The sequence below is a fragment of the Strongylocentrotus purpuratus genome, unplaced genomic scaffold, assembly GCF_000002235.5.
Source record: "Strongylocentrotus purpuratus isolate Spur 01 unplaced genomic scaffold, Spur_5.0 spur5_scaffold_12, whole genome shotgun sequence".
NCBI classification, from domain to species: domain Eukaryota; kingdom Metazoa; phylum Echinodermata; class Echinoidea; order Camarodonta; family Strongylocentrotidae; genus Strongylocentrotus; species Strongylocentrotus purpuratus.
This window is the reverse complement of record NW_022145597.1, coordinates 30,839,164-30,983,342: the sequence shown is the minus strand read 5'-3', so window position 1 is coordinate 30,983,342 and position 144,179 is coordinate 30,839,164. Positions and strand designations below refer to the sequence as shown.

At 37.5% G+C, this 144,179-nt stretch overlaps 5 protein-coding genes and 1 long non-coding RNA gene across 8 annotated transcripts; 4 read left to right on the top strand and 2 right to left on the bottom strand.

Moving 5' to 3' along the window:
• Positions 1 to 13,002: 13,002 nt before the first annotated feature.
• LOC115922516 (sentrin-specific protease 1-like) lies at positions 13,003 to 16,450 on the top strand. Its single transcript, XM_030981484.1, has 5 exons — positions 13,003 to 13,107; positions 13,785 to 13,916; positions 14,571 to 14,722; positions 15,975 to 16,095; positions 16,424 to 16,450. The coding sequence occupies exons 1-5, from the start codon at positions 13,003 to 13,005 to the stop codon at positions 16,448 to 16,450; spliced, it is 537 nt and encodes a 178-aa protein (XP_030837344.1).
• Positions 16,451 to 29,674: 13,224 nt separating this feature from the next.
• LOC115922515 (centrocin 2-like) lies at positions 29,675 to 31,015 on the top strand. The gene is made up of 3 exons (XM_030981483.1): positions 29,675 to 29,795; positions 30,208 to 30,387; positions 30,906 to 31,015. The coding sequence occupies exons 1-3, from the start codon at positions 29,702 to 29,704 to the stop codon at positions 31,013 to 31,015; spliced, it is 384 nt and encodes a 127-aa protein (XP_030837343.1). The 5' UTR covers positions 29,675 to 29,701.
• Positions 31,016 to 51,733: 20,718 nt separating this feature from the next.
• Positions 51,734 to 53,387, top strand: LOC115922514 (centrocin 2-like). The gene is made up of 3 exons (XM_030981482.1): positions 51,734 to 51,854; positions 52,266 to 52,451; positions 53,278 to 53,387. Exons 1-3 carry the CDS (start codon positions 51,761 to 51,763, stop codon positions 53,385 to 53,387), a joined length of 390 nt encoding a protein of 129 aa, XP_030837342.1. The 5' UTR covers positions 51,734 to 51,760.
• Positions 53,388 to 60,604: 7,217 nt separating this feature from the next.
• On the top strand, positions 60,605 to 71,523 carry LOC115922884. Its single transcript, XR_004063652.1, has 3 exons — positions 60,605 to 60,653; positions 70,198 to 70,340; positions 71,479 to 71,523. It is a non-coding gene; the product is annotated as an uncharacterized LOC115922884 (long non-coding RNA).
• A 13,159-nt stretch (positions 71,524 to 84,682) lies between these two features.
• On the bottom strand, positions 84,683 to 88,459 carry LOC115922883 (transmembrane protein 254-like). The gene is made up of 4 exons (XM_030982633.1): positions 87,703 to 88,459; positions 86,659 to 86,762; positions 85,773 to 85,832; positions 84,683 to 85,148 (listed from the first exon to the last, which is right to left on the bottom strand). The coding sequence occupies exons 1-4, from the start codon at positions 87,787 to 87,789 to the stop codon at positions 84,917 to 84,919; spliced, it is 483 nt and encodes a 160-aa protein (XP_030838493.1). The 5' UTR covers positions 87,790 to 88,459; the 3' UTR covers positions 84,683 to 84,916.
• Positions 88,460 to 98,301: 9,842 nt separating this feature from the next.
• LOC587845 (histone demethylase UTY) lies at positions 98,302 to 124,155 on the bottom strand. 3 transcript variants are annotated; one of them, XM_011674629.2, is made up of 23 exons: positions 124,023 to 124,155; positions 116,150 to 116,325; positions 114,723 to 114,757; positions 113,977 to 114,073; positions 112,726 to 112,951; positions 111,904 to 112,035; positions 111,091 to 111,219; positions 110,545 to 110,635; positions 109,999 to 110,205; positions 109,232 to 109,636; positions 108,536 to 108,715; positions 107,252 to 108,238; positions 106,743 to 106,991; positions 106,026 to 106,202; positions 105,380 to 105,514; positions 104,844 to 104,905; positions 104,208 to 104,285; positions 103,521 to 103,669; positions 103,125 to 103,239; positions 102,809 to 102,953; positions 101,951 to 102,262; positions 100,986 to 101,159; positions 98,302 to 100,431 (listed from the first exon to the last, which is right to left on the bottom strand). In XM_011674629.2, the coding sequence occupies exons 2-23, from the start codon at positions 116,241 to 116,243 to the stop codon at positions 100,408 to 100,410; spliced, it is 4,203 nt and encodes a 1,400-aa protein (XP_011672931.2). In that variant the 5' UTR covers positions 116,244 to 116,325; positions 124,023 to 124,155; the 3' UTR covers positions 98,302 to 100,407. The 3 variants fall into 3 exon arrangements, with proteins under 3 accessions (XP_011672931.2, XP_030838251.1, XP_011672930.2); XM_030982391.1 differs by lacking the exon at positions 124,023 to 124,155 and adding an exon at positions 119,714 to 120,383; XM_011674628.2 differs by lacking the exon at positions 124,023 to 124,155 and adding an exon at positions 119,714 to 120,383 and having other exon boundaries at positions 113,977 to 114,070.
• Between the last annotated feature and the right edge of the window lie 20,024 nt (positions 124,156 to 144,179).

The following is a 144,179-nucleotide window of genomic DNA, read 5'->3' as shown; positions in this document are numbered from 1 at the left end:
AACTAACTTGATTTGTTTGCCCCTGTGACCTTGTGACTCCAAATTGTAATAATCGCTTCCTTACATGATCACAACATACCCTGCAAGTTTGGTGCAAATCTATTCACCTGTTCTCAAGAACATGAACATACAGACAAAAACCAACAAATGTATGGAACCCATAACGTAACCTCCTTGCCCGAGGTTCCAGAGGTATTTAAGAATTTATTGGTAGCCATATGGAAAGTTATACACACCAATCATTCATCAGCGATTATTAAAGCTAGAACATGTATATTAAAAAAGATTGTTTGCTTCCGCATTGTCTACTTTTCACTGACTTAAAAAAAAATTATGTCCTTTACAGATATGGAAATGATATTTGTCTGCTCGATATGCAACATATCGAACAACCAGGTATGCTTTGCCGTTATTCTTCCTTGCGATGAAGACTAACTGTGGTTTTAGTATGGTTGCCGAGTTTGTGTTAGAACATGAAACAAGGAAGCGGACATTTTTTTTTTTTTTTTGGAGTCCAAAAAAAAAAATCGCAACGACTCAGCCAGCCGAAAAGTCGCTCAGGGGGGGGGGGGGGGGGGGGGGGGGGGGGGGGGGGGGGTGGGGGGGGAGTGTAGCACAATTTTTTTTTTTTGGTCCTCGAAAAAAATTTAATTTGCCCCACCCCCCCCCCCCCCCCCCCCCTTGAGCGCCAGGGGGGGCCAACCCCAAAAAAGTTTAAAATCGCGTGATTTTGCATGATTTTTTCTCAAGGGGGGGCCCGGGCCCCCCGGCCCCCCCCCCCCCCCCCCCCTGGATCCGCCACTGGGTTTGTCAACAGTGCAGCAGTGGATGGAGGAGGCTGGAGTGAGATGGCATCCACGCTTCTTCATGACAGACTTTTCTGAGAGGGAAATTTCTGCTATTGAAGAAGTATTTCCAGGTTAGTATCAACATGATGATGTGAAATGACTGATACAGATACATTAGGTTATCTTAATTGCACTGTTTCATTCTATTACAACAAACAAATACAAAAAATCCTGCATCTCTAGAAGTACCACTGTATGCCATCTACATGTATGGTATTGATATCTTTCTCAGTGCCTTTTGTCTATGTTTTTTTTTTGCTTTACAGATTGTGAAGTCCTTCTATGTGACTTCCACAGGGAGCAGGCTTGGACGCGATGGACTTCCAAAATCGACAATGGGGTCTCCATGTCCAAGGACAAAGTCCTTGCAATGATGAGAAGGTGTGCCCATGCCACTACACCTGAACAGTACCAGCATGCAGTTGCACAGCTCAAGAAATCACCTGAGTGGCACACCAACACACGGCTGCAGAAATGGTTCACTCATCAATGGATGCCTCACTACAAGGTTAATTGACACCTCTTACTCAGGAATTTTTGAAGGCACACGTCTCCTCTTAAAAAAAACACTAGAATTAGGATTATACTTGCATTTACAGTGCCCAATACTTTCTTCATCTTAAGTCTTTGCGTTTCAATCAAACAATTTCTACCTGGAAACCCATTTACCTCACCTGGGTCAGATGCAGCACAGTATGGATGAATTTCTCTCATAAAAAAAATTGCAGGATTCAAACTCACTAACCTGTAATTTCTCTACACAATGATGCTTTCCTGGCAACCTCCCTAAATCCTAGATATTGTGATTAATTTTTGTCTTAATGCTACCATGCTCTTTATATGTTTGCTCTACCCTGCCCCCCCCCGCACTTTCAAACACAAATGCCTACTTACATCAGTGTTTCTTATTTTATTTCTAAATCTAGCGTTGGGTCTGGGCCTTCCGGTGTGACAAGGGGGTACTTGTTCACACCAATAATGGAATTGAAAGACAGAACCGGCTCTTCAAACAGTCTTTTCTGGAACAGAGAAAGGATCAGAGTATTTCTATGATGATCTCTCTCTTAGTCACTGAATACTTACCGTCCATGATGCACAAGTAAGTTGTCTTTTTGATAAAGGTTTATACTGAAGTTTGTGATGCACTACACTAGCATGGGGGAGGGGTTTAGGGAGGCAATAGACCCACAAGTAATAACTTTGTTAGTACAAAAATAAACGGGCACAAGGCATTGTATAGACAAAATAGTTGTGATTTACTAACAAAATATTGTGAAAATGGCATATTTCAGACTCAAAATCAGTGATCTACACACTTTTGGAGCCAAGTTTTTATTATTAACTTTGCATCCATATGTGCCCATTTGGGACCAAAAGTGGTTGATGCAGGCGCGGATCCAGGATTTTCCAATAGGGGGGGGGGCCGGAAATTGGAAAGTGTGCAGACCATTTTTACAACTCAACATATCAATACTGACAAGGTCATATCAGAAGCACCATACAGGTACAATTTTGACATTTTCATCGGGGGGGGGGGGGGGGCTAAAGCCTCTTTCATGACAAAAGTTTCATTAAATTATTAGAGAAAGAAGATGATTCGTTGTTATATTCTCGACTCTAAAATAATCCTTGTCTGAATTCAGTTTTCCCCCGCTCGCGCGTTGCGCGTAATTTTCGGACGCTTCATTAAATTATGAGAGAAAGAAGACCATTCGTTGTACCATTCTCGACTCTTAATCCTTGTTTGAATTCAGTCTATCCCCCCCGCGCGAAGCGCGGCAGCTTTGACGTTTCATTAAATTATTAGAGAAAGAAGAGGATTCGTTGTACCATTCTCGAATCTCGATCCTTGTCTGAATTCTGTTCCCCCCCCCTCCCGTGCGAAGCGCGGAAGCTTTGACTTCTCATAGTTTAATGATTCATCAATTTAGGCCCTTCACAATTATGTAAGCAATATCGCAGCATATCTTACTACATAAATAACCCAATATGGCACCGATCCAGCATTAGATGGGCACCAAACCTGCATGGCATCAATTTCAGACCTTCACAATTATGTAAGCAATATTGCAGGATATCTTACAACAATAACCAAATATGGCACCAATCCAGCATAAGATGGGCACCAAACCTGCATGGCATCAATTTCAGCCCTTCACAATTATGTAAGCAATATTGCAGGATATCTTACAACAATAACCAAATATGGCACCAATCCAGCATTAGATAGGCACCAAACCTGCATGGCATCAATTTAGGCCCTTCACAATTATGTAAGCAATTTCGCAGCATATCTAACAACAATAACCAAATATGGCACCAATCCAGCATTAGATAGGCACCAAACCTGCATGGCATCAGTTTCAGCCCTTCACAATTATGTAAGCAATATTGCAGGATATCCAACAACAATAACCAAATATGGCACCAATGCAGCAATAGATAGGCAGCAAACCTGCATGGCATCAATTTCAGCCCTTTACAATTATGTAAGCATTTAAAATATCACAGGATAACTGATCTTACAACAATAACCTAATTGGCACCAATCCAGCATTAGATATGCACCAAACCTGCATGGCATCAATTTCAGCCCTTCACAATTATGTAAGCATTTAAAATATCACAGGATAACTAATCTTACAATAATAACCCAATATGGCACCAATCTAGCATTAGATAGGCACCAAACCTGCATGGCATCAGTTTCAGCCCTTCACAATTATGTAAGCATTTAAAATATCACAGGATAACTGATCTTACAATAATAACCCAGTATGGCACCAATCTAGCATGAGATGCCCCCAAACCTGCATGGCATCAATTTCAGCCCTTCACAATTATGTGAGCAATATTGCAGGATATCTCAAACAATAACCCAATATGGCACCAATCCAGCATTAGATGCCCCCAAACCTGCATGGCATCAATTTCAGCCCTTCACAATTATGTAAGCAATATTGCAGGATATCTTACAACAATAACCAAATATGGCACCAATCCAGCATTAGATAGGCACCAAACCTGCATGGCATCAATTTCAGCCCTTCACAATTATGTAAGCAATATTGCAGGATATCTAACAACAATAACCAAATATGGCACCAAACCAGCATTAGATGGGCACCAAACCTGCATGGCATCAGTTTTAGCCCTTCACAATTATGTAAGCAATATTGCAGGATATCTTACAACAATAACCAAATATGGCACCAATCCAGCATTAGATAGGCACCAAACCTGCATGGCATCAGTTTCAGCCCTTCACAATTATGTAAGCAATATTGCAGGATATCCAACAACAATAACCAAATATGGCACCAATGCAGCAATAGATAGGCAGCAAACCTGCATGGCATCAATTTCAGCCCTTTACAATTATGTAAGCATTTAAAATATCACAGGATAACTGATCTTACAACAATAACCTAATTGGCACCAATCCAGCATTAGATATGCACCAAACCTGCATGGCATCAATTTCAGCCCTTCACAATTATGTAAGCAATATCGCAGCATATCTTACTACATAAATAACCCAATATGGCACCGATCCAGCATTAGATGGGCACCAAACCTGCATGGCATCAATTTCAGACCTTCACAATTATGTAAGCAATATTGCAGGATATCTTACAACAATAACCAAATATGGCACCAATCCAGCATTAGATGGGCACCAAACCTGCATGGCATCAATTTCAGCCCTTCACAATTATGTAAGCAATATTGCAGCATATCTTACTACATAAATAACCAAATATGGCACCAATCCAGCAATAGATAGGCACCAAACCTGCATGGCATCAATTTCAGCCCTTTACAATTATGTAAGCATTTAAAATATCACAGGATAACTGATCTTAACAACACTAACAACATAAGTTGAACTTAAGTTCTGATTTGGACCTAAATCAAGGTACAGTAGGCCATTTGTACTCCTAGAATGAAAAACAATATTAAGGAGCAAAAAATATTACATATTTGAGACAAAGAAATTTCACAATACAAACATAAAATCTGCTTTGTAAAGAATATATGTTTAATCATGAATGATTGAGTAATTGTGATAACTTCTTTAGCCATAGAATTGGATACATCAGAGAATCTATACTGCAATTTCATTTAAGAGCCACCTCATATAGTGTAGGAATGCTCAATGCTGTCAAACTACTATAGTAAAAAGCCATTGTATTAGTGAATGCAAGGCGAGCTAATTTAAGGACATTTATTTTAATGAAACAAAGTCGAATCATTAGAATCAATTACCAGTAGAACAAATGCTCGACACGAGACCCCGTCAGTCTGCCTTGCTGACTGTAGCTGGCGATCCTCCATCCAGTGACCCGCCAGCTCTCCTGTAGCCTCACTGCGAAGATCCATGTACTTCCTTTTGCATTCAAATGAAAAATAAAAATCTCAAAACCAGGTGAGAGAGAAGAAAGCTTTACTTTACCATTGTCGCTTCTTTTTAAATTTATTTCTAAAGATAGTACTTTAATGCAATAAAGGTCTCTCGTTATTAGTTGCCAATAGCCTTATGTACTGCTATGACAGGATAACTATTACACCGCCAGCAGAGAGATTACCTTTGATCTACCTGATGTCTACTCGCTATTCATAAGGACCATATTCATCATTCAAAAAGTGGTCATTATTCATACGGACTGCTATGCATAATTATAGAAAATGTTCTTATTTGTAATATGATGGTTGCTATTCGTAAACAAAATGAGGGTTGTCATTCGTTATGTTAGAAGAGTTTTTTTTACCCTAATGGTCGGTATATGTCCTAAAGGATAGTTTGAGGACTGAAATATTGTCAATTTTCTGACCTTACACCTATTATAAACTGTAAAACAGCATTGTTGCACATTGCAGGAAGAGACATCATTGTAATCATGACAAATGAGTATTTCAAATATAGCTAAATTATACATTTAAAGATAATAATAATAATAATAATAATACATTACATTTATAATGCGCTTAATACAACGTTTCTAAGCGCAAGAGAAAGAAGAAAGGATAAGGAAGGAAAGGTGAGAAATACTAAGGGAACAAAGATAAATTAAAGTTTTGGAAAAGTTATTGAAATATCTATATTGGCCAAACTAATTGATCATTTCTGTTAAATGAGTACTTAAAAAGGGCTTGCATGGTAAAATCCAAACCTAGGCATCGTTAAATGAAGTAATATTGGAAGAAATCCAATGGCCGCCCGTGCATTGTACAAAATCCACCGCCCCTTCTCATCTGTCCGCGCTGGGCTGGAGATATCGACAAGCCTGCATAAGAGCCACATACTGGATAGAAAATGGGGACCACTTGGACTTTTGTAGCATATGTGCATTTCCGCATTGATGATCGATGTGCAGCAAATCAGTTTTTCAATTTTTCAAATATATCAGTAGGCAGTTTTCTGGCCAAGTATTTATTATCCTTTAATAGTAAACTTATCATTACGTATTTCTTGCGGTGTGATTGAAAACCCCCATTGTGGTCTTCATCAAGTGGACTCCCGCTGTGATCTACGCTCCATGCAGGCAAAATGCCACAGTTTGATGGACAATAGCATGTTTACAATTCCTCAAAATCTGTGACTAATATATGTTGTAATATTAATAGTACATGGACTCACCTGAACTGCTCCAGGTACCTCGAGTTGTCTCTCCCTGGCAGCGAATCCAGCAAAGACACCGTCTTCTTTGCCGGATTGGCACACAAAAGTATCCAGTGGCTGTTGTCAACATTTATTGGGATTAAGAGCCACTGGAACATGTGAAGTTTCACCTGATGAAAAAGAAATTAATGTTGTAAGTATGAATGTATAAACCATCATTTCAAAGTTGTGAGATTTTTACACATTCGAAATTTGAATAATCACACAAATACCTCCGAACTGAAATAGAGACAAATAGCAGTGTTAGGTGAGGGAGAGGAGGAGGAGTTAAATGGATGAAACATACATGGTACAGTGTGTTTTATGATGTTGATGATAATAATAATCATCATCATAACAATTATACTGAATTAATCATTTTAATGATAATAACTATGATACAGATGAAGATGATGATGATAATGATGATTATGATGAAAAGAAGAAGGAAGAGGAGGAGAAGAGGAGGAAGGAGGAGGAATGGAAGAAGAGGAAGAAAAAGAAGTAAAAATCTGAGAAAATCTGATTTGAATTTCTGAATCTAGAAGGGAACGGGCAAACAAGGACTGGTATCAGAAAGTAATTACCAAAGCTATATCTTGGATGTTTATTGTCTGAATCCAATTTTCTCTGTACATGTTCATACTTAAATCGGTGCTTCATGTGTTTTCAATAGACCTAATCCCAGGTTTGAAGCCAGTGTATTTGCATTCATGTGTTGTTTCTTTGGTAAGGCAATATGGCAAGTTAGCTTTTTTACAGCAATCTGTGTGCATTTCCATACCTTGTGGAAAAGCCATGGCTGAAGATTGCTACTGCTCCATTGGACAGGAACATATGAAGGCATAACATAGATGTGGCCGTCATCCTGTATGTTGGCCTGATTACGGAGGAGAAGCAGGTAGGCATTGACAACCTGTAAGAATACACACACAACATATTTTCTCTTGTCTTGATAATTTCTTATGTATTTTTTTTATCATATGTATTTCATTGTTTTTGTTGTTTTATTTCATTTCTAACTACAATTCAACTATTTTGACCCCCAAAACAAACCCCTAAACTTTTAACAAGTCCAAATAACCAATGCTTGATCTCTTTTTAGGAAAAATGACATGTCCATATGTTTTGTACACATGAGCGATTTTTGGGCTGATCGACAAGATCGGCAAAGACAAAATGTGGCCTGAAGCAAATTGTGTTTTTTGGTTGTACATATAAATATATAGTTTGTCCGTTTTTTCTCATTATCAAAATATCTTGATAACTGGTTGATGAATTTCCACCAAACTTGCTACATGTATGTCTCTTGAGGAGCTAAAAAAGTTATAAGAATTTGGGGTCACGAGGTCAACGGTCACAGTTCCCATACATGCAAAAATAGCTTGTTATATCGTGATATCTCCATAACCAATGGACGTATTGTCACAAAACTTGGTACATGAATCTTATGAGGTCATTTTTGTTTCTATATATGTGCTTTTGGAATGTTATTACACCGGCAACTCAACTTTTGCATGAATATATCTATGAAAAATATTACTTTGCTACCTTGCTTTTAAACATGCAGCCATGTTGTGAAAAGGTCTACCTTGTCGTTCAGCCAGTTGGGATGTGTTAATGTCTCGAAGTCCTTGCGCTCCAAGACATCGCCGGCTACATGGTAGCGGGATGATTGGTCTGGTATTTTGGGCATTGTCCTGTCCCTATTCAAAACCTTTACCAGAGTGCTAGCCCCTGTTAATGAATGAAAATGTATAGGTTTAATCACAAAATTTTAACCATGTGGGTTTGTGTATTGATGCTGGATTAACCAGCTCACAATATATATTAATCGCACTATAATTAGCAGAAAATGAATTTTAAATTCAATTGCCAAACTGACAGTAATGTATAGAATAAATCAATAATGTTTAAAATTGTAATCACAACTAAAATAAACATCACTTTTATCACCAAACTTAATTTTTCGGATGAATAAGTGAGTTTACAAATGTAAATTCTTCTGAAATACATATACAGATGAAATTTTATGCTACAGGATGAAAAAAATAAATAGTAGGCTTAAGGATGTAACCAACTCCACAATATATAAAAGTAAATTGTTTAGAATTATGATGATGTAATTTATCATTTGGATTATGTCTCACCTGGAGCGGGGGGGGCCGGGGGGCCCGGCCCCCCCCCCCCTTGAGAAAAAAAATCATGTAAAATCACGTGATTTTTACCTTTTTTTGGGGTTGGGCCCCCCCCCCTGGCGCTCAAGGGGGGGGGGGGTGCAAATTTAATTTTTTTTTTGAGGATAAAAAAAAAAAAAAGTGCTCACTACCCCCCCCCCCCCCCTCAAAGATGTTCGCAATATGAAAGAAGGGTGGGAATATCAATAGACCAATGCATTAGGCACAAATGACACAATGATATTTTTTTTCTATATGAGGGTGATTATTCTAATGCAAAAATTGTGATAAAACAACTTTTCTTTATTCAAATGTGTCAAGATTTTGCTTCTGAAAATTGTATTTGTAGCACTTGATTGGTATTACCAAGGTTTTACCTGTAATTTGCCAGCACCCTAAAGATATTTTGCAAAAAAATTACCTTCTGATCGCACCTTCTTTGTTGTCTGTGTCTTCCTTTGAGGACGCTTCTTTCCAGCAGCTGAAAAAGACAGAGTATTAGCTGTTATTCTAACTTGGGCAAACTTGGGCAATGGAGAAATGTCTGGAGCAATAGCCAATAAATATAGTCTAATTGAATGTTGATGTGAGTGAAACAGCAAAATCACAAATAGCAATCCTTTTGAATTATTCACTTTTGAAATTTAAACCCTTTTGGATGGGAATAAAAGGAAATGTGACCCTGACATGTCCTCTTACAAGATAACATGAAAGGTATCTCATGGAACTTTAGGTAATACATGTTCACATTTTGCTGTTGAAAAAGAGAACTTGTACTTTTTTCGTGTAACTAAAAAGAAAAAGGGCTTACGTTTTAAAGTGGCTTTGTCCACATCACCATTCTCCTGGATTGTAATTTTGGAGGCAACCTTTGCTCTTTCAGCAGCAATACCAACTCGCCCAGATGTTTTAGCTTTCTTCCTCCTTTGAAGAGCTGCTGGCTTTCTCTTAACCGGGCCCTTGGTGGTTGAGTGAGTGGGAGGGGGATTCAGCTCGGTCAACACCCCATCCTGGTTCAGCAAACCAACAAGGTCCCCAAGTTTCTCTTCCACAGCGGCCAATAGAGAAGGGTCATGGCAGGTGTATGTCATATCTCTCAAGAGAGCAAGTCTTTCCCTACACCTAAGTGCAACTTGCTTCAGACTTGATGGCACAACTCTCCTTGGAAGTTCCTGGAGATTGCTACCATGGTCCTGGTCTAGGCTGTCATCCTGATCAAGAGCTGGTTCAGGGAGTTGATGGTTAGCCTCCTGCAGGAAAGTGGCTGCCTCTTGATCAAGGGTGATGTGAGGGGATTCTCTGAAACTCGCAGGCAGAGACTCCCAGGTTTTCTCCTGGTACTCCCTCATGACTGCAAAGAGATGTTTGCAGGGCATCTGACGCCACCTCCAATCCCAGCATGTGCAGCTGGGAGGGCCATGGGTCTGTAGCTTGACAACATATGTCAGCTTCTGCTCAGTGTCACTCTCCACCTGATGGTTGAAGGAGAGATGTGATAATTGAGAAAAAACTGATCATGAAAAATATGTTGCATTACAGTGTGAGCACATAGTAGTTAAGCAGTTATAGACCAAAATATTTTATAAGTGAAGAGAGAAAGGTTTTAAAGAAACCGCAACCTTAACCCTAACCTTTAAGCTACACCTGATAACAAATACAGTAGTGAAAAAGATGTCCTAGCAAAACTATTCAATGTTAACAAATTTCAAAAAAAGTTCCTCACAAAAACCAAGAAGAACTAGAAAGAAAAAAAATAAAATAAGAATTGACTGGGTGGATCAATTTTCACCTACTTTGAGTCTTCACACAAATATTTTGACATTTTGGGTTTTGGGATTCAGAGTCACATGCATTTATTACCTCAAAAGTATCTGATGAAACCCTCCTGATATTTGTCTGTGGGATGGTGTCGATCTGCCAGCTCCAATTTGCTCATACAGTGCTGGATAAACCAAGCAGGTCTGTTTCTGAGGTAGTGTGGAATTGCATGGTCATAGCCTCTACCATATGATTCCATGGCACATGTATTTGCCTTCACATATCTGTAACCGCACAAGATAACAGGAAATAAGAGCAAGAATGGCAATTAATGCATCAAGGCCAGTTATTAAAAACTTGCCTTGGGCTCGAAAATTTTGTTGGTCCTTGCAGTGACCTTCACCTCCTATGCAAAGATATGAACCATTATCAAAAAGTCAACGCAAAGCGTAGCATCCCCTCGCAGGGTACAAATGGCCTCTATATACATCAGAAAAAGTTACCTTCATTGGACTATACTATTATATTACTAGGCAAGGAAGTTAACCACATTTTCACAAATATAATTAGGTGTTTTTGCATATTTAATGAGCTATGACCTTTCACCTTTGACCTACATACTCCGAAATCGAACTTAGGTTGTACATGTATTTTGATACCATGTACCTTCATATTAAATTTCATAGAAATCTGTCAAACATTACTAAAGTTATCGATCTGAAACCAGATGTGTATTTTTTCGTATATTTAATGAGTTATGACCTTTGACCTACATACTCTGAAATCAAACTTAGGCTGTGTTTTGATACCATGTACCTTCATATCAAATTTCATTAAAATCTGTCAAACATTATTGAAGTTTTCAATCGGAAACCAAATTTGTTACGGACGGCAGCGTTTCTATACCCCCTCCGACTTCGTCGGCGAGGGGATAAAAATGCATGTAAAACTTAACATTGGGCTCTAAAATGTTTGACCTGGTGGTTACCTTTATCTTCACAAGGGATAACCATCAACAGTGGCGGATCCAGGGGGGCCGAAACGGCCGCGGCCCCCCCTAATGGCGGCGCAAAAAAAGGGAAAAAAAGAGAAAGAAAAGAAGAGAAAAAAAGAAAGAAGAGAAGTAAAAAGGAGAAGAGAAAAGAAAGGAGAAGAGAAAAGAAAAGAGAAGAGAAAAGAAAGAAGAGAAAAGAAGCAGAAAGAGAGAAAAAAAGGAGAAAAGAAAAAAAGAAAGCCCCCAGCACCCCCCCCCCCCCCCCCCCCCCCCCCCCCCCCCCCCCCCCCCTCTCCCTCCCACTCCGGGAATCTCCGATAAAGGGTAAGTTTTCACGCAACAAAGTCCGGCCCGTAATACACAAAATCCGGCCCGTACTGACTTTACACACTGGAGGTCACTGTGACAGGTGGCTATCTCATTAACTCAGCTCTCATTTAACGTAAGAAAAAGAGGGGACCAACAGACACCGATTGGGGAAGTTTTCTATATAGAGGGAGCAAGTAGCTACAAGTAGGACAGTGTGCCTTTAAGAGTCGAGAATGGAACAACCAATCATCTTCTTCCTCTAATAATATCAGAATAATCACCCTCATATAGAAAAAAAATATCATTGTGTCATTTGTGCCTAATGCATTGGTCTATTGATATTCCCACCCTTCTTTCATATTGCGAACATCTTTGAGGGGGGGGGGGGGGGGTAGTGAGCACTTTTTTTTTTTTGATCCTCAAAAAAAAAAAATCAATTTGCACCCCCCCCCCCCCCCCTTGAGCGCCAGGGGGGGGGGGGGCCCAACCCCAAAAAAAGGTAAAAATCACGTGATTTTACATGATTTTTTTTTCTCAAGGGGGGGGGGCCGGGCCCCCCGGCCCCCCCCCCCCCCCTGGATCCGCCACTGCCCAGTGGATACATATATCAAACTTATTATTCGCAAATTGTTATCAACATTCAATCTAGATATTATTTATAATTGTTATTGACTATAATGAGAATATATTGTCTCTCTTTAAAGATGCCACAAAGAAGCTTCACTACACCAAGTTGGTCAACTGTAAAAAGCAAAGTCAAAAAGAATCAACCAGCCCGCTACAGTCAGCCAAGTCGCCAGGTGAGACATAATCCAAATGATAAATTACATCATCATAATTCTAAACAATTTACTTTTATATATTGCGGAGTTGGTTACATCTTTAAGCCTACTTTTTATTTTTTTCATCCTGTAGCATAAAATTTCATCTGTATATGTATTTCAGAAGAATTTACATTTGTAAACTCACTTATTCATCCGAAAAATTAAGTTTGGTGATAAAAGTGATGTTTATTTTAGTTGTGATTACAATTTTAAACATTATTGATTTATTCTATACATTACTGTCAGTTTGGCAATTGAATTTAAAATTCATTTTCTGCTAATTATAGTGCGATTAATATATATTGTGAGCTGGTTAATCCAGCATCAATACACAAACCCACATGGTTAAAATTTTGTGATTAAACCTATACATTTTCATTCATTAACAGGGGCTAGCACTCTGGTAAAGGTTTTGAATAGGGACAGGACAATGCCCAAAATACCAGACCAATCATCCCGCTACCATGTAGCCGGCGATGTCTTGGAGCACAAGGACTTCGAGACATTAACACATCCCAACTGGCTGAACGACAAGGTAAGACCTTTTCACAACATGGCTGCATGTTTAAAAGCAAGGTAGCAAAGTAATATTTTTCATAGATATATTCATGCAAAAGTTGAGTTGCCGGTGTAATAACATTCCAAAAGCACATATATAGAAACAAAAATGACCTCATAAGATTCATGTACCAAGTTTTGTGACAATACGTCCATTGGTTATGGAGATATCACGATATAACAAGCTATTTTTGCATGTATGGGAACTGTGACCGTTGACCTCGTGACCCCAAATTCTTATAACTTTTTTAGCTCCTCAAGAGACATACATGTAGCAAGTTTGGTGGAAATTCATCAACCAGTTATCAAGATATTTTGATAATGAGAAAAAACGGACAAACTATATATTTATATGTACAACCAAAAAACACAATTTGCTTCAGGCCACATTTTGTCTTTGCCGATCTTGTCGATCAGCCCAAAAATCGCTCATGTGTACAAAACATATGGACATGTCATTTTTCCTAAAAAGAGATCAAGCATTGGTTATTTGGACTTGTTAAAAGTTTAGGTGTTTGTTTTGGGGGTCAAAATAGTTGAATTGTAGTTAGAAATGAAATAAAACAACAAAAACAATGAAATACATATGATAAAAAAAAATACATAAGAAATTATCAAGACAAGAGAAAATATGTTGTGTGTGTATTCTTACAGGTTGTCAATGCCTACCTGCTTCTCCTCCGTAATCAGGCCAACATACAGGATGACGGCCACATCTATGTTATGCCTTCATATGTTCCTGTCCAATGGAGCAGTAGCAATCTTCAGCCATGGCTTTTCCACAAGGTATGGAAATGCACACAGATTGCTGTAAAAAAGCTAACTTGCCATATTGCCTTACCAAAGAAACAACACATGAATGCAAATACACTGGCTTCAAACCTGGGATTAGGTCTATTGAAAACACATGAAGCACCGATTTAAGTATGAACATGTACAGAGAAAATTGGATTCAGACAATAAACATCCAAGATATAGCTTTGGTAATTACTTTCTGATACCAGTCCTTGTTTGCCCGTTCCCTTCTAGATTCAGAAATTCAAATCAGATTTTCTCAGATTTTTACTTCTTTTTCTTCCTCTTCTTCCATTCCTCCTCCTTCCTCCTCTTCTCCTCCTCTTCCTTCTTCTTTTCATCATAATCATCATTATCATCATCATCTTCATCTGTATCATAGTTATTATCATTAAAATGATTAATTCAGTATAATTGTTATGATGATGATTATTATTATCATCAACATCATAAAAACACACTGTACCATGTATGTTTCATCCATTTAACTCCTCCTCCTCTCCCTCACCTAACACTGCTATTTGTCTCTATTTCAGTTCGGAGGTATTTGTGTGATTATTCAAATTTCGAATGTGTAAAAATCTCACAACTTTGAAATGATGGTTTATACATTCATACTTACAACATTAATTTCTTTTTCATCAGGTGAAACTTCACATGTTCCAGTGGCTCTTAATCCCAATAAATGTTGACAACAGCCACTGGATACTTTTGTGTGCCAATCCGGCAAAGAAGACGGTGTCTTTGCTGGATTCGCTGCCAGGGAGAGACAACTCGAGGTACCTGGAGCAGTTCAGGTGAGTCCATGTACTATTAATATTACAACATATATTAGTCACAGATTTTGAGGAATTGTAAACATGCTATTGTCCATCAAACTGTGGCATTTTGCCTGCATGGAGCGTAGATCACAGCGGGAGTCCACTTGATGAAGACCACAATGGGGGTTTTCAATCACACCGCAAGAAATACGTAATGATAAGTTTACTATTAAAGGATAATAAATACTTGGCCAGAAAACTGCCTACTGATATATTTGAAAAATTGAAAAACTGATTTGCTGCACATCGATCATCAATGCGGAAATGCACATATGCTACAAAAGTCCAAGTGGTCCCCATTTTCTATCCAGTATGTGGCTCTTATGCAGGCTTGTCGATATCTCCAGCCCAGCGCGGACAGATGAGAAGGGGCGGTGGATTTTGTACAATGCACGGGCGGCCATTGGATTTCTTCCAATATTACTTCATTTAACGATGCCTAGGTTTGGATTTTACCATGCAAGCCCTTTTTAAGTACTCATTTAACAGAAATGATCAATTAGTTTGGCCAATATAGATATTTCAATAACTTTTCCAAAACTTTAATTTATCTTTGTTCCCTTAGTATTTCTCACCTTTCCTTCCTTATCCTTTCTTCTTTCTCTTGCGCTTAGAAACGTTGTATTAAGCGCATTATAAATGTAATGTATTATTATTATTATTATTATTATCTTTAAATGTATAATTTAGCTATATTTGAAATACTCATTTGTCATGATTACAATGATGTCTCTTCCTGCAATGTGCAACAATGCTGTTTTACAGTTTATAATAGGTGTAAGGTCAGAAAATTGACAATATTTCAGTCCTCAAACTATCCTTTAGGACATATACCGACCATTAGGGTAAAAAAAACTCTTCTAACATAACGAATGACAACCCTCATTTTGTTTACGAATAGCAACCATCATATTACAAATAAGAACATTTTCTATAATTATGCATAGCAGTCCGTATGAATAATGACCACTTTTTGAATGATGAATATGGGTCCTTATGAATAGCGAGTAGACATCAGGTAGATCAAAGGTAATCTCTCTGCTGGCGGTGTAATAGTTATCCTGTCATAGCAGTACATAAGGCTATTGGCAACTAATAACGAGAGACCTTTATTGCATTAAAGTACTATCTTTAGAAATAAATTTAAAAAGAAGCGACAATGGTAAAGTAAAGCTTTCTTCTCTCTCACCTGGTTTTGAGATTTTTATTTTTCATTTGAATGCAAAAGGAAGTACATGGATCTTCGCAGTGAGGCTACAGGAGAGCTGGCGGGTCACTGGATGGAGGATCGCCAGCTACAGTCAGCAAGGCAGACTGACGGGGTCTCGTGTCGAGCATTTGTTCTACTGGTAATTGATTCTAATGATTCGACTTTGTTTCATTAAAATAAATGTCCTTAAATTAGCTCGCCTTGCATTCACTAATACAATGGCTTTTTACTATAGTAGTTTGACAGCATTGAGCATTCCTACACTATATGAGGTGGCTCTTAAATGAAATTGCAGTATAGATTCTCTGATGTATCCAATTCTATGGCTAAAGAAGTTATCACAATTACTCAATCATTCATGATTAAACAATATATTCTTTACAAAGCAGATTTTATGTTTGTATTGTGAAATTTCTTTGTCTCAAATATGTAATATTTTTGCTCCTTAATATTGTTTTTCATTCTAGGAGTACAAATGGCCTACTGTACCTTGATTTAGGTCCAAATCAGAACTTAAGTTCAACTTATGTTGTTAGTGTTGTTAAGATCAGTTATCCTGTGATATTTTAAATGCTTACATAATTGTAAAGGGCTGAAATTGATGCCATGCAGGTTTGGTGCCTATCTATTGCTGGATTGGTGCCATATTTGGTTATTTATGTAGTAAGATATGCTGCAATATTGCTTACATAATTGTGAAGGGCTGAAATTGATGCCATGCAGGTTTGGTGCCCATCTAATGCTGGATTGGTGCCATATTTGGTTATTGTTGTAAGATATCCTGCAATATTGCTTACATAATTGTGAAGGTCTGAAATTGATGCCATGCAGGTTTGGTGCCCATCTAATGCTGGATCGGTGCCATATTGGGTTATTTATGTAGTAAGATATGCTGCGATATTGCTTACATAATTGTGAAGGGCTGAAATTGATGCCATGCAGGTTTGGTGCATATCTAATGCTGGATTGGTGCCAATTAGGTTATTGTTGTAAGATCAGTTATCCTGTGATATTTTAATTGCTTACATAATTGTAAAGGGCTGAAATTGATGCCATGCAGGTTTGCTGCCTATCTATTGCTGCATTGGTGCCATATTTGGTTATTGTTGTTGGATATCCTGCAATATTGCTTACATAATTGTGAAGGGCTGAAACTGATGCCATGCAGGTTTGGTGCCTATCTAATGCTGGATTGGTGCCATATTTGGTTATTGTTGTAAGATATCCTGCAATATTGCTTACATAATTGTGAAGGGCTAAAACTGATGCCATGCAGGTTTGGTGCCCATCTAATGCTGGTTTGGTGCCATATTTGGTTATTGTTGTTAGATATCCTGCAATATTGCTTACATAATTGTGAAGGGCTGAAATTGATGCCATGCAGGTTTGGTGCCTATCTAATGCTGGATTGGTGCCATATTTGGTTATTGTTGTAAGATATCCTGCAATATTGCTTACATAATTGTGAAGGGCTGAAATTGATGCCATGCAGGTTTGGGGGCATCTAATGCTGGATTGGTGCCATATTGGGTTATTGTTTGAGATATCCTGCAATATTGCTCACATAATTGTGAAGGGCTGAAATTGATGCCATGCAGGTTTGGGGGCATCTCATGCTAGATTGGTGCCATACTGGGTTATTATTGTAAGATCAGTTATCCTGTGATATTTTAAATGCTTACATAATTGTGAAGGGCTGAAACTGATGCCATGCAGGTTTGGTGCCTATCTAATGCTAGATTGGTGCCATATTGGGTTATTATTGTAAGATTAGTTATCCTGTGATATTTTAAATGCTTACATAATTGTGAAGGGCTGAAATTGATGCCATGCAGGTTTGGTGCATATCTAATGCTGGATTGGTGCCAATTAGGTTATTGTTGTAAGATCAGTTATCCTGTGATATTTTAAATGCTTACATAATTGTAAAGGGCTGAAATTGATGCCATGCAGGTTTGCTGCCTATCTATTGCTGCATTGGTGCCATATTTGGTTATTGTTGTTGGATATCCTGCAATATTGCTTACATAATTGTGAAGGGCTGAAACTGATGCCATGCAGGTTTGGTGCCTATCTAATGCTGGATTGGTGCCATATTTGGTTATTGTTGTTAGATATGCTGCGAAATTGCTTACATAATTGTGAAGGGCCTAAATTGATGCCATGCAGGTTTGGTGCCTATCTAATGCTGGATTGGTGCCATATTTGGTTATTGTTGTAAGATATCCTGCAATATTGCTTACATAATTGTGAAGGGCTGAAATTGATGCCATGCAGGTTTGGTGCCCATCTAATGCTGGTTTGGTGCCATATTTGGTTATTGTTGTTAAATATCCTGCAATATTGCTTACATAATTGTAAAGGGCAGAAATTTATGCCATGCAGGTTTGGTGCCATCTAAAATGCTGGATTGGTGCCATATTGGGTTATTTATGTAGTAAGATATGCTGCGAAATTGCTTACATAATTGTGAAGGGCCTAAATTGATGCCATGCAGGTTTGGTGCCTATCTAATGCTGGATTGGTGCCATATTTGGTTATTGTTGTAAGATATCCTGCAATATTGCTTACATAATTGTGAAGGGCTGAAATTGATGCCATGCAGGTTTGGGGGCATCTAATGCTGGATTGGTGCCATATTGGGTTATTGTTTGAGATATCCTGCAATATTGCTCACATAATTGTGAAGGGCTGAAATTGATGCCATGCAGGTTTGGTGCCTATCTAATGCTAGATTGGTGCCATATTGGGTTATTATTGTAAGATCAGTTATCCTGTGATATTTTAAATGCTTACATAATTGTGAAGGGCTGAAACTGATGCCATGCAGGTTTGGTGCCTATCTAATGCTAGATTGGTGCCATATTGGGTTATTATTGTAAGATTAGTTATCCTGTGATATTTTAAATGCTTACATAATTGTGAAGGGCTGAAATTGATGCCATGCAGGTTTGGTGCCCATCTATTGTTGGATTGGTGCCATATTGGGTTATTGTTGTTAGATCAGTTATCCTGTGATGTTTTAAATGCTTACATAATTGTAAAGGGCTGAAATTGATGCCATGCAGGTTTGGTGCCTTTCTAATCCTGGATTGGTGCTATATTTGGTTATTGTTGTTAGATATCCTGCAATATTGCTTACATAATTGTGAAGGGCTGAATTTGATGCCATGCAGGTTTGGTGCCTATCTATTGCTGGATTGGTGCCATATTTGGTTATTTATGTAGTAAGATATGCTGCAATATTGCTTACATAATTTTGAAGGGCTGAAACTGATGTCATGCAGGTTTGGTGCCATCTATTGCTGGATTGGTGCCATATTTGGTTATTTATGTAGTAAGATATGCTGCAATATTGCTTACATAATTTTGAAGGGCTGAAATTGATGCCATGCAGGTTTGGTGCCCATCTAATGATAGATTGGTGCCATATTTGGTTATTTTTGTAAGATATCCTGCAATATTGCTTACATAATTTTGAAGGGCTGAAACTGATGTCATGCAGGTTTGGTGCCTATCTAATGCTGGATTGGTGCCATATTGGGTTATTTATGTAGTAAGATATCCTGCAATATTGCTTACATAATTGTGAAGGGCTGAAATTGACGCCATGCAGGTTTGGTGCCCATCTAATGCTAGATTGGTGCCATATTTGGTTATTGTTGTTAGATATCCTGCAATATTGCTTACATAATTGTGAAGGGGTTAAATTGATGCCATGCAGGTTTGGTGCCTATCTAATGCTGGATTGGTGCCATATTGGGTTATTTATGTAGTAAGATATGCTGCAATATTGCTTACATAATTGTGAAGGGCTGAAATTGATGCCATGCAGGTTTGGTGCCTATCTAATGCTGGATTGGTGCCATATTGGGTTTTAGTTGTAAGATCTGTTATCCTGTGAAAGGTTGTATCTACATGTTTGTGAATGGTTGAAATTGAAGACATGCAGATCTTAATATCAACATCATAACGCATAATTTACATGTAATAAAGAATTTTTGGAACTGTTTCTGTACGCGTCTCTTTCACTGATGATGCTGTTTTATTTACTTTTTAATGTTATTTCTTATGTTTCTCCTGTATAATTTACATATCTATATCTGTGGGAGTGTATCTGTGTGTTTCTCATGGCCTGCATATATTAAGGGGGAGGGGGGAGGGAGGGATGGAAATGAAAAATTCAAGAAAAAGAAAATTACACTCAGGAGGAAAGGTAAGTCACACATGACAACCTACCCCCCCCCCCCCCCCATAAAAAAGGGGCATGAACAAATGAAATGAAATCAATTCAAATTCATTTAAATAGAATCCTGATATGAAAGGATTATCAAAGATTAACAAAGATAAACAAATATTTTAACTGAAACATGACAAAATATAACGGAACAAATGCAGAAATGACAGAACAAAATAAGCAATTAAGACACGGTTAACATCTTTAGATACATGACAGAAAACATAATGATGCTTATAAATACAGATATGAAACAGATTTACTTAAAAGAAAACAGAACTGAGACAAATGTACAGTGAAATACAGGTATTGACAAAAAAAAAGTTTTGAAATCGGCCCACATATCAATGACAAATTAACATAATTTTTTTTTGTTTTAATTTATTATTATTATTATTTTTTTATAAATATTTTTGAAGGAAAACCTTCACAAGAGTTAAGGCCTAAATGATAGCACCAATTTAGCATCATATGGGCACAAAACCTGCTAAGGTACGTGGTCTAATTTCCAATAGAATTTTTTATATTTTTTACAATATGGCTCAATATGTTATCAATATCCCCCCCCCCCCCAGTCGGCCGGCCCAGGCATAATCACAAAGATTTATCCTGTTAAGTAGTAGCACCTACTTATGCCTCCCATTCGCGCGCCCCCCCCCCCCCCCTGACCCAACGCCCCCTCCTCCAAACATTATCGATATCGCATGGACAGTAACCTACAATATACATCATCAATCTCAGTGGCACCTATCTCGCGTGATCTTGGCACCGAACCTGCTACTTTATATTGTTTACAGTGTTCAGCATGCTAGCTATAGCAGCACGCGCGGCTAATGAATATTCATGAGTTCACGGCTGCAGGATTGGTGCCTATATAGTTACCAGCTGATCACGGCGAAGATAAAAATGTACTAGAATTATGTCCCGGCATGCTTTGCTTTGCGATGAAACAACCGTGAAGGCACGTATTCTCGCCTTGCCCAAGGTACAAAGAGGATTTGTTTTAAAATCTTTAATTTGCATATTAGGAAAAAACTAATTATACGTCTTGTTCCTTACGTAAATATCTACAAATATGCAAATTTTCGTGTTCATCGGACATTCGACGGCCGAGATCATAGGGGGGGGGGGGGGGGGGGTGCTCAAAATAGCCCAGTACAGTAAGGGTTAATTTTTCAGTCGTCAAACAAAATAAAAAGAAGTGAAATTCTTCATTACTTGTGAGGGTGAATTCTGTACAACATTGTTTTGTAAGGTATTTGTCAAACCATCATTTTGTCTAATAATGATGTAAAAGTGTACCTTTCAAGGCGTGGCACTCTACCACTTTGACGTAGGCTAGAAGGGGCCACTCCGAGGCCTCCTGACACACCGCCTTAGCCACGGTGGTCTTCCCAGAGCCACGCCCGCCACAGATCAGCACCCCTCCGTGCCTCTGACCATAGACGTAACCGGGAACCGAGGCGCACAGCTGGCGACCTAGAGGTCGTGAGGTCAAAGTTGCGTTGATGTGCTCCCCGGGGGGGGGGGGGGGTACTCAGATTATAGTCGGACGGGGGTGTGCGGCTGAGACCTACGAACCCATACCCACATCCAAGGGTCCTTTTGCTGAAATAGGTACCCATGTCTAAGGATTTTTTGTCAAAAATGGACCCTTGTCTAAGGATTTCAAACTTCAAATATTACATTTTTTAAGCTGTAATAATACACTCCAGCAAAGCATATGGAGAGTCAACGCTAATGCATATTGACCTGTAGCACTGCACTACGCGTTAATAGGCAGCATTTAAATACATGAATAGTCAATACACTCATAACACAGAGATGCACACAATTATGCCGATGCGGCTGATCGGTAAGTTCGACAGTGGACTCACAATTTGATTTTTTAAATTATTCTTTCTAACATCGGAAAGTTAAACAATGTATATTACTGCTATTTAGATCTTATTGATTGTCACTAAAGTATTGATTTTTAGTGAAATTGGTTGAGTTTTACACAGTGGTGTTTGAAATGTTGAGAATCAATACTAATAGCACAGCTTTTAATACACAGCCAGGATAGTAATGCACCTATGTGTGTAATAATACAATGCCCAATAATTTTGCAGTTTCTCGATAAAGTTCTTTATTAGTAAACTGTACCATACTACATGTAGTTTACAAGTAGTTTACACACATAAAGATGAAAACACCATGCAACATAATAATACTGTGCTAGCACCTCTAGCATCTGTTTTTATTGAAGGACTTTTCCTGTTAACGTACCCGTACACGAGCTCTCAAGCATTGGCTATATAGCTCCCTGCTTGAGCCCCGCTGCTGCCCGTCTGCTGGGCAGAGGGTACGCAGGGTATAGCTGCCGATCTTTCAGCGTGCGAAGCGCTACAAGTTTCCGGGGGTACGACCCCTATACGGGCGGATACCATACCTAGCGCGCATTATGCCATTTGAGTACCCGGTATAGAGCCCATGGGGTCCTGATATATGTGGTACCCCGGGATCTAGTTGAGTTTACGAGCTACGTACACCCACTGACTTAGATGTCAGTGCGTACACCTCGTACACTGGAAATGCAATCACCGAATTCGAAGGGTCCATTTCCGGGGTCCATTTATTTTGAGATGGGAGAGATTAAGGCATTTTCAATGTAGGAGCAAATCCCAAAATCCAGGAGAAAATGAGGGAGAAAAGAGGGGAAAGGAATAAATTAAAAAAGGGACCCATGTCTAAGGATTTTTTTAATGAAAAGGGGACCCATGTCTAAGGATCTTTCCTGAAAAAGTCACCCTTCCGAGCGGCACATCCCCGTATACCCAATATACGTGAGTACCCCCCCCCCCCCCCCCCCCGGATGTGCTCCAGGGCTCCACTACCAAGAGTTGCCATTGGTCTACCGATAACAAATTATAAAACAAATGTGATTATGGGATCCGGTAACTTTGTCTTAGCTCCTTTAAGAAAATCCTTGATTTAGCTCATGCTGCAATGATAATGATAAACCTTTAGGATAGTCAGGAACCCCATGACTTTTACAAGCCGATCACCTGTCTGATTATCAAGATATTTATGATCGAAAATCGAAATTCAAATTTTGCGTTTGCCAAACGGTTTTCATAACAGTACAGTCTATTGGGGAAAACGAGTATGGTAAAACCGGTCACTCTAAGATTTTAATTTTTTGAGGCACTTCTTGATCATTTTGTTAGGGCTTCAATATAACACCATATCACAGACACTAATAACACGTAGGGCCGTGCATCTCCGAGTCAGATTTAACATTGTTAAACGATCCCTTTAATAATAATACATTATGTAATAACAACAACAACAAAGGTATCACGATTGTGTATAGTGCATATAAAATTATTGCATATGACTCTGTGCACTTTCAAAGTGAATAAGGAGTTGGCCAAGATACTCTCCCTTCAACATTCTATTGCATTCTACCACATCGTCGTACTGCACTGGCAACAGCACCATTCGCAACAGGGGTCTGATGATCAATTTAGGTTGCCGAACCAGGGGTTTACTAATCAAGACAATTTTGTAAAGTGTTATATCAGAGTATATGCTTGCGAACTATGGAGGAGCGGAGGAGCACCTAGGCCCGTAGGGTCTTAGGGGTCTGATCCCAAAATATTTGAAAAACTGAAGCCATTTTTATTGTAAAGGCATACTAAAATCCACAGCTATAATGGACAAATACATGTATCTGGACCTACAAATGGGAGGGGCAAGATAATGCACAATATTTTATTTCCTTAACCTATAATCACACATCACGGATATCAAGACTACACATTCAACAGCATTTTGTCTTGAAAACTTGTATTAAAATAGGTAAATGGATCCTTTCGTGCCTCGTGTTCTAGGGGTGATACCATTTTTAACTAAGCATAATTATGGTTGAATATTAGGGGTCGCAAAATTGGCCAAATTTTACTACATAAAAGAAGCTAGATGAAGTTTATTATAAAAAAAAACCTTGTTATAACCTTTATAACATTGGGACATCAGCATGATATAAACCCCTCATAAAAGTTTGGAAACTCAGTCATCACTTCCTCTTCTTCTTTAGGATAATCTGCCTCCTTCACTGCTGAAGATTTTTGCAGATGTGTGCGAGTGCATTTTGTTTAGTATCAATAGAAAGTGTGCTAATTCATTTTGTGAATGATGTCATAGTGTAGCCATGGAAAAGCAGTACATTAGAATTAGGGGGCAGTATCAAAAGGAATAGTTGCAAATTGCACTGGTTAGTAGTGGAATTATATGCAAAGAACTATGCAAAAGAACCGATTGTAGTATTCTATTAAATAATGGATTGCTTTGATGAAATCCGAGTGCGGAAAAGTTTGGAACCCCATCCGAGTCTACCCGTTTGTGAAGCCGGAATTATTCTCAAAGTCGCACGCATAGGCATTGATCGTTTTGTCTGGCCAAGTTGGAGGAAAGATCTTATGCGGGTTGTTTGTTGATGGATGGCTGGCGCCGCTGTAAAAGGGAGGCCCGGACGGGAGGACTTTCGCACGCATAGGCATTCATCATTTTGTCTGGCCAAGTCGTAGGAAAGATCGTATGCAGGTTGTTTGATGATGGATGACTGGCGCCGCTGTTAATGGAGAACTTAAACAAAAATAACAGTCATTATTTTGTCGAGGTCATAAGTGAATACATTATTAAATTTGATATTTTAATCTAACCGATGCCCATTTTACTTTGACAAGTGCCCCTTTTCCTTTTTAATCAATGTCCCTTTTCCCTTCTTATAAGTGCCCCTCTTCAGGTGTAAGATGTGCACCCTTTTTACCTCTGAAAACTGCATATTTTATTTTAACACGTGCCCATCTTCTTTTCCAATAACTGACCCTTTCTCTTCGATAAGTACCCCTTTTCTTTTTATAAATGTCGTCTTTTCAAATCTGATAAGTACCCCGATCCAGATCTGATAAATTCTCTCCTTTACTTTGACAAGTGTCCCTTTTCATTTGTAATACGTGCATTTTACCATCAAAGAACTGCCCCCTTCGACCACTGATAAGTGCCTCTTTTATGTATGAGAAATGTCCTATTCCCTTCCGATAGTGCCCATTTTCCCTTTTTAATAACTGCCCCTTTCCCCTTCTAATAAATGCCACTTTTCACATCTGATTAGTTTCCTTGTTACTTTTGATGTGATTGGCTTTTGATGTGAGTGCCCATCATTTTATCCACATTTCCCACTGCCGCTTAAAGATTGTGCCCTTATGCGATCATCTAAAGTCCCATATCTAGTTGGTTGGTTGGTTTTAACGTGACCAGGGGGCGATGCCTTTAAAGTCATCATCTCCGAGGGACTTGGTAGTAAGGACTAATGCCTTATCAAAGGGCACTAGCTCACCGACCTGGTTTCGAACCCTACTAAGCCAATGATTGCACCTTCTAGTTTTATCACCACGATGGCGAGGTGTGGCCTTCAAGGTATAAGGTATATCCAAAGAATCGGAGCAGCTTTGTGTAATAACTGGAAACTTTGTTATTCTACTTCAAGAAATGTAGTGGAGCCGGGAGAAGGGCAGGGGGCACAATGTCCCACATTTCATAAGAACGAAGTGTGCCCCTTTTCAGAAAAACAACCGTGTTCCTTTTTTAAAGCTATAAAACGTCCCTTGCGTAAGCCAAGGTAATCAATTGACCTTTGTTCAAAATATAAAGTTTGAGACCATGCACGTTTGATTTTTCAAACTCAACTCAAATGCATTTCGATTACCAAATGTCATTCATGTTAAAAAGACTGAGGCATAATTACGATACGTGTTATATGACAAGACGTTGTTGTTATCCCTCATCTTCCCAGAAACAATAGACTTCTCATAGCCTCCCTAACATTTCCCCCTAATTTAAAGCGACTAAGAGTATTTTCCCCTACAAATGTCCTCCAAAACCCGCTCGCTACGTTCGCTTACTTTAAAGTTTATCTCATTATCTCTTCCAAAGATCGCCCTTTTTTAATGGTGCCCCCCCCCCCCCATTTGAACAAGATGATCTGCCGCCGTTTTAATTTTTCAATGTTATTGTCTTGACTATATATGCTTGTAAGAAATCTATTATTGCATTCTTTGATTTTAGCATGTCTTGTCAAGAAAATGGTCTATACAAATTCAGTCTAAATTAAATTCGAACTTCAACCAATCCGTTGTCCACATTGATTGTCTTCTTTCTACAGAGATAAGCAGGAAAATGAATATAATGATAGGATACAATTTCAAATATTCCAATCTAAAAAAAACATTCTATTTTCAATTTCAATTTCAATTTATTTCATTTGTCATATAAAAACATATATAATTATAACATTGATATTTACATTAATAAGTAAAGAACATACAAATAACATAACGAAAGATGAACATAAAATACAAATACATAAACGAATGAGGAACCAGCAAGAAAGGACAATTAAGTCTTATGTATGTGGTGCTGGTCCCTTGCGAAATAATAAAGAATTTTAACCTAAAACACTTAACACCTTACTAAACTAACATCTAACACCTGATTGCATATATATACATATATATAAACTAATAAAATACTATTCACAAAAATGTTCAAGTTCAAGTTCAAGTTTTATTTCAATTCAAGTCCATAAAAAACATATAAGATACAGATTATATACAATATAGAAAACACAAAATACACACAAAATGGAAACATGTCTACAAATATATCGGAATTATAAAAAGTTAAACAGCAATAGAAATGAATTGGGGAAACTGCAAATAAAACCATAAGGTTCTGTCGAGGCAGCTCCCTGTTATTAAAAGATACATATACAAGTTCCAACAATTGGCTATAAAAAGTATAACAATAACAAAACAGTGTACAAAACATAGGAGACGTATTAACATGCAAATATTATTATAGATTTAAAAACAGATGAAGTATTTTTTTAGTTTAGATTTAAAAGAGTTTAAGAAAGCAGTATCACGTATATCTTTGGGGAGAGAATTCCATATTTTCGGGCCAGTGTGTCTCAAAGTAAATAAGGAATTTGTTGATGGACATTTTTCAATAAAATAGTTATCAGGATTTCTAGTATTATAATTATGAACATATTTTTTACATTTCATCATAGTGGTAAGATTAATCGGCAGTTTATCAGTTTTATGTTTAAAAACCATGAGTGATATACAATATTGATTCAATTGAAAAATATTTAAAAACTGTAGTTGTTGAAATAATGGTATTGAATGGGCATCGAAATCAGACATAAGACATATTCTTACTATACGTTTTTGTAATAAATGCAGTCGTTGTAATCTCGTTGGGTATGTGTTGCCCCATACAACATTACAATACATTAAATTAGATGCTGCTTGTAAGTGTCGGCTTGCATGGTGATGTAGATATACAGTAGGCTCGCGGGTGCACCATGTGAGAGAGAGAGAGAGAGAGAGAGAGGATTGAGGAGTCCTGAAAAGGACAGTCGGTAATCTTTCTTGAGGATGTGTAGTCCTGAATAAACTGTTTGTGTAAAACGTAATTGTTTGTATCTCTTTTTAAATGTATTCAGATTTGGGCTTGCTTTAACATTCTGTCACTCCTCTGTCTCTCTTCTTTCTCCTCTCTATTATCTCGTTTTTTCCCTCTCCCCCTCTCTCCCTCGCACCTCTGCCTCCCACTCTATCTCTCTTTGTAATTCTTTTAACATACTCCCCCGGTCGCTACGCTCCCTCGCATAATTATGATACGGAATTTAATGCTAAACACTATTAGACATAGCTCACATTTCCAAAGGTTCGTTAAATCCTTCAGAATTATGAACCCCTTTCAATTTTTGGAACTAAAAACCTTTTGAATAACAATCATTTAGAATAAGAAAACCTCAGATTGATAAACTTTTGGACTAACTGACCTTCGCAAATATTCACCTTCGGAAATATAAATCTTTGGGGGGAAAAGACATGTAACCGATCTTGATGACTTCTAGGTTCGTGTATATCTATAGCCTTATAAAGAAGTATAGTTGAACAAGAGATAGATTGATAAATTCTACTTTCCAATGATCCGCCCATTATTCTTTATTTCTTTTTCTCATTGAATACAAAGTCTCTCAAATCAAATAAAGTTATCAGTTATCAAAACATCTGGCCAACCTCATCGGTCCTATCAATCATTACACGCACGCAAGAATGATCAAAGAGGCTCAGATGAAGAAAGTGGTGAGGAATAATTCCATAAAAGCGAAGCCATAATCGGTTCGAGTCATCAATTCAGGAGCTGATCTCACCCGCAACAAGCTGCCTTCAGAACTATCTCACCAGATTGGTAAGCATCTGTTTCCTACTTTGCACACTATATTTAAAGAACTTTACTTTATAAGCGATTTTTCGATAATATTTTTATGGGGACCCATTTTTAAATCTTGCTTCATTCAAATGGCATATTACTTGTTTCTTTATTATTCACCAATACAATGCATATATTTTACAATCTGCCTTATTGGTGTATTTAATTTTAAATTCATAACTTTGATGTACGTTTACGCTAGATTTGTTATGTTTGTTATGTCTTCGGACTGCAATCGTGTATCAGTGTATGAAGATATCAATCATGTAGAGGTGATGCGGTCATGTGGATGAGTCAAATCAAGTCTGGATTACGTAACGCATCGTTGTTATGTTCGCACATTTTAATAGGTGTTGGACAAGTCTATTGAAATCGCTTTTCAATTTGATTTTGCGAAGGTATTTGAATCGTATATACTGTTATCATCACCCATCTATCTATCTCTAAGGTCACTTTTTTATGGCACCCTGGGCAAATAATACATTTGCGCCGCCTCTGATCGAACTTATGAGCTAACAAGCTTAGTTCTCATCAATATCGTTCAGAAATTATAGAATGTATTGAAAATCCGGGAATTGGTAACCCAAAACCTTTATTAGTCTATGAGTTATCCACGCGAGGTAATTCGTTAATTTATTGTTTAGGCTTGAGTAAATTTGCATTATGGAACATACAAAATAGAAAGGAAATACCTTCATGTGATAACGTGTTGGGATATGAAAAGAATATTACACTGATTTGTTGACAACTTTCTGAAGTTCAATACTCATGTCAATTTTTGAAAAATCTGTAGATTGGCACATTCTGTTTTTCTGTATTTCCAATAGAGAGAGTCCTAACGGGATAGTTTCTTTTTTAATGTAAATTAAATCTATGCACAATTTTCATTTTCACCATTCAAAACGCGATTTCTTAAGCGTTTAAAATTATTTGGGGAAAAATTCCAACCGGCAGTGTTTCTGAGTTTGAAAATAGAAAAATGCTATTCTATTCAATTCTTTCTATATTCTAGCAATATAATAAGGACGAACATTTTCGAGGAATTTAGCACAGAAATACGGTACCAGAACATTGGGGATAACTCCCAATTCTCGTTTGTTTTGCTCTTCTTTTTAAAAAACCAAACAGAATAGCCTTTCACATATTGCAGGCTGCTTCCCAAGTTAAACTAGTCAAGATGATGATGAAACTAGCTGTTGTTCTCTGTGCTATTGTGGCAACCAGTATGGTGTGCGCCAAGGATTTTGAGGAGCAAGATGCATTGGACACTTGTAAGTATATAAGTCAGCCAGGGACCTCAATGCTTGAAAAGTTTTGACCGCCCCCTTAAGAAGTCTGTCAGAAAATCCCTAAGCTATTGTCAGAAAAGCTGTAAAATTAAGACACTTCGTTAACACATAATTATGTCGTACGACCCTGTTTTACTCGAGGGGAGGGGGGCGGTAAGAATATAATGTGTTTTCCAGGCACGGGTACTCTAAATGCATTTTTAAAAACTCAACAAACTTTCCTTGTTTCCCTCTCATTTTTTGCCTATTTATTTGACACCCTAAATGCGTCACTCGCCTTAACTAGCCAAAACTTGTTTTAATCGCGCGTATGTACATCGATATATATTTGAAAGCTCACCCCTGGTTTTTTTCTTTGTTTTCATTACATCTCGTTTCTATGGCAACCATGCAGTGCTGAATCTGATGCTCTCGGAGGAGGCTGCATCTCCTGATGACGCCGTAGCCTTGCAGAGGTGGTTCAAACACATACATCATCATTATCATCATTTCATACACCATTATGGATTGCACCGGGGCCTCCTAGTTGCACGGAACGTATGCAAGGGGTTTGCTCATTCTCCAGAAGAAGCTCGTAAGTAGCCACACTAACATTTTTTTGATACCCATGTGTGCCGGTGCCTGTTAGTGTCGAGTCCTGCCTAATAATCCATCCAAATTAATTTAACGCTCGCATCCTACCGCGTATACCATTCAAATCGTAGGTGGGGAGAAACAATGAATTAAAATGCCTTGCTTATAGCTTATAGGGACATAATATTATGGTTAGTGCCTTGTCGAGTATTACACCCAAAACCTTCGAATCTCCATTAAGTGTTTTAAGCCCCCCCCCCCCCCCAACAAAAAAAAACAACAACAACAAAATGTTTGGCGTCCTACATTTTTGGAAAAAAGGAAGGAGTCCCTTTTTCTTCTCAAAATAGCCGCCCGGCACATTTCCCCAAGACGTCCATGATGGCCGCCAGCTTTTATATTTTATTCTAATTTTTTCTCCGAAAAAAGATCATTTTTGCAGTATGTTTTTTGTGTTTTTCCTTTAAAAAAAAAGTGTCCTAGTTTCATTAAACTTTCAAATTTTATGTTTATCTTTAGGTGCTAAAATTCTGGCTGCGATCCCAGAGATGAAAGAAGAGGATCTCAGCGAAGAGTATCTTCGATTGATCTGCGCAGGTCACTACCATCACCACCACCATGGCCGTTAGACTCGGTACGTATATTTGTACAATAACAATAACAAGATAATTGTAGTGCATGTGTTCAACCAATGATTTTCCACTCACAGTATATATATATACAGAGTTGCATTTTAATCATCCAATTTCAAATTAGACTCAATCACTTTTTATCATTGTTTTTATGTAGGAGAGGGGGGGGGGGGTACTGGCAAGCGGGCAGATCAAAACTCTAAATGAGTATTAAAACAATCCACCACTTATAAACCTTTTACATGTATTTTGCTTTAACAATTTAGATACCTGTCAAGTCTCAAGTAAGCAATGTTTAAGACTATAATATTATGGGCCTATACGAGACGGTGGACATGAGCCAGTGGCGGATCCAGGGAGTAAAAACATGTTAATTTTACTTTTATTTGGAGACGGGCCCCTCCCCAGGTGCTAAAGGTGCTTTTCTCCCACTTTCTCTCTGTCTCCCCCTCTCTCTCTCTCTTTCTCTCTCTCTCCCCTCTCCCGTCTATCTCTGACTCCCTTTTTTCCACAATTTCCTCATTATTTTTCAAACAAAATATATTTGTCTTCTTTTATTTCTCACATAGGAAGGGACCATGAGGCAACATCCGGGACACTCGATGTTCATTCTTCCTGAAGAAACAATGAAATAAAAGCAAGAAATTATCACCTTCCATCGTGTTTTTGCAACATCCTAATATAATTAGAATCTTCTTTATCCCTCCTGTACTGTTTAAACCCTTTAACCTTGTTAATCCTCTAAAATTAAATGATGGTGAGTGGTTTTCATTATTAATACATATTTTGCCTTCACTTCCATGTATCCATTCATTATAGATCTTTCAAAGGTGTATACAAATATGTAGGGTTACAAGTATAACCATTCTTAAAATCTAGCATAATAATATACATCTTTTTAGCATAAGCTTCAAGTTAAAAATCTTCTCCCAGTTTTGCTCTTTTTTCGCCCTACGAAACAATAAGACATTGTAAGCATGGTATTAGGGGAATAACTAATAGTATTGGTAATAATGCTGATAATAAAATCACCTGAACTTGCAAAACATACCTAGCGTGTTTGTTTTGGGTATTTTGTTATATGCTATAAATTCAGTAATGTATAATTAGTATAATAATGTTGGCATACAGGGATAATACGAAAAACAACACTTCGATAAGAAAAAGTGAGAGAGGCAAAAATAAAACAAAGTGAAAAGGTTGAATAGAAGAATAAAGATAGAGAGAGAAGAGAGGGGGCACGGGAGAGCAGGGAGAGGAGCGTGAAAGAAAGAGAACATGTGAGAGAGAGAGAGAGAGAGAGAGAGTGGGAGAGAGAGGGGGAGGGAGAGGGGGAGGGAGGAAAGGAAAGCGGACAAAAGAGAAAGAGGAGTGATAACAGAAGAGACAACTAAAGGCAGAAAGGGAAAGAATGAAAGAGAGGGAGAGAGAAAGATGGGGTGACAAAGAAGACGCAAGAAATATGCACTTGAGGAGCATTTGAGATGGAGGGAGGGCAGCAGAGAGGAAAAGGATGAAAAGAAGTTGTGTAATGGATTGTGTGTGTATGAGAGAAGCACAAACCTTTGTCAGTTGTTGTGTGTAAAAGTATCTGCAAAATGAGACTACAATACGCTCTGTACTTAAGCTGACACAGCAAGAAACTGACAGGATTAGGCTCTGCTCAAGGCTTTAGGAGTGTGCATTTGATTGAGGTGAAGTGTCTTATATTGGAGTCTGTGCGTGTAGACTATGAAGGCTTTAGGAGTGTGGATTTGAGGTGAAGTGTCTTATATTGGAGTCTGTGCGTGTAGACTATGAAGGCTTTAGGAGTGTGGATTTGAGGTGAAGTGTCTTATATTGGAGTCTGTGCGTGTAGACTATGAAGGCTTCAGGAGTGTGGATTTGATTGAGGTGAAGTGTCTTATATTGGAGTCTGTGCGTGTAGACTATGAAGGCTTTAGGAGTGTGGATTTGAGGTGAAGTGTCTTATATTGGAGTCTGTGCGTGTAGACTATGATGGCTTTAGGAGTGTAGATTTGAGGAGAAGTGTCTTATATTGGAGTCTATGGGTGGTATTCCGGTAGCGCGTACTAAGTTAGCGCGTGCTTAGTTAGTTCACACTTTTATGGAGTGCCTGTTGTGAACTAATTTGCCCTGAACAGATTATTTAAATCCGTCAATGAAAAGTGTCCAACAAATTAATTTTGCACTGAAATAGGAAGAAAAAGATAATATGAGTATACACTAAATTTCAACAAAGTCCTTGGTAGATTATCTTTGTCATGAATATTGAAGGAGGAAGATGAAACCTAGCATTCCATAGAAGTGCGAACTAAAATTCTTGTTTAGTCTGGACTTAGTCCCGGCTTAACTTAAGAGAATACCACCCTATGCGTGTAGACTATGAAGGCTTCAGGAGTGTGGATTTGATTGAGGTGATGTGTCTTATATTGGAGTCTGTGCGTGTAGACTATGAAGGCTTCAGGAGTGTGGATTTGATTGAGGTGATGTGTCTTATATTGGAGTCTGTGCGTGTAGAGTATGAAGGCTTCAGGAGTGTGGATTTGATTGAGGTGAAGCGTCTTATATTGGAGTCTATGCGTGTAGACTATGAAGGCTTTAGGAGTGTGGATTTAAGGTGAAGTGTCTTATATTGGAGTCTGTGCTTGTAGACTATGAAGGCTTTAGGAGTGTAGATTTGAGGTGAAGTGTCTTATATTGGAGTCTGTGCTTGTAGACTATGAAGGCTTTAGGAGTGTGGATTTGAGGTGAAGTGTCTTATATTGGAGTCTATGCGTGTAGACTATGAAGGCTTCAGGAGTGTGGATTTGATTGAGGTGAAGTGTCTTATATTGGAGTCTGTGCGTGTAGACTACGAAGGCTTTAGGAGTGTGGATTTGAGGTGAAGTGTCTTATATTGGAGTCTGTGCTTGTAGACTATGAAGGCTTTAGGAGTGTGGATTTGAGGTGAAGTGTCTTATATTGGAGTCTGTGCTTGTAGACTATGAAGGCTTTAGGAGTGTGGATTTGAGGTGATGTGTCTTATATTAGAGTCTGTGCGTGTAGACTATGAAGGCTTTAGGAGTGTGAATTTGATTGAGGTGAAGCGTCTTATATTGGAGTCTATGCGTGTAGACTATGAATGCTTCAGGAGTGTGGATTTGATTGAGGTGATGTGTCTTATATTGGAGTCTGTGCGTGTAGACTATGAAGGCCTAAGGAGTGTGGATTTGATTGAGGTGATGTGTCTTATATTGGAGTCTGTGCGTGTAGACTATGAAGGCTTCAGGAGTGTGGATTTGATTGAGGTGAAGCGTCTTATATTGGAGTCTATGCGTGTAGACTATGAAGGCTTTAGGAGTGTGGATTTAAGGTGAAGTGTCTTATATTGGAGTCTGTGCTTGTAGACTATGAAGGCTTTAGGAGTGTAGATTTGAGGTGAAGTGTCTTATATTGGAGTCTGTGCGTGTAGACTATGAAGGCTTTAGGAGTGTGGATTTGAGGTGATGTGTCTTATATTGGAGTCTGTGCTTGTAGACTATGAAGGCTTTAGGAGTGTGGATTTGAGGTGAAGTGTCTTATATTGGAGTCTGTGCGTGTAGACTATGAAGGCTTCAGGAGTGTGGATTTGATTGAGGTGAAGTGTCTTATATTGGAGTCTGTGCGTGTAGACTACGAAGGCTTTAGGAGTGTGGATTTGAGGTGAAGTGTCTTATATTGGAGTCTGTGCTTGTAGACTATGAAGGCTTTAGGAGTGTGGATTTGAGGTGAAGTGTCTTATATTGGAGTCTGTGCTTGTAGACTATGAAGGCTTTAGGAGTGTGGATTTTAGGTGAAGTGTCTTATATTGGAGTCTGTGCGTGTAGACTATGAAGGGGTAGAGGAGCACCTAGCTTTCTAGAGTTTTAGGGGTCTGCTTCCAAAATATTAGAAAAACTGAAGCCATTTTCTTGTTATGGCATACTCAAATCCACAGCTATAATAGACTTAATACACATATCTGTACATTTTGTGCTGCACAAAGATTCACAATCAGTTTAATTTCGGCCATTACAAGTAGTGGGTTATCGATGTGGACAAATGCTCATGTACCTGTTACAGCTCATTTTATAAGAAAGAAAGATGTCAGTCAGTCATTCAATAGTGTCTGACAGTGAGGTAAACAGTTGCCTTGCATAATTTGAATACTAGGACACTGCTAATGTTTAAATTTCACAGATAGGACATACATGACATATCCATAATTACCGCAGTCCTATTCATAAGTTCTAGAGAATTTGAGGTTGGCTGCAAAAGGAACATAGTATCTTTAAAGTAAGCATATGGTTGAGAATTAGGTGTAGCAATTAGGCCAAACTTAACTACACGAAAGAAGCTCAATGAAGTTTATTCAAATAATACTTTGTTAAAACTTGTATAGCATTGAGTCATCGGAAAGATATAAGGCTCTCATAAAAGTTTGGAAACTCAATGATCATCACTTTGTTTTGTATCAATAACAAATTGTTTAAATGATACCAAATTAGTTATGATTTTGTAGCCATGGAATGAGCAGTATATCAGAATAAGGGGGCAGGCTCAAAAGTGAAAATTACAAAATGCACTGGTAAGCAGTGGTATTGTATGCAAAGATCAAGCCCTTCTTTCTTTGTTAAAATTACTGTTGGCTATTGTTTCCTCACAAGGTTACCTAAAAGGGTAATAAATCTTTCGATGCATAATTTCCATATATGCAAAGTTGCCTTATCCCTCAACCCCTCATTCGCCAACCCCTTGTAATCAAAGGGGATCAAAGGTAAACAGGTCCTTCCCAAGAACCCTGGACAATTTCTTCACAGTGTACGTTTGGCTGAATCCAACAAGAAGCATACTATGTACTGTTGTTGTTGTTGGTGGTTTTTATGGCGTTTTAATTCCACTGTAGTTGGATGACTGTTGCCATTATTGTTCATTCACTTCTTTTTACCTCTTTTACCCTTGCCCTTCTTTCCTTTCAAGGCTTTACTGATAATCTTGACATGCATAACACTGGTAGACTGGAAAGGCATCTTTGCAGTCTTGTTCCTCTTGCTCTTGGCATCATCTTTGCCAGGAGACGTTGATATTTTGGATAGCTTTCTCTTCTTTGTCGCTTGTGGCTGTCTATTGGTACCCTCGAGCTCATTATCAGAGTCCTCATTTTGGCACAGTTTATCCTTAGTCCCCCAACTCTCTCGTTGGTCGTTCCTGCATTTTCATCAATCATGCTTCCGCCATCTCTGCAGAGCCCATTACCATCCGTCCTCTCTGTCGTTCCCTGCTTAGGTTCTTCTTCTTCCCTTTATGAGTCTTTGAGAACTGCTTCCTCAGAAGCACCTGCATCGGTCTCCCTGGTCTCTGTAACTGCACTTGTAGTAGCTGTCTCATCCTTTTTGCTCTGCTGTGTTTTCTTAACAGCTGCATCAATGACAGAGTTCCTCTGACAGCTGAAGACTCCCTTGGACAGTTCTGCAGCCAGTTCCTCCAGGGGTAGGTGTTTTAGGTCCATCCAAGGAACCTTGATTGCAGGACACTTCCCACTGACATATGACACAATGCCTGCAAAGTCTCGGTTGGCTCCATTATGCTTGGCCTTATTACAATCAGAGGTAACTCAATTTTAACAAATATTGATATCATGCAGTTACACTAAAGTATATATATGGTTTAATAGATGTTATACATAATAGATGTACATGTATATGCTGGATTGTTTTGATCCTCAAACCACCCATTTTCTGTATCCACACTAATAATACATTTCATTTCATTTCATTTATTTTCCACATTAAAAACCAGAAAAATATACAAGGTAACAGATTACATTAAACACATTTGACACATAGAGCAAATGAAAACAGATACATAACCATAAAAGAACAATGAAAATCTACATCAGTTAACAAAAACATCAACATTAAAACATAAAAAGGTGAGTAATGTAGATGGGGCTAGAAAAAGCGAAGCTTGTCGAGTCTAGCCCCGGTAGCAATGAAGGGGAAGTCCAACCTGAGAATGTGTGTGGCCAAGTAAAGGCGGAGTAAACCCATCCTCAGGGTGGACTCTCCCTTCAAACATCAGACTTAACTAAAAATTCAGACCTACAATTCAAAAGATTGGGAAAACCAATTATCATCAATTTATAAACTTACGAAAGTACAGTACATGGGGAAATTCAATTTTAAGAGTAGGTGGCAAGACATTTTGTTCTTGTACAGAACCATGAAAATCTTGAGGCCGCAATTCAAATTAAAAGATTATTGTCTAAAATGTTCAGGAAAATTTACCAAACATTCATCAGCCAGCTTTCTTGTGTGTAATTCTCAACAATGGCCTCAACCTGAAGTTGGAAAATATTACAATAACAATTCATGAAAAACAGGGCCCAGTTCTGTATTTTCTTCATATAAATTATCTTTCAATGTACATGTATTTTGATTTCTATCATGTATTAAAAACTGCATAAATAAATAACAACAAATTAAAGTTGTCTTTTTCTTATGAAGCTTAAAATGAACAATGTAAAGCTAGGTTTTAACCAACATAGATAACAATAGGACCCATTGAAGTATTCTATTAAATACTGGATTGCTTTGATGAAATCCGAGTGCGGAAAAGTTTGAAACCCCTCCCGGGTCTACCCGTTTGTGAAGCCGGATATATTCTCAAAGTCGCACGCACAGGCATTGATCGTTTTGTCTGGCCAAGTCGGAGGAAAGATCGTATGCGGGTTGTTTGTTGATGGATGGCTGGCGCCGCGGTAAAGGGAGGCCCGGACGGGAGGACTTTCGCACGCATAGGCATTGATCATTTTGTCAGGCCAAGTTGGAGGAAAGATCGTATGCAGGTTGTTTGTTGATGGATGACTGGCGCCGCTGTTAATGGAGAACTTAATAACAAAATAGCAATTATTTTTTCGAGGTCATAAGTGTATACATTATTAATTTGATATTTCAATCTGACCGATGCCCCTTTTACTTTGACAAGTCCCCCTTTTTCTCTTTAATCAATGTCCCTTTTCCCTTCTATTAACTGCCCCTGTTCAGGTTTAAGATGTGCCCTCTTTTTACGTCTGAGAAGTGTATGTTTTACTTTAACACGCGCTCTTCTTTTCTAATAACTGAACCTTTTCTTTTTGTAAAAAGTGTCCCTTCCCCTTTCTTATAAATGTCGTCTTTTCAACTCCGATAAGTACCCCGATCCTGATCTGACAAGTTCTCTCCTTTACTTTGACAAGTGCCCCTTTTTATTTGTAATGAGTCCATTTTACCATCAAAGAACTGCCCCTTTCCACCTCTGATGAGTGCCTCTTTTAGGTATGAGAAATGTCCTATTCCCTTCCGATAGTGCCCATTTTCCCTTTTTAATAACTGCCCCTTTCCCCTTCTAATAAATGCCACTTTTCACATCTGATTAGTTTCCTTGTTACTTTTGATGTGATTGGCTTTTGATGTGAGTGCCCATCATTTGTTTTATCCACATTTCCCACTGCCGCTTAAAAATTGTGCCCTTATGCGATCATCTAAAGTCCCATATCTAGTTGGTTGGTTGGTTTTAACGTGACCAGGGGGCGATGGCTTTAAAGTCATCATCTCCGAGGGACTTGGTAGTAAGGACTAATGCCTTATCAAAGGGCACTAGCTCACCGACCTGGTTTCGAACCCTACTAAGCCAATGATTGCACCTTCTAGTTTTATCACCACGATGACGAGGTGTGGCCTTCAAGGTATAAGGTATATCCAAAGAATCGGAGCAGCTTTGTGTAATAACTGGAAACTTTGTTATTCTACTACAAGAAATGTAGTGGAGCCGGGAGAAGGGCAGGGGGCACAATGTCCCACATTTCATAAGAACGAAGTGTGCCCCTTTTCAGAAAAACAACCGTGTTCCTTTTTTAAAGCTATAAAAACGTCCCTTGCGTAAGCCAAGGTAATCAATTGACCTTTGTTCAAAAATATAAAGTTTGAGACCATGCACGTTTGATTTTTCAAACTCAACTCAAATGCATTTCCATTACCAAATGTCATTCATGTTAAAAAGACTGAGGCATAATTACGATACGTGTTATATGACAAGACGTTGTTATTATCCCTCATCTTCCCAGAAACAATAGACTTCTCATAGCCTCCCTAACATTTTCCCCTAATTTAAAGCGACTAAGAGTATTTTCCCCTACAAATGTCCTCCAAAACCCGCTCGCTATGTTCGCTTACTTTAAAGTTTATCTCATTAAGAAGTACATTGAAGTTCTCATTTATTATTTCATTATGAAATTGTGCTTAAAACCCCATGTGGATAGATTCGTCTTGCTTATCTCACTCGCAAAGGAATATTTAGACCATCACACACAACAGCATAGCATGGTACTGAAGCAATATCTTTGACCTAGTAAAGAGTACATCTTGAAGATAATCCCTGGTAATGTATTAATTACGCTTTAGGATAATATCGCTTTGACGTTACCCTTTGTAGGTGCCCTTTTCTCTTCCAAAGAGTGCCCTTTTTTAATGGTGCCCCCCCCCCCTATTTGAAAAAGATGATCTGCCGCCGTTTTAATTTTTCAATGTTATTGTCTTGACTATATATGCTTGTAAGAAATCTATTATTGCATTCTTTGATTTTAGCATGTCTTGTCAAGAAAATGGTCTATACAAATTCAGTCTAAATTAAATTCGAACTTCAACCAATCCGTTGTCCACATTGATTGTCTTCTTTCTACAGAGATAAGCAGGAAAATGAATATAATGATAGGATACAATTTCAAATATTCCAATCTCAAAAAAACATTCTATTTTCAATTTCAATTTTAATTTATTTCATTTGTCATATAAAAACATATATAATTATAACATTGATATTTACATTAATAAGTAAAGAACATACAAATAACATAACGAATAACAAATATATAAACGAATGAGGAACCAGCAAGAAAGGACAATTAAGTCTTATGTATGTGGTGCTGGTCCCTTGCGAAATAATAAAGAATTTTAACCTAAAACACTTAACACCTTACACCTTACACCTTACACCTAACACATATAACAACTAACATCTAACACCTGATTGCATATCTATATATATATATATATAAATATATAAACTAATAAAATACTATTCACAAAAATGTAATTAGATGCTGCTTGTAAGTGTCGGCTTGCATGGTGATGTAGATATACAGTAGGCTCGCGGGTGCACCATGTGTGAGAGAGAGAGAGAGAGAGAGAGGATTGAGGAGTCCTGAAAAGGACAGTCGGTAATCTTTCTTGAGGATGTGTAGTCCTGAAAAAACTGTTTGTGTAAAACGTAATTGTTTGTATCTCTTTTTAAATGTATTCAGATTTGGGCTTGCTTTAACATTCTGTCACTCCTCTGTCTCTCTTCTTTCTCCTCTCTATTATCTCGTTTTTTCCCTCTCCCCCTCTCTCCCTCGCACCTCTGCCTCCCACTCTATCTCTCTTTGTAATTCTTTTAACATACTCCCCCGGTCGCTACGTTCCCTCGCATAATTATGATACGGAATTTAATGCTAAACACTATTAGACATAGCTCACATTTCCAAAGGTTCGTTAAATCCTTCAGAATTATGAACCCCTTTCAATTTTTGGAACTACAAACCTTTTGAATAACAATCATTTAGAATAAGAAAACCTCAGATTGATAAACTTTTGGACTAACTGACCTTCGCAAATATTCACCTTCGAAATATAAATCTTTGGGGGGAAAAGACATGTAACCGATCTTGATGACTTCTAGGTTCGTGTATATGTATAGCCTAATAAAGAAGTATAGTTGAACAAGAGATAGATTGATTAATTCTACTTTCCAATGATCCGCCCATATATCTTTATTTCTTTTTCTCAGAGAATACAAAGTCTCTCAAATCAAATAAAGTTATCAGTTATCAAAACATCTGGCCAACCTCATCGGTCCTATCAATCATTACACGCACGCAAGAATGATCAAAGAGGCTCAGATGAAGAAAGTGGTGAGGAATAATTCCATAAAAGCGAAGCCATAATCGGTTCGAGTCATCAATTCAGGAGCTGATCTCACCCGCAACAAGCTGCCTTCAGAACTATCTCATCAGATTGGTAAGCATCTGTTTCCTACTTTGCACACTATATTTAAAGAACTTTACTTTATAAGCGATTTTTCGATAATATTTTTATGGGGACCCATTTTTAAATCTTGCTTCATTCAAATGGCATATTACTTGTTTCTTTATTATTCACCAATACAATGCATATATTTTACAATCTGCCTTATTGGTGTATTTAATTTTAAATTCATAACTTTGATGTACGTTTACGCTAGATTTGTTATGTTTGTTATGTCTTCGGACTACAATCGTGTATCAGTGTATGAAGATATCAATCATGTAGAGGTGATGCGGTCCTGTGGATGAGTCAAATCAAGTCTGGATTACGTAACGCATCGTTGTTATGTTCGCACATTTTAATAGGTGTTGGACAAGTCTATTGAAATCGCTTTTCAATTTGATTTTGCGAAGGTATTTGAATCGTATATACTGTTATCATCACCCATCTATCTATCTCTAAGGTCACTTTTTTATGGCACCCTGGGCAAATAATACATTTGCGCCGCCTCTGATCGAACTTATGAGCTAACAAGCTTAGTTCTCATCAATATCGTTCAGAAATTATAGAATGTATTGAAAATCCGGGAATTGGTAACCCAAAACCTTTATTAGTCTATGAGTTATCCACGCGAGGTAATTCGTTAATTTATTGTTTAGGCTTGAGTAAATTTGCATTATGGAACATATAAAATAGAAAGGAAATACCTTCATGTGATAACGTGTTGGGATATGAAAAGAATTACACTGATTTGTTGACAACTTTCTTAAGTTCAATACTCGTGTCAATTTTTGAAAAATCTGTAGATTGGCACATTCTGTTTTTCTGTATTTCCAATAGAGAGAGTCCTAACGGGATAGGTTCTTTTTTAATGTAAATTAAATCTATGCACAATTTTCATTTTCACCATTCAAAACGCGATTTTTTTTTTAAGCGTTTAAAATTATTTGGGGAAAAATTCCAACAGACGGTGTTTCTGAGTTTGAAAATAGAAAAATGCTATTCTATTCAATTCTTTCTATATTCTAGCAATATAATAAGGACGAACATTTTCGAGGAATTTAGCACAGAAATACGGTACCAGAACATTGGGGATAACTCCCAATTCTCGTTTGTTTTGCTCTTCTTTTTAAAAAACCAAACAGAATAGCCTTTCACATATTGCAGGCTGCTTCCCAAGTTACACTAGTCAAGATGATGATGAAACTAGCTGTTGTTCTCTGTGCTATTGTGGCAACCAGTATGGTGTGCGCCAAGGATTTTGAGGAGCAAGATGCATTGGACACTTGTAAGTATATAAGTCAGCCAGGGACCTCAATGCTTGAAAAGTTTTGACCGCCCCCTTAAGAAGTCTGTCAGAAAATCCCTAAGCTATTGTCAGAAAAGCTGTAAAATTAAGACACTTCGTTAACACATAGTATGTCGTACGACCCTGTTTTACTCGAGGGGAGGGGGCGGTAAGAATATAATGTGTTTTCCAGGCACGGGTACTCTAAATGCATTTTAAAAAACTCAACAAACTTTCCTTGTTTCCCTCTCATTTTTTTCCTATTTATTTGACACCCTAAATGCGTCACTCGCCTTAACTAGCCAAAACTTGTTTTAATAGCGCGTATGTACATCGATATATATTTGAAAGCTCACCCCTGGTTTTTTTCTTTGTTTTTATTACATCTCGTTTCTATGGCAACCATGCAGTGCTGAATCTGATGCTCTCGGAGGAGGCTGCATCTCCTGATGACGCCGTAGCCTTGCAGAGGTGGTTCAAACACCATCATATACATCATCATTATCATCATTTCATACACCATTATGGATTGCACCGGGGCCTCCAAGTTGCACGGAACGTATGCAAGGGGTTTGCTCATTCTCCAGAAGAAGCTCGTAAGTAGCCACACTAATATTTTTTTTTGCCCCCCCCCCCCCCGAAATTTTAAAATGGGGGGTAAGGGGGTTAAGGGGGTAAGAAGGGTAAGGGAGCGGGGTAAGGGCGGTAAGGATTTGTTTTTGTTTAATATATTTTTTTTTACACTAACAGAAAAATTGCGTACGTGTTTGCATGCGATTAACACAGTATTATCCCGTTCGCTGGATTCCATTGCTACTCGGCACGTAATATTTGTCCACACTCCCCGGCGAGTACATATAGTATAACATATATTCCTGACAGGCACAATTTTGTAAGCGCACATGTTATATTATTGACACCCATGTGTGCCGGTGCCTCATAGTGTCGAGTCCTGCCTAATAATCCAGCCAAATTAACGCTCGCATCCTACCGCGTATACCATTCAAATCGTAGGTGGGGAGAAACAATGAATTAAAATGCCTTGCTTATAGCTTATAGGGACATATGCTTAGTGCCTTGTCGGGTATTAAACCCACAACCTTCGAATCTCCATTAAGTGTTTTAAGCCCCCCCCCCCCCCAAACAAAAAACAACAATAACAAAAAAATGTTTGGCGTCCTGCATTTTTGGAAAAAAGGAAGGAGTCCCTTTTTCTTCTCAAAATAGCCGCCCAGCACATTTTCCCTAAGACGTCCATGATGGCCGCCAGCATTTATATTTTATTCTAATTTTTTCTCTGAAAAAAGTTCATTTTAGCAGTATGTTTTTTGTGTTTATCCTTTAAAAAAAAAGTGGCCTAGTTTCATTAAACTTTCAAATTTTATGTTCATCTTAGGTGCTAAAATTCTGGCTGCGATCCCAGAGATGAAAGAAGAGGATCTCAGCGAAGAGTATCTTCGATTGATCTGCGCAGGTCACTACCATCACCACCACCATGGCCGTTAGACTCGGTACGTATATTTGTACAATAACAATAACAAGATAATTGTAGTGCATTATGTTCAACCAATGATTTTCCACTCACAGTATATATATATATATACAGAGTTGCATTTTAATCATCAAATTTCAAATTAGACTCAATCACTTTTTATCAATTTTTTTTTTATGTAGGAGAGGGGGGGAGGTAGTGGCAAGCGGGCAGATCAAAACTCTAAATGAGTATTAAAACAATCCACCACTTATAAACCTTTTACATGTATTTTGCTTTAACAATTTAGATACCTGTCAAGTCTCAAGTAAGCAATGTTTAAGACTATAATATTATGGGCCTATACGAGACTGTGGACATGAGCCAGTGGCGGATCCAGGGAGTAAAAACACGTTAATTTTACTTTTATTTGGAGACGGGCCCCTCCCCTGGTGCTAAAGGTGCTTTTCTCCCACTTTCTCTCTGTCTCACCCTCTCTCTCTCTCCCCCTCTCCCGTCTATCTCTGACTCCTTTTTTCCCACAATTTCCTCATTATTTTTCAAACAAAATATATTGTCTTCTTTTATTTCTCACATAGGAAGGGACCATGAGGCAACGTCCGGGACACTTGATGTTGATTCTTCTTGAAGAAACAATGAAATAAAAGCAAGAAATTATCACCTTCCATCGTGTTTTTGCAACTTCCTAATATAATTAGAATCTTCTTTATCCCTCCTGTATTGTTTAAACCTTAAACCTTGTTAATCCTCTAAAATGAAATGATGGTGAGTGGTTTTCATTATTATTACATATTTTGCCTTTACTTCCATGTATCCATTCATTATACATCTTTCCAAGGTGTATACAAATATGTAGGATTACAAGTATAACCATTCTTAAAATCTAGCATAATAATATACATCTTTTCAGCATAAGCTTTAAGTTAAAAATATTCTCCCAGTTTTGCTCTTTTTTCGCCCTACGAAACAATAAGACATTGTAATCATGGTATTAGGGGAATAACTAATAGTATTAGAAATAATGCCGATAATAAACTCACATGAACATGAAAAACATACCTAGCGTGTTTGTTTGGGTATTTTGTTATATGCTATAAAGCCAGTAGTGTATTATTATTAGAATAATGTTGGCATACGTGGAAAATACGAAAAAACAACACTTCGATAAGAAAAAGTGAGAGAGGTAAATATAAAACAAAGTGAAAGGTTGAATAGAAGAAAAATGATAAAGAGAGAAGAGAGGGGGGACGGGAGAGCAGGTAGAAGAGCGCGAAAGAAAGAGAAAGTGTGTGAGAGAGAGAGAGAGAGAGAGAGAGGAAGTGAGGCAAAGAAAGCGGAATAAAGAGAAAGAGGAGTGATAACAGAATAGACTACTAAAGACAGAAAGGGAAAGAATGAAAGAGAGAGAGAGAGCGCGAGAGATGCAGTGACAGGTGAGAAGCAATAAATAAGCAATTGAGGAGCATTTAAGACGGAGATAAGACTAAGAGAGAGGGGAGCAGATAGGAAAAGGATAAAAAGAAGGGGAGTAATGGTTTTGTGGGTGTGTGTGTTTGCGTGTGCGTGCGTGTTTGTGCGTGCGTGCGCGTGCGTGCGCGTGTGTGTATGGGTATGAGGCACACACATTTCTCAGTTGCCGTTTACGCTCTGTACTTAGTTTGACACAACATGAAACTGACAGGTCTAGGCTCTGCTCACGGCTTTAAGAATTGTGGGTTTGTAGTAAAGTGTTATATCAGAGTATATGCTTGCAAACTATGGAGGAGCAGAGGAGCACCTAGGCCCGTAGGGTCTTAGGGGTCTGATCCCAAAATATTTGAAAAACTGAAGCCATTTTTATTGTAAAGGCATACTAAAATCCACAGCTATAATGGACATCCCGTCACTCGTATTTGAAGTACTGAATTACCTACTGTCTCTCAAGCAACTATGGCACGCACCAAGCAGACCGCTCGCAAATCTACAGGAGGGAAGGCTCCCCGCAAGCAGCTGGCAACCAAAGCTGCCAGAAAGAGTGCCCCCGCCACTGGAGGAGTCAAGAAGCCTCATCGATACAGGCCTGGCACAGTCGCCCTGAGAGAGATTCGCCGCTACCAGAAGAGCACTGAGCTTCTCATCTGAAAACTGCCATTCTGGACCTACAAATGGGAGGGGCAAGATAATGCACAATATTTTATTTCCTTAACCCTATAATCACACATCATGGATATCAAGACTACACATTCAACAGCATTTTGTCTTGAAAACTTGTATTAAAATAGGTAAATGGATCCTTTCGTGCCTCGTGTTCTAGGGGTGATACCATTTTTAACTAAGCATAATTATGGTTGAATATTAGGGGTCGCAAAATTGGCCAAATTTTACTACATAAAAGAAGCTAGATGAAGTTTATTAAAAAAAAAACCTTGTTATAACCTTTATAACATTGGGACATCAGCATGATATAAACCCCTCATAAAAGTTTGGAAACTCAGTCATCACTTCCTCTTCTTCTTTAGGATAATCTGCCTCCTTCACTGCTGAAGATTTTTGCAGATGTGTGCGAGTGCATTTTGTTTAGTATCAATAGAAAGTGTGCTAATTCATTTTGTGAATGATGTCATAGTGTAGCCATGGAAAAGCAGTACATTAGAATTAGGGGGCAGTATCAAAAGGAATAGTTGCAAAATGCACTGGTTAGTAGTGGAATTATATGCAAAGAACTATGCAAAAGAACCCATTGTAGTATTCTATTAAATAATGGATTGCTTTGATGAAATCCGAGTGCGGAAAAGTTTGGAACCCCATCCGAGTCTACCCGTTTGTGAAGCCGGAATTATTCTCAAAGTCGCACGCATAAGCATTGATCGTTTTGTCTGGCCAAGTTGGAGGAAAGATCTTATGCGGGTTGTTAGTTGATGGATGGCTGGCGCCGCTGTAAAGGGAGGCCCGGACGGGAGGACTTTCGCACGCATAGGCATTCATCATTTTGTCAGGCCAAGTCGTAGGAAAGATCGTATGCAGGTTGTTTGATGATAGATGACTGGCGCCGCTGTTAATGGAGAACTTAAACAAAAATAATAGTCATTATTTTGTCGAGGTCATAAGTGAATACATTATTAATTTGATATTTTAATCTAACCGATGCCCATTTTACTTTGACAAGTGCCCCTTTTTCTTTTTAATCAATGTCCCTTTTCCCTTCTTATAAGTGCCCCTCTTCAGGTGTAAGATGTGCACCCTTTTTACCTCTGAAAACTGCATATTTTATTTTAACACGTGCCCATCTTCTTTTCCAATAACTGACCCTTTCTCTTCGATAAGTACCCCGATCCTGATCTGATAAATTCTCTCCTTTACTTTGACAAGTGTCCCTTTTCATTTGTAATACGTGCATTTTACCATCAAAGAACTGCCCGCTTCGACCACTGATGAGTGCCTCTTTTATGTATGAGAAATGTCCTATTCCCTTACGATAGTGCCCCTTTCCCCTTCTAATAAATGCCACTTTTCACATCTGATTAGTTTCCTTGTTACTTTTGATGTGATTGGCTTTTGATGTGAGTGCCCATCATTTGTTTTATCCACATTTCCCACTGCTGCTTAAAAATTGTGCCCTTATGCGATCATCTAAAGTCCCATATCTAGTTGGTTGGTTGGTTTTAACGTGACCAGGGGGCGATGGTTTTAAAGTCATCATCTCCGAGGGACTTGGTAGTAAGGACTAATGCCTTATCAAAGGGCACTAGCTCACCGACCTGGTTTCGAACCCTACTAAGCCAATGATTGCACCTTCTAGTTTTATCACCACGATGGCGAGGTGTGGCCTTCAAGGTATAAGGTATATCCAAAGAATCGGAGCAGCTTTGTGTAATAACTGGAAACTTTGTTATTCTACTACAAGAAATGTAGTGGAGCCGGGATAAGGGCAGGGGGCACAATGTCCCACATTTCATAAGAACGAAGTGTGCCCCTTTTCAGAAAAACAACCGTGTTCCTTTTTTAAAGCTATAAAACGTCCCTTGCGTAAGCCAAGGTAATCAATTGACCTTTGTTCAAAAATTTAAAGTTTGAGACCATGCACGTTTGATTTTTCAAACTCAACTCAAATGCATTTCCATTACCAAATGTCATTCATGTTAAAAAGACTGAGGCATAATTACGATACGTGTTATATGACAAGACGTTGTTATTATCCCTCATCTTCCCAGAAACAATAGACTTCTCATAGCCTCCCTAACATTTTCCCCTAATTTAAAGCGACTAAGAGTATTTTCCCCTACAAATGTCCTCCAAAACCCGCTCGCTACGTTCGCTTACTTTAAAGTTTATCTCATTATCTCTTCCAAAGAGTGCCCTTTTTTAATGGTGCCCCCCCCCCCCCCCATTTGAAAAAGATGATCTGCCGCCGTTTTAATTTTTCAATGTTATTGTCTTGACTATATATGCTTGTAAGAAATCTATTATTGCATTCTTTGATTTTAGCATGTCTTGTCAAGAAAATGGTCTATACAAATTCAGTCTAAATTAAATTCGAACTTCAACCAATCCGTTGTCCACATTGATTGTCTTCTTTCTACAGAGATAAGCAGGAAAATGAATATAATGATAGGATACAATTTCAAATATTCCAATCTAAAAAAAACATTCTATTTTCAATTTCAATTTCAATTTATTTCATTTGTCATATAAAAACATATATAATTATAACATTGATATTTACATTAATAAGTAAAGAACATACAAATAACATAACAAAAGATGAACATAAAATACAAATACATAAACGAATGAGAAACCAGCAAGAAAGGACAATTAAGTCTTATGTATGTGGTGCTGGCCCCTTGCGAAATAATAAAGAATTTTAACCTAAAACACTTAACACCTTACTAAACTAACATCTAACACCTGATTGCATATATATACATATATATAAACTAATAAAATACTATTCACAAAAATGTTCAAGTTCAAGTTCAAGTTTTATTTCAATTCAAGTCCATAAAAAACATATAAGATACAGATTATATACAATATAGAAAACACAAAATACACACAAAATGGAAACATGTCTACAAATATATCGGAATTATAAAAAGTTAAACAGCAATAGAAATGAATTGGGGAAACTGCAAATAAAACCATAAGGTTCTGTCGAGGCAGCTCCCTGTTATTAAAAGATACATATACAAGTTCCAACAATTGGCTATAAAAAGTATAACAATAACAAAACAGTGTACAAAACATAGGATACGTATTAACATGCAAAAATTATTATAGATTTAAAAACAGATGAAGTATTTTTTTAGTTTAGATTTAAAAGAGTTTAAGAAAGCAGTATCACGTATATCTTTGGGGAGAGAATTCCATATTTTCGGGCCAGTGTGTCTAAAAGTAAATAAGGAATTTGTTGATGGACATTTTTCAATAAAATAGTTATCAGGATTTCTAGTATTATAATTATGAACATATTTTTTACATTTCATCATAGTGGTAAGATTAATCGGCAGTTTATCAGTTTTATGTTTAAAAACCATGAGTGATATACAATATTGATTCAATTGAAAAATATTTAAAAACTGTAGTTGTTGAAATAATGGTATTGAATGGGCATCGAAATCAGACATAAGACATATTCTTACTATACGTTTTTGTAATAAATGCAGTCGTTGTAATCTCGTTGGGTATGTGTTGCCCCATACAACATTACAATACATTAAATTAGATGCTGCTTGTAAGTGTCGGCTTGCATGGTGATGTAGATATACAGTAGGCTCGCGGGTGCACCATGTGAGAGAGAGAGAGAGAGAGAGAGAGAGGATTGAGGAGTCCTGAAAAGGACAGTCGGTAATCTTTCTTGAGGATGTGTAGTCCTGAATAAACTGTTTGTGTAAAACGTAATTGTTTGTATCTCTTTTTAAATGTATTCAGATTTGGGCTTGCTTTAACATTCTGTCACTCCTCTGTCTCTCTTCTTTCTCCTCTCTATTATCTCGTTTTTTCCCTCTCCCCCTCTCTCCCTCGCACCTCTGCCTCCCACTCTATCTCTCTTTGTAATTCTTTTAACATACTCCCCCGGTCGCTACGCTCCCTCGCATAATTATGATACGGAATTTAATGCTAAACACTATTAGACATAGCTCACATTTCCAAAGGTTCGTTAAATCCTTCAGAATTATGAACCCCTTTCAATTTTTGGAACTAAAAACCTTTTGAATAACAATCATTTAGAATAAGAAAACCTCAGATTGATAAACTTTTGGACTAACTGACCTTCGCAAATATTCACCTTCGGAAATATACATCTTTGGGAGGAAAAGACATGTAACCGATCTTGATGACTTCTAGGTTCGTGTATATCTATAGCCTTATAAAGAAGTATAGTTGAACAAGAGATAGATTGATAAATTCTACTTTCCAATGATCCGCCCATTATTCTTTATTTCTTTTTCTCATTGAATACAAAGTCTCTCAAATCAAATAAAGTTATCAGTTATCAAAACATCTGGCCAACCTCATCGGTCCTATCAATCATTACACGCACGCAAGAATGATCAAAGAGGCTCAGATGAAGAAAGTGGTGAGGAATAATTCCATAAACAAGCCATAATCGGTTCGAGTCATCAATTCAGGAGCTGATCTCACCCGCAACAAGCTGCCTTCAGAACTATCTCACCAGATTGGTAAGCATCTGTTTCCTACTTTGCACACTATATTTAAAGAACTTTAATTTATAAGCGATTTTTCGATAATATTTTTATGGGGACCCATTTTTAAATCTTGCTTCATTCAAATGGCATATTACTTGTTTCTTTATTATTCACCAATACAATGCATATATTTTACAATCTGCCTTATTGGTGTATTTAATTTTAAATTCATAACTTTGATGTACGTTTACGCTAGATTTGTTATGTTTGTTATGTCTTCGGACTACAATCGTGTATCAGTGTATGAAGATATCAATCATGTAGAGGTGATGCGGTCATGTGGATGAGTCAAATCAAGTCTGGATTACGTAACGCATCGTTGTTATGTTCGCACATTTTAATAGGTGTTGGACAAGTCTATTGAAATCGCTTTTCAATTTGATTTTGCGAAGGTATTTGAATCGTATATACTGTTATCATCACCCATCTATCTATCTCTAAGGTCACTTTTTTATGGCACCCTGGGCAAATAATACATTTGCGCCGCCTCTGATCGAACTTATGAGCTAACAAGCTTAGTTCTCATCAATATCGTTCAGAAATTATAGAATGTATTGAAAATCCGGGAATTGGTAACCCAAAACCTTTTTTAGTCTATGAGTTATCCACGCGAGGTAATTCGTTAATTTATTGTTTAGGCTTGAGTAAAATTACATTATGGAACATACAAAATAGTAAGGAAATACCTTCATGTGATAACGTGTTGGGATATGAAAAGAATATTACACTGATTTGTTGACAACTTTCTGAAGTTCAATACTCATGTCAATTTTTGAAAAATCTGTAGATTGGCACATTCTGTTTTTTTTTGTATTTCCAGTAGAGAGAGTCCTAACGGGCTAGTTTCTTTTTTAATGTAAATTAAATCTATGCACAATTTTCATTTTCACCATTCAAAACGCGATTTCTTAAGCGTTTAAAATTATTTGGGGAAAAATTCCAACCGACGGTGTTTCTGAGTTTGAAAATAGAAAAATGCTATTCTATTCAATTCTTTCTATATTCTAGCAATATAATAAGGACAAACATTTTTGAGGAATTTAGCACAGAAATACGGTACCAGAACATTGGGGATAACTCCCAATTCTCGTTTGTTTTGCTCTTCTTTTTAAAAAACCAAACAGAATAGCCTTTCACATATTGCAGGCTGCTTCCCAAGTTAAACTAGTCAAGATGATGATGAAACTAGCTGTTGTTCTCTGTGCTATTGTGGCAACCAGTATGGTGTGCGCCAAGGATTTTGAGGAGCAAGATGCATTGGACACTTGTAAGTATATAAGTCAGCCAGGGACCTCAATGCTTGAAAAGTTTTGACCGCCCCCTTAAGAAGTCTGTCAGAAAATCCCTAAGCTATTGTCAGAAAAGTTGTAAAATTAAGACACTTCGTTAACGCATAATATGTCGTACGACCCTGTTTTACTCGAGGGGAGGGGGGCGGTAAGAATATAATGTGTTTTTCCAGGCACGGGTACTCTAAATGCATTTTAAAAAACTCAACAAACTTTCCTTGTTTCCCTCTCATTTTTTGCCTATTTATTTGACACCCTAAATGCGTCACTCGCCTTAATTAGCCAAAACTTGTTTTAATCGCGCGTATGTACATCGATATATATTTGAAAGCTCACCCCTGGTTTTTTCTTTGTTTTCATTACATCTCGTTTCTATGGCAACCATGCAGTGCTGAATCTGATGCTCTCGGAAGAGGCTGCATCTCCTGATGACGCCGTAGCCTTGCAGAGGTGGTTCAAACACCATCATATACATCATCATTATCATCATTTCATACACCATTATGGATTGCACCGGGGCCTCCAAGTTGCACGGAACGTATGCAAGGGGTTTGCTCATTCTCCAGAAGAAGCTCGTAAGTAGCCACACTAATATTTTTTTTGCCCCCCCCCCCGAAATTTTAAAATGGGGGGTAAGGGGTTAAGGGGGTAAGAAGGGTAAGGGAGCGGGGTAATTAGGGCGGTAAGGATTTGTTTTTGTTTAATATATTTTTTTTTACACTAACAGAAAAATTGCGTACGTGTTTGCATGCGATTAACACAGTATTATCCCGTTCGCTGGATTCCATTGCTACTCGGCACGTAATATTTGTCCACACTCCCCGGGGAGTACATATAGTATAACATATATTCCTGACAGGCACAATTTTGTAAGCGCACATGTGCTATTCCATGGGTTCAGACTTATATTATTGATACCCATGTGTGCCGGTGCCTGTTAGTGTCGAGTCCTGCCTAATAATCCATCCAAATTAATTTAACGCTCGCATCCTACCGCGTATACCATTCAAATCGTAGGTGGGGAGAAACAATGAATTAAAATGCCTTGCTTATAGCTTATAGGGACATATGGTTAGTGCCTTGTCGAGTATTACACCCAAAACCTTCGAATCTCCATTAAGTGTTTTAAGCCCCCCCCCCCCCCAACAAAAAAAACAACAACAACAACAAAATGTTTGGCGTCCTGCATTTTTGGAAAAAAGGAAGGAGTCCCTTTTTCTTCTCAAAATAGCCGCCCGGCACATTTCCCCAAGACGTCCATGATGGCCGCCAGCTTTTATATTTTATTCTAATTTTTTCTCCGAAAAAAGATCATTTTTGCAGTATGTTTTTTGTGTTTTTCCTTTAAAAAAAAAAGTGTCCTAGTTTCATTAAGCTTTCAAATTTTATGTTTATCTTTAGGTGCTAAAATTCTGGCTGCGATCCCAGAGATGAAAGAAGAGGATCTCAGCGAAGAGTATCTTCGATTGATCTGCGCAGGTCACTACCATCACCACCACCATGGCCGTTAGACTCGGTACGTATATTTGTACAATAACAATAACAAGATAATTGTAGTGCATGTGTTCAACCAATGATTTTCCACTCACAGTATATATATACAGAGTTGCATTTTAATCATCAAATTTCAAATTAGACTCAATCACTTTTTATCATTTTTTTTTGTATGTAGGAGAGGGGGGGGAGGTAGTGGCAAGCGGGCAGATCAAAACTCTAAATGAGTATTAAAACAATCCACCACTTATAAACCTTTTACATGTATTTTGCTTTAACAATTTAGATACCTGTCAAGTCTCAAGTAAGCAATGTTTAAGACTATAATATTATGGGCCTATACGAGACTGTGGACATGAGCCAGTGGCGGATCCAGGGAGTAAAAACATGTTAATTTTACTTTTATTTGGAGACGGGCCCCTCCCCAGGTGCTAAAGGTGCTTTTCTCCCACTTTCTCTCTGTCTCCCTCTCTCTCTCTCTCTCTCTCTCCCCTCTCCCGTCTATCTCTGACTCCCTTTTTTCCACAATTTCCTCATTATTTTTCAAACAAAATATATTGTCTTCTTTTATTTCTCACATAGGAAGGGACCATGAGGCAACATCCGGGACACTTGATGTTCATTCTTCCTGAAGAAACAATGAAATAAAAGCAAGAAATTATCACCTTCCATCGTGTTTTTGCAACATCCTAATATAATTAGAATCTTCTTTATCCCTCCTGTACTGTTTAAACCCTTTAACCTTGTTAATCCTCTAAAATTAAATGATGGTGAGTGGTTTTCATTGTTAATACATATTTTGCCTTCACTTCCATGTATCCATTCATTATAGATCTTTCCAAGGTGTATACAAATATGTAGGGTTACAAGTATAACCATTCTTAAAATCTAGCATAATAATATACATCTTTTTAGCATAAGCTTCAAGTTAAAAATCTTCTCCCAGTTTTGCTCTTTTTTCGCCCTACGAAACAATAAGACATTGTAAGCATGGTATTAGGGGAATAACTAATAGTATTAGAAATAATGCCGATAATAAAATCACATGAACATGACAAACCTACCTAGCGTGTTTGTTTTGGGTATTGTGTTATATGCTATAAAGCCAGTAGTGTATGATTAATAGAATAATGTTGGCATATAGGGAACATACGAAAAACAACACTTCGATAAGAATAAGTGAGAGAGGCTAAAATAAAACACAGTGAAAAGGTTGAATATAAGAATAAAGATAGAGAGAGAAGAGAGGGGACACGGGAGAGCAGGGAGAAGAGCGCGAAAGAAAGAGAAAGTGTGTGTGTGAGAGAGAGAGAGAGAGAGAGAGAGAGCGAGAGAGGGAGTGAGGCAAGGAAAGCGGAAAAAGAGAAAGAGGAGTGATAACAGAATAGACTACTAAAGACAGAAAGGGAAAATAATGAAAGAGAGAGAGAGAGAGCGCGAGAGATGCAGTGGCAGGGGATAAGCAATAACTATGCAATTGAGGAGCATTTAAGACGGAGAGAAGAGAGAGGGGAGCAGAGAGTGTGGGTGCGTGCGCACGCGTGTGCGTGTGTGTTTGTGAGGCGCACACATTACTCAGTTGGTCTGTATCAAAGTATCTGCAACATGAGACTACAATACCCTCTGTACTTAAGTTTGACCATGGACCTATTACGGATGGACATTCAACGTGATTCTTTTTCTGATCCAATGATAGTCACCGCCTTCTGATTATGTGCATCTTAATGAGAACATTTAGCTGTTTTAACAATAACGACTGCGTAAGCATTTTCGGTCATTGACAAAGGAGCAGTTTCACTGTCTTGGGTGTTGTTCGGATGGCGTGCTCTGTAAGAGTGTGTCTTGAATTAAAAAAAAAACATCCCCAATGGGGAGCAGCAAAGTTGAAAAGCAGACGATTTTGGTGATATGAAATGTATTATTACTGATTTATACACTTTCGCACACACCCATGACCTTACTATAAAATAAATAGAAGGCCATGATCTTTATAAGCCCTGTGCGTTGCAACTCTGGAATATTATTAGGAAATTGGGGGAAACGGGATTTTAAATCACAACCAACCCAAATATAACCTCTATCTGGTTATCAACATGTTTTTCAAATAAAATATAGTACACAGAACAACAATTTCCGATTATAAACCAGAACTGCACATCGATTTTCCATGATTTAAGCGAGTTATTATCTTCTGCGCATGTAGATTAACATGTGTAAAATCACTATCTTGATTCTGTCCCGGCTTTTTGGCGGTGCCCATTATGAGATCAAAGTGAAGAAACATGTCCGGAAGGTTATAAGACGACATTGACGGAGACAATCACAATGAATTCGTTAAGAAAACGATGAATGTCCATCCTTAATAGGTCCATGGTTTGACACAGCAAGAAACTGACAGGTCTAGGCTCTGCTCAAGGCTTTAGGAATTGTAGATTTGTGGTAAAGTGTTATATCAGAGTATATGCTTGCATACTATGGAGGAGCAGAGGAGCAACTAGGCCCCTAGGGTCTTAGCATGGACCTACTACATGGTCTTAGGGGTGTGATCCTAAAACAAATCAAAAACTGAAACCATTTTCGTGTAATGGCTTCCTGAAATCCACAGCTATAATGGACATAATGCATGTATCCGGACCTACAAATGGGAGGGCCAAGATAATGCACAATATTTTATTTCCTTAACCCTAATCACACATCATGGATATCCAGACTACACATTCAACAACATGTTGTCTTGAAAACTTGTATTAAAATAGGTAAATGGATCTTTTTGTGCCTTGTGTTCTAGTGGTAATAACCATTTTAAAGTAAGCATATGGTTGAATATTAGGGGTAACAATTTGGCCAAATTTAACTACATAAATGAAGCTAGATGAAGTTTATTCAAATAATACCTTGTTAAAATCTTTATAGCATTGGAACATCAGCATGATATAAACCCCTCATAAAAGTTTTGAAACTCAATGATCATCACTTTGTTTAGTATCAATAGAAAGTGTGCTAAATCATTTTGTAAATTATGTCATATTGTAGCCATGGAAAAGCAGTACGTTAGAATAAGGGGGCAGTATCAAAAGGAATAGTTGCAAAATGCACTGGATAGTAGTGGAATTGTATGCAAAAAAACTTTCCTTTCTTTGAAATAAGATCATTTTAGCGGTATGTAGCCATATACTGGTCAATCACATTTGTTTGATGTAGTATCAAGCAAACCTGAGTTAAATTAAAAATACTTTCTTCATATTAAAGCGAGTTTAAAATGCATCTGTTAGTTTTTGTAATTACTGCTCATAGAACTGTATGTAGGATGTTTCCCTCTTTTTTAATAACAAAAAATACATACAAATTAGATAAATAAAGTAGCACCAAAGCATTTGTAATATAAGCCCACAGCCGTTTTTTTCTTCTAAAAAAAACAAGGTGTAAAAACTACTTACTGCTGCACACTCACATTTTACAAGCACACATTTCTATATCTGACAAATACAAGTTTGATTCTTTTAAATGCCCTGATGCAACGCTGACTTCCAGTATAACTATGATTTCTATTTAAAAACAAAAACAAATAAGGAATTTTTGAAAAATAAGAAATAACAAAAATATTGAAGCGCCACCAAAAATTGGTGCGGGCGGGGACGAAAATTACGTAATTTGTTATACTTGGCAGTATTACAATCAGAGGTATTTAAATTATAACAAATATTTATATCAGTTACACTAAAATATATATCTGGTATAAAAGATGTTATACATAATAGAAGTAGATTATGCTGGATTGTTTTGATCCTCAAACTTAAAGATACACAAGGCACCCAGTTTTTGTATCTACACTTATAATATATCAGACTTATTACTAAAAATTCAGACCTACAATTAAACAGATTTGGAAAAACAATTATCATCAATTTATAAATTTACGAAATTACAGTACATGGGGAAATTCAATTTTGATAGAAAGCGGCAAGACATTTGTGCTTGTATAGAGAACCATGAAAATCTTGAGGCCGCAATTCAAATTATAAGATTACTGTCTAAAATGTTCAGGAAATTTTACCTAACATTCACCAACCAACTTTCTTGTGTGTAATTCTGAACAATGGTCTCAACCTGAAGTTGGAATAATATTACAATAACAATTCATTACAAAAATAAACAGGGCCTAGTTCTGTTTAAAATAGTTTGATATTTCTTCATATAAATTATCTTTCAATGTATTTTAATTTTTCTTATGTACTCAGAACTGCATAAATAAATGAAATAATATATATAAAAAAATATTAAAAACATAATACATTCCATTACCTAAAAATAAAAGCTGTCTTCTGCTTATGAAGCTTGAAATGAACAATATAAAGATAGGCTATAACCAACATAGATAAATATTAAAAGGACCCATTGCAGTATTCTATTAAATAATGGATTGCTTTGATGAAATCCGAGTGCGGAAAAGTTTGGAACCCAATTCGAGTCTACCCGTTTGTGAAGCCGGATATATTCTCAAAGTTGCACGCAAAGGCATTGATCGTTTTGTCTGGCCAAGTCGGAGGAAAGATCTAATGCGGGTTGTTTGTTGATGGATGGCTGGCGCCGCTGTAAAGGGAGGCCCGGACGGGAGGACTTTCGCACGCATAGGCAGTCATCATTTTGTGAGGCCAAGTCGTAGGAAATATCGTATGCAGGTTGTTTGATGATGGATGACTGGTGCCGCTGTTAATGGAGAACTTAAACAAAAATAATAGTCATTATTTTGTCGAGGTCATAAGTGTATACATTATTAATTTGATATTTTAATCTAAACAATGCCCCTTTTACTTTAAAGTGTATATCTTACTTTAACACGCGCCCATCTTCTTTTTCAATAACTGACCCTTTCTCTTCGATAAGTACCCCTTTTCTTTTTGTAAAAAGTGTCCCTTCCCCTTTCTTATAAATGTCGTCTTTTCAACTATGATAAGTACCCCGATCCAGATCTGATAAGTTCTCTCCTTTACTTTGACAAGTGCCCCTTTTCATTTGTAATAAGTGCATTTTACCATCAAAGAAGGGCCCCTTTCCATCTCTGGTGAGTGCCTCTTTTAGGTATGAGAAATGACCTATTCCCTTACGATAGTGCCCCTTTCCCCTTCTAATAAATGCCACTTTTCACATCTGATTAGTTTCCTTGTTACTTTTGATGTGATTGGCTTTTCATATGAGTGCCCATCATTTGTTTTATCCACATTTCCCACTGCCGCTAAAAAATTGTGCCCTTATGCGATCATCTAAAGTCCCATATCTAGTTGGTTGGTTGGTTTTAACGTGACTAGGGGGCGATGGCTTTAAAGTCATCATCTCCGAGGGACTTGGTAGTAAGGACTAATGCCTTATCAAAGGGCACTAGCGCATCGACCTGGTTTCGAACCCTACTTAGCCAATGATTGCACCTTCTAGTTTCATCACCACGATGTCGAGGTGTGGCCTTCAAGGTATAAGGTATATCCAAAGAATCGGAGCAGCTTTGTGTAATAACTGGAAATTTTTTCTTCTACTACAAGAAAGGTAGTGGAGCCGGGATAAGGGCAGGGGGCACAATGTCCCACATTTCATAAGAACAAAGTGTGCCCCTTTTAGAAAAACAACCGTGTTCCTTTTTTAAAGCTTTAAAACGTCCCTTGCCTAAGCCAAGGTAATTCAATTGACCTTTGTTCAAAAATATAAAGTTTGAGACCATGCACGTTTGATTTTTCAAAATCAACTCAAATGCATTTCCATTACCAAATGTCATTCATGTTAAAAAGACTGAGACATAATTACGATACGTGTTATATGACAAGACGTTGTTATTATCCCTCATCTTCCCAGAAACAAGAGACTTCTCATAGCCTCCCTAACATTTTCCCCTAATTTAAAGCGACTGAGAGCATTTTCCCCCTTCAAATCTCCTCCAAAACTAGCTCGCTTCGCTCGCTTACATTTATAGTTTATCTCATTAAGAAGCATATTGAAGGTCTTATTTATTATTTCATTATGAGATTGAAATAATAATGAAAAGTAATCGTTCGTAATGTGACCTCGAAAAACCTTACAACGTTTCGTCCATTGCTTCGCTCGCTCGCAAAGAAATATTTAGACCATCACACACAACAGCAGAGTATGATGCTGAAGCAATATCTTTGACCAAGTAAAGAGTAAATCATGAAAATCATCCTTACAATGTAATGATTACGCTTTAGGATATTTAAATATTTCGCTTTGATGTTACCCTTTGTAGGTGCCTTTTTTCTTCCAAATAGTGCCGTTTTTAAATGGTGGCACCCCCCCCCCCCCCTCACTTTGACAAAAACAGGCTCTGCCGCCCCTTTATTTTTACAATGTTATTGTCTTGACTAAAAATCTATTATTGCATTCTATGACTTTTGCATGTCTCGTCATCCGTTATTCACATTGATTTTCTTCTTTCTAAAGAAATAAGCTGGAAAATTAATTTAATTATAGGATACAATTTCAATTATTCCAATCTCAGAAAGAACTCAATATTTTCTCACTCCTCTGCCTCTTTTCTTCCTCTTCTTTCTCCTCTCTCTCATCTTGCTCTTTCACTCTCCCACTCTCTCCTTCTCTCCTCTGTCTCTCACTCTATCTTTCTGTATGTGCATAATTATTTTAACATACTTCCCCGGTCGCTACGCTCCCTCGCATACGATACGGAATTTAACGCAAAGACTTCCGAAGGTTCGTTAAATCTGCCATAATTAGGTTCATAATTACGAAAAATTAGAAATAGGGTTCTCTCTCGTTTTTGGGATTATGAACCTTCAGAATCATGAACCTTGTTTCATTTTTGGAATTACAAACCTTTTAAATCACAATCATTTGGAATAAAACACCTTCAGATTAATACATTTTGGGAGTTACTGACCTTCGCAAATATGAATCTTTGGGGAAAAAGACATGTAACCGATCTTGATGACTTCTAAGTGCGTGTGTACATATAGTATAGTTTGAAAACGAGATAGATTGATTAATTCTACTTTCCAATGATCCGCCTATATATCTTTATTTCTTTTTCTCATTGAATACAAAGTCTCTCGAATCAAAATATAGTTATCAGTTATCAAAACATCTGGCCAACCCCAGCGGTCCTATCAATCATTACACACGAACAAAAATGATCAAAGACGCAAAGATGGGGAGAGTGGCGAGGAATAATTCCATAAAAGGGAAGCCATAATCGGTTCGAGTCATCAATTCACGAGCTCATCTCACCCGCAACAAGCTGCCTTCAGAACTCTCTCACCAGATTGGTAAGCATCTGTTTTCTACTTTGCAGACTATTATTTCAGAACTTCAGTTCATAACTGATTTTTCGATAATGTGTTTTTTTGCCCACTTCTAAATCTTGCTTCGTTCAAATGGCATATTACTTGTTTCTTTATTATTCACCAATACAATGCATATATTCTACAACCTGCCTTATAGGTTTAATAACTTGTAGTTCAAAACTTTGATGTTTAATCTTTACCCTTGATTTGTTATGTTTCCTTTTACATATTATAATGATGATATTATTAGTCTTCGGACTACAATCGTGTATCAGTGTATGAAGATATCAATCATGTAGAGGTGATGTGGTCCTGTGGATGAGTCAATCAAGTCCGGATTACCTAATGCATCGTTATAATGTTTGCACATTTCAATAGGTGTTGGACAAGTCTATTGAAATCGCTTTTCAGTTTGATTTTGCGAAGGTATTTGCAATCGTATATACTGATATCATCACCCACCTATCTATCTCTAAAGTAACTTTTTGATGGCACCCTGGGCAAATAATAAATTTGCGCCGCCCCTGTCCAAACGTATGAGCTTAGATACTAACAAGCTAAGTTCTCATTAATATCGTTCAAAAATTATAGAATGTAGTGAAAATGATTTTAACGTATTTAATCCGGGAATTGGTAACCCAAACCTTTATTAGTCTATGAGTTATCCACGCGAGGGAGGAAAAGCGACCATGCGGTGAAATTGATTGATTGATTTTATTCGTTAATTTATTGTTTAGGCTTGAGTAAATTTGCATTATGGAACATACAAAATAGAAAGGAAATACCTTCATGTGATAACGTGTTGGGATATGAATAGAATTGCACTGATTTGTTGACAACTTTAATATATACTTGAATATTTTACTACTCATGTCAATTTTTGAAAAATCTGTAGTTTGGCACATTCTGTTTTTCTGTATTTCCAATAGAGAGATTCCTAACGGGACAGGCTCTTTTTTAATGTAAATTATATCTATGCAAAATTTTCATTTTCACCATTCAAAACGCGATTTCTTAAGCGTTTTACAATTTGGGGGGAAAAATTCCAACCGACGGTGTTTCTGATTTTGAAAATATAAAAATGCTATTCTATTCAATTCTTTCTATATTCTAGCAAGATAATAAGGACGAACATTTTCGAGGAATTTAGCACAGAAATACGGTACCAGAACATTGGGGATAACTCCCAATTCTCGTTTCCTTTGTTCATCTTTTTAAAAACCAAACAGAATAGCCTTTCACATATGGCAGGCTGCTTCCCAAGCTAAACTAGTCAAGATGATGATCAAAGTAGCTCTTGTGCTCTGTGCTATTGTGGCAACCAGTATGGTGTGCGCCAAGGATGTTGAAGAGCAAGATGCAGTGGACACCTGTAAGTACATAAGTCAGCCAGGGACGTCAATGCTTGAAAAGTTTTGACCGCCCCCTTAAGAAATCTGTCAGAAAATCCCTAAGCTATTGTCAGAAAAGCTGTGAAATTAAGACATTTCGTTAACACATAATATTGTCTTACGACCCTATTTTACTCGGGGGAGGGGGGGGGGAGTAAGAATATAATGTGTTTTCCAGGCACGGGTACTCTAAATGCGTTTTAACAAACTCAACCAACTTTCCTTGTTTTCCTCTCATTTTTTGCCTATTAATTTGACACCCTAAATGCGTCACTCGCCTTAACCAGCCAAAACTTGTTTTGGTCGCGCGTCTGTACATCGATATATATTTGAAAGCTCCCCCATGGTTTTTTTCTTTGTTTTCATTACATCTCGTTTCTATGGCAACCATGCAGTGCTGAATCTGATGCTCTCGGAGGAGGCTGCATCTCCTGATGACGCCGTAGCCTTGCAGAGCCATCACCGTCATCACCATCATGGCCATCATGGTACGTATATTTGTACAATAACAATAACAAGATAATTGTAGTGCAGATGTTCAACCAATGATTTTCCACTCGCAGTATACATATACAGAGCTGCATTTTAATCATCAAAATTTCAAATTAGACTCAATCACTTTTTATCAAGCATTTTTTTTAAATGTAGGAGTGGGGAGGGGGGGGGAGGTAGTGGAAAGCGGGCAGATCAAAACTATAAATGAGTATTAAAACAATCCACCACTTATAAACCTTTTACATGTATTTTGCTTTAAAAATGTAGATACCTGTCAAGTCTCAAGTAAGCGATGTTTAAGACTATAATATTATGGGCCTATACGAGACTGTGGACATGAGCCAGTGGCGGATCCAGGGAGTAAAAACACGTTAATTTTACTTTTATTTGGAGACGGGCCCCTCCCCTGGTGCTAAAGGTGCTTTTCTCCCACTTTCTCTCTGTCTCACCCTCTCTCTCCCCCCCCCCCTCTCCCGTCTATCTCTGACTCCCTTTTCTCCACAATTTCCTCATTATTTTTCAAACAAAATATATTGTCTTCTTTTATTTCTCACATAGGAAGGGACCATGAGGCAACATCCGAATGTTGATTCTTCCTGAAGAAACAATGAAATAAAAGCAAGAAATTATCACCTTCCATCGTGTTTTTGCAACTTCCTAATATAATTCGAATCTTCTTTATCCCTTCTGTATTGTTTAAACCCTTAAACCATGTTAATCCTCTAAAATCAAATGATGGTGAGTGGTTTTCATTATTAATACATATTTTGCCTTTACTTCCATGTATCCATTCATTATACATCTTTCCGAGGTGTATACAAATTATGTAGGGTTACAAGTACAACCATTCTTAAAATCTAGCATAATAATACATCTTTTCATCATAAGCTTCAAGTTAAAAATCTGGTTTTACTCTTTTTTTTTGCCCTAAAAAACAATAAGACATTGTAAGCATGGTATAAGGGGAATAACTAATAGTATTAGAAATAATACTGATAATAAAATCACATGAACATGAAAAACATACCTAGCGTGTTTGTTTTGGGTATTTTGTTATATGCTATAAAGCCAGTAGTGTATATGATTAATAGAATAATGTTGGCATACAGGGAAAATACGAAAAACAACACTTCGATAAGAAAAAGTGAGAGAGGCAAAACTAAAACAAAGTGAAAAGGTTGAATAGAAGAATAAAGATAGAGAGAGAGAGAAGAGAGGGGGCACGGGAGAGCAGGGAGAAGAGCGCTAAAGAAAGAGAAATTGTGTGTGAGAGAGAGAGAGAGGAAGTGAGGTAAGGAAAGCGGAAAAAAGAGAAAGAGGAGTGATAACAGAATAGACTACTAAGGGCAGAAAGGGAAAGAATGAAAGAGAGAGAGAGAGCGAGAGATGCAGTGACAGGGGAGAAGCAATATGCAATATGCAATTGAGGAGCATTTAAGACGGAGAGAAGAGAGAGGGGAGCAGAGAGTGTGAGTGCGTGCGCACGCGTGTGCGTGTGTGTGTGTGAGGCACATACATTACTCAGTTGGTCTGTATAAAAGTATCTGCAAAATGAGACTACAATACGCTCTGTACTTAAGTTTGACCATGGCCTATACGGATGGAAATTCAACGTGATTCCTTCTTTGATCCAATGATAGTCACCGCCTCCTGATTATGTGCATCTTAATGAGAACATTCAGCTGTTTTAACAATAACGACTGCGTAAGCATTTTCGGTCATTGACAAAGGAGCAGTTTCACTCTCTTGGATTTTGTTTGGATGGTGTGCTCTGTTAGAGTGTGTCTTAAATACAAAAAACATCCCCAATGGGGAGCAGCAAAGTTGAAAAGCAGACGATTTTGGTGATATGAAATGTATTATTATTGATTTGCACACTTTCGCACACACCCATGACCTTATAAAACAATTAAAAGGCCATGATCTTTATAAGCCCTGTGCGTTGTAACTCTGGAATATTATAAGGAAATTGGGGGAAACGGGATTTTAACCCGTTGACTACTGAATTATGTAGTTCCCATAGGCTTAATACAGGTACCACCAGGTTCCAGTAGACAATGGGTTAAATCACAACCAATCCAAATATAACCTCTATCTGGTTATCAACATGTTTTTCAAAATAAAATATAGTACACGGAACAACAATTTCCGATTATAAACCAGAACTGCACATCGATTTTCTATGATTTAAGCGAGTTATTATAAAGTAGCATCAAAGCATTTGTAATATAAGCCCACAGCTGTTTTCTTTTTCTAAAAAAAAAGGTGTAAAAACTACTTACTGCTGCACACTTACATTTAACAAGCACACATTTTTATACCCGACAATTACAAGTTTGTTTCTTTAAAATGCCCTGATGTAACGCTGACTTCAAGTATAACTATGATTTCTATTTAAAAACAAAAACAAATAAGGACTTTTTGAGAATAACAAAAATATTGAAGCGCCACCAAAAATTGGTGCGGGCTTGGACGAGAAATACGTAATTTGTTATACTTGGCCTAATTACAATCAGAGGTTTTGAGGCCGCATTTCAAATTATAAGATTACTGTCTAAAATATTCAGGAAAATTTACCCAACATTCACCAACCAACTTTCTTGTGTGTAATTCTCAACAATGGCCTCAAACTGAAGTTGGAATAATATTACAATAACAATTCATTTTTTTTAAAAAGGGCATAGTTCTGTTTAAAATAGGTTTATATTTCTTCATATAAATTATCTTTCAATGTATTTTGATTTTTATTATGTATTCAGAACTGCATAAATAAATGAAATGATATATAAAAACTATTAAAAACACAATACATTCCATGACCTACAAATTAAAGCTGTCTTTTTCTTATGAAACTTACAATGAACAATATAAAGATAGGCTATAACCAACATAAATAAGTATTAAAAGGACCCATTGTAGTATTCTATTAAATAATGGATTGCTTTGATAAAATCCGAGTGCGGAAAAGTTTGGAACCCCATCCGAGTCTACCCGTTTGTGAAGCCGGATATATTCTCAAAGTCGCACGCATAGGCATTGATCGTTTTGACTGGCCAAGTTGGAGGAAAGATCTTATGAGCGTTGTTTGTTGATGGATGGCTGGCGCCGCTGTAAAGTGAGGCCCGGACGGGAGGTCTTTCGCACGCATAGGCATTCATCATTTTGTCTGGCCAAGTCGGAGGAAAGATCGTATGCAGGTTGTTTGATGGTGGATGACTGGCGCCGCTGTTAATGGAGAACTTAAACAAAAATAATAGTCATTATTTTGTCGAGGTCATAAGTGTATACATTATTAATTTGATATTTTAATCTAACAAGTGTCCCTTTTTCTTTTTAATCAATGTCCCTTTTGCCTTCTTATAAGTGCGCCTCTTCAGGTGTAAGATGTGCCCCTTTTTACCTCTGAAAAGTGTATATTCTACTTTAACACGCGCCCATCTTCTTTTCCAATTACTGACCCTTTCTCTTCGATAAGTACCCTTTTCTTTTTGTAAAAAGTGTCCCTTCCCCTTTCTTATAAATGTCGTCTTTTCAACTCCGATAAGTACCCCGATCCAGATCTGATAAGTTCTCCCCTTTACTTTGACAAATGCCCCTTTTCATTTGTAATAAGTGCATTTTACCATCAAAGAACTGCCCCTTTCCACTACTGATGAGTGCCTCATTTAGGTATGAGAAATGTCCTGTTCCCTTCTGATAGTGCCCATTTTCCCTTTTTAATAACTGCCCCTTTCCCTTCTAATAAATGCCACTTTTCACATCTAATTAGTTTTCCTTGTTAGTTTTGATGTGATTGGCTTTTGATATGAGTGCCCATCATTTGTTTTACCTACATTTCCCACTGCCGCTTACAAATTGTGCCCTTTTGCGATCATCTAAAGTCCCATATCTAGTTGGTTGGTTGGTTTTAACGTGACCAGGGGGCGATGGCTTTAAGTCATCATCTCCGAGGGACTTGGAAGTAAGGACTAATGCCTTATCAAAGGGCACTAGCGTATCGACCTGGTTTCGAACCCTACTGAGCCAATTCATGAACCTTCTACTCTCAAAGAAGCGGAGCAGTTTTGTGTAATAACTGGAAAAAAATTTCTTCTACTACAAGAAAGGTAGTGGAGCCGGGAGAAGGGCAGGGGGCACAATGTCCCACATTTCATAAGAACGAAGTGTGCCCCTTTTCAGAAAAACAACCGTGTTCCTTTTTTAAAAGCTATAAAACGTCCCTTCCGTCAGCCAAGGTAATCAATTGAACTTTGTTCAAAAATATAAAGTTTGAGACCATGCACGTTTGATTTTTCAAACTCAACTCAAATGCATTTCCATTACCAAATGTCATTCATGTTAAAAAGACTGAGACATAATTACGATACGTGTTATATGACAAGACGTTGTTATTATCCCTCATCTTCCCAGAAACAAGAGACTTCTCATAGCCACCCAACATTTTCCCCTAATTTAAAGCGACTGAGAGCATTCTTTTCCTTCAAATCTCCTCCAAAACTCGCTCGCTTTGCTCGCTCACATTTATAGTTTATCTCATTAAAAAGCACATTGAAGGTCTTATTTATTATTTCATTATGAAATTGTGCTTGAAACCCCATCTGGACAGGTCCGTCTAATAATAAAAAGTAATCGTTCGTAATGTGACCTCATAAACCTTACAGTTTTTGGTCGCTTGTTTCGCTCGCTCGCAAAGGAATATTTAGACCATCACACACAACAGCAAAGTATGATTTTAAAGCAATATCTTGGACCAATTAAAGATTAAATCTTGAAGATAATCCCTGGTAATGTATTAATTACGCTTTAGAGTATTTAAATATTTCGATTTGATGTTACCCTCCTTTTTTCTTCCAAATAGCGCCCCTTTTATGGTGCCCCTCCCCCACTTTGAAAAAATACGCTCTGCTGCCCCATTAATTTGATGATGATATTGTCTTGACTATAAAGACTTGTAAGAAATCTATTATTGCATTCTATGACTTTTGCATGTCTTGTCATGAAAGTGGTGTATACAAATTCAGTCTAAATTCAATTCGTACTTCAAGTTTCAACCAATCCGTTATCCACATTGATTTCCTTCTTTCTAAAGAAATAAGCAGAAAAATGAATGATAGGATATAATTTCAAATATTCCAATCTCAAGAAGAACTCTATTTTTTCACTCCCCTGTCTCTCTTCTTTATCTTCTTTCTCCTCTCTATTATCTCTCTTTCCCTCTTCCCCTCTTCCCCTCTTCCCCTCTCCCCCTCTCCCCCTCGCACCTCTGCCTCTCACTCTATCTCTCTTTGTAATTATTTAAATACTCCCCCGGTCGCTACGCTCCCTCGCATATGATACAGAATTTAACGCTAAACACTAGTATAGATCACATTTCCGAAGGTTCGTTAAATCTGCCAAAATTAGGTTCACAATTTTGAAAATTAGAAACAGGGTTCTCTTTCGATTTCGGGATAATGAACCTTCAGAATCATGAACCCTATTTCATTTTTTGAATTATAAACCTTTTAAATAACATTTATTTGGAATAAAACACCTTTAGATTGATAAATTTTGGGACTAACTGATCTTCGCAAATATTCATCTTCCGAAATATGAATTATTTTTATTGGGGGGGGGGAGACATGTAACCATTCTTGATGACTTCTAAGTTCTAAGAAGTATAGTTGAACAAGAGATAGATTTATTAATTCTATTTTCCAATGATCCGCCCATATATCTTCTTTTTTTTCTCATTGAATACAAAGTCTCTCAAATCAAAATAAAGTTATCAGTTATCAAAACATCTGGCCAACCCCAGCGGTCCTATCAATCATTACACTCGAACATTAATGATCAAAGAGGCGCAGATGAGGAAAGTGGCGAGGAATAATTCCATAAAAGGGAAGCCATAATCGGTTCGAGTCATCAATTCAGGAGCTCATCTCACCCGCAACAAGCTGCCTTAAGAAACTTCTCACCAGATTGGTAAGCATCTGTTTTCTACTTTGCAGACTATTATTACAGAACTTTACTTTATAACCGATTTCTCGATAATATTTTTTTGGACCAATCTTGCTTCGTTCAAAAGACACAATGTTTGTTTCTTTATTATTCACAAAAAGTTGCATAATATATTCTACAATCTGCCTAATAGGTTTATTTACTTTTAATTCATGATTTTGATGTATAATGTTTACGCTTTATTCGTTATGTTTCCCATTGTATATTATAATGATGGTATTATTAGTCTTCGGACTACAATCGTGTTTCAGTGTATGAAGATGTCAATTATGTAGAGGTGATGTGGTCCTGTGGACCCACCCCCCCCCACCCCACCCCCCCCCCCCCCCTCCACTCAGTGTTATTTAGGGTACGCGTATGCTCGTTCCCTCTTTTTGAAAGCACCCCCTATCTGAGGACTGCCAACATTTCCGAACCCCCCTTTCGCGGGCTTTTCGCGGGCTTTTCCTGCCTTGGAGACCCCCCTAAATACGGAAAAATGCTCAATAAATTCAGAATAATTTCTCAGGAGTCCAAAGAGATGTGGGGGAAAAAAAGAAAAACACCCCCTTTTTAAAGAAATCTCCGGGTGAAAAGTCAAATACACCCCTTTTTTTTACAATTCTCGGGGCGGACTTTACCGGACATTTTGGTAACACGCATGTGGTCATTCCGACCCCGGAGTAAGGGAGGGGGGCGGGCCTGTGGATGAGTCCAATCAAGTCCGGATTACGTAACGCATCGTTATTACGGTTCGCACATTTACAATAGGTGTTGGACAAGTCTATTGAAATAGCTTTTCAGTTTGATTTTTGCGAAGGTATTTGCAATCGTATACACCGTTATCATCACCCATCTATCTATCTCTAAATAAGTCGGCGGCGTAAGTAGGATTTTTTTTTTTTTTTTATGGCAGCCTGGGCAAAAAAAAAAAAAAAAAAAATTTGCACCGCCCCTGTCAAAACTGATGAGCTTAGGTACTAACAAGCTTAGTTCTCATTAATATCGTTCAGAAATAATAGCAATGTAGTGAAAATGATTTTAACCCAATTAATCCGGGAATTGGTAACCAACAGCTTGATTAGTCTATGAGTTATCCAAGCGAGGGAGGAAAAGCGACCATGCGGTAAAATTGATTGATTTTATTCGTTAAATATAGACCTAAATAAATTTGTATCATGGGATATACAACATAAAAAGGAAATACCTTCAGATCATATGATAATACGTTAAGGGAATCTTCGGGAAATCGTGTTGAGATATGAATAAAATTACACTGATTTGTTGAAATGACAACCTTCCTAAGTTTGATACTCATCTCAGTTTGAAAAATCTGTAGATTGGCAAGTATTTCCAATATAACGAGAGTACTAACGGGGTGGGCTCTTTTTTATTATAAATTTAATTCATGCAAAATTTGCATTTCACCATTCAAAACGCGATTTCTTATGCGTTTTACATTTTGGAGGAAAACATTCCAACCGACGGTGTTCCAGAGTTTGAAAATAGAAAAATGCCAATCTATTAAGTTCTTCCCATATTCTAGGAATATAATAAGGACGAACATTTTCGAGGAATTCAGCACAGAAATATGGAACCGGCAAAATAGGAATGACTCCCAATTCTCGTTTCCTTTGTTCTTCTTTTGTTAAACCAAACAGAATAGCCTTTCACATATTGCAGGCTGCTTCCCAAGCTAAACTAGTCAAGATGATGATCAAAGTAGCTCTTGTGCTCTGTGCTATTGTGGCAACCAGTATGGTGTGCGCCAAGAATTTTGAAGAGCAAGATGCAGTGGACACCTGTAAGTACATAAGTCAGCCAGGGACGTCAATGCTTGAAAAGTTTTGACCGCCCCCTTAACCCTAAAAAGGCTGGGTTATTTGAGGTGTTATATACGGCCGGGGGGGGGGGGGGGCATTATGGCCCCCTCTTAAGATCTCGGCCGTGAATAGTCTGATCTCCGCGAAAATTTGCACGCATGTCCAGTGAAGTGTATAGAATGATAATTTCACATTTTTAAAAAATTCACTAATTTGCACATTTATGGTAATTTATGCAAATAAGGTCATGAAAATCACATTTTACCTATGATCCATATATTATTCATATTTAAGCATTCCTTCTCACTACATATATTCATTAGACCATTTGGAATGATAATACGACAAAAAAAATTGAAGAGCCAGCTTATTCCTTGTGTTATCTCTTGTTTTGATAATTTCTATAGTATTTCATTGTTTTTTTACTTATGTATTTTATTGTTTTTGTTGTTTTATTTCATTTCTAACTACAATTCAACTATTTTGACTACCAAAACAACCACCTAAACTTTAAACAAAACCCAATAACCCACGTTTGATCTATTTTTAGGAAAAATGACATTTCCATATGTTTTGTACACAAATCATGAAAATTTGCGATTTTCGGGCTGACATGCAAAGACAAAAGGTCACGTGACCTTGTAACTGTAGGTCAGATTTTCAAAATAATTTTTTTTTAAATGCGCAAGACTCGAAAGAAAAAAGTCCGCGAGCGGCGGGGCGCCATCCAAATGCGTTCTCGAACAATCAGAAAAATCGTGGAGGGGGGCATAATGCCCCCCCCCCGGCCTTATTAGGGTTAAGAAGTGGAATTACGACATTTTGTTAACACATGACAATATTGTCGTACGACCCTAATTTACTCGGGGGGGGGGGGGCAGTAAGAATATAATGTGTTTTCCAGGCAAGGGTACTCTAAATGCGTTTTAACAAACTCAACAAACTTTCTTTGTTTCCCTCTCATTTTTTTGCCTATTAATTTGACACCCTAAATGCGCCACTCGCCTTAACCAGCCAAAACTTGTTTTGGCGCGTATGTACATCGATATATATTTGAAAGCTCCCCCATGTGTTTTTTCTTTCTTTTCATTACATCTCGTTTCTATGGCAACCATGCAGTGCTGAATCTGATGCTCTCGGAGGAGGCTGCATCTCCTGATGATGTAGCATTGCAAAGAATGATCAAGCGCATGGTTGGTAAAGTCAAAGGCTTCTTCTCGGATGAAGTTGCATCTCCTGATGCTGTAGCCTTGCAAGGCTTGATCAAGGGCATGGTTGGTAAAGTCAAAGGCATCCTCTCGGAGGAGATTGCATCTCCTGATGACGCGGTAGCCTTGCAGGGATGGAGGAGGCGAGCCCACAAAGTTGGACGTCATGAAGTTCCTAAGATACCCCATCGCCATGATTAGCAAAGAGGATCTTAAATTGAAAAGCGCTGGTGCACAAGCCCTTTTCCGATAGACTCGGTATGTTTCGTAAAATAACATGAAACAAGATAATCGTAGTGCAGATGCTCAACCAATGATTTTCCACTCGCAGTTACATATATAGAGCTGCTTAATAATCATCAAAATTTCAAATTAGACTCAATCACTTTTTGTCAAGTATTTGTCAAGTATTTGTCAAGTCCCAAGTAAGCAGTGTTTAAGACTATAATATTGTGGGCCTATACGGGACTGTGGACATGAGCCAGTGTCGGATACAAGGGGGGGGGGGCCCTGACCTTTATTTGGAGACAGTCCCCCTCCCCTGGTGCTCAAGGGGGAGGGGGTGATTTTCAAATTTTCGAGGGCAAAAAAAAGGACTGCTCACTACACCCCCCCCCCCCCCCTCCCACTGAGTGAATTATCTGCCGGCGTGATTTTCAATTTGTCAGGGGCCACAAAAAAAAAAGCTCCTTACCCCCCCCCCCCCCCTCCCCTCTCACCGGCTTGATCTGCCCCTGACATGAGCATACTTGCGTTCTTACTCAAAAGATACTTCTCTCAATTTATATGTTCCAGCAGTATCAGTTTTAGACTTGTTGCTGATTACAATCTATTATTCTCAAACGCTGTGATCAATAGTGATAAACATGGAGTCATTTTATTATGAAATTATCTTCGAATACGAAATACAATACACATATACAGGTCTATATGCTTCCTTCTTCTCACCGTGCCCCCTCTCCCTTTCTCTCCACCCCTCTCCCTTTTCCATTCTTTCTCTGTCTCCCTTTCTCACCCTCTCTCCCCCTTTCTCTGTCCCCATATCTCCCCCTCCCCCTCTGTCTCCACTCTCTCTCTCTCTCTCTCTCTCTCTCTCTCTTTCCCCTCCCGCCTTTCTCTGTCCCCATTTCTCCCCCTCCCCCTCTGTCTCCACTCTCTCTCTCTCTCTCTCTCTCTCTTTCCCCTCCCGTTTTTCTCTGACTCCCTTTTTTCCACAATTTCCTCATTATATCTTTAACCAAAGATATTGTCTTCTTTTATTTCTCACATAGGAAGGGATCGTGATACAACATTTGGAACGCTTGATGTCGATTCTTCCTCGAGAAACAATGAAATAAAAGCAAAAAATTGTCATCTTCCATCGTGTATTTGCAACTTTTCTAAAATTAGAATCTTCTTTACCACTTCTGTATTTGTTAAGCCTTTAAACCTTGTTAATCTTCTAAAATGAAATAATGGTGAGTGGTTTTCGTTTATAACACATATTTTCTGTTTCTTCCATGTTTTTAGTCATTATACATCTTTCAAATATATTTAGGGCTAACTGTACACCAACCTTAAAATCTAGCACAATACTACATCGTTTCATCATAAGCTTCAAATTAAAAATCTTCTCTCTGTTTTGCTCTTTTTTTTTCCTAAAGAAAAATACCAACAACAAGACATTGTAAGCATGGTATAAGGGGAATAACTAATAGTATTAGTAATAATGCTGATAATAAAATCACATGAACTTGCAAAACATACCTAGCGTGTTTGTTTTGGGTATTTTGTTATATGCTATAAAGCCAGTAGTGTATGATTAGTAGAATAATGTTGGCATATACAGGGATAATACGAAAAACAACACTTCGATAAGAAAAAGTGTGAGAGGCAAAAATAAAACAAAGTGAAAAGGTTGAATAGAAGAATAAAGATAGAGAGAGAACAGAGGGGAGCACGGGAGAGCAGAGAGAGGAGAGATAAAGAAAGAGAAAGTGTGTGTGAGAGAGAGAGAGAGAGAGAGAGAGGGGAGGGAGGCAAGGAAAGCGGACAAAAAAGAGAAATATGAGTGGTAACAGAAGAGGCAGAAAGGGAAAGAATGAAAAAGAGAGAGAGAGATGCAGTGACAGGGGAGAAGCAATAAATATGCAATTGAGGAGCATTTAAGATGGAGAGAAGAGAGAGGGGAGCAGAGAGGAAAAGGATAAAATTAATGCTGAGTGTCCCTTTTTAGGTGCAAGAAGTGCCATTTTTACCTCCGAGAATTGCCCCTTTTACTTGCCACGAGCACCTTTTCTTTTCTTATAACTGTCCTTTCTCCATAATATACACCTCTAATTCAAGGCGACGTAGAGCCCCTATTTCTTTAATGATCACTAGAGCTCGTTCGCTACGCTCGCTCGCACCTATAAATGTTATAATTTGTGTTACTTATTAAAGAACTTTTCAGTCTTTCTTCATTAGATTGTGCTTAATACTCATCAGGGTTTGTTTTTTGTCTTCTTTAAAAGATGTAATTTTTCGCACTGGGACCTCACAAATCTTAAAATTTGTGCTCGCTCGCTTAGTTCACTCGAAAACTAATATTCAGTCCATCCCGCCCAACTGCAAAGTATGTTGCTTAAGCAGTATCTTGTACCACGTAAAGAAAGAAACAAGAGTTGAATTCATCACTGGTAGTGACGATGTAGGGGTATATACCAATGTCTAAAAATGGTATATGTTTGTTTGTTTTTTGTTTTTTTTATGTTTCCCTTTGTAGATGCCCCTTTTTTTCTCCAGAAAGTGCCCTTTTTTGTTGGTGCCTCCCCTTCCTATTTCGGAAGACGCTCCGCCATCCCTGCATTATGATACTTGATGGTGATTTTTTTTTTTGTCTTCTTATGACCCCCAATTTTTTTTTTTGTGCTCATTACGCCACTGATAATAATAATGATAATAATATTAATAATAATTATGATAATAATAATGATAATGATGATGATCATCATTATAACCTACTTTTACAAAGGGGAAGAAAGAAAAAAAAGATGAACGATGATGGTGATGTTGAATGCTGAGTACGATAATTTAAATTTGCCGACAAGGCCTAGAAAGATATTTGCAAATATATCGACAACAATCGTGAATTTGCTGCCAGGATCACCCCTCTCACTATAGCAATGACTCGAGTCATACAACTCTCATATAAATGTATGAGCTAGGTCGGAGTCAGATCGAATACTTAGCTGGAGTAAACCTTCGACATCGCGACACGTCTGTCCATCACAGCTTAATCCCGTCTCCATCGACCGCCCGTCTTTATTTTCATAAATCAACACTCACGTCAATCTTAATTTGGTAAGTTGATTTAAGGTGCCTTTTTAGTTGATTGTTCGTGAGTTGTATTTGTTTGTTATTTCTTAACGTATGAAATGCATTCATGTATGAATACAATTTTGTGGATGTTTGAATTGCTTTGTGTTTAAGACAAGGTACATGGAAATATAGTGAATGCATGGTCACGTAGAGAGGTTGAGAGAAATATCATTTTGTTCTTGCAAAAGATAGGAAATAAAAAGGAACAATTACCTTTGTTTCTACCAATTAATATCAGCGATTTGTGACTTTAAAGTTAATAAAAAGACTACATGTAAATAATAAAAGGATTAAACAGCATTTTTTGTATTTTTGTACTGTCCATAACCGAAGAAATAGTCCAAAATGGAAAAAAAATCATGTTTATCATTTCGCCGATGAATAACAAGGCCCATCTACACCCGAATCCACTATCGGTGAAACTCAAGATACATAATGGAAACCTTCGCTGAATGAAGAAACTAACCCATCGACAACTAGGAGTGTTTCCTTATCTTTATATTTTTTTTTATAAATCCCGAAACTTCAGAGTTCTTTCCGCTTGAAAGAGTATTAAAGCCTCCAAGTACTAGTTACTCATGTTTTATGCCGGACAAAGATTGTACTTCAGTGTGCTGAGATGAGGGGTTTGAATCTATAACAGAAATTATTTGATGACGATGATAATGTTACTGATAATGATATTTCGTTCGTTCGTGTCTCCTTAGATCAAGATTAATGTAACTTGATCTTCGGAGTAGTTGCTACAACCGGCCGTGTCAGACACGTTGCCCCGGGGTGCGAGATAGGACTCTTGTAGCGTGCCCCCAATTAAAACAATTATACAATAACAGTTTACATTACATTTAATTAATAGTATGAAACTATTAAAATTACTCTCATGTTACGGGAAACATATATGTATATATTATGAATCAATTAATGATATTGATGATGATTCACATAATTCATATGATGCCATATTTCTTTTAAAAACATTCAAATGCGCAGGCTCCAACAATCAATCAAATGATTTGAAGTCGAACTTTTCGAACTATTCTAAGCAATTTTTCTGTATTAGTATTAAGTATTGCATCACCTGTCCCGGAGAGGCGAAAACGAGCTGAATTATTGTAACCCTTGGGTCTTTCCTCCCGGTTAGTGCTTGGGGGTGTGCAGGTGGACCACTACGCCGGGGTTTCCCCCTACTCTTAATATACGAAAAGTGCAGTGGGTTCTTAACGTGCAAAGGTGGTGACTCTCCTCTCGTCATCAAAAAAGTATTTTTAGAGTTTCCAAATTTGAACTTCATTTTCCGAAAGAGCATCAAAAATAATGTCCAAATGTTGAAAACCAATTTAATATGTTCAGTATTGGCTGAGATATGACCATCCCAATAAATAGATTTCAATATGAAATCACTGTTATTTTGCTGAGGTTTGTAATGTTATGAACCAGAGCAAAATAACAATAACATTTATTGGTCAAATACTCTGAATTAATATATTATACGCTTCTTCTTCTTTTTTTTGGAGAGGGGATGACTTAGGGGAACGCCAAAGCTGGATACGCCGCTGTCGCTGATGCACTAGTCAATTAGATTCTTACTGTTCGGATTGTGGGCTGTCAAATTGTCACTTGGTTTCTTGTCATTCCTTTCTGACTTGCTTTAAAACATATTTTAGACGATACTAAATCAACTATTTTGCCTCTACACCTTGATTGAAGCTGTATTCAGGATATCTCTGATCTTCCCCCTTTTTCCAGATTGCTCGTTTATTATTATTATTATGGGGGGGGGGTCACTCTTTATCATTCTAGCTTGTCATCGCTCATCCAATTAAGGAGAGTGGAAAATTGAAGAAAATGGCGACATTAATGATTGTAAAGAGGAAGGGAAGACTAATGACAACATAACACACTTTCTTAGAGAAGAAAATAAGACAGAATATGAGGGGAAAAGATAAAATGGGACAGTTTCATGTGTCGTGATCAAAATTAGTTTAACAGCACGTACTGCACAACCGCTGAAATGTGCTCCCTTACTTCAATCTTGTGGTGTAATTTGAGATTGCATTCAAGTTGGATATGACAAATTCAAAATGTATTGTATTTGATATGCAGTGGTGGATTCTGGTAGGAACCAAAGTGGCCACGGTCCCACTTTTAGCGGCCTAAATAAAATATCGTGGGGGAATAAAGAGAGCGACGGAGCAAAAAAAAGGAGAAAAGAAATAGAAAAGGAAGTAAAAAAGAAAAAGGGACAGAAAACGTATAGGGTGGAACCTTTTTGTTATAAAAATGTCCTCAGAGGAAAAGAGAGAAAGAGAGAGGGTGAGAGAGAGAGAGGGAGAAAAAAAAATCCACCTTTTGCTTTATAATAAGCGCCCCTTTTCCATTTTCATAAGTGCCTTTTTCATCTTTGGCGAGTGTCTCTTTTTAGTCAGCTGTGAGAAATTCCCCCTTTTCATTTCTGATATTGTTGCCCCCTTTTTTTACTTTGACTCTTGCCCCTTTTCATTTTTAATAAGTGCATTTTTTCTTTCTTCCCTTGTAATAAGAACCCTTTCCCTTTTTTCTTAAATGCCACTTTTCCTTTTCTTTCATATGAGCCCCTTGCCCTTTTCAAAATGTCCTTTTTTACATCTGATAAATACCCCTATTAAAAGTCTGATAAGATGCCCTATCTTTCAAAAGATGCCTCATTTCCATTCTCAAAAGTGCCCTTTTTTTTATCTCTGTTGAGTGTCCCTTTTCAGGTGCAAGAAGTGCCCAATTTTCACCTCTGATAATTGCCCTTTTGACTTTGACAAGTGCACCTTTTCTTTTCTAATAACTGTCCTTTTCCCTTATGTTAAGTGCCTATTTGTCCTTTCTCCATATTAACATGCATCCCTAATTCAAAGCGATATAGAGCCCCTTTTTCTTTAATTTCCCCAAGAGCTCGCTCGCTATGCACGCTCGCATTGATAGTTTGTTATCATTTTGTTACTTATATAAAACACTTTTCAGTCTCTCTTCATTAGATTGTGCTTGAAACTCACCAGGGTTTGTTTTTTCCTCTTTATGAGATGTAATTATTCGCACTGCGACCTCACAAATCTTTAAATTTGTGCTCGCTCGCTTAGCTCGTTCGAAATTGATATTGAGACCATCACACCCAGCTGCATCTTAAGCAGTATCTTGTACCACGTAAATAGAGAAACAGATATTGATGTCATCCCGTGTAGTGTAATCACAATCATGACGATGTAGGGGTATATACCAATGTCTACACATTGTGAATGTTCACTGTGAGGTTTCCCTTTGTAGGTGCCCTCTTTTTCTCAAGAAAGTGCCCTTTTTTGTTGGTGCCCCTACTCTGCCGCCCCTGATCCAAGAGGAATAGTTCGGGATCTTTGTGTTACTTTTGTCTTTCATACCAAATTGAGGTGTCTTTCTAATCTATGCAAATTCTCATGACCTGTTTGCAGATTATGGATCCTGAAGAGTCTACCCAATTCAACAACAACATGACACCTGTCTTATCTTCAGAAGATAGTAAGCTACCACTTTCTGCATTGATTCCAGTCGTAGCTATCTACGGTATCCTCATTGCGATCACTGTCATTGGAAATCTTTTCGTCATCATTTCATACTTTCAAGACAGAAAGTTACGTCAACGACCGGCTAACCTGATCATTCTCAATCTTGCCTTTGCCGATTTGGTCGTCGGACTCGTGTCGTTAACGGTTAATCTGACGACCATTGTTAGTGGGCGTTGGTTGTTCGGTGAGTACGTCTGTAGATTATACGGAGTTATCGACTATGTAGCCGTCTACGTATCGGTTGTAATGATCGTGTTCATCAGTATCGATAGATATTTGTTAGTTGCGAAGCCAATCAAACACCGATCAATCGTGACACGAAAACGTGTTCGATACGCAATCATATCAGCTTGGATAATCTATTTTACAGTTTTGTTTCTACTTTCTTTCGGATGGACGACTTTTGGTGGACGAAAGGAGACGGTGGATTATTCGCACGAGTGTCTCACGGAGTTCCTTGTGAATCCAGCCGTAACATTGACTCTTAGTCTTATTGGATACTTAATACCATTTTCGGGTATTGTTTTCTTAAATGTTCTTATTTTTGTTAACATTAAGAGGCAGTTTGATAAATTTCAAGTTATCACAATCAATCGAAGCTTTGATGAAACGACAGAATACCGTGTTAATCAAGAATGTCGTGCAAACATGTATGCTGTAAAAGGAGACAATGATGACCATCAAACAAAATCGTTCCGTCTGTTTGCTTCACAGCGATCTAATACATCTATGAGCATCCAAACTGTTTCACAAGCAATCCACATGAACTCGATACCAAATACAAAATTTGATCAGTTTACCAGCTTGAGACTTCAAAAGAATAAAATAATTGCCAAGAAGCTAGCCCTCGTTGTCATGGTGTTTGGCGTGTGTTGTATCCCATATGAAATCTGCACTATTGCGAATGCTTTCTGCGGAGGAGAAGTATGCATCAGTAAACTGGCTTGGGATATAGCTGAGAATATTCAATGGGCTAACTCTGGGATAAATCCAATCCTTTATGCTTTCACGAATGTCCAATTTATGCGAAATTTTGTGAGACTATTTCGATGTCGATAAAAATAATTGTAAAATGTGCGGGGTGAAATAACACGAAGATTATTGATCATTTAAGTTGAACAAAAATCTAAAGTCAAACAAAATTAACACAATTCACTGATGAGGATAGTCACTGTCGGATTTTGTTACATATTTTACAAAGGCCTTTGACACGACTGACCCTACTGAACTTGAGTTGGGGTTTTCAGTTGTGTAGGACTTTCACCATTCTGATCGACGATCTCGATATAACATTTTCTCACTATTCTTAAAGTGGAAATTATAAGAAAATTACAAATATGTCAACTAATTTATCACTAGAAACTGGTAAGCTAACAGATAGCCATTGTACAAGTGTTAGGTCAACTACATATCGGGTGATTTATAAAAAATAAAAATACAACCACCTCCATAGCAGCTGGGATTTACGAGAGATTCGCCAGAAAATAACGATGTTTGTCGTCACATAATGGACCAATACTGCCCAAGCAGACGACATTCCATAAAGAATGAACATAATTGCAAAGCTATTATTTTTCAAATTGTAATGAGTTTAGTGTTTATAAATGTGATGGCGTTTCAAACCATTCAAAAGGGGATATGAAACTGATTCTGAAAACAAAAATCTTTTGTTTGTAAATACACAGGATAGGGTTCATTAACAATAAAAAAAAAACAACAGACTTTCAAATTGAAAACCCCCCGGAATGATAAAATTAAGGACGGCATTTATTCCCTCTTGAAACGCCGAACATACCGCGGTGTGTGCAGCTGAATATACAATGGCGTCTTATTTTGTTTTCAAGCTACAGTTTCCTTTATTTTTGTATCGCTACATTTGTCATCAAAATAAAACCATGCGCGGGGTTTAGAGTGAGGCAATAGATTATACATTTAGCCTGACGGTAGTAAAGTAAGAGAAAGAACTCAAGAGAAGATGAAACAACAGGCAGTGGAAATGTGTGAGATGTCATGGGACATCGTCTGATTGTGCAAATCATGTCCATCCTGTGATCTCACACATCTCCGCAGCGTTCGGAGAGCTCTTTAGGTGCTATGCCGGTGCTGTATTTAAGCGTTTTATAATTTATAATATTCATTACTTCGAATGTTTGCAAGCATTGAATTTTTATAACCTTGTCGAATCAAAGTTTCAACCTTGCAATAATGAAAATAAAGTTAGTTTTTAAAATCAAGGAATATCTACTTTAATTTTTTCACATTGAATAAATGTGTATAGTGATACACCATCGATCGCAATATAATATGAAACTGTATCTAGATTTAAAGAAAATGAATTATGTGTGGACTACAATCGAAATGATAGATTGAGAAATAGAGAAAGAGAGGTAAAGAGAGAAGGAGGGTTATTTAGTGAAGTTAATATTTTGAAGTGAATATAATTCCTTTAAAAAAAATAAAGATCTATAGGTCAAGCTCGGTAAAATTGCTTGGTCCCTTCAGTGTGGAAAATTTCTATGTCGGAAAGCTTTTTCACATTCTGGTAAATTTTCTATGCATTGAATGTTACTACCGGTAAATATTTTTTTGCAGCCCCGTACATGCCCAGTTGCGATTTCGTCTCAGAAATATACAATGAAAAAGGCTTTTAGCAAACAATCCGACTTTGAGTGAAAGATGATAATTTTAAAGAAATGAGTAAAATTGCGGGAATTGAATGGAACAGAGAAAGTGAGGGAAAGAGAAGGTTAAACATATTCAGAATGAGAAAAAATGATGAAAGAACGTGCGGATAAAGGGAAAATGTGAAAGTAAAAAGTCAGAATTGTATGACGCTATATTATACTCACGGTAAAAGCAAATTCATACAACTAAAAGCTTAGCCCAGTGGCTAAACTAGGTATAGGGGGCACAGGGCACGTATCCCCCCCCCCCCATAAAACCAAAATTTGGCATATACATGTAGGGTTGGTGTAGGGAATTGAAGACCCCCAAGCTTGAACCCATCACTGTCTGTCCGTGTTGGCTCCAATATTGCTATAACGCCATATGTGGCATTTAACAACGCTACTGCATAATTATATCCAATTCATTTCGAAGACTACAATGCGTTCTTTCTCCGAGAAAATTGGCAAAATTGACCAAGCGAAGCAATTTTGATCGTAAATTTTTTCTCTGATATAAAAACACTATTTTCACTGAATGTTGTGGTGTATGCAGATATTTAGGGGTGGCTCTTAAAAAGAGGGTGGGTAACCTTCAACACCCCCCCCCCCCGCCCTCCTGCGTATGCGCCTGTCTGTGAATAGTCTCCACCGAAAATGAAAAGGTGACTACCCCCAGAAATGTGTTTGTTTGTTGGTATTATTGGTCAAGGGTGACACCTTTAACATATTATATTACAACATTAAGGTACATGGCTTAAGGGAAACTGGAAAAATAAAAAAGGCGATTTACTCAGAATCACCCAAAGTGGATTTAGCTCATTTTGGAATGAAACTCTTCATAATTATGTCCTCTTTTACCAATACAGGCCCTCGCCACTAAGCTGCTGTGCCGTGGACTACATTGCATTTATTGGTATCTTTATTTTTTAAAGTTTGAATCTCTTGGTCGTGGAGAGGGGGGGGGGGTTGTGGGATACGCTGGATTCATCGTTTATCATTTATGGATACGCCACTGTAAGGAAGAGTCAACTATTCCCATGAAATGGGCATTTCTCTTCAATTAAATGAAAAGTCGCTGGCGGCCCAGCTCTATAATTTATAAACAAACATACAAAAGCAGAAATATCACTCGACGGTTGTTTTTTGTTTGTTTTGGTTGATGTTTTGGTGGATTGTTTTTCTTGGCAAATCGTATATTTAAAACAATGTGCTATTCAGATGAGATCATGTCCCTTGAGAACTGTGCTCTTTTTTTATTTTTGGGGCAAGGCATATCTGATTTTTTTTTCTCCCCTTCTACTTTTGCTCTTTTTCTGTAAAGATTTGATTGTCTTTAGACTGTAGTAATATTTCAATCATCTTTCCATTATATCAGATGTCTTTATTTCTTCCATGCCCCCATACGGTTCAAGAAATAAGATTCATTGTCATCGGGTGCACACGAGCACCCCCCCCCCCCCCCCCCAATATAAAATACAACTTCTGGATTCGCCATTGTGGGCAACTGTTCCCTTGTATACTCCTTATCCCCCTCGAACCAATGCCACTGCGTTATTTTGATTTACTTATGCTTTCTTTATTTGTCTACCTTTTTTTTCTTCTTCTCGGTGACAGCCAGAGTTTGCAAAATGAGATGTACATAGTCGACTCAAGATGGCGTACTTCCAGAAATGGGAAAAGCAAGAAGTCGAGTCGGAAACTAAAACACATTCGGAGTAAAACAAAATCAACTTGTTTGATTTAAGCTAGTATCAATATGTTTATCAGTTTATAGCCGATTGTTTTCAGAAATCAGGAAAGTATCGTTTAGAATTTTTTTTTCTTTTCTTCAGGAGGCCCATACTTGTGTTAAAATAATCATAAGAGCAGATACACAGACAGATAAGGTGAATGTAATCTTAATTTTACACAGAAGATATTGTAAAAAAAAAAAAAACTTTTACAAATTCATTGAGTTGTCCAAATTCATGAGAGTTTCATTTCTCGAAATGAGTGTATTAGCATTGTAAATTTTTAAAGTTTCCATACAAGTTCATATTCCCTGAAATTCTTGTTTTACGATAACTTATGTATGGCATACTTTAAATGGTTTAAATGGTTTTGATGTTCTAATACTTTTCCAGACTGCTAGGGCCATGAATTTTGGTTGCATTTAATTCATTCTTTTCATATGCTTGAAATACGTTTGTCTCTGTTGAAAATTGAATGTTGTACCATTCCTTGACAGCAGGGGCGGCTATTTCTTTTCATGACCGGGAGGGGGGGGCGAAATGCAAGGGACGAGGAAGCATAGTGAACGAGAGGGGCCAGTGGCGTAAATGGCAATTTTTTTATTTTTTTATTTTTTATTTATTTATTTATTTATTTTTTTTTTTTTTTTTGGGGGGGGGGGGGGGGCAGAAAAACAATCCGCATCACCACCACTCTTACATGTTACATACAGGCCCCGGGGAACGTTTTTCAAATAGGGGGATGGGGTTGGGGGGGGGGGCTTAAGTATTTTCGATCAGGTAGAGGAGAGCGAGCGAAGCAAGTAGAGCGTAAATTGGCTTGGGGTCCATGGGCAAGCATTTAATTACGGTCAGATGAGCTAATTTGATGCCTTATTTGTGACACAGTCAGGTCACTAATTGGAATGAGGTCCATAGTTCGGAGAAGCTCCGGGGTTTTAGGCATTTAATTACGGTCAGATGAGCAACCAGGCCGCCTTAGGACCCTTGACGGGGTCCAGGGGCAGAGCCCCCGGGAGCTCAGGGAAAAATCATGCCATTTCAGCAACATTTGTACATCACTGGTATCAAATTAGACATAAACCGCGTTTGAATTTTATTTAGGGGGCAACTGCCCCCAAGCCCCACCCCCCCCCCCCCCCATCAGGACGCCAGGTGACCCCGATAGAGATATATAATAAGTATTATTATATAGCTCAATGCTACCCCCTCACAGGTTTTTGAAGTTTTGTTGTATTAAAACACTACTTTCTTTAAAAACAAGTAGTATTTTTAGTCAGTAATAATAGGTAGGGTAGGTTTAGGGAATTAGAGACCCTTAAGCACATTTGCATAATTTACAGAAACATGAAAAATGTTACACATACAGAAAGTTTTGTATTCTCTTCAGTAACTTCTTTTCTTTATTTGGTAACAAAATTGTGGTCATGATGTAACTGATTAATAAGATAACAATTATTAATGACGTCATTACGAAAGGTCTCTCATTACCTACATGTGAAGGTAATAAGGGACAGTTACAAATCAAGACATTTTAAATACAATTTGAATGAAAATGGGATTGTTATAGTTAGTTCAAACACTTTTTGAAAGAGATACTTGCAGCCAATGAACTTACTGTAATTTTGAAATGATTTTAAAACAATGTGGCCCAAAATATTTCTGTACATGTTATTTTACAATGCCATTGATGACTTGTCATCAATTTGCTTTCTCTTCTTTTTCTTCTGCCTCTTCTTCTTCCACTTCTTTTTCGTCTTCCTCTTCTTCTTCTTTCTTCCCTTATTCACCTTCTCCTAATTATCATTATTATATTATTTTCTTTACTCTTTATTCTATTTTTCTTTTCTTCTCAAATTCACTCTCCTTGTACGTCTCTAGAATCTCATACTATACTACTCCGTTTTCGCCTCGTATAATACCTTTTAAATTCAGACCTTTCAGAGTTTTTTTGTTTTAATTATTGTGTGCATCCCCTCCAAATGCAGCCCCGGTCACCCCCCCCCCCCCTCTCTCTCTCTCTCTCTCTCTCTCTCTCTCTCTCTCTCTCAGGCATGTTGCTCAGCGTCTCTTTTGTTCACTTCGATGGCGCTTACGTCCTTGGACAGCGACGTAAGGTCATCATCTTCCTTATCGTAGCCGAATTCGAAGAGGAGCTCGCCCACGGGGTCGGCGGAGGAGTCGAGGTCGTACTTAAGGAGGTTGATGAGGGACCCGATACCGAAACCGAGTGTAAAAATGAACCACAGAATCCGAGCTTGACCCGTGATCCCCTTTTGCCTGAAAATGGTTCAATGAACAACATGAATGGCTCAGCATTAAATAGAAACAAATATATAAAGTGTATGTAATATTGACAAAGAAAATTATTACAGAAAGCAATTAGTTTTGTCAGTAAGTTCTGTCAACCGTTTGCTTTCCAGTTTTATTGATGATCGTGTCACTGATTCATTAAATATTTCATTGTTTTTCATTGATGTATTTTTACAAAATGTAATATACAAAGATGGAATCTAAATAAAGTAAATTGAATTGAATTGAATTCAATTCAATTCAATTGGATTCAATTCAATTGAATTGAATTGAAGTGAAGTGAAGTAAGGTGAAGTGAAACGAACTCTCGGTTAAAAAAAGCTGCTCTGAAATATTAATACGGACCGATTTTGTGCCCTTGATTTTCCAAAAGTGAAAATCTGATTAAATATAAAAATCATTTAATAGCCTATTTTAAGAACAATTTTCACAGGAATGTCATAAATCTTACTAAAAATGAACTTGACATCATTGGAATTTGCGATGTGAAAACCTTAGTGTGTTAGTAGTTATAGCTTCCAATCGTGTTAAAAAAGGGTACAAAACATAGCTTCAATACAGTCATGAGTAGTATGGAAGACTTTAACTCACCCAGCGAGATAGAATGCATAAATGGCTTCGGAAACATGAATTGATACTGCCATGTACCATCTAGAAAGAGAGAGAAGGAGAGAGAGAGAAAGAAAGAGAGAGAGAGAGAGAGAGAGAGAGAGAGATAAAGAGAGAGAGAGGGGGAGAGGGAGAGAGAGGGGGAGGAGGAGATTCGATGAATTGACGGAGAGGAAGATAAAAGAAAAGGTATAATATTATCGAAAGGAAACAGAAAGGGAAATGTTGCATGAGATTAAAAGGGGAAAGCAATCATCAGTAGTCATAACTCTTGTATTATAAACACTATACGTATATACAATGTCAAGTTCTTCATCTAAACAATATAATGAAGGGGAATTGATGCCAGTTATAATACCAAACGATTTTCTTTTTAAACTAGAAGGTGGAGGAGGAGGAAGAGGAGAAGGCGGTTGAGGCGGAGGAGGGGGGGGGGGTCATTATTTTGATCGAAAATTATCAATTAATTAATTAATTAATTAAAAGCCATACGGATTGCAGACCTGAGCAGGTAAAGTGTTTAGGTATTATGTTACAGGTGGTCATCCATTAATCATACATGATATTTTCATTATAAGTCTGCGTCCCGACAACAATACTGGGGTCCCGTTTATACAAGAGTGACAATTCGTCCTTGTTTTCACGAAGTGACGGTAGTGAGGAAAATCGTAACGCAAAGTGAATGCATTTTTTTTTCACTACCGTCACTTCGTGAAAACAGCGACGAATTATTGATAACGAACAATTTGCAATAATTAAGATCAATTGAAGCTCTATACTAAAGAGATAAGATGCGATTGATATCAATTATTGCAAATCATTTATAAGGCAATTGCAACTCTTTCATAAGACGGGGCCCTGAACTTACATTGCTTCGATGAGTCGGGGTCTCTGATAAGCCAAATACTTAGCTAGATCACCAAGGAAACCAAGGTAGTGATAAGGTATCTTGTCTGGTGCATAGACACACATCTTTAAAAGAAAAAAAAGAAACAAATGCAGAACTTAATCCACACATATTTATAAATCCGCCATCCATTGAGATCGAGTAAAACTAATGCAAAGTTTCTTAATTGTCCCATACTTTTCACTATTATCCCGAGTCAACTTAGAGATAGCTAGAGGTTAAAGGTAACACAATTCGGTCTTCTTGTATACACTGATTTTTTTTTTAAAGCCTACCCAGTATACTGATTGTGTTGACGTGGCGCTTGACTGGGAATACATTTGCACATTAACCTGTTATCTTGTCGTTAAAAAATGGAAACACTAAGAACAATAATCATTATACATTGCAAATAGACTGTTCTCCTCATATATTCAAATTTATGGATGTTTCTTTCCTGGGGACCCAGCCGACGAGTTAGTCCATATTTCCACTAACCTGTTATTTATGAATGAACTACCATACTTGGAATCCAGTCTGCATGCACTACTTGTTGCTATGTCGGACAAGCCTCGGGCAAGCTTTCAGGTTGTCAAGAATAAGTGTGCATACAATTTGAATATATTAGGATACCGGTCTAGTAATGTCTCAGGACATAATTTGGTGGTAATATTGGATATTGGATACGATACGATGGTATATTATGTCATGTCGTAGATTGTCCTAACACCCAAACATTGGAAATGCAGATAACTGAGTGGGGGCGTGGGGGGAGGGGTGGGGGAGGGGTGGACTTAATGTAAATATTTATCTGATAAGTTTGTAGATAGTTATGTATGGAGTTTTACAGTATATGCCCTAAACCTTAACCATGCATGATAACCTTACACAGAGTCATGACAAACCTAACCCTAGCCCCTAACAATAAATCAAGTCAGATCGAAGCAAAATAATATCACCGTGCCGAAATGGGGTCACCAAAATAATACCAGTTTTTTTGTTTTATGTTGTTGTTGCTTTGCTTACCGCAGTCAATGTCATTCCAAACGCGATGAGGAACATGACAAACATGTTCGGAAGCTTGAAGTAACCTGGATCTCGTTTTAGCGCCATTTTAATGAATACGATAACTTCACAAATGGTCAATGATCTGCCTCAAATATCAAGTCTTTCGTGGTCGTTATATACTAAGCTCACAATCGGAACCAATGTTCGGAATCCATTAACATTTCAGGATGAATACACAGAAGTTCAATATTTCTCCATTCCTGTTTTACCGACAATCTCTACAGATCCATGAGCAATATGGCCGCTGTTGATATCATACAAAGGACAATTTAAGCCTCTCTGTTTCGCTCTTGAAAATAATGACATACGAAACTACTGCAGTTATGATTGGTATGAAAAGTCAGAGTAAATCCATGCTCTCATGAATACATGCTACGACACAGTAATCTTTACAATATTTATTATATACACAATACCAAAGGTTGTGTGTTTATTCGAAAATGCAACCTAAAGTTATTTGAACAAGTAAAATCGTCCTGCTGCCTGCGTGTGGTGATTGTTTTGTAAATTCAGAAGCACGTTATCAAATCATGTATACACAAATATATCGACATTGGTGTAATATGATTTATTACCGGGTATACCTGAGAATTAATGTTTTCAGACGGTTTCATCAACACTGATTGTCCAAAGTTCACTGCTTTATATATTATTTTGTAACCGGAGGAGGGGGTGGTGCACACGCAAGCGAGTTGCTCTCTCTTTCAGGCATTCTCTCTCTCTCTCTCTCTCTCTCTCTCTCTCTCTCTCTCTCTCTCTCTGTATGCCCCTCTATACATAATCTACCGTGTGTCAAACAATTAGTGTACACCTGTAAATCAATCATTCGAATGAAGATAAAACAGAAGTTATCAAATATTTGTATTGACCGATTACATCATAGCGGATAACAGTAAGTTCAGTTTTGTAACAAAACAAAGTAAAGACATAAAATACAAATATTTTCGCATTTTTCCCACGAAATTGTTTTTTAATATTTTGTGTTGTGGTTGTTGTTGTTGTTGTTGTTGCTGTACACCTTGTGTTTTGGCTACAGACATGATGGCTTGTCCTACCTTACATCACCAGGCACGTAGCCACGGGGGGGGGGGGCACGTGCCCCCCCCCCAATTTCTAAGATCGGTTGAACTTAAAGATGTTAAGATCCGTGGGTCTCGAATAGGTATCAGTGATGACGTCCACAAAGATACAAGGATCGACCATAATAGACTTATGACGAAAGTAAAAGAGCTCCGTTCGCAGAACAAATTCGCGTTCATACCCAACTCAGTGCCCCGTGTAATCAAATATAAAGATGGCCCCAAGGATCAACCCGGCCCCTTGAAAACACTGAGGTTGACCGACCTTGACAACAGTGACGGGAAAATGATTTACTGAAATGATTTCATGAAAATATAGCCTCATATTTTAAGTCACACAAAAACCATTACTTGTCATATTAATGTGCCGACAACTATGATATTTTTATATCCATAGCTCCTCTCCTGAGCTTTACAACTATGTCAGGTAGACGGAAAGTGGTCGCCCGGCCGTTTTCCTCTTTTTTTGTTATATTAATTTATTTGTCATGGGTAGTTAGATTTGTATGTTTATTTTTGTTTGCCTATAAGTCTAGGCCTGAAAGCAATTCACAACATTTCTTATTTCGTTTTGTTTTGCTGTTTTTATTCTTCGTGTACTATATAATGTCAATTTGCTTCATTAACTTTAAAACAATTTCATTCCACTGTAAAATTATTTATGCATCAACAGATTATGGCTGACTATACAATTCATGTTAAAATATGTTCTCTCAATGTAAGGGGTCTAGGGGATAGATTAAAAAGAAGATGCATTTTTGATTGGTTTAGGAACATGCAATTTGATTTATTTCTTTTACAAGAAACACATAGTGTTAAAGAATCGGAGAGAATATGGGCAAGTGAATGGGGATTTAAATGTTATTTTTCTCATGGTACATCGTGCAGCGCAGGAGTATGTATTTTGTTTAAATCAAATAGTAATTTGAAATTTTCCTCAATCCACAGAGATGATCAAGGGCGAATTCTTTTATTAAATGTAATGCATGATAATACAAATTTTACTGTTGTTAATGTATATGGTCCCAATAGCGACGATTGTAATGTATTTAATAAATTACATGATATGTTAGGAACGTATGGATCCGAGCCTCTAATTATTGGGGGAGACTGGAACACGGTGCAAAACCCCTTTCTAGATAGACACCCAACTTCAAAACAATATCACCCTAAATGTTATGACTGCCTTGAAATTTTAAAAGAGGACTATGATTTGATTGATATCTGGCGTGTTGAAAACCCATGTAAGATTCAATATACTTGGCAATCTAATGGCTCTCAGAGTAGAATCGATTATTTTCTTATTTCTAGTAGTCTACGGGAGTTTGTTAATGAATGTGATATCAAGTTTGGCTATCGCAGTGACCATTCAGCTATAACTATTGAAATCAATCGATCAGTTCCTAAAAGAGGACCTGGTTTTTGGAAACTTAATTCTTCTCTATTGATGAATGAAAAGATAAAAGAGGAAATTAGACTATCCATTGTCTCTTTTTTAAATGAAACTGAGGAAACAGAAATGGAAAGGAAATGGGAATATTTTAAATTCAAAATAACCTATTTGTCTAAATTAAATAAAAAAGAAAATAATCGAAATATAGATGAATTAAGAAAAAGAATCGAAAAAACACAACAACGTTTAAATTTGGATCCTCGAAATGATGAATTGAAAGAATTGATTGATGTTTATGAAACAGAACTGATTAGTTTACACGAAATTTACATAAGAGGTGTAATGGTTCGTACAAGAGCAACTTGGATAGCTGAAGGGGAAAAGAATACACGATATTTTTTTAATTTAGAAAAACGGAATTTTGATAAAAAACATATAACAAGATTATCTGTCGATGGGAGACTAGTGATTGAGCCAAAAGATATTTTGTTAGAAGAAAAGAATTTTTATGAAAGACTGTATTCAACTAGACGAACGGAAAAGGAAAACAATGAATTTTGTTGGGATGAATATGACTTACCCGTTTTAGAAGAAGAATCTGCAGTTTTATGTGAAGGTCCTATTACAGAAGCTGAATGTTTTGAAGCAGTAATGTCTATGCCCAATGATAAAACGCCCGGATCAGATGGGCTTTCTGTTAATTTTTATAAAGTGTTCTGGCAAGAGTTAAAAGATGACTTATGTCAGGTATTTAATAAATGTTTTGAAAATGGTGAACTTTGCCCCTCAATGAGAAGAGGAATAATTACTTTACTCCCTAAACAAGGAAAAGATAATTTATATTTGAAAAATTGGCGTCCAATTTCTTTATTAAACACAGACTATAAACTATTAGCTAAAATAATAGCAAATAGAATAAAAAGGGTACTTCCACTCTTAATATGTTCTGATCAAACTGGTTTTATGAAAAATAGATATATTGGAGAAAATATTCGTTTGTTTTTAGACATGATAGAATTTTGTAAATCACATTTTGTAGATGGTCTTGCTTTTTCTATTGATTTCGAAAAAGCATTCGACTCTTTAGAATGGAATTTTTTTGTACATATGCTTAAAGAAATTTGGTTTTAAGGAAAATTGTATTCAATGGATAAAAACACTTTATAATAACATTGAAGGTTGTGTACTTAATAATGGATATTCCTCACCGTCATTCAATATAAAGAGGGGTGTAAGACAAGGTTGCCCTCTTTCACCATATTTATTTTTAATTGGTGCTGAAATTTTAGGGGTGATGATTAGACAATCAAATGATATTATAGGGATCCGTGTAAACGACTCGGAAGTGAAACTTAGTCAATATGCAGATGATACTGTTATTTATTTATCAGCGACCGAGGATAATTTAGAAAAATGTTGTAATATGTTATCACTATTTGCAAGTATATCAGGTTTGAAAATAAACATAGAAAAGAGCAATATCGTTCGTTTAGGTAATTTTCAGGGTACTTTATGTTTAGATAAGAAATTTAAATGGGTTTCTGATTCATTAATTTATTTAGGTATAAAAATACCTGTCTCAGATGAACTTGATCTATATGATTTAAATTTTGAAGACAAAATTAAAGAAACTGATAATTTGCTAAATGTTTGGAGTAATAGGAGTTTGTCATTAGTTGGAAAAATTGCAGTAATCAAAACACTTGTGATTCCAAAGTTTGTATATTTATTTAGTAACACTCCTAGCCCACCCAAAAAGTTCTTTGACACTCTTCAAAAAAGATTATTTAAATTTATTTGGAACAATAAAGGTGACCGAATAAAGAGAAGTATTATGTATAATAATTTGAACGATGGTGGATTAAAAATGACGCATATAGAGAGTTTTTGTAAAGCCCTAAAAATTGCATGGGTAAAAAGAGTTTTGGACGAACAAAATGACGGTCATTGGAAAAAGTTGTTTTATGCCAATACTAAACAAATAGGTGGAGTGTATATATTCTTGTGTAATTTTGTAGGAAGCGACTTGAACTGTAGCGGCATAAATGGATTTTGGAAAGATATTCTTTTTGCTTGGTCACACTATAGGTACTACAACCCCGTGAAATTTAAAGATATTATGAATCAATCGCTATGGAATAACTCTCATATCAAAATAGATGGAAAAACAATTATGTATAAAAAATGGTTTGATAAAGGAATTTTGTTTGTAAAAGATATAATGAAAATAGATGGATCATTTAAAACTTTTTTGGAGTTACAGGAAATTTTACAGTTGAATCAAGGATGCTACTTAGAATATTTTGCATTGCTATTTTGTATGAAAAAAGAATGGAAAAGAATATTGAAAATAGGTGATTTAGAACAAGGACGAGAAGAAGATGGATATATGAAATTTATTACATTTAAAAAAGTAACCAAACCTTGTTATGAAAAATTAGTGTCTACATTTTGTTTAAATTTATTGAATACGAATCAATGTGAAAAATGGTCATATGATTTGAATGTAAATTTGAGAGACTTAATTCAATGGCAGAATAGATTTGAAATTGTATACTGGGTAACGCTAGACACAAAGATTCGTGTATTTCAATTTAAATTTATCCACCGTCGTTTGGCGACGAATGATTATTTGTATAAAATCGGCATACACAACTCTCCAGTCTGTAATTTCTGTAAAAAAGAACCACAAAGTTTATTGCATTTGTTTTGTACATGTTCTAAAATTCAGCAATTTTGGTCTGATATAAATGCTTGGTTATTAAGAAAAAATGTATACACTCAAAAATTTTCATACCTAGATATTTGTTTTGGTTTTGGCGAAAAAAACTCACCATCTTATAAATACAATTGTATTTTATGCAAAATATTTTATTAATAAAACAAAGTATGAAGAAAAAAATCTTTCGTTTTTACGTTTTACAAAAGAACTAGATTTTCTTCAACAAGTAGAATATATAATTGCATTCAGAAAAGGAAAACAGAATACACACAAACAAAAGTGGAGACCTCTAATTTAATTTGATTTGATATTTGATATCTAATTATTCGTTTACATGTTCATTTGTTAACTTTGAATTGTATTGTATTGTATTTGTTATGCAGATCGAATGTTATAATGAACAACGATTGTAAATATCTTTGATTTGAAGCAATAAAAAAACTATTAAAAAAAAAAAAAAAAAGATCGGTTGAACTTGTTTAGACCCCTTTTTTGGACCTCGATCGATTACATGTATGTGCCCTCCCCCCCCCCCCCAAAAAAAAAAAAAACAGGTGAATGAAATACTTATGCAACGAGGCACTAATCAAAGATAATGTTGCTATACTAGGCATGTGTATGATGCATCAAGTTTTAACTGGGAATGATAGGGACTTTTAGATTCTGCACGACGAGAACGTGGACTGCCCTTTCAAGGCAATGTGACGTTCTTTGAAGGCACTGGCAGTGACGTCACATTGCCTTAAAAGGGCAGTCCACGTTCTCGTCGTGCAGAATCTAAAAGTCATTAATGTTCCAGGAGCAGGTACTTTGGGGCTTGTAGGGCCCCTTAGCTTTACAGGGAATCTCAGGTGACTGTCTTGCTAATAGTAATGTATCCATATCTTGATGATGAATCCCTCTATTACCAATAAATGGATGAAAATATGACTCAAAATGCCTGGTGTGTGAGGAATGGGGTGTGTCTGGATGCTTAACAAAAATGGAGCCACCATTTATAAAATATTGACGAAAACTTCTTCAAATCTACAGTTTTTAATCAACTGTTCGGGTACACACCCTGTCCGGACACACAACATCTGAGTTTACAAACATTTTTTTGAAGGCAAAAAATGGATAAATTTGACCCACCCCCCCCCCCCCCCAAAAAAAAAAAAATCAAAATCAAAATATGTCTATCTATCTCTTTTGTTTTTGTTCCTATAATACACATGTAAATCTTACTTTGTAGGAATTTTTCTGAGGATAATTTTCGGTATTTTTCATGTTACAAGTATTTTACTTAAAGTAGTCTTATGACAGGTGTACATATAATTTCCCTCCTACCCATCTCTTTTTAACACTATTGGTTCTCTCTCTCTCTCTCTCTCTCTCTTCTCCCCTCCCTCTCTCTCTTTACTACTACCTCTCAGACATCCCCTCTCCTCCACCTCCTCTCTTCTTCCTTCCCTCACTCTCATCTCTCCTCTCTCTTCCAATAAATGTATACTTGCAAACCTCCACAAAGTCCACACACACACACACACACACAAAAACCTTACAAAAACAGAATACAAATACATTGCAGTTGCATGTCTCTTCATATTTTTATTCGAGAACTGGCAGCTTGTAATTTAGGTATGTATACAAACTTTTCTACAACCCACAATATCAAACAAAAGCATTTCATGGAGAAAGAAAACAAATCATCACTCTCTTTTCTTGTGAGTTTTAACCAAAACAAGATCCATTTCTCTTGCAAAAGTTCCTTCTGCAGAAAAAACTGAAAACTCACAATAAATACTCATATTTTGATACAATAAATACCCCCAAAATGCATTGATTTATAATCAGTGGAGAAAATGAAAAAAAGAGTAGAAAAAGGAACACACACTAGAAGCAGGAAAGAGATATACTTAAAGGGATAGTCCAATTTCTGTTATATAATCATTAGTTAATGTTTAATCAATAATCCGATATGATAGTAAACATTGCAGCTATGTATCTATTCCCAGTCTAAATGAATGAAACTAACATACAAAACAGTCTTATACACCCATTCTTCATAATTACGAGGTTCAACATCATTTTCCATGCAGAGCAATAAGAGTTCATAATACACTGCTTTTCTGGTGATGCCACAGAAATACAAACAGACAATGTTTCTGTTTAATTATAAAATATAAAAAAAGATTGATATTCCGTGTACACCACATAGTTATGACAGAAATCCCTCGTACAGCATGGATGTGTTGCCACTTTGGTTAGAAGTATTGTAAGGATTAAATAACAAACCGTTCAATTCATACCTGCTTTTAAAAAAGGCCCATTTCCCTCTGAATATGCATAGATCTATATAATGTAAACAACTTAAGAACATTGGACTATCCCTTTAAGTAAAAAACTAAGAAATTATACAACCCAGAATTATACTCTAATTAAAAGAAAAATAGGATTATTGAATAATAAAAGTCATCAAATGTACAATCATTTCTAGCCATATCACACAAAAAACTGAATATTCTTGTGTTTCTTGATGGCCTGTATACCTCTAGAAAAAAAACACATTCGTGTCTAACAAATACATACTCTTCAAAATAACAGAGGCATGTTTACCTGAAACATGCCAAACACAAAATTCTAAATTAAATTTTCAATAATATTAATTCCTGCTTCATGGAATGACATTATTACACTCAGAAGTTTTACAAAAGGAAACACAACAGCTCGAAGAAGCTGAAAAATAGGCCCAGGTCTGCGTCTAGACCTGAAATGCATTTTATCCCAGTATGTCTCTCTAAAATAGTAGAATTCTAGAAGTTTTCTCTTGAATCCCAAATTCTGTTAAACATGTCTACGTCAATTTCATAGAAAAAGTATCTGCTCTCCCTTCTAAAATCAACACAAAAACACTACCTGTTTCAATGTTAGGAAAAAACAAACACACTTTTTACAAGTTATTTACAAAATACAAAAGTAGATTTAAGTGCAAACTGAACGTTCCAAGATATCTGTGAAGTTTTTCTACCTCCTTTTTCATATGAAATGTCTCAATTTGAAAAAAAGAAAAAAAAGAATGTCTCCTATTATTCTTTTATAGAACACTTTAAGAAAAAATTGTTTCACATGATGTTCTGTACTAGCTTGATTTGGTCACGTGTGAATCATACAAAGTAGAGCAACAGGGGTAAGTGTCTGCAAGGAATATCTGGTCACCACACTGTCCCACATGTTGAAAATTGTGTAAGCCGTCTCATTATCCATCACTGTACACTAACATATTTCATTGTTAGTCATTGATTGGATACCACGGTTTAATCGACAGGCTGTTGCCGAGCATTTCACAGAAACAATCTTTGATAACATTTCCAAACGATTTTTGGGTGACCAGCCAGACATAATTTTTTCACCAACTTTCCGACAAACAGGTATCCCGTCACAGTAAAACATAACAGACATGAATGAAAACACTTTAACAGGGGCTTAAATAAGTTATTACAAAAAAAGAGGGGAACAGCTTTGACGACAATGGGGGATTCGCATTCATCTCCCAACATATTTCAGCACCATTGTTCTTTAACATGAATTGGACATTAATGACCTAACTACAAAAAGCGACACCATAAAGACGTATTTTCAGTTGGAGTGGGAAGATATATGAGATAATGACTTTGAGCCTCTCAAACAAAAAAAACCCAACAAGTAATGCCAGTGGTTCAGTTTCCATCTTACTATCCACTCAAACAAAAACTACTCCAACACAATGACGGTCACTACGAGCAATGAATGTTTTTCTTCAGATCCTTCTTATAAGATGTATCTTGCATTCTTTCTACCTTTTACAATACAGACTTTCAATACATTTCCTCCTTTTACATGTGCATTGTATTGTACAATGTATACATATAACATTTCTTGATTTGCTTCAAATCAGTACACGTATCTGGCTGCTGGACGATATTCGTTCTATAAAAATCTATTCATTTTCTTTCTCTAATTTTGTACAAATATCTTCCCAGCCCCGTCATTCTATCTAGAAAATAAAAGTGAAAATAACATCTCTTCTCTATAAACGTCAAATGACGACTGCTATTAGGCTACCATATAGTTTGAGAGGAATTGAGGATGAAGATGAAGATGAAGATGAAGATGATGATGAAGATGATGATGATGATGATGATGATGATGATGATGATGAAGATGATGATGGTGATACTGATGATGATGATGAAGATGATGATGATGATGAAGATGATGATGATGATGATGATGATGATGATGATGAAGATGATGATGATGATAATGATGATGGTGATGGTGATGATGATGATGATGATGATAATGGTAATGACATTGATGATGTTGATAATGAAGAAGATGAAGATGAAGATGAGGATGAGGATGATGATGATGGTGTTGAGAAAGATGAAATACAAATGGCTGGGGCTATTTCATGTTGACTTTTAACACAGAAAATGCTGCAGATTCCAAGCCCAATCACGAATGAGTATGACCTACCTAACTTTGCCTGTACGACACTAAAGGACTTCCAAGTCTCTATACATTCTGGGCCCTTTTTGGCCCAGCAATACATAATCTACACACTACAAAACCTTAAAGGAAAAAAATTGTTCCTTGGAGCAGCAAAATGAAAACACAGAACAACATGTCATTTGTTTCAAATTCCCTGAGACAAGCAAGAAACAAAACTAGAAATCACATGACCAATCACATGACACTATCACATGACAGGGCATTACGACGACTACAAACATAATTGCATGTGATGAACCTTTAAAACAAACTTCATAGTCACGTTCAACACCACTCATTCACTATCTTATCATATTTCTACTGTCTGAATAAACTTGCTACAGCAGACAAGTTGTCATTTCGACTGCAGAAACATCAACTGGGTATTTCCCCTACCAGGGGAATATCTTTCTCAAAATACACAGAATCTTCTAAACATTCATGAGAAGATATAACAAAGGGCACATGAACTCTGCGCCCCCTGACAAAGAAAACAAAAAATAGTGACATAGACACAGAAAATCATTTACATTTTTTTTTCTCTGTACAGCAAAATTGTCTAATCTTGTCCTTACCCAATTTGTACAAATTACAAAACACGATCAACAAATTTTTCTCCCACCACATCACGAAAATAAAATTACAAAAATTGCACTCAAATTGGTTACTATCGATGCACGTTCTCCTCTTTGTAAGCACGCCTCTGTGCGAGGGAAAATTAATCCTGCTCTTCTTACGAGTCCTTGTTGATTTCATAGATGAAAGTAAGCTGCCCATTTCATAGCATTCGGTCAATGACTAGAGCTGAGAAAATAGCTGCCAGCATAGCCGCCAGATTTCCCTTTTTTTTTAAATTCTCTCTCCTCCTCTCTCCCAAATCAGCCTGATCGACGATACGTCCTCACATTCACTCTAGATGATGATCATCTTCTGCCTTTGCCTCGGAATAAAACTGCGCTCGTCTTCACTTCATATTCCACGGTCTCCTTTGATGCAAATTCACATGTCCATTTTACACTTTAACCCTGGATAGCTGTTTCTTGAGATTTATTTGAGATGTGTCACAAAAAGAAACAACTAATCACTTACATATTAGACAACACATTGACAACATGTGACCTTTGACCTATACATATGACCTTGCTAAGGATGTGCCCTAGGAACAGCTAGAGGAGGAGGACTCCTGAAACCTCTCATGCAAGATTACAAACATAGAGTGGAATGTGTATGAGTCTCTCCTTTTTTAATGAAATCAAAACCATATTGGAGACGCATATGTGCACCTCCTATAATAAGTAGTTTTGTTGGTTCTGGAAGCCAGCTACTTCCCCAAGATAACAATGTCCCGGAAATATTAAGACTGGGAAAATCTGGAGAAACAGTCAACAGGGACTCCTCGGAAAGAAATTCATGAGAAGGAAATTTGGAGGGAAGTGCACGTTCATTAACTCCCTCTTGCTTTTAGAAGAAATGAAGGAGTGTGATTTCCAAATTGGTCTAGATTTTGGCAAATCCTTTTTCTGTTTGAATAAAATAAAATGGTTGAATTTCTGAATGTCTATTTATTATTAATAATTAGATTTCTGAGCAAACTCTTTCAACAGCCTGCAGTAAACTGAACGGGGAAACTCATCAATATTTTCAAGAAAATGATACCTTCCGATGCAAGGAGGAGAATACACCTCATCCTCACAAAAGAAATACTTTTTTGGGGAAGTACTTGGCTTCACAGAACAGTGTCTTATTGCTTCTGAATGGTACTCTACACTTGAATGGTGTCTGACATTACAGTTACTACAGAAGGGGCAAGCATTCTGTCCCCTATTAAACATACATGTACCAGTAAACTTTATCATCTGGAGTTGCAGCATGATGCAAAGAGATTTCATGAGAGGTACAGTTTAACATTTTAGAGCTAAGACAAAAGAATAAATCTTAATCATTTGAAAACCAAGAAAACTATATATCAATATGATAATTATATTTGAATGTAATCACAACAATACCGTTCTCCATGCTTTTTGTAATTTCAACTAGCAAACAAAGAAGAACAAATAATTTTTGTCTTTTTCTTTCTTTCTTTTTCTGCTTTTCACACGTAAAAAATAAAAACTTGAGAATAATAATAACAATAAAGATGATTAGTGTTAAACTGTACCTCTATGTAGTATTTCCAACACCTCCTTCAAAGAGAGTACAATACTAGATGTATTAGAATCTAATGAGTGTCAGTATCCATAAGAACCCGGACTAAAAGTTAACTTGCCCCACAACAGTACAACATTAAAGAATCTACCATTAGACATAGCATCATCTTGCATAGATCAAACCATTGATAAAAGAGAGGTGAGCTGTCCACGTTACTTGTCATGGAAACACAAAACTTACGACCACACATTAGTAAGTACAGAACATGCCTTCACTGATGGCAGACGCGAGTGTACAGTTTGTCATTACCGACAATTGAGTAAAAAGATTGTATAAAAGAAGAACTATATTATTACAGGTCTTGGCCAAATGTTGATTGGGGGGGGGGGGGTGTCATCAGACCTCACAAATATTCATTCATATGAATTCATGATGGTTCAAAGAAGGTTGATATCATGGAGTAGGCATTGTTTGAACATTCACACGATTCCATCATCGTCGACAGCATCCGACACAGAAGACGATGCCTGAAGATTGAAGTAGAGACTACACAAAGCTCGGACCGGGATGGGATGCTCTATTCTAAAGATGGACCCTCAATGATTACACTCCTGGGTCCGGAGAAAAGGGAACAGAAATTGGAGTTGGGTTGGGTGATTCAAAGAACACAGGGTGTCTGGCAGCATGTTGAGTGATTTCTCCTCTCCTCTCCTCCATCGTAAGATGCCCTCCCGTGGGCCGTCTCCCGTTGCCATGGAGACCTAGCGCTCCGGATGGGTTGGGCAGCTCCCAAGCTGCTCCATTAGTTGTCATGATCTCTGAGACTCAGATTCCTGCAGAAAGGACAGGCATGAAAATAATTTGTGAGGTTTCTCGTATCATAGAAGAAATGCCCCATTAAAGGCATCGTTTAACAATATTAAATCTGAGATGCATGGCCCTACGTGCTATCAGTGTTTGTGATATGGTGTAATATGGAAGCCCCCAAAAAAAATCGCTTCAAAATGATCAAGAAGTGCCTCAAAAAAAGTAAAAATCTTTGAGTGACCGGTTTTACCATACTCATTTTCCCCAATAGATCATTCCAAAACATTGCAGTATTCATAAATTGAATAATCCTTACACTAAAGATATTATAAGTCTAAAACTGAATAGGCAATCTACTTATTTCGGGAGAGTTGTGTAGTATTATTGAAATTTTAAAAACTTCATATTACTTTCCAGCTGAACAGAAAATTGATGTGTAAAGATCCCCTGCAAAAAACTAGTACCAACATCAAACATTAATAAATAAATTAATAAACTGTCAATAAACTGTCAAATTGCTTCATGAAGCTTCAATCATTTGTATGAAGCTTAAATTTTTGTGAATGAATATTCAATTTACCTCCTTGTCTTGGAGTTGAAGGTTGTCGTAGATTTCCATGAGCTCGCTTTGTTTGTATTGCTCTAAGATGACGAAGCCCTCTAGAGTTGGACTGGCCTTGCGAGCGCAGTCCTGGCAGTGCACCTCATACTTCTTGTCTTTCTCCGTAGTGAACAGAATGTCAAACACCTCAACCTAGAGAAGCAATGAGAGGGAGAGATGTAAACAGATCATACTATTGGATACTTGTATAGTGCTCCTATCAAACTTAGGTGGAGATCCAGGCACTCCGACATTACCTCGGCTCTTGTAAGGGGTCCAATTTCAGTGCTTATAGCATTCAAGCGATTCCTTCTTGCCAACCAGGTACCCATTAAACACCCTGGTGGAGAAAGGTAAATGTAGTATTGGATACCGGTACTTGTATAGTGCTCATATCATACTTGAAAAGAAATCCGGCACTCTGACATTACCCCAGCTCTTGCCAGGGGTCCAATTTCAGTACTTGTAGCAATCAAGTAATTCCTTCCTACTGAGTACCATGAAGTGGTGGGGGAAGGCCAATGTATACTCATGTCTTGCCAAAGGACATTGGTGCTGTGACAGGGCTTGAACAAATGGTCTTCGCATTTTTTGATAAAGTATTTCAACCCTGACTATTGAATTGAATTGAATTTGAATTGAATTGAATTGAATTGAATTGAATTGAATTGAATTGAATTGAATTGAATTGAATTGAATTTATTCAAGATAAGCAGGGTTAATTCATGAGAGTTGTAGAGGCATATAAGAAATATATCAAATTCTTTACAAGAAGAAGGAAAAGAAGAGTTGGAACTGGACCGAGGACAGAAAGACAAGGATGGGAGAAAGAAGATGGATCTTTTACAATACTTCTCCCATCAATAACAATGCATCTGCAAGAAATTTGGAGCAGCGGCAATACTAGATAATTGAAGATACCAAACACCAAACAAGACCCTTACCTCACAGTTGGTGCAGTAATGGGCCGCCTCGTTCTTGGCCCTGCCGTGCCAGTGGACCTCGATACCCATGTCCTTCAGATACTCCTTGGTCATCTGGATGTACTTGAGTGACCTGAGCAGGCAATACTTGACCATCTCGAAGTAGCGCGGCTCCGAGACGCGGACGTTGCGGGCTATATTCCATGTGAGATGGATCATGGGAACAATGGACTTGTATTGTTGGAGCTTGTTCCACTCGTACCGCTCCACAGCCATCCGGTACTGGTGCGTCATAAGCGGGCCGACATTCCATGCGATGTTATTGCACCAGCCCTGTTCATTCAAACCACAAAGAAGTAGGTTAAATAAAGGAAAGCCCACTTCGATATTCAATTGATTTGGATCAAGGCAGAAAAATGAGAGGAACAGATCGGTGAAAGTTTTTGAAAAATCCTATAAAGAATAACAAAGTTATGAATTTCAAAATGTGTAAACGATCACACACAAATTGGCAACCATGAGACGAATCTTACAAAGCACTTCTGTCATTTAAAGGGGTTGTAAAACGCATATGTGCAACAATTATATTAAGGGTGCAGGGATAATCACATTTTTCCTTCAGAGAAAGAACCATTAATTGTAGCTTAATTTCAGGGTGAGTCCCTGAGGTATTTGGTCATTTTGATAACATATTGTAGGTGTGATTTACTGATGAGAAGCCTGGGCCCCTTTTCACAAAACTTGTCATCAGTGACAAATGACAGTTTTTGTTATAAGCTACTGAAATCCTTGGTTCTGATTGGTTATCAGCAGATTTGTCACTGATATTTGTCATTTGTCATTGAAAAAAGGCTTTGTGAAACACCCCCCTGGACTTACCACTGCCTGGACCCAATGGACTGTCCCTGAGTTGACCCAGACCAGGTCACCGGGTCTCTGGATGAACCGGTACACAGGGATGTCCTCTTCGTACAAATCCTCTAGGACAGGCCACCACGAGCCCTTCAAGAAATTGATGTTAGCCCTGCAACAAGATCAAACATTGGTCGATTTATTTTTAACACTTGTTACCCAATGTTTTTTTCAGGGTTGAATCGGTAGAAAAACACACAAGTGCTACCACAATCTATACTTCAAGTAGACACTACCATAACCTTTTAGATTTTGTTTGGTAAAATGGAAAGAGTTTTAATACCTTTCACAGAGGTTGTAGATGGAGCCCCAGTAAGAGGCGGGCGTGGCAAACCATTCGCAGTCTCCTGGTCCAATGTTTACGTTGACTGAACAGAAGTTGTTATTCTCTTGGTGACCTATGTATGAGAAGAGACAGTTATTTGTTAGGCACGTCTTGACGTTATAATGGCATTCTTGATTTATAGAGCATTGCAAGCACTAGCATGACAATTTTTTTATTATCATAATCCAACGTCTTCAAATTCATTATCACCACTACCATCATCATTATACTACCATTATCGTCACTACCATCATCATCTTCATCACCATCATCATCACCACTATCATTATCAACCCCACCACCACCACCACCATCACCATCACCACCACCCCCATCCAAGGCAACCATCCTCACCTGGTGTTCTACTCCCTGGTACCTTCATGTAGAGTTGTACGGTGTTCATGCCTAGGATGGTGAAGTCTATGTGGCTCAGCATATTTCCTGCTGATACCACTCTCGTGAAGGATGGGAGTTTGGTCAGCTCCTGGAGCTGTTTCTTCCATCTTTACAAAAAGGAACAAAAAAATTATCACAAATTATCACATGAATCAACCTCACTATGTAAATCTATTTGACTTCTAAATCGTATATTTGGTATGAGGTCGAGTGTATATTAAAGTCACAAAACTATGATCTATGTGGCACAGAGTATGAATCCTTGCCATAGCACTAATACCCTTTGGAAAGACATTATTCTATAATCGCCACAATCTACCCAGTTGAGGTAAATGATTATCTGGTAAAAACAAATTTCTTGAATGATTAAGTGCCTTATTAGGCTAGTTTAGCTAAAACCAGGGGAATATTATTATGCTCCGTGAAATAGAGTGCTTAAATGGGGATACCCCAAAAATGGTAAACTGAAGAAGAAAAAAAATATCAGGAAATCTTTCAGGAGGAAAAATTCAACTAGCGAAAGGTCTAATAAGATGTAGCATTTTCAATTTCATTGCTGATATTACAAATCAGCTCAAAATACAAGTACACAACAAGTAGTTTCATGGGGATAAGAACTGTAACAAATGGAAGAACAAGACTTACTTCCTCTCGTCAGACAGATCCACGTTGGTCCCGAACTTGAGCATTTTGAATTCTCTCCCACCAGAATGCTTCTTTTTTCTGATTGTTAAATGAGAAGAAAGGGCAAAAGATAAATTTTGTGAAGATTAATCTCTCAACATACATTCATTATTGTCTATCTTTCTTCCCTTTGCTTGAGCACATACTTTTCAACAGCTAATTTTAGGAATATTTATGATGAATTGGTATTATCTCAGTGTACATTATCATCTGTTTTTGAGCAGAAGTAAACAGTTTTGGTCATCTGTAAAACAAATCTCCAAATATATAATCTGCTAAAAGCCGTAGCGTCAACTCTAACTTTCACCAGATGATTTGTTCATTTTAATTTGTTTTTACATGCTTTTTTTTTTTTAGAAGGGGGGGGGGAGATTTTTCTTTTTCTTTTTCTTTTTCATTTCAAGATAAAGGGAAGGAGATTAATCTCATCAGTATTATTAAAAAAAAATCTGAAAATAATTCACCCTCATTTCATCAATTTGCTTGAATTCACAAATTCTCCGGTTCCAGAATTTTCATTAATCGTCAACCTCTACTCAGCTATACAAGCCCTACATTAATGACTGTATTATAATGGTGACCACAACTGTCACTTACTTTTTTGATGTACTCGATGAGTCGCTATCTGAATTGTATTTCTGGTTCTTCTCTGCCTCTTCCTGTAAAATAAAAAATGAAAATGAAGAGATAAGAACTTGATGAATTTGGATGTCCAACATGATATGGATAGTATTTTGCCATGTACTAGCCCACATGAAGGCTAGTACTGCCATTATCAATACATAGCTCTTACAGCCTTCCAACGGGAAGCCAACAAAACAGTTTTTAAGTATCAATCCTCGAGTGTATGAAGTCTGCCACTCTCCAAATATCGTTGAAGAATTTCTAAAACTTCTTAATAGTTTGGCCAGGAGGGGTTAGACCTCCCTGCATGGTCGCTGACAAGTGATTATCTCATCAAATCAGCTCTCAATTAACATAAGAAAAAGGGTACCATGGGGAACCAATGGTCACCGATTAGGCATTGTTTGCTATATAGAGGGCGCAACTAGCTATAAGTAGTGCAGCGGGGCTTTAAAGACCCATGAAAAGATCCCTCGTAGCACAACTCCAGGAGACATTTCGCAACTTACCCTGAGTGATTCCTGGAAGGAGGAAGCCTGGTATTGGGCATACTTGGAGATGGTGGTGAAGGACCGACTGCTCTCACATCGCCAAACCCTCTTCAGACCTAGTGCATCCCAGTTCTCATCGGGAGGCTGCTGCCTCTGTAACAATTCAGAAAGACGGTAAAATGTGAACTGGCTATCAAGAGGAGTAACAAAATACAGTCTTAACCTGCTTTTTGTGATCACCTCTATAGATCAGAAAGACTACCTGTCTATAAAGATATATTTCTCTCATAAGCAGAGTTTCTCATTGAAACCGTGAGTAACAGAGCCTGTATATTAAGACCACTTACCAATATATTTTACTTTTCTTGGCTCCTTTGAGTGGTCTTTAAATAGATATTTCATTGTAGTACCTAAGCTGTCTGATGTTAAGACAAAAGTTTCTGTTTAAAACTGTAAAGATTGAGCAAACTGTAGAATACCACCCCAAGCTCTGGTACACTAGGGTTGGGGTCAGGCTCAGAGCCAAGGTAATGATTAGGATTAGGATTAAGGTTAGAGTTAGGGTTCCTTGTGAGGTGGGGTATTCTGCAACATTTGTTTGAATTTGGCTGGAATCCTGCCAACATTCACACGCCGTCACTACCGCTGCACAAAGAACACGTACCTGTGACCTGACCTCTACAGGATGGTCGCCGTGCGTCTCCACCAGCGTCTTGGTGGAGAAGAGACCCAAGTCCAGCTTGAGTGCGGCGGCCAGTCCCCGGATGACCGTGATGGGCTGATCTGCGGACATGCAATAGTCTGCAAGGGCTTGGGAGTAGGCCTCGGTCTTGTTTTGGACCTGTGGAAAGACGGGATAATCCTAATTAACTCTGTATTCCTTAAGGAGTGGAACCCTACAGTACACTGCCATATTGTTTGTAATACATCAATACTGTAAGTGTGAAAAGTCCACTGTTTGTTCCAATATGGCCATCCAAAACCACTAGAGAGTTCATTCCATTGTACAAGCAAGGATCATTCGGTTAACCTAGAATTACAATATAATTTGGGGAAGACATTAAGATGCTAAAAGCACCTCAGAAGCTCCCTTTCCCCACATAGAAGCCCCCCTTCCCCCAAATTAGGCCTCTACTTTGTTTTCTTTTTGACCCATGCAACATTGACTATAAAATATAAAATATAATCTTCATAAAAATATATGGAATAAGTTTCTTTAGGAACAGTGATTTCCAAAAGAACCAAGAGAGGCAAAACAAAAAATATATATCAAAGATCATCAAAAGGTTGAAGAAAAGGATGAAGATGAACTTGAAAATTATAGGCATCGATGATAAGAGAACCACATGGCAATATAATGACCACACTGAATAGTACTCACATAAACACTAGGAGTGGGCGGGTTCAGTTGATCCTTGGGGAGGGGTGGATACGGGATCTGGGGCGGGGCTGGAGGGGGCATCTTCTCCATCCAGATGCTGCTGTTGGCCAGGCCGTTGCGCCCCTTCAGCTTGCGGCACTCCTCCAGGATCTTGGCGGAGTTGACGTAAATGGAGAGGGATGACGGAGATGGGGCGGACGTCAGGGACTTGACGGTGGCAGAGTTGAGAGAAGTGTTCACATTTAGGACCTGTCGATGGGAAGGAAAGCAATTATACATAAAACTTATACCTGGTATAGATTTTTACTGATATTCAGTCTGCAGTCGCAGTCTCTTTTACAAACTACTGTAATTCCTGGACATTTATATCCAAACGTTATCGTTCACCTAACCTAAAAGCCAACTGCAACAAAATTCTACAACAAAATTCTACAACATGGATGAACTAAAAAACCTTGAGAAAACATGACTGAAGGAAGAGTTGGAAGACCACGGTAGTAGCAGCCTACCTGATCAAAGTGGTTGTCAGAGACATGGTTCTGTTGCAGAACCTCTCCATCCTCGACTCGTTGCCTGTTACCCTGTGTGTCTTGAAGATCACTGGAAAGCTCTGATGAACACCGAAGTCCATCCAACAAGGACGTGCTATTTGTTGTCCCGGCCGCTTGCTTCTCAGCGAGAGCCGACTGGAATGATGCTTGAAACTGGTTTGGCGTGGAAACAGGAAGCGGCGTCTTAAACACATTGTCTTTCGTGCCGTCCACACTTGTTGGCAACCCACTCGCAGCACTACTCACGCCACAAGGCATGTCTAGGTTTGTCCTGTTTTGAGCATGGCTCGGTAAAGAATGAGCAGTCCGATTTGTCGGGGATGACCCGTACGCGGAAGAGGTCGCAGGCTTGTTGGCAGGATCTCCCTGCGAGAGCTGCGCGAGCATGTTGTCAGCAATTTCCTGCGGCGACATGAGGTTCGGTCTCATTTCCGATGCACCAGTTCTGGATTTAAACTCCTTGAGTTTGTGGCTCATGTCAAGGTTCTGAGGGGCGACCACATTTGGAGCAGGAAAATCCAGCATGTTCTGCGAGGCAGGGGAACTCCCCACATGACGAGGGCTCATTGAATTTGAGGACACAGGGGAAAGTAACCCCTTAGGGGTATGCAGTGGAGAGGACACTCCTGATAAAGATACCTGTGATGTCCCTGAATGCATGGGGCTGCCGAGGAGCTGGTTATTGAACAGACCATGGGACATCTCCTGAGGTTGCTGCGATTTCTGCAAATGGAAAAAGTCTGGCGAGACGGACTGCAGGACGTTCACATCCTGGTGCTGTTGGGCAAGCGCATTAAGCCCCTGGCTACCACCGTGTTGCTGCTGCTGTTGCTGATGCTGCTGCAACAAACTGGCAACTGTGCTCGAGGCATTTCCGGGCTGTGTCGTCATGTTTGGGATACCGTTTCCCATGGAATTCACTGAGCCCGGCAAGGTGTTGATACTCTGCAAATTGATAATGAAACAAGAAAGTGAGAAATATTTTTAGCATGATTAATAATAAGCACATTAAGGACATATTCTAGAATAAAAAATAATAACATGTATTTTGTATATGTATTCATGAGTAAAGTTCTTTACAAATTAGAATGTTCAACATCAACAGGACATAGGCAGAACTTTTAGAAGTTTTACATCTATCATTTTATTTGTTTATCTCTTTGTTTTTATGTTTTCAAAACAATATTGAATCTACTTTATGCCAATCACATCACAGAGAATGTCTTCTCCGGCTATACTTACAGTCTGGTTGATAAGGCTACTGACGGATTGGGCTGCTGTGGTGATGTGGGGATCCCCTGGTGTGAGCCCATGCAGCATGGTTGAGGTGGGTGTGCCAGCGGGTGGACCACCCTGGTGGGGGAGCGAGGGGGATTGCGAGAGCGGTAGCTGATGCCTCTGGATCTGTTGGATCTTCAGCATCTGGGAATAGGTGAACAAGTCAAATTAGTATTATCCATTGCAGCCGTGATGATAAAATAAACTAACAAACCATGGGAGTGTTTTTCACAAAGATCGACTTTAAGTTGGATTTACTCTAGCAGGCCACTCATGCCACTGTTTGCTCTCACTGCTTACTGGCATTGGTCTCTCAAGGGAAGTACAAATTATGGCCACAAATCTACAGAATTTACAATATTTTGATAGTTCATTATTGATGGAAAAATTATAAATGCCATTCTACCTCCTAGTACAAGAGTCACTATTTTCCTACAATTTAAACAAAACTGTTTAGTGTAATGTCCTTTCGCAAAGGTCAGGTGAAGCTCTTACTAAAAAACAAAGGCACCTTTCTTAGCTAAAGCTACGGTCACAAAGGTTCGTACGAATCTCCCTATTTTTCCATCGTCTTCCCGAATATCCATTGTCTGAAAATCGTTTGTACGGTGTTCGTAGCAGTTCGTAATGGCATTTGTGACCGAGGCTAAAGCTACATACCTGCTGCTGATGTTGCTGCATCATCCAGAAATTATGTTGGAACTGCTGCAGGACTATCTGCTGCTCCGGGGTGAGGCTTCCCTGGTTCTGCTGCAGCTGATGCATCAATTGGATCTGCTGTGCTGTCAGGTAGAACGAGGGTGTCGAGACCTGCTGCTGCTGCTGCTGCTGCTGGTTCACCGAAGGCTGTGGCTGTTGCATCCCACTGCTGCCATCCCGTATTGGTTCGGGTGTGCTCCTGGCGCTGTTGGGCAGGCCGGGAAGGGTTCCTTGACCCGTCGACTGCAATGGCTGTGGTTGCTGAGGTGTCGCCAGGCTGCCTGCTTGCTGCTGTTGCTGTTGCTGCTCTCGTTGCTGCTGCTGCAGTTGTTGTTGTTGCAGCAGTTCAGCGACGGAGGTGGAAGACTGATATATATTGAACAAGAAATATAAGGAAAGCATGTCAAGTTATTTAGAGTGTACTCACCAAAGGCATAATCAAAGATACGGAAGAGCAAGAAGTAAAATCATTGTACTTGACATTCATCTCACACTACTACTCAGTTGATGTGGGGTAAAAAGTTGTACATTCGCTGGTATGGAAAGACATAAACTATCAGCACAAAACTTTCTGATACCCATGTCAAACCTTGGGGACTGACAAGATACCAACAGAAAATTACATTTGCTTTAATGGCCAAGACCCACTCAGTTAGGAGTCTCTTTGACGGTGTGGCCGAGGAATAGTTATATTCCCTATATATGAAGAAGAAAAAAGGACTACATACCCGAGGTTTTTTCTTGCTGTTTGAGTTTTTCCTGCGCTTGCTTGGGTTGCCTGGCTGGGCGTTGACCTGAGCTTGAGAGGATGGGGTGCTGTTGGGTTGGCCAGCGGTGCCAGGAAGGGTGGCACCGAACTGGCTGTTTGCACCGTGACCCGGGTACGGGGGAGGGGGCATCATTTTGGTGCCTCCAGCAGGATGCAGCAAACGGGCCTGCAAGAAACATAGGCAACACATATTCTTACTCGTCTACTGATAAGATCAAATTGTGCTTCAGGATGTTGTAATGCCTATCTGCCTGTGGACACCACCAACAGAGTTAAAGGCCTACCGATATATTTTACCTTAAAATCTTACCAAAATGCCTTCCATACTGGCAAACAAATTTATGGTACAAATAGAATAGATTCATTATTATTATTATTTTTGTAATCATTGTTAAGTGAGGAATATTTATATTTTAAATAGAAATTGACGCTGATGTATTGAGTTATAACACGTAAATACTGAAGATTTGTTACATTGGAGAGGATGAATGGAAGGGTTTATTACCTGTTGAATGGCAAGGTTGCCTTGTCTAGAGGTAAGCTCAGCTGGAATAGGAAGACTCCATGCCTCCTCTATACTAGGCAGTGTCTTACTTCTGTCATGTGGGAAGAGAAAGAGAGTTATCAAAAATAATATCGCTAGTGACATTCATTTGTCTTGCAACGTTAGGTGATCAAATAATTCGATCAAAGAGAGATATAGTTATATATTTTTGTTTTTACACAGACACACAAACAAACAGGCACACACACAAGTGTAGATCCTTATTCACAGCACCCTACTGGAGACCCACGTCAAACACAAGCTCATCTCAACAAATATAATAGAGCACTTTAAGCCCCACCACTGCACTAGTTTGGCCAGGAGGGTTTAGACCTCCCTGCATGGTCACTAACAGGTTATTACCTCATCAAATAAGCTCTCAATTAACATAAGAAAAAGAGGATCATGGGGGACCAATGGTCACCAATTAGGAATTCTTTGCTATATACAGGGCGCAAGGAGCTATAAGTAGTGCAGTGGGGCATTAAATAAAGATGTGGAACTTACTTGTTTTGCATATTAGGATGATGCATGCTGTTGACCTGAGCCTGCAGGAGTTTAATCCGCTTGGAGAGTGCTGCTGCCACTGCTACCTTGGAGCTCTTGGAAGCGTTGATGTAACACGTCAGGGCATCCCTGAAAACACACCAATCAAAGGCACCGATTAAATATTGCAACAAATTTAAACTCCTTCCAGATGTTTATTGTACATTAATTCTGTAATAACTGCCAAAAACTTTGTCACACAGGTACCCTAAGCCTGACACTAACCCAAAAGCAAATACACTGTACTGATGCAGGTTGGGGTCTTCTGCACTTAATCCTAATCAGAATTGGGGAAGACAAATCGCAAGTTCCAGAGTATTTGAAAATTGAATTGTATCATTGTCTTCACACTTTAATCTAATCCTGTGTTCTGTAAGGGCGCCCCCAACAAACAAAAATTGTAGTCAGCACATATAATAGCTACAGATTTTAACGGTTGTTAAATTCATTATATTTTACATGTAATTGTTATTTGTTTTACTTGTTATTATAGCTTAATTTTTTATATTTGATTAATTGGTCAGCCGCATATAAGGATCACGTCCTTTCAGGCTGCTACCAGCATTAGCAATTTCCTTTGTATTATTTTTATGTTTTGGAATTGTGTGAAACTTTGTATACTGCTTTTGTTTTACCCTGTATGTTTTTTATTGCTTGGCAAAATAAATTGAATTGAAATTGAATTGAATAATTCTTTAGCATATCTCAAGATGGAAATCAATATTAATCGTAGGGTTATTCTTTTGAGGGGAAACATTGTGGAGTGTGTCTGACCTGGGTTGATTGCAGGCCTCGTATAGGATGCCCAGATCGGTCCACGCTGCAGTGTGGGACTTGTCTAGCTGCACGGCACAGATGTAGGCCTGCAGTGCATCCATAGGCTGGTTCTGCTGCTGGTATAAGACACTGAGACGGAAGAGGAAAATAAGAGAACAAATTTTTTTAAATATATTGAAGAAAAATATGCTTCCAGTGGGAATCTGATGTAATACTCCAGGATGTACGACACATTCTCCACCAACCGTTGCTTTGTGTTCACCTACCTACACAAATCTAATTTCAACACAAAGACCAAACGTTATAAACCCTAACCCTAACTCTAAACCTAACCTATTTTTTAAATGCCATCCTAATCATAGATCTCTAACGAAGTAAGGCCTGAACAAATTTTCACTGGCGCAAAAGATGGATCACTTCCAAGGAACACCATTTGAATCAGGTTCTTTGAGCAGATTTAACTCATAGATGGAATTATTTAAATATCTTTTATGTGTTTTTGACCGTGGAATGAATCTTTTTTTTTTTAAACTCATTTATTTGCGGAAGCACTCAAATGCTACATGGAGTTAACGTCTTACCCCCTAAACATAGCCCTACTCCCTTCCCCATTCAGAGCATATGAACCTAAGCTATAGAGCACAGGGTGTCTATATTGGCCTCCTATTTATGGAGTGGCGGTAGGGACAAAGGCATCATGCACCTTCTTGGTTAACAAAAAAAAACCTGAACAGAGCATGCTCCCGCCCCCCCCCCCCCAGACATATTTGATCTAAATTGCCCCCTTCCCTATTCTCCTTGAAAATCCCTTGAACCTACCCTATTGAGCACCAGGTGTCTGCATTGGCCTCTGACTTGTCTATGGAGTGGCGATAGGAGACAAAGGCATCATGCACCTTGCCAATGTTGGAGTAGCAGCGGCCCAGGAGGTACCAGGACTGGCCGCTGTTGGGCTCAACTTCAAGGGACTTGAGGAGGTTCTGGATGGCCAGGGTTTCCCTGGAGGTCTTGTCACCAAGCTGGTCTGAGCTGTGGTACAGCCAACCTGCAAAGGGACAACAAATCAAGTCATTTCTTATAAATCTTATTAATGGTTCTATGATCAACCTATATATTCTTTTACCATTCAATATAAGTTGTTCTCAGCTTTCATATACTTCCTCTCAGAAAAAGGCATTCATATGTTGTTTTTAAGATTTGTTGTATTATTTGTCCACACTTTGGGATTATGGGAAACTGTTTTTAATTTTTTTTTAAATTTTCATTTATTCCGATTTATTTCTTCTCATGATCCTTTACTCCAGACTACCTACCTAGACGTACATGTACACTGTGGACTACCAACAAGCATAAGTGACCTTTCCGAGTGTGTTTTTTTCTTTCTGTTTTCTAAGGCGAAGAGCAACCTCTCATATTCATATACACAGCCACATGCATTTCTAAACAACAATTATCAATACTACTGTATCAAGGGCCTACACTTATCTATTCATACTGTGAATGTATATGACGAGGGTTCGACGTCAAACATCTTGTCTCCCGCATCTTCTATGTATTCAAATCATTTGCAAGCAACTGAAACTTCAGGTAAAAATAGATCTTTTCTTAGGAATCGCCATGAAAAGCCTTAATGTCTGATGGATATTTATGATTTAGTTTCTTTTTATACACCGGTTTGCATAGTTTGGCTCTTGTTATCAACATCATACATACATCGTATTGTATAACCTTTTCTACATTTGTAATCTTTGTACATAGATATAGTTGATTTTTTGTTGGTCTTTTTAATAACATTTGTGTATAATGATATTGTAAAACAGACAGTCTCTTGGCTAAAAGCAGGATAGTTTTTACACCGTGTTTAAATAAAGAAAACAAGGAAACATGCAAAATACACTAACAATAAACAATGAATATGAAGCCACACAAAGAGCAATCCTTTTCAGGGGACATTTCTACTATGATATTCCTCCAAACTGGAATAAGAAGGCTCACAAAATATTGACCATCTCTATCAGAACTCAACCTTCTCTACTCTTCCGTGCATTACAGGTATTATCAGTTACTCACCGAGTTGTCTGAATGTTGTCGCTTTCAGGCCTTCTGGTAGAGGGTCCTGAAGCAGGATGGCTTCGTACGATTCCTTGGCGTTCTTGTGTTTGTTCTGCTGGAGGAGACAAAACACAGAAGGAACTTATAAACGATGAAGCAAGGTGTCAACACCTAAAAGTTGGGTGTCAGCATTGTGTAACTAAATTGTGTTCAACACTTGGGTGTCAAATCTGGTTCTAACACCAAACAACTATGAGTAGGAGACATAACACAGAAGGAACTGAAAATTTGGTGTCGGCATCACTTGACTCACAAAGTGTTCAACACTCTGGTGTCAAATCTGGTGCTAAGACGCAGAAAGAACTTTGAGAAGGCAATGTGTCAAAAATTTGAACTTTGGTGAGTGCATTTGTCAAGTAAGGTGCGACCACCACATTCACCAAAGAAGCATTTTATAAAAGCACAGTCTCAGTCATTATTCTTTCTTTTTTATCATTATCCCCCTTGTATCCCATTACCACCTACCTACAAATGTATCTACATTCAAATCCCTTTTAATTCTTCACTATAATAAAGTACATACTTTTGCAAACAATTGCAAAGGTTTGCTAAATAAGTACTCATCCGAACGCAAAACATACCAGAATTTAAACTAGTTTTGAGAAATATTTATACCAGTAATAAAATTACATAAAATGAAATATGTGAATTAAATGAAAAATAAAAATTTATACGAAAGAAGAAATAAACAACAAGAAACTTACCTGCACCTCATTCAAGTGTGCTATATGAAATTTAACTGGAATGAAAACAGAAAAAGAAAAGAAAATTAAGATTACACACTTCTTCAAGTTTCCAATCACAAAAAGAGAACACTCCAAAATAGCATAGGATTTCTCTGGATCTATTTGGATAAAAATATGCTCAATCTTTGGTAGTGACCTTTGACATTTGTCTTCACAATGTTCATATTGGTACTCACTTTGGGTAAACATGTTCAATCCCTTCAAAGTTTGCCGTCATAAATAATCAAACGGTGGGAACTTCGCGAGAGCAAAAAAATAGACAGCTGCCTTCCAGAACCGAATCTGGTAGAATACTAGACATGTCATCCACCTGATCAATCAGAATACTTCATTTATTAATTTGACCATTGTGGAATATGACGCCAAATTATGCCATTGTCACATGCATTTAATAGATCATGAGCTAAGAATAGCCCTACTACGATGTCTACTTCCTCTGAGCTAAAGTTAGAAGAGCGATATAGTCGTCACTTCCATCCTATTTCCTTGTCCACCGGTAATGAGATCTCGTTAATGTTTGCTGATTTACCCACTCTCCTGTGTGATATCATTTCCAACGGTAGTCTTGCTATCTAGACCCTTATGCACTAGACTTGTAAATTCAGGTCAAATATATCTTTGTTAATGTTTAGTCTAGCCGAGATTGTAATACGGCAGTTTGTTCCTGTGAGTAGAAATCACATTTGCCCAATGCAGCAGGACTAGTGCACATAATGAAGGTTGCTACAATGTATGTGTCAGTTTTATCGGGTATCAAAATTGAGTCTGAAATAACAGACTAACACATACCAATCCAGTCAACAAGTCAGGATGGTGGGGGAATTCGGGGTATTCCCCTTTGTAGTGTAAGCATGGGCATTCCTTAGATCATATTCAAATGTGTATTCAGGCTCTATTAAGCACACAAACATACACACACTAGTGTCAGCTACAAAACAGGGTAATTACTAAAAAGGTTTTCGCACTTCATAGAAAATGAAATCCACCACTTTTCCATGATTTTCAAAAATAACACCATTTATATCATCAAGGATATCACACAAACTGGGAAAGTTACAACATCTTCAGCCCTGGGAGTGACAATTTCTTATTTTCATATATAACATGAATTTACATAATTTGTCCATGACTTTGGACAACTTTCCTTTTATTTCAAATTCAAGACTTGTTTTACTACCACCACCATTACCACCACCACCACCATCACTATCACCGTCACCATCATCATAATCACCACCATCAGCACCACTATCACCAACAACAACCCACCATCACCACCACCAATACCACCACCACCACCACCACCATCACCAGCGCCGCCACTACCACCACCACCAACACCACCAACACCACCAACTCACCATCACCATTACCAGTCGACTTACTTTGAGGTTTGGAGAGGGTGCAGGGGCTATTGTCGATCAAAGCCAACTGGTAATGCTTGAGACTTGAATCAAAGTCCGAGTTCACTTTGAACATGTGACCCAGGCGCAGATGTACCTCATTGGCTCGGCTGAACCCAGGATCAATGTAGAGGACCTGCTGGAAAGCTCGCACCGCCCTGAAAAATACAAGTGAATACAAGTTTAAATTAAAAATCCAAAATATGGAAGTAAAGTCCATTTCAAACATCATTCCAATACACATTTATACTCCAATCATATCGACAAACTGGCAACAATCTAAATTAAAAATGAAATTATCCCAAATGGCCAAGATTACGCTGGATTCAGTCTGAACAATTTTGTTAATGATATCATTTCAAATTAGCTTATTAATCCCTAATCAAACTGAGAGGACCAACACCAGACTAACAATAGACTGGATTGAATTACATTACCCCAAATGGCCAAAATTTTGTCAGTTTTTTGTTGATTTGCAGTTGGTTTGGCAATATGACTGGTGCTTTACAAGTCAAACAAGAAGATGCATTGCAATGTTATAGAACAAAGCCCTTAAAAAATACACAAAATAACATTTACTGATCAATATCACAACATTAAAAAGTGGACCAGTCTAGAAATGTAAATGTTAGTCCATTCACATACTCATCACAATCAGTCAACATCACTCTCTCTCTCTCTCTCTCTCTCTCTCTCTCTCTCTCTCTCTCTCTCTCTCTCTCTCTCTCTCTCGTCCTTTGGTATTGATTTCAAACTTTGGCTGAGCTCCAACCAAGCCGAAGCTACGTGCATTTCCCCCCCTCCCTCACTGCCACAAAGAAAAGACCCCTCAAAGAATGAGCACCTAGAATGACGTCACTGAGCAGCTAGCCGGAAGAACATGCCAGCGTTTCATTTACTTTCCTATCAGACCTGCCAGAACATTACACACGCATTCGACGACATTCAGTATTCATGTCTCAAAGTCCCTAATACAGACGTCACTTTCTGAATGAGTTTCTATTTTCGTCCATATAACAGAATCAAGTGCGCTCCTCAGTCAGCGGTAGTAATAGTAAGCATATTCTGCTGGCATGTTTTCAACTATGGTTACATGTATGAGCGAGCGTGGGCTGAGCTTTAATGACCAACTAGTCTTTCTTTCTCCACCTCAACGGCCAATTACCGTTGTTTACGCAGTGCACAAATTACATCTCCTTCATTTGTCAAAATTAATGAATCAAATTATTAATCTTGTAATGTATCAATGATATGTCACATGCTTTCTCTCTCTCTCTTCCTTATTTTTTTTTTTCTCTCTCTCTCTTTCTGCATTATCAGCATTATCTTGAAACACACATCTCTTAATCTGTGGCATCTGAAAATCCAGAAACAGCGTCTGCTACAACCTCCCTCCCTCGCACTGGGCGTGGGAGGAGAACCGACAGCAAGCGCATCTGGCCATGACCATGCAGTGGGCGACCCGCCTACTGCTAGGGAAATCCCCCTGCGTGACTCATATCCAAAGCGTGGAACCCATGACCATAACTACCATGGATTGGGTCGTTGTTCTGCCAACATAAATACAATCACTTGGTCATGGCTACTTATTTAGCATATGCCATCACAGTTATCTAATAGCATCTCAACATCTTAAGAGTACAAGATATTACAAAAAATATTATAGACTCCTGTGAAGCAACATTCCTCCTGTAATAACTTTTCATTATGGTGGGGTCGAGAGATCATATGCTGTCTATTCTGACACGTAACATAAAGCAACTTCTCATGAGTTTCCCACATTTTTCTGGCTATTCCATAAACTTTCAAGTGCCCCGAACAAACTAATATTCTTCTCATATATTCCATCCAGAATGATCAAGTTGCATGCATGCATGCAGAGACAGTGACAGAAACACTTGTATATGATAAACAAACAAAAACATAAATAATAATTCACTACTTTATACTTGTTATTATACAGATACAAAGCAAACATTTTAATATCTTTTTCAAGATCAGCCCTAATATTATGATTTTTTAAACCAACTTTGTTTTTCCTATACAACATTATATATGTCCTTGTCCATGTGGAAACATGAAGAGAAATGAAACACACACTTATTTTCTCCCTTCAAAACCAGCCCTAGTAGAGTCTTATCTCCTACTTCAAATCCCTAGTAACTTCACACCATGAATAGTTTCCCCTATCGTATTCATTAGTAGATTACCAACATATTGTATTTTGCTGATGTCGGCCAACGACTCCACAAGCTACGACTGGCTATTTACTTCCGCCCGGCTCCAGCGGAAGCAGCGAATGCAACATACCGCCGGCAAGGTTTTGTCACTCGATCCCCCAGAGATGGAGCAAAGCTTTGCCTTGAACTCCTTTCCGTCGACCTGTGGCTGATGCTTGTTACATCTATTGTGTCGTCATCTTGCTTTCATGTAACTTCCGGACGAAGAGTACCCCCCCTCCCCCTCCCACTTCAAGTGTTTTGATCAATGTTATTCCCTTTTTCTGAGAACAAAAACAGTGTCACTATCTGATAGCCCTCAATGGAGCAGTCTCTTTCTCTCTCAATCGCTCGCGGTCTCACTGTTTCTTTCATCTTTACGTCATTCTTTTCTTTTTTACTTGTTCTCATTTCCGGGCTCCTCTAGCTACATGTACATCAAACTTTTTCATCACCAATGATCTTATCTGTTCTCTCCTTGAGTCTGCATCATCTCCTCTCTCTCCCTCTCTCTCTTTCTCTCTTTCTCTGTTACTTCTCATTCTTTCTCATTTTTTCACTGCACATCTCTGTATATATAACATTTTGCCCTCTAAATCACATCTACCTAGCTAAGAATGATTTATTTCTTGACAGTCTGAATGAATGCATAAAATCTCTCCCCCCCCCCCCCCCCACACACACACACATACATCACATGATCAAACAATACCTTATCATAACCATCACTAAACAACAACATCTGGACTAGGTGACCAAAGATAAAAATCACGCATAGCCTCAATTTATAATCGGTATCATCACATACAATGTGCAACCCTACCAACTGCATCAAGGAAAGTGAGCCTTTTCTTCAGATGCTTGCGTGTACGTGTTTTTACTGCCATCAACAATGAATGGCCTGAATGGCCTCACAGCCTTCAAAAACAATTTCATAAAAATTTGAGTTCTAGACAATGAGAAAGCACTGCCACCAAAGATGTGATAATTGAGTGTTACATGTGTAATGCATACCCCAAGCAGTTGCACCAGAGATTTAGCTCATTTATCAGAAATATATTCATAGAATCAATAGGGATGTTAAGCCACTGACAAAACACATTCTATAACAACCTCATTGCAGGAAGCCGATAGAACATTTTAAACCTGCTTTAATGACCACCTGTACAGAAGACAACCTCTCTATAAAGACCACATTTTTGTTTCCCTTGAAAATGGATTTTCATTGAAACATGTACCAAAGAAACATGTACACAAAGACCACTTTTCTTGTCTCCCTTGAGCGGCCTTTATATACAGGTTACTACAGGCATCTTATCAAGCTCACCTGTCGTCTTCTTCAGAGTCGTAGCACTCTGACGAGTCGTCTTGGTGTTCGGAGGAAGACGACTCCTCCAACAGGCCATCTTCTCCGAAAGGAAAGTTAGCATTAGTCCAACTATAGTCATCTTCTTCCTCAAAGGACGAAGCCCTTCGCTTCATTTTAAACTTCTCCTCTCGAACCACGACAAAATAAATGTAAAATCCTCTTTTTTTGAGGGATCAGTCTTCCGTTTGCTCTGATGTCTTGTAAAGATTCTTATAAGATGCAACGAAGGATTCAAAGGCCATTAAGACCCATGATGAAATGTCTTGAAGAAACGGTGTCGTCTACTGAGACTTCCTTCAAATTGTCCTCGAAACAGAAGTCGGTGAGGAGATGCACGAGACTGTCACATAAGCCATATAAACATGAAGAAAGAAGGCTGTGCGAGAGATGGAACATGTGGATCACGGACGAACTTTGCGTTGGAAACTGGAATGGTAGTGGGTAGCAACAGACGCTCAGCTGTCAGGCAGACTGGAGTTGCAGACGGGTTTGTGGAAGAGAGGCAGCCAAACAGTGACTAATATACTGTACCCATGGAAGGCAGTGGAACGTTCAATGCCATACACACTTCTACACTTCCACACACGTGCACACACACACAAAGGTTCATACACACGCTCAGAATTACGCACACGCTCTCGTAGAGGCTCGTGAAGTTGATCTGAAGGACAGAGGCCGAGAGCGAGAGCGAGAGAAAGAGAGAGAGAGAGAGAGGATGGTGGTTGGAGAAAGAGAAAAAGAGATAGATGGAGAGAATCCACTTCCCCATGTGAGCGCTTGGCTCATAAATTATCTGTGACGTCGTTGGCTATGCTGTCACAGAGAGCGAGCACGTCATCCTTTCTCTACATTGAAGCGGGCGTACGTGACTAGCTGGCTTTATGCAACAAAGATAGCCTGCACATGCACAAAGCTACTTTCTCCATGGAAAAGGGAATCCCTCTTAATTATACATTTTTTTCTTTATTTCTCTGAATCTATGATTAATCAGTGGCTTTTCTTGCTAACAAATAGTATAAAATCCTCAAAAGATAACCTGTAGAAAAGAAAACATTTGTGAAGAAATTTTATGGCTCATGAATATTTCCTTATCTCAGACTTAGGAAGAAGCTCTACAACCGGTCGACACTTGACATGATTTATGTATCTAAAATAAAAACTTACATCATATGCCTTTATAACTTAGGTATCACTGGGCGTTATCATAAATCATTCACAGGTTCACATGCACTCCCCTTTCCCTTTCATTGAAGAAAACTACCAAGTCATGGCAAGGCTTAACACTAACTAACATGGGTCTTGCCCACGTCGCCACCCCCTTTATTTTCTTTTTGTTGCTGTTAAGATAAAAGTATGTTAACATATACATCATAATATATAGAAAATTCAAAGCCTCTGTATGGCAATTCTATGCTGTCTATATTATTTGTTTTCTCGAGCAATGTTTCACTTTCACACATGTATATAAACAACAACCTGTCTGTAAATACCTCTTTTATTGTTATCCATGAGCAGTCTTTATGTGTACATGTAGGTTTCACTGTAAAATGTTAATTCTGCTGCTATGGTATAGCCAATTAAAAGGTACAGTAACAACAAACAAAAGCCTTAGCGACCACCTGTGCAGAAAGGCCACCTGTGCAGAAAGACCACCTCTTTATAAGCCAATTCATAGATACTTCTGCGCATGGGCAGACAAGCGTCATTTATACAAAACTTATACAAGACAAATACTGGATCATACATGTTCATGAAAGTTATGAAATAGTTGTTATTCATTTATGTAACAAAGGTACATTCTACGATATACAAGTGGAGTTGATCTTTAAAGAGGGCAAACAAAGGGTACTCATGAAGTGCACTTTGGCAGTGATTATTCTACAATAAACAAAGTGTGACTTCTCCCTGTTTAAAAGATGTGGACATTTGGAGGTTCTTTGTTAACTGGTCTATAGACTATACTGACTACATTCTTTGTTTACTCGAGGGTTGCACAGCGTTTCAAATAAATATTTTCATGTCTCTCTTTTGGCTCGGGCAATCTTACAGGTTTCGAAGTAGTACAGAACATATAATAATAATATAATAATTAAATAATTTTAAATCATATAGTCTTTTTGAAATAGTTACACAACCATGGTATTATTACGTGCATGTTGTTATTTCATGAGGGGAAATAACACCACTGGCCAGACCGACCTTGTCCTGAGCCCCTGGTCACTGGTCAGTCTACAGAGTGACCAGTGACTTTAAGGTGACCTTATGAAGGGTCAGGTGGGGGTTGAGACAGGTGTAAGCAATAACCCAATTTATTTGTTCTACCCTGAGGCCACTAGGCAGGCAGGCATGCAAGGCAGACTGACTGACTGACTTGCTAGACATTCCTAATGCCCCAGACCAGTAATCCTTGGTCTTTGGACTAGTCTACCATGCACAGACTCTATGTTGACACTTTTGGAAACAATAACAGTGGAACTTGAGCTATACATACATACCTACACGTACATGTATTAGGAGAGGTTGACAATGGTTAAGCAAGAAATGGTTACTTTATACTACATTTCAATTACTTTATTCAGTAAATATCATTAATTTTCTAAGGGAGCGGGATCCATGAAGTAATCTTCCATGTACAGACACTGTTATAAGAACATGTCAAAGCACTAACTAGTACAGTAACAACTTACCATACAAGTTGCACCAGCACAAGCTTATTCAATAAAGCTTGTACTCTTGAATACATGTACTATGTAGCTGTACCGGTTAGAATTCCTGCAATATGTTACATGTGTATTTGCATGCATATCTCATTTGATAACAAAGAAAATAATCATTTAAATGCTTCATTTTCTACTTCGAAACTCCCAAATTTGTAGCAGAGTAATAGCTGAAGAGTACCAGACTCAGGTTACCTGGGAAACGTACCGGTAAGTAAATTTACCCCTGCTAACAAAGTTACATAGAGTTTAGAGTTTCTCTTAAACTAGGGAAGCAGTAAACATTCTGCATATATGGTAGTCCAATAGTCTCCTGCTTACTAAAGTTGCACACAGATTTCAAGTTTCTTTTAAAGGACATCTGTACTAGTTCGGCCAGAAGGGATTAGACGACCCAGGGAGGTCTCTGACAGGTTGCTATCTCAACAACTCAGCTCTCAATTAACATAAGAAAAAGAGGATCATGGGGGACCAACAGGCACCGATTGGGGAAGTTTTCTATATAGAGGGAGCAAGTACATGTAGCTACAAGTAGTACACTGGGGCTTTAAACCAGTGCAGCAGTAAACGTTCTGCTCAGTCTCACATAGGGTGTGGGCTAAGAGTGGGTGGTGCACATGATTCTTATTGGTCCCGCAAATGATAAACTTAAACAAGTTTAACAAGTTTTATCCGTCACATTTAAACTGATAAAAGTGCCACCCTAACCTATGACTAACACACAGTGTCAATAACAATTTAGCTGAAATCTACTATGTACACTAATGCATGTAGGTTACACTGCCCTATTATTTAGAGTCACTTGCTCACTGAAACATGAGTCTTTATCCATGCTGTTGGCCCACATATTGTTCAACTAATCTCACACTTCTTATCTATTCGCTGAACAATCAAGGACTTCCAGTATAATGGGTGGTAATATATAAACATGTGCAGGATTCTGTTATGAAAAATCTGATTGCAGCCCTAACTATTGCTGAAACTGAACGAACACTCAGAGCTTAGACCTGTAACATAATTAGTCTTACAGATTCAGTTACAGCCCCTACCCCCTTGCTTGTTACTTGTTACTTGTTGCAGTAATCACAATCGCAGATCCTTGGAACATATACCCGGATGTCAATCATGTCATGTGTATCCCAATGAAGGTGCCAAGGTGCAAAGTTTGTGTCGTCTCACATATACAATAAATACTATAAATATAAACATACCTTTTGAATGTTATGATATTAGCGCCTATGAACTTGAAATATATTCCTCCAGAGAGGTGTGATCCAGCGCTAGGTTTATACAAATGTAGTGTGAACTGGTAGACCATAACTTGGCCAAGTTTCAAAGTTCCAGCTTCCAACACAAAGAAAGTTTGAAGGACCACAAGTTCTACAACTCTATTTACACACAAGTGTGTTTCACATCTCTCCTCTGTATACCGGTACATGCATTGTACACTGCAGTGGTATTATACACATTGACCACGCACACGTGTGTGTACAAGAACAATTGAATCGGTCACAAAAGTTCAAACTTCTACTCTACATGTCTATACATACCCATTGGTTATTCCTGAATGTTCATATGAAATATAGTCAGATATTGTTCCAAAATGATTCCAGACACAAGATACAATCCAATGTACGTTTCCAGTCCACCTGGGTCAACAGGAAGCTTCAGAGGGGTGCAAAAACCACCCCCTTTGGGCTTGAGTACACTCCACCGGTAGTATGGGTGCGTAATTAGCCCCCCTGTCTGATTTGAATGTGCACCCCTATTGATCCCCCCTTGTGGTCTGCCAATGCCTGTTGTTTGGGATGGGTCACTCTACAAGAAAGGCACTGCAACAATAGAATGGAATTCAGACCCTCTAGTCTGCTCTTTCAGACCCTTGCTTGATTTGGGAAGTAGTAAAATATATATACCGGTGCTATACAAATAACAATGATATGGTTCATGAGAAATTGCATAGCAACATAGAAGCTGATTTTTACGATGATCTTTCAACGTATATCACATTCAAGTATAAATATACCGGTAGGGGTCAAAATACTGCAGTGAAACAAACCTACTCAAAACAAATATTGGAATGTTTAGAGCACAATTATTCTTTTCAAAAAAGAAAAAGAAATTTGTCTCTTTTGGATTCAGTAGTTTTCTTCAAGTTGGCAATCCATAATTATCCACTTTCAAATACTATCAAACAAACCTCCTATTCAAATACATGGTAAATTTGAAAGAAAAATATATCTTTTTCATTTAGAAATGTAGCTTTCTATTCTATTTGGCAAGCCATAATCATCAACTTCAAAAAACAAACATTGTACTTTTCAGAACTATTCTAAATCACATCAAATAATAAATACAATTCCATACGATTGCCGATTTCCTACCACAAGTCTTGGACTTCATAGGCAGAGCTGCCAACCTCCAGAACAGAAAATCAGTAATCACAAGGCTCAAAATCAGTAATTTGGGGTATAAATCAGTAATTTCTTATGCGGCGCTATGAATCTAAAAAAACGACACGCCAACACTGCGCGGACGCATGATTATCTGAAATTTTTGGTGATTTTACTCACACAAAGATGTTAAGTATTGAATTTCAGGTCATCACAACACAGTTTATCATGAAAAATGGCTCCTATTCACAGCACTCGCTACGATAAATCATATTTAATTCATAAAAAAAAAAAAAAAAAAAAAAAAAAAAAATCTTTTTTTTTTTTTTTTTTTTTAAATCCGTAATTTGAGACAACATTCCGTAATGGTCGTTAATTTCCGTACCAATTACGGAAAATCCGTACTAGTTGGCAGCTCTGCATAGGGCATTGGCCTATTTTAAGCCTACGAGTATGACCTATAAAACGGAACTACATGACACTTTGATTTCAATGTACTCAAATCAATCGACCAGTTTGAAGCAAATCAATACAATGTACAACATTAAAGTTATATCATCTTTAAAAATCAATAACAAAAGGTCACAAGTGACATGACCATAGACAAAAGGCATACTGCAGTGGAGCAACCTCAATGTCTGATATACTTTCAGTTTGTACATTGTAGCTAGAGGGCGTTGACCTGTATATTTAGCATGGTCATAGCTAGCATGCTTCTGGCTCTGAACAGATGATAATGTATGCTTGCAGCTATAAGGACGTTAACTGGATTATACAGTAGGCTTGCGGGTGGACCATGTGAGAGAGAGAGAGAGAGAGGATTGAGGGGTCCTGAAAAGGACTCTCGGTAATCTTTCTTGAGCGTGTGTATTGAAATATATGTGCTAATGCCCTTGTGGCATTAAACAAACATGAAGAAGAAAGAAAAAACAATGTAAAACTGAATATTTATGTTGGAATAAATCTTTTGGCTTTCATGACATTGTTTTCTTAATTTTTCAATATTTTCTTGTCACCAGAGCTCTTTTAACAAAATCTTCAAGACTTCTTTTGGAGCTTCCATAAGCAAAATAGGATCCCTACTCCTGCATATTTCTTGCAAGTCACCATATATATTGAAAACAGTAGCATTGTGGGAGACCATCTTCAACCTACCCAATTATACTTAAAATTCCGGACTGTCAAAAAACGATGAACAGAAAGTATTCATGAATTTACACTGGCCATCCATTCAGTCAGAGATTCAGAAGGGCAATAACTCACATATTGTTGCACAGAGATTTGTCATACACTGTTGGGCCTTTAAGCTTCGAGCACTTTCAAGCTGGACAAATATGGAGCAAACCACAAGATGTACACAGTGTTTGACAACTTTGTATACCTGCCTTGTTGAAAATGAAACTAAACATTCCAAATGAAACGTGGAATGGAGACTGAATGAAGCGCAAGCTGTTAGCCTCTCCTTAACAAAGAGGATATATTATATATACCAATCAGCATACCAGTCCCTTTAATCAGGGCTGTGTTCATACTCAAGATTAATTCTGCACTTGACCCGCACTCTAAGGCGATACACATCTGCATATTGTATCTACATGTACCAGTCCCTTTAATCAGGGTTGTGTTCATACTCAAGACGTATTCTGCACTTGACCTGCACACTAAGGCGATACACATCAGCATAATCAGATAATGTATATAATGAACCAGTTCCTCTAATTCAGTACAATGTTCACACTAAATTATAGTCCACACATTTTTTCTCTCCAAGTGTACACATAATCCAATACTCATTAGCATAAAATGATAACAGTCCCTTTAACTAATCAGGACAATAGATTTAGTCTGAATCTACAGTAATCTGCATCAAGTAAACACAGTGTATTAGTCCCTAATCCCTATGAATATTCAGGACATGTCATGTTTACACTTAAAATTGAGTCCACATTTGAACTGTAACCAAGGCCAACACAATAACATGCTGTGTATTATAATAAATCTTGATCCATACAAACTCTTTTTTGGGTTTGGTTTTTGGTTCCTATAAAAATGTAAAATTCTCACAGAATTACACCCCCCCCCCCCCCCCCCAAAAAAAAAAAAATTGTGTAGGCTACCAATACCATACTTTATAAGTAGAATGATAGGAGACCGGAAGTCAAGGGATTGGACAACTTGAGCAGAGAGCACATAGTTTTCAACCACAAAAGATAGGATAATGAGTCTAAAACCACACCTGTATTGCAATAGAGTGACCAAAGTGACCAAAGTGACCAAAGTAGTGATTAGTGACCAATTCAGTGACCAATTCAGAGACCACTAGTGACCAGTCAGTCTGCTACTTCAGACCCAGATTATTTTCTTTTTACCTGTAATCTTGAAATCTGATGTGTGTTTTTTGCTACCAGCGGAAATCAAGACTGACGTCATGTTTTATCATTATCATCGTCATTACCATCATCATAATCATCATCATCATCACCTTTGTCATCATATTCTATAACATCACAGCATTATAAAATTATCATTATTTGTTATGATTTACTACAATCAAAATAATAATCATGGTAACACTAACAACCAAGATTGGGGTTTGGATTATAACATTACAATTTCGCAAAGGCATTAAAACCATGACTTCATTCTAGATGAATTAACAATAATCAGACTTATTCATTTACAATTTATGTATACATACAAATGAAATACTAATATGAAAACTGGCTTTCTAGTACTGGTATCTACTACATAGACATAATGGGATACAAATACCATAAGATGGAGCAATGACCGTTTGGCAAGCATGGTTGGGGTATGGGGTTATAAGGGCAAGCACAATGGGATGAGAATCGATAGCACTTAGGTTTGACAGACGGACGGCTAAAAATATGAATCAATATTTTGTCTAGTAATTAACTTTTTTATGAGGAATGAGTCATTCATTGAAGCAGAGATTACTCCAGGATTACAAGCAATTTTTTATAAAATACTTCCATTACCAGCAACCCCCCCCCCCCCCCCCCATCGATCCTCCTGAAATATTCACTAGTACCAGTAGTTATTTTGAGGAACAAAGGGTTTATCATCTTCTCTATCTTAATGACACGAAGCTGAGACTGGGAATGCTACTGTAACTATTTATTCGAAAATGTCAATTTATTCCTTTTTTTTTAACCTTTTGACCCTGATGGTGCTACATATACACATATTAATCAATGATGATAATGATGATGGTGTTTGATGATAATGAAAATACCAGTAATTAATTTTCTTGCCTTAAGTTCTCAAACATAACATTTCGTGGGACTACTTTGAATAGTGAAACGAAATTGTTTTCAATTGCTCATATTGAAATAAACAACACTTTCATATCTAATCAAACAATTCTTCTTTATATCTTAGTTTGAAAATCCTGACCCCATCATCCAATTCTAGAAATGGGGCAGGCTAACTTTGCCCAACACGAATAAAAGGCTACAATATTGAGAGTTACACTGAAGCTGAATGAAACCGCCTACAGGACAGCGAAACTGTCAAATACTTTTTGTTATCATCTACGTGATGATGAGAATGAAGGGAGAGTCAAAATGCAGAAAATTATTCAGAGAAAACAAGTGAAATACATCATTGCATATGAGAATAAATAGCTCCATCGTTACTGTCATACAAGTAAATCCAGATGCATTAGAGTGCACATGCATCAATGCATTTTATAGCACCATTGATAAAGTCAGTAAAGCCGGACAGATTTTTCACCGATTTAAAGACGTGGGAAGACGTAGTTATTGATGCTATCTTTTATCTTGCCTCTCATTAATTCAAATTTATCAGACTATTTTAAGATATGAGGTAGGAAAGGAGAAAAGTATTGCCTCACCACCAATTCAAAAAGACTTGATAATACCACAAGAACACTAATTTTAGGGTGGTTCTGTTTACTTTGTTTGGAAAAATAGACATCTGTGAATTCTTTAAGATACTATTTTGGGCTTTGCAAATGCTCTTTTTGAATTCTTAATTTGATAAAATCGTTTATCTTATCATGATTCTGACTAGCTTATTGTGGGGGCATTGAATCATTATCAAACTTCTTTGAGAGAACTTCACTTTTGTCATAAATGGTCTTTCAAAAGCAAGATATTTATTTTATCTTGTGTTTTTTCTCTCACTCTTATTGGAAGCCTTCAATACCTACATGTATATCAAACCCTAGACAAAGGCATATTCTTTACTTTTTCAAAATTGTACATGTATATCCTGTTTTATTTTCATTTAGTTTTTTATTTGCTCAAAAAACGTGGAGATTTCAAACCCAAAAAATTAAATTAAATAGAAGAGAAAAATCTGATAACATGTTTAAATGTGTAAAGAAATTATTATGACATCTAATGAGATACTCTAATTTTGGTAATATGATCACTATCTTTCAATGTAAGACAAATTGGCAACTTCATTTAGGAGCTGTATACATGTACTTTGTGCCTCAAAATGTCTATTTGTTTTGTGTATGTGTGTATATGGGGGGGGGGGGGGGGGGGGGTGGTGCCCACCCACTGACTTGACCCTGTATTTCAACAGGGGGTCAGTGGATAGCAACTTGACCCCTGAATCCCTGGTAACAAACAACCAGTCTCAAAGTTAGTCTTAAACAACAGACTCAAGTCAGAGCAGTACTATTAAACTACCTCATAATAGAACATCAATATGTGTATATTAAAGAATAATGGCAAGAAGGGATGTAAACAAAAACTAGATGGAATTTTGACTGCGCGCAGTCGAAAATGATGCCTCCGCCATAGAGCAATTTAAACAAGTTTGGAGTTTAAATCTCCAGTGGTTCTTGAGATATCATGATAACAATCTCAATGTATGGAATTTCATAAGTTGACCTCTGTGACCCTTGACCTTTGACCTACGTGCTCCAAAATCTAATCAGATTGTCTTCCTATGGTGATACACACTATCATTAAGTTTGAAGTTTAAATCTCCAGTGGTTCTTTAGATATTATGATATGGTGATACATACTATCATTAAGTTTGAAGTGAAAATTCTCCAGTGGTTCTTGAGATATCGCGATAACGATCTCAATGTATGGAATTTCATAAGTTGACCTCTGTGACCCTTGACCTTTGACCTACGTGCTCCAAAATCTAATCAGATTGTCTTCCTATGGTGATACACACTATCATTAAGTTTGAAGTTTAAATCTCCAGTGGTTCTTGAGATATCATGATAACAATCTCAATGTATGGAATTTCATAAGTTGACCTCTGTGACCCTTGACCTTTGACATACGTGCTCCAAAATCTAATCAGATCGTCTTCCTATGGTGATACATACTATCCTTAAGTTTGAAGTTTAAATCTCAAATGGTTCTTGAGATATCGCGCTAACAAACTCAATACAAGGAATTTCATAAGTTGACCTCTGTGACCTGTGACCTTTGACCTACGTACTCCAAAATCTAATCAGATCGTCTTCCTATGGTGATAAATACTATTCCCGAGTCATAAGTTTAAATCTTAAATGGTTCTTGAGATATTGTGATAACGGTCAAACGGGACGGACGTACGGACGGACGTACGGACGGACAACCCAAAAACATGATGCCTCCGGCACCATCTTCGGTGGCGGAGGCATAAAAAGGGGGGGGGGGCGGGGTCAGCCCAAAAGAAGCCCCTTGGCCCCTGAGCATGATCTGTCCATTACACTATCCAAAACGCCTTGGCATACCTGTATGCAATTTCATTTTGCCACAGTAGTTTTTATGACTGCGCTACTATGTTATAATGTAAACAAGGCTAAAAGAGAGTGTTTCAGTAATCAAATTAAATTTATACTACTACTGACCTTCAACATTTTTAGCAGAAAGAAAGTTTCAAATACATTGCTTGAAGATGAAAAAATATGGCAATGTGACAAATATTTTGCAGCAAGAAACCAGCAATCTCCACTGCTTGTGAAAATGATGCATATGAAATGAAATGAAAATTTTTGGTTTGAAGCACTGTCAAACCAAATTGGCCGAAGTGCAAATCCTGAAACGCTGTGCTCAATAAATCCTTGTATCCCTCCCAGGGAATAATTTTCCTCAAATTTTTTGATTAGCAATTTCAGGCGATGGATAAATATTTCAAATGAAATTCTGTACATTTCTATGGAAGAAAACTGCTACACAAAAGATATTTTGTATAGCAGTCATGCAAAAATGCATAGCAAATTGCGATGCGATACCAGGAAAATTCTCCCCTACACCTTGCCTTCAAAGTAGGTCAAATTGGAATTCATCCTGATGCCTCTGGAAACCAGGGGAAAGGTATCTGCATAGCAACCTTAAAAAATACTCAACTCTTTTGATTTCGTTCACAGAGAGCATGATAACGTTATGCAGAGGTGAATGCCTACTAGATAGTATTGTTGGCATACATATCGCTTCATTTCACAGAAAACATCTCGATAAAAAACAAAAGGAAAGATGACCTTCAAATTTGAAGAAGGGGGGGGGGGGGGATATTTGGGGGAAACGAGATGAGAAATGGGTATCAGGGCCCCATTACAGAAAATGGCAATGGCCAATCAAAAAATTTGCAATTGATGGCACAACTTTGTTTAGAGGGCCAAGGTGAACAATTGCTCCGTTATTTAAATATGAAACTTTTCAAACAAACGTTGTTGTTGACAATCTGAAAGCTCGCCTTGTTATGCAGCCCATTAACGTCTGTGCATTCCTAGTGCATCTTTTTCGGACATCATTATGGAAATAAACTACTAAGTATAAATGGCAGGCGGATGGAAATCAAGCAAGATTTGAAGAGCCCACACCTTATAGTGATTACAACTTTTTTAAATTCATAACTTTCTCATTTTTGTTCTGCTTTCCTCTACTATAGTTTGCTATTAAGGTTGGATATCCCTTTTAAACTTCAAGTAAAATCTAAAGCTTTATGTTATATACACTGAAGATGCAAAATATAGATGAAAAAGTGTCACAGCAAAGGGGGTCAATAAACTATTTGTAAACTTTGTATATAAAATATACAAAATAAAATGTAGAAGAATGGAAGTTACAAAGAGAAATATTGCAGGGCTCAGCTCGACACGAACAGGTGCTTAAACTACATAATCACATAACATTTAAGTCCACATTCTGGCTAATCACTGGGCATGTTTGGACAAGTTTGCTTCAGCTTTACAATACAAAAATATTGAATTTGCATCAATACTTGCAAAATATAAAAAAACAATTGAAGAGTACCTGGGTCATTTCACGTTAAGTGTACACTTTTTTTCTCACTGGGGGTCAAAAATGAAAATTGTTGTTAGAGCAAAAGATGCACAGATTCTGAAAGTTTGGGGTATATGTCAGAAATGTGTAAAATTATAGAGCGTCAAGTCCATGTTTACATATAGAAATATTCGATTGAAATACAGTAACAAAAATAGGCGTTTGGAGAGGACATTTTGTTTAACAAAGAACACATCAGCTTTATTATACCTGTAAATGGTATACACATAGTTTTCTGTACTTTTATATGCCTTTTTATACTTATCAGATGTTGATGCACTTATTTCCTATTCACTTAAGCCATATTTTGCCATAAAATTAGTGTATTTTATAGGAAACTGAATTATGGGGAGGTTGAATTTATTTAATGACATGAGAATTTCTTGTCCTTCTTCTTATATAGACTTCAAATTTGGTATACAGTGTTGCATTTATGTCTAAATTATTTGATGCTGTGTAAAAAAAAACAAGTGAATGCAAGTTTTAATCAAATATGAGCTTCCAAACTTAATTCATTGACGTGTTTTGGAGAGGACATTTGTTTAACAACAAATCGTAGCAATATGAACTCTTACTATATTAGTTGATATGTAAATTGCTATGCATCATTCATTTCTAACATTTCTGTAAGAACATGCCAATAGATTATTGGAACATTATATGAGCCAAGTGACATATATTGGAGAGGATAAACTTCAAATTATTCACCATCATTACAACTCCAACTTTATCTCAGAATATATGGCGTGAAAGTTTTGTTATTCATACATTGTTTCATGTTATTTAAACAGTATTTTACAATAAAAACAATACTGATATTGTCTATTGATACACCAGTTTTTATATACAAGTCTTATTATTTATTTTTTCTATAATCCAAACTCTCAAAGAGTGACTCGTTGATATACATTGTATGTTATGGAGAGGACACTTTGTTTAACAGTGACATCTGAATGTTTAAATGCAATTTACTTTTTTTGTAATCAATACATTCACCAGTCTTTATTTTTGATTTTCATATACCAAGTTAGATAACGCAATATAAGGTAGGAAATGTCCCGATACCATGCATATTGTCAATTAAACTAGTATTTATAGTGAGTAATAAGCAAAAAAAAAACATCTTACTTTAAATTCCTGCAAAAACAATATGAGAATATAGGTTTCCATAATTGTTGGTATAACTGATCAGAAAGTCCTAACTGATACATGAATAACAGGTACTGTAACAAGTTACTTGCTTGTCTTTAAAACCGTTCTATTTCTCAACAGTAACAAGACACTTCTTGTCTTTAACAACTTTTTTTTTCTTAACAGATAACAAGGCACTTGCTTGTCTTTAACAAAAAGTCTATACCTTCATATATTGACTGTTCTTGAGAAATTTTCAGATCAAATCTACACATCAGTGTCGTAAAGTGATATAGTTTTCTTTATATATACTTTTAACTTTTTTGTTGCTATAAACCATCAACAGTGCTGGGATCATCAACATAAAATGTGTATCTATTACAAATATAATGTGTAGGTGATCCCCCCCTCCAAAAAAAAAATAAAAAATAAATAAATAAAAAATTCTAAGTACAATCATGAGATGCACTTATACCTGTAAATTTAATAAACACAAATGATACTTTTGAAAGCTGTGTAAGGAAATGCCCTCCTCATCTCAATTTTGCATAGATGGGTCATTAGGTCGAAGACCAAAGGTCATTTTACCTATAAATTAAGCTTTCATTAGTTAAGCATTGGATACAGTGAGTATCAGTATTGATAAATTAATTATTAAAAAAGAACATTCACATGCATCATGTACCGGTATATCATTTTAATTCAAGTATGATTTTTTTTTTAATGAATTATTGCAGCAAAGGAAATTGGTGTCTGTAAAAAATTAAAAAGTTTGTCAAAGTTTTTGAAAATCTTCAATAATCTTGGATCAACCATTTTGGCATTTAACTGATTTATTTGTTGCAAATTTATTTGTCCACCTTTTCCATTCCACCTCAAGACACATTGTCTCACTGTACTTATTATGTTCACTTGCCATTGTTAACGTTTTAGATTAATGAATCATTCTTTTCTTTGTGTTTCCTTGATGTCTTGTGCCGATTCTTGCTGTAAAACGAACAATAGAGGGTGAAAACCTTCAATGTAATGTAACCAATTGAAAGAATTGAGAGCATGAATGTGTAATGAGGCTCAATTTAAATGTTGTCTGCAAGATTATAAGTTAAACGATCAATGATATTCAATCCATTTGAAAGAAACTAGATTATTGCTCCCTTGAAAGCATATTTTTGGGGATATTCATTCCAAGTTGACATATTATAGCATACATGTATGCCATAGAATATTGCCACAAACATGACTACCGGTACCTATCACAATTTATATTAAATTGCAGTGACATATTCTGGCTTAATGCATCGTACAAATACATGCATCATATGTGATGCAAGTATTAAAGTCCTCTTCGAAATCTACATTCCAAATTGTGCATTAGTCCACCCTCCTTATTGTGTTGAAACAATATGCATCAGTGGACAAATTGTTAAATGTTGTAAAAATTGAAATCATGGTCACTCAATAACTGTAACCTTTTGACTTATATTTGTCAAGGCTGCATAATTTGACCAACATCACACATGCTCATAAGTAAAAGTGGTGCATTGCAGTTGGTCCAAGGAAAACACTGCTATGTGCATGCACTCCCATGCTCCAATGTATTGACTACATAAACATAGGGATGGATGTATATGGGGCAAAGGTCAGAGGATTTGTTTTCCCTACTTGAAGTGCCTGGTTAAAAAAATGTGTCCTCTCCTTAACAACCTAATGGCATACATTATATTGCTACCAGGGTGGTAAATGATTGCAATGATCAGTAGATTTTGTCAGTTACACACTTACAAATATTGCACTTTAAAATGTATTTAATATCAGACTATGTTGTGAGAATATTTCTGTCTTTGCATTCAGAAATTACCCAATTACATAGAGGAATTAATGAAAATCAATACCAAAATAAAATTATAGCTGTTGACATGATATTTAATGAATTCTTATACTGAGTGGAACAACATATCAATGTTTTCTTACATGAAGGAAGTGATTATACTATAAAAAAATAATTGTCTCTGTACATTGTTAACAATTGGTAACTCTGTTATGGAGAGGACATTCAGTTTAACATTGCATTAGTGTGAGATACTGACCATCTATAGATATGTAGATGGAAAATCACATTTCATGATATTAAATGGAGGCATATTATTATTGTATACCAGTGCCATAGATAGTGCAAGCCTCAGTGCTTTAATATATGAAGAAAATACCTGTTATGGAGAGGACACACTTTTAACGGAAAATAAAGTCATCAAATTAACCAAGCAATAAAATATATATCACATATTTTGTTCATTGATTTGAGACATGTCCTCATTTTCAAACATTCTGAAGATTATTTAAATAGAGTTTAGGCCCATATATATCATTTTAAGTCACTGCTGCTGGCCTCAATGTTATGGAGAGGACATGTTTTTAAATTTTAACGGAAAAGATGCCTTTTACAAAAATATTCATCATTTTCACATTTATTGGTCAAATTTGGTCAAATAAGTTTTATGATGTTACATAGTGGCTGCGCTGACACTAAAACATTAAAATTTTACACAACTCTCAATAGATTCATGTAAGATATCAATGAACATTATCAAAATTATGAAATGAGAATCCCTTTTCCGTTAAAAATGCACTAAAAATGCTGAAATTAACAGAAATAATGTTTGCAGTGTTATGAAAATTGAACTGTAGGTTGCTGTTGATAAGGTCCATCAAATAAAATGGCCAACATAAAATAATAATTGTTTAAAAGATGCCAAAATGGGGAAAACCCCATTTTTCAAAAAGTGTACACTTAACGTGAAATGACCCACCTTTTATTATCAAAGGATTACGATCTAAGTTGGTATCTGCGCAGGAGAGCATTAAAGTTAAGAGAAAATGTTAAAGATGCATTTGGGTATTTGCTAACCATATGTAACTTCAATTAACAAAACAAAAAAATGTAAACAGAAGATACATTTTTTTTTTAAACACATCTCTTTGGAGGCAGAAGAGCGTTAACTCTGTGTTGAAAGTACATGTACAGTATATGAGTACATACCCGTTTATTAGTGATTAGTTCTTACCATCAACAAAAAGTATTTCATCATTATTGATGTTAGAGGAAACCAATTCTCAAGGTGATATAAATCAAAAGGATTTACAATAACTGGGCAGTTGCGGCAAGGTCGTTGCACTTTCTGCAACTCTGTACAGCAACCAGGCTAATCTGACAAGCTCTGATTGATGTTCTTGCATTACTTTTACATCACAATATATACTATGGTTAAAATATTATTTTCATCAGTATACTTTGGTTTAGGTCATAGGTCAAATGGGGGAGTACTTTAATTATTCATTTTAAACCACACACTTATGTGGCTTCCCATCAATCATCTGCTATTAACAAGATTTTAACTAGTTAGTCTCATCAATCAGACCTCTGAATAAACCTGTTTTACGAAATTACAATTGACAATTTAATCTGCTGAGATTCAAGGATGTCTGAATGCAGGGAAAAGCACACAAAATATGGCACAAGATTGTGCTCTGTCCAATGTTACATTGTATACATTGAAAAGGGATTTCACACAGATTTATAGACCAACCCAGTTGCTATGGCAATTATCAAAAATCCTTTAAGCATACTAAATACCAAAGGAATTAAATAATTGTAAAAAGGGATTTGTAATACTTTTATCAATTATTAATCTATTACACACTTAGTACCATCTCTCTCTCTCTCTCTCTCTCTCTGCAGGGCGATAATAACAACTGTAATTCGTAGTCGAGTGAAATATGCTTTAAAACTAAGAATGAGTGTGATAATGGATTGTATTTTGTAGAAGCTCTTTTAAAGTAATTCTAAATAATTCATCATACAGTAGACACGTTACTTGAGTCAGCAAGATAAAGTCCATCAAACAAACAAACAAACAATGCTTGACAAATGCAAACAAACAAATCCCAGTGGTCTACAAAGGGTTGGGACATATGATCAGCTCAATTTTCCAATATATATATTTTTTAATAAAAAATAATAATGGATATATTTTTATAGAGCATGTACAGTGTAGCCGCCACACAAGGTGCTCAAGACAATCCAACATTATTACCCTGGCTCTGCTAGGCTACCAATTTTGTTGCTCACAGCATTCAAGGAATTTCTTCCTACCTGTACCCCATTTAACACCTGGGTGGAGAGCGACAGATGTAGATCATCGACTTGCAAAAGGACATTAGTGCCACAGTAGGACTTGAACAATAAACATGTGGTCTACAGTCTGGTGTCGTACCCACTAGACCACGGTTCCTCTGCATATTTATTACTCATTTCTCAAATAGTATAAATTTTCTTCAAAATCACTTATTTTATTTTGAATCTTGAACGATCAGTATAGGTTGGGTTTAATTAAGTGATGCGCACCATTTCCAATCATAAAAGTACTTAAGATTACTGAGAAGTCAAATTTAGGTTGCCCCAAATCAATCAAACGTTGGATAACAAAGTCTACTTTCTGTGTGTGCACGTAGAATCTATTAATATCTTGGAGTAGAAAAAGTTCCATTTTGAAGTATTTCTGCGCTAGAGACTCATTGAACTTTGCTTTGTCCCTGGGTTAGAAATAACAATACAAAGTTCACAAATACAAAGATTAAAATACCACAAAAGTAGCTAGCTAGCGAATGATCTAGGGAGTGAATACTTCAGTGAATGATTAGTTTAGTAAATGAATGAATGAATAAATGAACGATTGAAAGAAAGAGAAACATTAGAGTAATGGAAATGGATTGATATACCGTAATTAACGTTGTATAAACCGCCCGCGTGTATTAACAGCACCCCTCTTTTTTTTTGCCAACTTTTTTTTTGCCGACTTAAAAAACAGTAGAGGACCTAGGATAGAACCTTGTGGTACGCCGTGTAATAGAAGAAAAATTGGAGGAATTATTATTATATACTACATAATGAAATCTATCAGAAAGATTACTTTCAAACCAAGATGACAGACAAATTTGAGCGTTGTTCTAGTTTCCAAGTGGTGAGTCAACACACCGATTACTGAGCTGGGAGACATTGCCAGGCATAGCGCCAGGTGGAGGGGCATAAATTGAAACTTTAAAATTATGACTTTGAATTTTTTCGGCGGCAAAAAGGTGTGGTTAATACACCGTTAATTACGGTATGGAAAATGAATGAAGGAGAGAACAAACTCTTAACAAACCGAACAAATGAATGAATAATAAAACAAACAAATTAAAAAAGGAAATGAACGAGCGACTAGATGAATCAAGGAAAGAATAAATAAAAACAAAACCCTCACTGGAATAGAAAACAAAACAAAATACATAAAAAAGAATGAATGAATGAATGAATGAATTGATGAAAGAATGGATGAAATAAAGGAAAAATAAGAAATGAATGAATGAATAAATGAATGAAAGAATGGATGAGCTAACTCACAAAGGAATGGACTTACAATCATTTTTTTTTTAAACCCTGATGACTGATTGAAAAGAATGAAATAATAAATGAATGACCTCACAAAGGAATGAAGAAAAAAATTGGATGATTGAATGAATGAGTAAATGAATAAATAAATAAAATAAAATAATGAACAGCTGAACCAATGAGGGTCAAGACCAAGGTTATCTAGCTGTTCAAGCAACTAATCTAAGTTCCAACGCTGACTACGTGACTGCCTTGCGTGTGCCAATGGCCGGCACACAGACTCAAAAGGGGTTTTCCATTTTCCAGCGGGTTTTTTGTTTGTACTGTGGAGTGTGCTAAGATCTACTTAGACATTGTACCCATAAAGTAATCTCTATAGTAGTCTACATGAGTTTTAGGCTGCATGTACAACAACATTATGCATACCCTTTAATACCAAGTTTTTATTGTTTTTCAATTTTGTGTTTTGGGGAAATTGGTTTGTTATGGTTTATGTTACTTGAGCATGCGACAAACAATTGAAGGAATATAAACACGAGACAATTTATGAAATTCCACTACCGTATTTGCCGGCGATAAGGCCGCAGCGCCGTATAGGCCGCACCCCCGATTTTGACATTTAAAAAAAAAAAAAAAAGCAGATGTTGTTTTTGGATGTTTATTTTCGTCTTCATGTCAACAATGCAAGATAAAATTGTCGGTAAGATGTGTGGAAATGTATAGTTATTGTACCGTTCGTAGATCTAGTCCCATATGTACAAATTTGTGCTGGTTTTGACTTCTTCTTTTTTTTCCTTTTTTTTCTGTTTCGCCGTAAAGGCCGCACCTAGACTTTTCGATATTTTCTCTTCCAAAAATACTGCGGCCTCTACGCCGGCAAATACGGTAGTCCACCTTTCATTCTGAAGAAACAGACAAAATAATTCAAAATTACAAGGGGTATGAATAATTTTGTTGTTGACTGTATCTGAGTACAGAAGGATCATCTCATATAACTTGAGCTAAGATGGTAGAGCTACTATTGCAATACATACATGTACATTTCTGGATTTCCCTTTGTTTTTATTTATTTTGTTCCAATTTTCTTTCTATGATGACGTAAAAAGAAAGAGTTCACAGATTGGTTGTCATCTTTACAAGAACCCAACCTTCGCTGAAATTTGTAGGCTACATCTATTTATATACATGCACAGATACATGTATATCATCTCATATGAGTTGAGACTAGACGGTCATGGCATATAGCTCCGAGTGCAATAAAAACATGTTCAATTTATGTCTAGCACTCGCATTGTCCTCTGATATCAAGATAACCTTTACAGCATCATTTGGAATACCATATTGATCAGCTTTTGCCATATGAATTGACAAGCAGAATAGAACAGATACAATAGTACCTTGCTTTCACCCAAGAACACAGTACAGTGTATTATATTACAAGCAAGGACACATATCACATTAATTCATTAATTTTCAATGCAAAGGCACCTAAAACATAGCTTTAATAAAATTCATCTGGAGAAAGGTATGCAGACATGTATTTGAACACCATACACTACTCATTCCCCCTCCCTCCCCCGAGCAAGGGCAAATTGTACATTAATTCATTAATTTTCATTGCAAATGTACCTAAAGCATCATCATCTTTAATTTCCTTTTGGGAATGATGTTGAATGCTAATCCGTCTGTCTCCCCCCCCCCCCAAAAAAAAAAAAATAATAATAATAAATAAATAAATAAATAAATAAATAAATAAATAAATAAATAAATAAATTTGAAAAAATATAAAATAAATAAATAAATTTTTAAAAAAAATATATATATATATATATATATATATATATTATTTTTATTAAAAAAATCAACAACAAAAAATCATTGTTTGAAATTCTCTTATGTTGGATTACATTGTACACTCTCCGGCCAGCCCTGTTGAAAAAAATGATAACACTGAATGGGCAATTTATTAATTTTCAAATAGATGCACCATTATTATATTTAAAAAAAAGTATCTTCAAGAAAGACGTTTGCATATTGAATGCCATCTCCCCACAGAGAACAGAAGAATATACACTAATTCATTAATCTCATACTAATTTATACTGATTCAGTGCAAGCCGGAAGAGCATTAACTCTGTACAATTATTTCAGTTAAGGCCCTTCTGGATCCCCCCCCCCCAACAAAAAGGATTTACACATGAATTTGGAGAGGAAGGGAAGGGTCAACCATGCAAAACCACACAAGGAAAACCATAGATGAGGTTTTTACCGCCCTGATGAATATTCATGACTTAACACTACACAACGTCACTCAGATTGGAGTGCATTCAAGTAAACCACTCTCTCTCTCTCTCTCTCTCTCTCTCTCTCTCTTTCTCTCTCTCGGTCGACGTGCACAGAAAGGATTGGTGCCCAGAGATGCAATTCATCGAATCAAGAAACACTATGTGCACGGCCGACTAAAATTACGCTCCAACGTCATGCGGGAGGGGAGTAATGGGACCGGCGTGATGCGAGGCGCAAGCGAGCTTCATCTACGAGAAGCGGAGAGGGAGAGAAGAAGAGGGAGAGAGAGCGAGCGGATGATAAAGGAGGATATCAGCGTTGCCAAGGCAGCACAACGCGCTCGCTTGATTATTGACGCACCGCCTGGTAAACAAGGCCTCTTTCAATGTCATGGACTCCAACACATGATTCCAGGAGGACTTTTTTTCTCTCTCCATCTCTACCCTCCTAGAGAAAAAAAAATACAGTAATAAAAAGAAGGGTTGCTCGCTGCATGAACCTAAAAGTGTCACACTCTTCCTACTCTAACCTTCATCGTCTCTTTCTCTGCCTCTACCGCTCTTGATTAATCTTAACCTTATGCTCGTCGTTTGCTCTCTTCTCTCTCTCTCTTTCTCTCTCTCTGTCTCCCTTCATACCTCTGTGACATCTAGTAACACTTGTAATTTCTATTCTCAATCAAAATGAATTGACAGTAATTTGCGGTTACTAAATTCATAGACAAATTTGTGATAGCATTTAATACGAACATTCAATCTTTTAAAATCTAACTAAAAGTAAGGAATTAAATAAGAAAGTTAACACTACCACATGTCTCTAAATAAGCTTTGGCTTAAAAATTGAGTGCAAGAAAATAATTTTCCCTTTAACGTGGGAAATAGGGTTCAATTTGTCCAAACTCTTTATAATCTGATTTCATAACCTCAACATAAGGGCTCTCCAATGTAAGTGCACTTAAAGCTTTATATTCCATTGGAGAGCCCTTATCCCCCATCTAACATTTGTTTTTCAGATTGTTACATCGATGTTTGTAACAGTTTGTGTAATAATCCTTATTTTATGTTGAGGTTATGAAATCAACAGAATGCTCTACTCAACAAGTACTGGAAAAGTGGATTTTGCCATTTAATGCAAATATCACATCATCCTTAAAGATCTAGGGTCATTAAAGAAAAAGACACTTTACAAATGATGAGAAAATGTTATTCTTAAACCTCAAAGTTTCATAACACTTGTTGCGCAGATCCACTTATCCTAAAAACACTGAGGGTCAACGGAACTACATGTACATATCAGCAAATTAAGACAAAACAAGGGGAAAGTGAGTTTTGCAAGTCAAATTTGTGTTCATTGCTCACTATATATTCCACCCACACTTGAGGAAAGGGGACAATGTGGAGTCAGGATTGTAGCTAAGCCGGGTATGACAAAGCAAAGAATAATAACGCTAATGATGACACTTCCAGGCAACGCCAATTTTAAGCTCTTGTTCTCTGTTTTTGTTCAATACACCCCCACATGGATAATGCTAAAACTGCTAGAGAAAAAGACATCCATGCAGAAGCAAAAATGTCAAATTCAAGCTTTCTGACAAGATTACTGTATAGGCCATGCGTTGAGTCATAGGGAACCGTGTTCAAAGAACTTGTGAAATCAATAAATGCTAATCAAATCAATTCTACTTTCCTAGAGTAGCCATGTAACTCTTTAAATTTGTGCATATATGTCAGGTGAGGGGGGAACAAACTGATTCCACATAAAAAATACAGAACCTTGACAGAATAAACTGAACTAGAATATAGCAGGGCCTCACTCGTGTGTGGTAACTACAACGAATTCCTTTGACAAGATAAAGATGGACTATACTTGCACCACTCCCTATCTTCTCCCCCTCGACATAAAACAGCAACCTTCATGATTCTTTTTTTGTCGAGGGTTGGAAGCAGGGTTCCACACTCACTTTACAAATAGGGGCTTGATCGAAATTTTAGGATCTGTTTTCAAGGGGATCCTGATCAAATTCAAAAGATTTAAAACAACCCTACGAAAAACACAAACAATATAAATTATAAGAGGGATGAATAATTTACATGTAGTTGTTAACTGTAATGTTCATATGCAAGCCTACATGTAACCAACTGCATGGGGCGAAGCACGGAACGGCGCTGCTCCTAAATTTAGAAAATCTACACATCCTGCCCTAAATATGTACCGGTAATTTGACTATTCCTCTCTATATCTATATTGGGTTGGGTGACGACACCCCTCCCCCACCCTGTCCCCCTCAATAACTTTCACTTTCTTTCATTTCCTTTGGTGAACAAACTGCGTTCATTTATGACGATATCATTCAGTGGATGAGAATACACTTTTGGTTTGATTCTCAAAGAAAGTTTTACTTTCAGAGTGTGATATTTTTTTTAATGAGCGTGAAGATGATTTTGAACAAACTGTGTTTACATTTGCAAGAATTCATTCCTAATGGTTATTTTCTTTGATGAAGTGACCTGTAATGACAATCAACATTATATAATGATCAGAGAAAGAGAGGAGTTGGGATACAAATATTCATCATATTTATTTACCTACTAGGACCTTTGTTGCATCCAGTTGCTTTTCATTTACACGTTTTTTTAAAAACTCTACCGCAATTTACTGCTGCTTCATATCTGAAAGGGCCTTCAGTGTGGAAGGGGTATCCGATACACAGCTTTTCTCATGATGTACAAGACAAATGGATAGCAGTGGGCCTGCTGCCAAACAATGAAATTATGAATGAAGCTCTGTAACAAAGAAATAAATAATATCCTACTTTCACTTCCTCTTTTGCTACACTGTCAGTGGTACAAGGAAATGCTGCAGTCCAAGATAAACTGAACAGACATTTGATAATGTTTATGGTAGGCCTGTTCACACATCCCAAACATCATTTTGAAATCATTGATTTGGGGGACCACCATTAACACTACTTGAAAACCGTCAAAGTTTGCTCGTACCCACTTTTTTTTTGGGGGGGGGGGGGGTTGTGCGCATGCTTTAGCACGAAAGCGAGGAAAGTCACTCGAGTAAAAATCGGTCCCTTACCGAAGTTTGCAGTTACACTGCAAAAAAAAAAAAAATCAGTCAAATTTCGGTAGGCATTAAAAAAAAAGAATACAGTTTTGATTTTTGTGTGTGTGTGTT

What these genes read in the sequence shown, in the direction of transcription:
- LOC115922516 (XM_030981484.1), top strand. Translation starts at nt 13,003, where the DNA reads ATGCCCAAAATACCAGACCAATCATCCCGCTACCATGTAGCCGGCGAT. An exon ending in CCAACTGGCTGAACGACAAG is followed by an intron (nt 13,108 to 13,784) that starts GTAAGACCTTTT and finishes GTATTCTTACAG; the next exon opens with GTTGTCAATGCCTACCTGCT. An exon ending in GTCGAGCATTTGTTCTACTG is followed by an intron (nt 16,096 to 16,423) that starts GTAATTGATTCT and finishes TTTTCATTCTAG; the next exon opens with GAGTACAAATGGCCTACTGT.
- LOC115922515 (XM_030981483.1), top strand. Translation starts at nt 29,702, where the DNA reads ATGATGATGAAACTAGCTGTTGTTCTCTGTGCTATTGTGGCAACCAGT. An exon ending in GCAAGATGCATTGGACACTT is followed by an intron (nt 29,796 to 30,207) that starts GTAAGTATATAA and finishes GCAACCATGCAG; the next exon opens with TGCTGAATCTGATGCTCTCG. An exon ending in TCATTCTCCAGAAGAAGCTC is followed by an intron (nt 30,388 to 30,905) that starts GTAAGTAGCCAC and finishes GTTTATCTTTAG; the next exon opens with GTGCTAAAATTCTGGCTGCG.
- LOC115922514 (XM_030981482.1), top strand. Translation starts at nt 51,761, where the DNA reads ATGATGATGAAACTAGCTGTTGTTCTCTGTGCTATTGTGGCAACCAGT. An exon ending in GCAAGATGCATTGGACACTT is followed by an intron (nt 51,855 to 52,265) that starts GTAAGTATATAA and finishes GCAACCATGCAG; the next exon opens with TGCTGAATCTGATGCTCTCG. An exon ending in TCATTCTCCAGAAGAAGCTC is followed by an intron (nt 52,452 to 53,277) that starts GTAAGTAGCCAC and finishes GTTTATCTTTAG; the next exon opens with GTGCTAAAATTCTGGCTGCG.
- LOC115922883 (XM_030982633.1), bottom strand. Translation starts at nt 87,789, where the DNA reads ATGGCGCTAAAACGAGATCCAGGTTACTTCAAGCTTCCGAACATGTTT. An exon ending in CCCCGACTCATCGAAGCAAT is followed by an intron (nt 85,833 to 86,658) that starts GTAAGTTCAGGG and finishes CTCTCTTTCTAG; the next exon opens with ATGGTACATGGCAGTATCAA. An exon ending in TATGCATTCTATCTCGCTGG is followed by an intron (nt 85,149 to 85,772) that starts GTGAGTTAAAGT and finishes AACCATTTTCAG; the next exon opens with GCAAAAGGGGATCACGGGTC.
- LOC587845 (XM_030982391.1), bottom strand. Translation starts at nt 119,868, where the DNA reads ATGAAGCGAAGGGCTTCGTCCTTTGAGGAAGAAGATGACTATAGTTGG. An exon ending in GTAGCCTTATCAACCAGACT is followed by an intron (nt 108,239 to 108,535) that starts GTAAGTATAGCC and finishes ATCAATTTGCAG; the next exon opens with AGTATCAACACCTTGCCGGG. An exon ending in ATTACTGCACCAACTGTGAG is followed by an intron (nt 101,160 to 101,950) that starts GTAAGGGTCTTG and finishes TTGCTTCTCTAG; the next exon opens with GTTGAGGTGTTTGACATTCT.